The following is a 112,311-nucleotide window of genomic DNA, read 5'->3' as shown; positions in this document are numbered from 1 at the left end:
GATCAATAGGAATTACAAATCGGCTGCTGTGGCAGTTATCATGAATGTAAAATTACTGTGTCTTGATTATGACAAACCAGACAGCATTAGAAGAATTTTTTTATGGAAACGACCATCAATTCAAAAGAATTAGTGACAAGATTTTCAGTTTGTTACTGTGGCAGCCATATTGACTATCAGAATAACACCATTTTCATTTAGGTCTAAACAGATACCATGTCTGTCGGCAAACACCCTATGTTGACATGAACAGCAATTCTGGATGAGTAGTGAAAATCCTTAGATGATATCACTTTCTTTTTTGAGGAGTACCAATACGTTCAAGTGGCAGACATATTGCCAGATTCGACATCAGATCTGCACTATTTAGTACCAACTAGACATGTCTTGTGAAAATCCAATGTCAATAATAACTTTTCATTTAGAAGGAGTAACCAAAACAGGATTTTCATGAAGGCCACTGTGATGACCATACTGGATGTGAGATCTGCATAGACAAGAAATCTTCTGGTGAAAACCAAATTTTCAGCAGCAATAACAAGATTTTTACTACATCAACTACAGTTCTACATGATTTTCATTGGTATCAACTAAACTTCATAATAATTCTGGTGAAAATCCCACACCAAGCAAAAACTTTCGACTTAGAAACAATGGTAACAAAATTCAGCACTATTTTTATTTATGACCAACTAGGCTTTGAGATGAATGTGCGTAAAGTTTCATGGCCATCCTGTATGTAATTCTGGTGGAGTTGTGATGACAAACTTGTGCTAATGACTGGACAGATGTCGGATGCAGACGATTAACAACTGGCCATCCACTAAGCTCTTCTCTATGACCAAATCACAGCAGGCTTGCTCATTTAATTGCATTTAATTAATGATTCATTAGGCTAAATATAGCTTATGCCAGTAAACTCATGATGGGAAATCAAACCTTACACACTCTGTATGCAGACAGACATAAATAATATAGCTTATGCCAGTAAACTTGTGATAGGAAATCAAACCTTACACACTCTGTATGCAGACAGACATAAATAACCATAACTACCAATATGGATTTGGACATACAGCTATAAACAGGAAAGCCACCACTCAACTCCATTCATTTTGTATATTTTTAATGCAACAAGGAAAATTTCAAAACAAACAGCATGATATTAACATACAATTTTTGAAGGCTTTGCTGATTTTGTCATTTTACAAACTAACACTGCCAAGATTTTTCCATCCTACAAGTTATACGTACATTATAAATCATAATGTATCAGATACTTTTGACTCAATGTCAATAAATTTATGAATTGTCAGTCCTTTATTCTCCCTCAGTATTTTCCAAGAATTAAATATTTGCACTCCCAAGATTTCAATGAAGAAAGTGTCTTCATATTGTCTACAAGGTGTGAACATGTGAAAGCTTCATGTGTACAAGGTGTGAACATGGCTAAATAGTTGGGAGATAACAATGACTATATTTTAATCACAAATTAGATGCATTTATTAGGATTTTTGCCTGATTTGGATGTCCTCCGTCTCTTTCTTGATGTTCTCTTTTTCCTGGAAACTTTCCTTTTCCTTTTTGTCATGGCTTTTTCCACCCTATCTAATCTGTAAGCAAACTGATTCCTAAAATATTCAGACTCCTGTTGCTGAGAAATGGGAATAAAGGTTCTGATTGGTGAACTGGATAAATCTTTTATCCAATCGGGAGGAGTGAGATGGGAACTGCCTTCTTGATCACGCTCATCTTCAGAACTGCATGTGCAAGACCAAAAAAAGAAAGAAAATGCAGATATACAGGTGGTTCTAAATAATAAACATACCTTTTTAAAATATAGAACCAGCAACAAGCAACAAATCAATATCAGGGTTGAATATTATACATTTACCTAATCTGTGCATTTTCAAAGCTGTCTGGACTACGCAGACCTACCTTTCTGAATGTGCATGACTTAATGTGTGTAAGCAAAATGTAACAAACCTTTACAAGAATTTGAACCTACCCTCAAAGATAAGGTTAATTAAGGTGTGTATGCAGAATGTAACAAAGCTCATACAAAAATATTCAATCTACCCCCTAGAGTAAGGGGTTAATTAATGTGCATAGGCAAAACTTAGCACAATTGGTACAGGAATTTTAATGTACCCTCATGGGTAGGCATGTACAACCTACAACCCATGACCTGGTTGTATCTGCTTATATACAACAAATGGTGTGACTTTAAAAATCACTTATCTGGCCCATATCCTGGAGGTAGCTGCACATGTCTGCTCAAGGGCAAGGGATTAATTAATGTGTAATCACACTTGAATTTCAATCTACTCTACTTTTGGATTTATCTATTGTAATGCAAATACATCAACCGTAACTTTTCCCTCTGATGAGTTACAAGAATAACAAAACTGGTCAGGGATCAGGAGTGACTAGACCACCCCAGCAGATGAGCTTTTTCTCTACTTCTCCATGATCCCAATCGACCAATAACTATCTCTGCTTTGAGGTGTTGTAACACAATGCTCCTAAAACCTTATCAGGCAATGAGGTCCAAAACATTTTTTCATTATCTGATCTTGTTTATACCTTTGGGCTTCCTTCAGTCTGGAGTTTACTAAAAGGACTAGATATTAGTAGCCTCACTAGACCAGAAAATCAAACTTTTCTTTACTGAAGCATAGGCTGACATGAATGACAGGAACAAAGAAAAGCAGAGGTTCAAGTGGGCCTGATATTGCAAATATTATGTGACAGTGGAACAATTTTACTGATCAGATTTATGAAAATAGCTCAATGTAAACTATCCGCCAACCTTAAATATGTCTAGTATTAGATAACCGATAATTTCACTAAGCATGTTATTGTAGCATCATAAGAACATAATGCTATGTACACTACAAACACAACCCTAGACACAATAAAAATGCTACGTACACTATGAACACAACCCAATATAATATACAACAAGAACAAAATGCAATGAACACAGCCTATATACAACAAGAACAAAATACAATGAACACAGCCTATATACAACAAGAACAAAATACAATGAACACAGCCTATATACAACAAGAACAAAATGCAATGAACACAGCCTATATACAAGAAGAACAAAATGCAATGAACACAGCCTATATACAACAAGAACAAAATGCAATGAACACAGCCTATATACAAGAACAAAATACAATGAACACAGCCTATATACAACAAGAACTAAATGCAATGAACACAGCCTATATACAACAAGAACAAAATGCAATGAACACAGCCTATATACAAGAACAAAATACAATTAACACAGCCTATATACAACAAGAACAAAATGCAATGAACACAGCCTATATGCAACAAGAACAAAATGCAATGAACACAGCATATATACAACAAGAACAAAATACAATGAACACAGCCTATATACAACAACAAAATGCAATGAACACAGCCTATATACAACAAGAACTAAATGCAATGAACACAGCCTATATACAAGAACAAAATGCAATGAACACAGCCTATATACAATAAGAACATAACCCTATATACACTAGGAGCATAACACAATGCAATGAACACAGCCTATATACAACAAGAACAAAATACAATGAACACAGCCTATATACAACAACAAAATGCAATGAACACAGCCTATATACAACAAGAACAAAATGCAATGAACACAGCCTATATACAAGAACAAAATGCAATGAACACAGCCTATATACAATAAGAACATAACCCTATATACACTAGGAGCATAACACAATGTACAGTAAGTACACAAACTACATACACTAACATAATGCTATGTATATGAAGAGCACAACCCTATGTACACTAAAAACACAAACCTATGTACACTATGTATACGTTATATACACTAAGAACACAAACTTATGCACACTAAGAATATAACCCTATATCAGACAAGTTGGGACTTGCCTGATTCAATTAGCTGCCCAAAAACATTCTGTCCATGCTTTTCAATAGTTGTCAGTAGCATAGATATAAAGCTAACAGTTCAACAATTAAACAAAAATTAGTCTAGAAATATATTGTTGTCTTTATTGAGAATGACAAAATACATAATTACCTGCTTTTTTACCAAAAAATAAGTCTGGCCCTACCTTCTCTAACTATATTTCTTTAATAAATTACCTTCCCTGCTACAAACTTTCTATCTAGAAATATTTTCTTTAAATTCCATTTTAATGAATCCGCTATTTCAAAGGGATGTTTAACTTGGCCAAAAGCTGACATATCATCACTTCAGCAAAGATAATGTAAATATTCTCAGTGTCAGCCACTGTACTGTAAAGAATTAGGACAGAGATTTATTTGTGTCTTTCATTTTGGCCCATTCAACTTCATTTTATTTCACTTCTGCCACCATGTGGGACAAGAAAATCCAATTCACACACAACACAGTAAACATAATGAACTACTTGTTAGACTGTTTTATAAAGGACCAAATATCTGCATAAATCTTAAGAAATCTGGCTAGCACTAAACTTTCTGACTTCTTCCAATTTTCTTTTCACACAATGTTGGCCTGCCATTTTCAAAAACAATGGTTTACCAGTTTGTGTGGGAACCACTGAATAAGCACTTTTTTGACACGGATCAGATAATTTTAACGAAAAGAAATTTTAGAAGTGGAACAAAATGTTCATACATTAGTTTTTGCTGATTCAGAAGTTTCCATAATCTTGCCTAAACAATCAGTAGCGAGTCATTTTTGGGCTTCATCCATAAAAAATACAGAGAATCCATAGGGGTAAGCAGGTCCACTATATGCTTCAAGAACACAACCCTATGTACACTAAGAACATAACCCAATATATAATAAGAACACAACCCTATGTACACTAAGAACATAACCCAATATATAATAAGAACACAAACCTATATCACTAAGAATACAACCCTATGTACACTAAGAACATAACCCTATATATAATAAGAACACAACCCTATATCACTAAGATCACAACCCTATGTACACTAAGAACATAACCCTATATATAATAAGAACACAACCCTATGTACACTAAGAACATAACCCAATATATAATAAGAACACAAACCTATATCACTAAGATCACAACCCTATGTACACTAAGAACATAACCCAATATATAATAAGAACACAAACCTATATCACTAAGATCACAACCCTATGTACACTAAGAACATAACCCTATATATAATAAGAACACAAACCTATATCACTAAGATCACAACCCTATGTACACTAAGAACATAACCCAATATATAATAAGAACACAAACCTATGTACACTAAGAACACAACCCTATGTACACTAAGAACATAACCCTATATATAATAAGAACACAAACCTATATCACTAAGATCACAACCCTATGTACACTAAGAACATAACCCTATATATAATAAGAACACAACCCTATGTACACTAAGAACATAACCCAATATATAATAAGAACACAAACCTATATCACTAAGAACACAACCCTATATACACTAAGAACATAACCCAATATATAATAAGAACACAAACCTATATCACTAAGAACACAACCCTATGTACACTAAGAACATAACCCAATATATAATAAGAACACAAACCTATATCAATAAGATCACAACCCTATGTACACTAAGAACATAACCCAATATATAATAAGAACACAAACCTATATCACTAAGATCACAACCCTATGTACACTAAGAACATAACCCAATATATAATAAGAACACAAACCTATGTACACTAAGAACACAACCCTATGTACACTAAGAACATAACCCAATATATAATAAGAACACAAACCTATATCACTAAGATCACAACCCTATGTACACTAAGAACATAACCCAATATATAATAAGAACACAAACCTATGTACACTAAGAACACAACCCTATGTACACTAAGAACATAACCCAATATATAATAAGAACACAAACCTATATCACTAAGATCACAACCCTATGTACACTAAGAACATAACCCTATATATAATAAGAACACAACCCTATGTACACTAAGAACATAACCCAATATATAATAAGAACACAAACCTATATCACTAAGAACACAACCCTATATACACTAAGAACATAACCCAATATATAATAAGAACACAAACCTATATCAATAAGAACACAACCCTATGTACACTAAGAACATAACCCAATATATAATAAGAACACAAACCTATATCACTAAGAACACAACCCTATGTACACTAAGAACATAACCCAATATATAATAAGAACACAAACCTATATCACTAAGAACACAACCCTATATACACTAAGAACATAACTCAATATATAATAAGAACACAAACCTATATCACTAAGAACACAACCCTATGTACACTAAGAACATAACCCAATATATAATAAGAACACAAACCTATATCAATAAGAACACAACCCTATGTACACTAAGAACATAACCCAATATATAATAAGAACACAAACCTATATCAATAAGAACATAACCCTATGTACACTAAGAACATAACCCAATATATATTAAGAACACAAACCTATATCAATAAGAACATAACCCTATGTACACTAAGAACATAACCCTATATATAATAAGAACACAACCCTATATCACTAAGATCACAACCCTATGTACACTAAGAACATAACCCTATATATAATAAGAACACAACCCTATGTACACTAAGAACATAACCCTATATATAATAAGAACACAAACCTATATCACTATGAACACAACCCTATGTACACTAAGAACATAACCCTATGTACACTAAGAACATAACCCTATATATAATAAGAACACAAACCTATATCACTAAGAACACAACCCTATGTACACTAAGAACATAACCCAATATATAATAAGAACACAAACCTATATACACTAAAACACAAACCTATATCACTAAGAACATAACCCTATATACAATAAGAACACAAACCTATATATACTAAAACACAAACTTATGTACACTAAGAACACAAACAGGTACACTAAGAATGTAACTGTATGTACACAAAGAACACAAATATGTTGTTGTTGTTGTAGGATTTAACGCCATTTTTCAGCACAAGATAGGCTATACATGGTAGCCAGTATAATTGGTGGAGGAAGAACTCTTGAAAACCCCAAGAAGAACCACCGACAAACATATGTACACTAAGAACATAACCCTATTTACAATAAGAACACAAACATAGGTACACTAAAACACAAACATATGTACACTAAGAACACAAACCTTTGTACACTAAGAACAAAAACCTGTGTATACTAAGAAAATAAACATAGGTACACTAAGAACATAACCCTATGTACAATAAGAACACAAACATACATACACTAAAACACAAACCTATGTACACTAAGAACATAACACTATAAACACAAAGAACAACAGTATGTACCCTAAGATAACAATCCTATGTACGTTAAGAACACAAACATAAACCTATGTACACTCAGAACACAAACCTATATACACTAAGAACACAAACCTATGTACACAAAGAAAACACAAACCTATATACACTAAGAACACAAACCTATGTAAACTAAGAACACAAACCTATATACACTAAGAACACAAACCTATGTACACTAAGAACACAAACCTATGTACACTAAGAACACAAACCTATATACACTAAGAACACAAACCTATATACACTATGTACACCAAGAAAACAACCCTATGTACACTAATAACACAAACCTATATACACTAAGAACACAAACCTATGTAAACTAAGAACACAAACCTATGTACATTAAGAACACAAACCTATGTACACTAAGAACACAAACCTATGTACACTAAGAACACAAACCTATATACACTAAGAACACAAACCTATATACACTATGTACACCAAGAAAACAACCCTATGTACACTAATAACACAAACCTATATACACTAAGAACACAAACCTATGTACACTAAGAACACAAACCTATGTACACTAAAAACACAAACCTATATACACTAAGAACACAAACCTATATACACTATGTACACCAAGAAAACAACCCTATGTACATTAATAACACAAACCTATATACACTAAGAACACAAACCTATGTAAACTAAGAACACAAACCTATGTACACTAAGAACACAAACCTATGTACACTAAAAACACAAACCTATGTACACTAAAAACACAAACATATGTACACTAAGAACACAAACATATGTACACTAAGAACACAAACCTATATACACTATGTACACTAATAACATAACCCTATGTACACTAAGAACATAACACTATAAACACTAAGAACAATTAATATGTACACTAATAACATAACCCTATGTACACTAAGAAAACAGCCCCATGTACACTAAGAATACAACCCTATGTACACTAAAAATACAATCCTATGATGTACACTAAGAACAAAACTCCGTGCACACAAAGAACATAACCCTATCTCCACTAAGAACACAAACATAGGTACATTTAGAACATAACCATATATACACTAAGAACACAAACCTGTGTACAATAAGAAAACAACCACTAAGAAAACAACCCTATGTACACTAAGAATACAACCCTATGTACACTAAGAAAACAACCCCATGTACACAAATAACATAACCCTATATACACTAAGAACACAACCCTATGTACAATAAGAAAACAACCCAATGTATGCTAAGAACACAAACCTATTTACACTAAGAACACAACCCTATGTACACTAAGAAAACAACCCTAGGTACACTAATAAAACAACCCTATGTACACTAAGAAAACAACCCAATGTACACTAAGAACACAAACCTATGCACACAAAAAAAACCACAAACCTACATACACTAAGAACACAAACCTACATACACTAAGAAAACAACCCTATGTACACTAAGAACACAACCCTATGTACACAAAGAAAACATTCCTATGTGTGCTAAGAAAACAACCCTATGTAAATTAAGAAAACAACCTGATGTACACTAAGAACACAAACCTATATACACTAAGAACATAAACCTATATACACTAAGAACACAAACCTATGTACACTAAGAACACAAACCTATATACACTAAGAACACAAACCCATGTACACTAAGAACACAAACCTACACTAAGAACACAAACCTATATACACTAAGAACACAAACCTATGTACACTAAGAACACAAACCTATGTACACTAACAACACAAACCTATATACACTAAGAACACAAACCTATGTACACTAAGAACACAAACCTATATACATTAAGAACACAAACCTATATACACTAAGAACACAAACCTATATACACTAAGAACACAAACCTATGTACACTAAGAACACAAACCTATGTACACTAAGAACACAAACCTATATACACCAAGAACACAAACCTATGTACACTAAGAACACAAACCTATGTACACTAAGAACACAAACCCATGTACACTAAGAACACAAACCTACACTAAGAACACAAGCCTATATACATTAAGAACACAAACCTATATACACTAAGAACACAAACCCATGTACACTAAGAACACAAACCTACACTAAGAACACAAACCTATATACACTAAGAACACAAACCTACACTAAGAACACAAACCTACACTAAGAACACAAACCTATATACATTAAGAACACAAACCTATATACACTAAGAACACAAACCTATATACACTAAGAACACAAACCTATGTACACTAAGAACACAAACCTATATACAATAAGAACACAAACCTATGTACACTAAGAACACAAACCTATGTACACTAAGAACACAAACCTATGTACACTAAGAACACAAACCTATATACACTAAGAACACAAATCTACACTAAGAACACAAGCCTATATACATTAAAAACATAACCTTCTGTAAACAAAGTATACAAACATATGTGCACTTAGAATAGAACCCCATGGACACAAAAAATTCTTCTAATGCTGTTTTGTTTTAAAACACACTTGAAAACAACTGTTTCCAGATTTCTCTACTGTTAATATCTTTATCCATATCTGAACATACATAATCATCATTTGTCCAGCATTCCTACTCACTCTTGTAGCTGGAACTACATACACCCCAACTAGAAAAACAGGATACATGTAAAGGAATACAGTGGCCTGAAATGGGGAAAAACAGGATATATGTATGTAAAGGAATACAGTGGCTTGAAATAGGGAACAATATGATACATGTATGTTAAGGAATACAGTGGTCTGGAATAGTGAAAAACAGGATACATGTATGTTAAAGAATGCAGTGGCTTGAAATGGAATTCAACAGGATATATGTATGTCATGAGATACATTGGCTTGAAATGGGGGAAAACAGGATACATGTATATTAAAGAACGCAGTGACTTGAAATGGGGGAAAACAGGATACATGTATGTTAAGGAATACAGTGGCTCGAAATGGGGGAAAACAGGATACATGTATGTTAAGGAATACAGTGGCTTGAAATGGAGAAAACAGGATACATGTATGTTAAGGAATACAGTGGCTTGAAGTGGGGAAAAACGTGATACATGTATGTTAAGGAATACAGTGGCCTGAAGTGGAGAAAAACGTGATACATGTATGCTAAGGAATACAGTGGCTTAACACATGTATCACGAGGGATAATGTGCTTGAAAATCAAATATATAGTAAACAATGGTGTAATATTCATCAATCAACACTTTATTGACAGCAACTTAAAATCAGATCATTCTGGTTTGACTGTCATTTCTTAACCATGACCATAATCTGCATATTACATAATGTAATAAATGAACAGATACCATTAATGATTTTTATAGTCTGTTATTTATGCATAACCCACATATCCTACTTATCTCCACTTGTTTTGGATGAAAGTTGTTAAATTTATTTTCCTCATAACCTCAATAACATACCTATAATATTCCCATCTTAAAACAAATTTCTTTAATTGTACAATCAGTGTATATAAACGAACAAGCCACCATACTCTTCTGCACAACATAACCACTGTAGATAACATGTTAATGAATAAGCCCCCCTCTTCTGCACACACACACACACACACAAACACACACACACACACATCAGATGGTGGTTCACCATCATTTGTAAAAATCTGAAAACCATTCACGCCAATATGCAATTTGCAAATTTTGTCATAATCTCTTGGGGAGGTAATTTTAAACAAATGTCATTTACATGTTTTATTTTTAGTAGTTGTAGGCATATTGATGGCTGGTTCAGCATAATTTGTACAAAAGCTGAAACATCTTCATGACAAAATCGTCTGTGCCAAATTTGGATGAAGTATGTCGGTGGATGTTGAGAAGATCCTTTTCCAAAATTATAGTTTTAGCAACAACAGACACATTTAATGGCAGATTGGCATCATTTATCTAAATTATAAATTATGTATTGTCAAATTTGGTCAAATGCTCTCATACAGACTTTGAGATAATGTAATTTAAAGGTTTTTATATTTGTAACAACAGTGGGCATCCTTGATGGTGAACTGGCATCATTTTGTACAAACCCCCTTTGTGTCAGGGTCATCTCGGCCAGATTTGGCTGAAATTTGTACCAATGGTTATATAGAAGTCAAAAACAGAAACTGCTGACAGGCACACAACACACAATGAACTGGAAGCAATGACAGCTCAGATGTTAGAGCACCAGACTTGTTATCCAAGGGTTCCAGGTTTGATTCCTACCCAGGATAGCCTTGGTAGGCTGCCTTAGTGTATTACTGGGAAAAGGCAGGTAGCTTCCATGTCCTTGGCATTATAGGGCCATAATGTTTTAAAGTGCAGTTTGAAAAATTAAAATAAAAAATAAACAAAAATGGACACATGGCCATATCGTAAGCTCAACCGGCTTTACAGCAAGCTGAGCTAAGAATACAACTGCTACCTGTCTCATTAATTTCACAGTAAAAGTACGAGGCAAAAAAAAAACTGTAAACTTACTCATCTGTATCTGATGTCACATCACTTCTACCGTCTGAAAAATAAACATATATATATTTGTACAGCTGAAGCTCCAGGTTTTCAACCTCCAAATGAATCATTCTGTGATAACCATAGTTTGCATCAATACAGCTTGATGTAATTACAGACATTCTGCTGGCTTCTAATAAACATAAATGCTGGGTTTTCAAGCCAACTGTGTTTAAGGTAATCCGATTCTAATGGAGTTAAAAAGTTAATTCTGACAAGATACATATATAAATCCTGAAATTGTATCCTGGATTAGATAACTCAACAGTTTCATCAAGAAAGCCAATTAAGTGTTCTAAAAAAATATAACCTATGTAAACTAACTCTCAACCATTATTACATGTTGATTTTATGCATTTTTACTATATCCTCATAAAAATTCTTTCTAAACATAAAGGCATCAATATTATGCTTTCTTTTTTGCTCACAATCAAAGTCATCTGAGATTTTGATGATAAAAACCCATCTCACAAATTTTATTGAAACTGGTTGAGAAATAATTTATAGATTTAGAAATTCTGCCAATGACCAATATTTTTCTAGATTTGGAAACTCTGCCATTAAGATGCAAGGTAATTTATTAATGTGTGCAAATCTAACTTATCACAGAAACTATCTATAAAACAGATCACCTGATTAATATCCATTGATCTAGCCAATTATCAAAAATGCAGAAAATCTTGATCACATAACCATATATTCCAACTCTGATAAAAATCAGATTGAAATATGACCTTAAGAGATTAACAAGCTCAGCCAATCTGATTACATTTTTATTATGTGTGGCTCTCATTCATTATTGAACTATAAGCCTATATCTCAAGCTTGATCAAACTCAGATAAGAAATGTGGCTTCCATAAGGGTAACAAGCAATGAGAAGATCTCAGTTGTTATCATACTCATCAGAGATCTTAACAATGTAAGCATATATTCTAGGACTAATCAAAATCAGGCATAAAAAAATGGCCTCCACAGTGGTAATGAGCTTAATCATATGATGTAAAAATCCCATCATTAATATGCATGGATTTCACTCATCAAACTCATCAGAGATCTTAACAATGTAATCATATGATGTAAAAATCCCATCATTAATATGCATGGATTTCACTCATCAAACTCATTAGAGATCTTAACAATGTAATCATATGATGTAAAAACCCATCATTAATATGCATGGATTTCACTCATCAAACTCATTAGAGATCTTAACAATGTAATAATATATTCTAAGACTGAACAAAATCAGATCAAAAATATGGCCTCCACTGTGGTAATCAGCCTCAGCACCTGATGTAAAACTCCCATTATTAATATGCATGGATTTCACTCATCAAACTGATCATTGTGATATAAACCCCATACTCCTAAAGGTTCAGAGATGCTGTCAGGAATTTTTTAATAAGGGGGAATCAGGGAGGGGGGTTCAATGCCAAATGGCAGCTGAGTGACATTATTGTAAAGTATAATGCATACCTAACTTAAGATGGGAGTTTAATAACTTCATGTCAAATCTCTGACAATAAATATACAAGTAACTGCATACCCAATTAAGTTTGCTGCAAAATGGCATTAAACCCTACAACAACATATTAAAGTATCATCCATAAAAGCAAAAGTGTCTGAGAAACTCACCTAAACATGAAAAGTATTACATGATTCAGAAAAGAACTTCACAGTGACCTACTTTTAGTTAGTTGCTGTTGTACTTCTCAGCATAATTATAAACCATAATCTTTTACATTTTCCTAGATAACATAAATTGGTTTCTCTTAGGTCCATGAAAAACAATTCTATTCCTTGTCATGTAAAACTAGTTTTTTGTTTCATTTTCTAACTGCCATTTCTGAATGAATCAGGGCAGAATAAAAAGAGGACTCAAATTTGTGAACGACTTTCTCAGATTTGTATTAAATAAGAACCTGTATTATTATTATACCCCTCGTGCTTATCCCAGACCTCAGTCAGTCCATGTAAGAGCTTTTTATCTCCTACCCCAACATGGCCCCGTGCACGAGAACGTGTGGTCCGTGATGCAGCAGCATCTTTTTCAACAACCGACTGGTATATTGTTTTGAAGCCCTTCATCTCTACTTCTTGCTGATGACGCTTTGCTTGCTCCAAACATCCTTCCAGATGGTCCTGATACCTCTGGCCTTTGCAGAAATGACCATCACAAATGTAGCACATCTCCATCAAACTGAGAAAAAAAAACATCTTCAGGTGAGATGCACAAAGTTGGCCCATTAATATAAGGTCTACTCACAACACATTAACAAATGAGGTTTACTTGGGAACATTAAAATGAGGTTTACTTGTGACACATTAAAATGAGATTTATTTATAACATTATAATATACAAGGTTTATTCGTGTCATCATGCTCTAATATTTCCTAGGAATATTATCTTTGGAACACCAAAATCCTTTTAAAGAGATAGAAGAACACAAGCATGTTTACCCATGGTCTTTTTCAAAGAAACTCTGTAGATCCTGTCGTATCATATGTATGAGAACTGTTCAAAGAGAAACTTTTCAACACAAACATATCAGGAGAGCTGGATCACAGATGTGCTAAGTGGTCTTTAAGCCCAGGAAAGTTGGACTTTGAAGGGGTGGGGTGAACAGCAGGAAAAAAACAAATGTGTAAGTGTGTGCTTATAGAATAGCCTACCCAACAAAGCCCATTCTTATATGTGACAAACTCATGTCATGATGTAAGAATGCATTCCCAGTTTAAAATCAAAATATTTCAAAGATATTCAGTCAAAAGTGTGACAGAGACTGAGAGACACCATTTTAAAAATAAGCATCTCTTGCAGGGACTGATGCTATACTGGCAGAAAAGAATTTCCAGAAATTTAAGATAAGACCATTTCTTCTTTTAACTGTTGAGTGTTGGAAATTTCATTTAGGACAAACTGAACAACAATAGAAGATTTTTAGACTTTTGGTGAGAATCCCATGTTGATATTACTAACCAATTAGGAGAGTTATTGAAGATTTTGAATGCATTCATTTTGGCATCAAAAATATGAGGTCAGATAGACACAATTTTATCCAGGACCAAACAAGGTCATAATTACTGCATTTACTGGATATATGGGGACACAACAAAATAATTAATTTTTTCCTGTCCTAGAACTTATGATGAAACATTACTTCACCTAGGTCATATGTCCCAAGACTTAAGTAATGAAACAAATTTGTGTTGAAAATTCATGTCCCCCCCCTGCACACTGCAATAAAATAGATAAACAAAATGCTTATTTGATAATAAAATGAAAGAAACTAACCTTGTATTGTTATCATTTCATCATAAGCATCAAAGAATAAAATCTATCAACAAACTCCATATTTGTTGCATAGGTGTCAATACTGTAGCATGGATTGTTTATGTCTGATAACACATGGCACATTGTTTATTTACATGAACATAGAGAAACAAATAGAGTTTGGTTGTACTCAAAGGTGTTAATGTCATCCAACTGAAAACTAGAGTGAACAAAATCAAAAACAAGAGAGAAATAATCAAATGATTGCTTGAAGGTATCTCCCAATTAAGCCTGACAATGTTAGGTGCAAAAGATCCAAGACTTTATTATATCCAGGTCAACTATACGACAGTATCTCGCAAATAAAAATCATTATTTAAAAATACGTTCACTTGAGTGCCAATGACAATCTTTTCGCTAGCATGGATTACAAAAAGTATTATTAAAGAAAATTATTGCTATGTACGCTATTTACCAGTAAACATCAATGGCCGTATGTATGTATTATAACTCTCAGATGACATCAAACAGAAGCCCAGATGGTGAATAAACACAACTGGCCGCAAGCTATAAACTCATTGTTTGAACTTACCAAAAAGATATCAAAGACTACGGTTATTTTTGTTACAAAGCAAGCTGACCTCAAAAGCCAACTTTGGATAATTTTAAGCCTATTTTTTTTCTTCAAGGATATCAATACAAAGATTATTTGAATACAAAGAAAGCCAACCTCAGAAGCTGACTTTGGAGTCTTTAAAAGTGCAAAAAAAATTTTTTAAGATACCAAGTCTGCTGACATAGAGAAGCTAACTTCACAGGAAATTCACGGGAAATTTAAAAATAAATTGAAACAATGGAATTTTTAAACAAAGTGATACAATATAGTGCTTCATGTAAGGACATCGATGACCCAGCATCACCAAGAAGATCTGGATCAGGGGTGAAGGATCTAGAGGCTAGGGTGGCAACAGCTTGTGGCAGAAATCAACAGCCAAAGGGTGGGGAGACCACCCCTTTAGGACTGTGGCATATTTGTCTGAAGGAAAACTTCAGTGTTAAGTTCCTGGACCAGTCCTGGGTGTGGGAGACACAGAAGGTTTGAAAGAGATGCTGCTGCAGAAAAACTCTTTAGAGGGGACCCATGTGACCAAGATGTCTAAGGTTGGGCTCAGCCAACAAGGGTATGCAAGAAAGCTTGCAATGAGCTTCCTGTGGGTGAGTGGTTCTTCCTCCACCAAACATACTGGCTGCTATGTATAGTCAATCATGTGCTGAAAAATGGCGTTAAAACCACCACCCCAAAAAGAGGAAACTTATTGTCCTCAGCACCAGAAGACTTGGGACACAAGTCAGGGTGAAGAAAGCAGTAAATTTCATTCTCCAGCTTATTGACTATTTAAACTTCCTCCTCCTCAGCACCTGGTCAAGCAGGTGGGAAGGACAGGGGTCCCAACAGAGGGACAGTCACCTGCAAGACAGGACTGTCGCTCCTGGTATCACTCAACCTTGATGTAGCTGTTGACATGGTGTTGTCCTTATCCCTAAGCCCCTCATGGGGGGAGGTCTGACAAGCCCTACTTACAGACTTACTAGGTGAGTGGGATCATCATAAGGGGTAAGTGGCAGCAACCCTTCTTTTTGGTGTCACTGGCAACACTGCATGTTCATGGTCTGTCATATCTGCCTTACCATGAAACCAAGGGAGGGACATCAAATGTGCCATGGGGTGAAGGAAAACTTACTTTCTGAAGGGGGGGGGGGGGGCCTTACACATCCCATAGAGATTAAGTGGGAATACAGAGAGGGGTGGTAGAATGCCAATCCTAGAACAGCAAGTACAACCTGACTTCCTATCCCCTTCAGAATCAAACTGTAAGATAAAGATTTCTTTAGCCTTCTTTTTGTCACCACTGACTTTTTTTTGGCTCATTGTGCAATCGTTTCTTTTCCTTCTCAATGAGAGCCTTTTTCCTTTCAAGCTGGTGCTTGTATTGGCAACATGCAAGAAATCTTTCTTCTTATAGCAATTAATTGCACTTTTTCCTGATGCCTTCTGAGCTTCAATTTCTCCATATGCAGCTTCTTTCGTAGGTGCTGTTCCAAACCCTTCCAACCGCAATTACTGTAATTCAGGTCTTTCTTGCAGAGGTCACAAAATGCCAGTTCTCTAGAGTTCCGTTTTCTTATAAACTGACCAACTAAATTTCCGAGAACTTTTGCTCCAGCCATTCCCATTTCCATATGTTTTTTAAACCTTTATCTGAACTTTTCATGTCATGGTCTCTCTCAAGAACTCTGGACACCATATTTTGCAAGCATGCTTCTTCTTTCCATTGCCATCAGTTTCCATTAGACTAAGATTCATTGGATGAATTTAAACCGTTGACCAATCTGAATACTCTTTACGAGAGTCATGTGCTAACTAATATATGAAACAAATAATTTATAAAGGTTGTTGTGGAATGGGACGGGACAGACCAAAAAAAACAAAAAAAAAGATCAGAGATGTTATATAAAAACGGACTATATCAAGTAAAATCTGATTCAAGTCAGGAGAAAAGCAGAATTCCACTTTAAATCAGAGAAAAATCATGTCTGCGTTTTACTCTTTCTATACTGCACTATTTAAAAAGTCCAAAATATTTTGGAGTGAATTTTTCAGTTCTTGAAGCTTATCGAGCTGTTTTTCAAGAGCTCCAAGTTCTGCGATTTTGTCCTTAACACTTTTCCTCAATCTATTTGATGTTGTGTTAAAGGAAATTTTCCTAATGGTCTTTGCTTTCAATGCATAGTCAGCAGCAGCAGCTGTCATTATCTCACTGACTTTTTCAGTACCTGCCTTTGTTCTTCATCTGGTGGGGATGCCACCATAAAACGAAAAGAAACAACAAAGATATATGTACATTTATTTTATCACTTATTCAAAAATACCATATGGATATTTTAAACTACTTCATATTAGATATATCAATATTTCTCTCAGCTGTATTCTGTATTTATAGGCTTATCGTATTCAATGAAATTATTCTGTCCTATTTTCATTCAATCCAAAAATAGAATCAGAATGAATTAATTTCATTTGAAGACTTGATGCAGTTTCTATTTAAAACTTGAATCTCTGTCTTCACAAACATACCACTTTCATTAAAAATGATTTCATGCTGAAGGCTTCTTGTTTTGCTATATTAAACACCATTTATAGAGCTTGGTGTTATACTTCCAGCTGCATGTGACCGTAGAGCACAGGTCACACGATTCACCCATAACCTGCCCCAAACCACCCAAAATTACAGCAAAACTGCCCAAATCCACCACAAACATGATGTAAATCAAACAAAACATACCCAAAACCAGAAGAAAATTTACAGTGTCTCTTACAATGTTTGGATTTGTTCGCCGACAAGCTTCATTATAATTACTATTTCCATGTGGTTGTTTAATTTTAAGGACCTTTCTCCAAAATATTCTTCCACAGCCCATTCCTGGATAAAATGCATTTGCATTTCCTTTAATCTTTATGCAATATATGTGGAATGAGAGTAACTCTTCAGGTTGCATTTCAATTACAACATATGTAATAGTCTTATTTTGTACTTCGTTTCATACAAATTACATTGTTTTTTGTATAAAGGAGTCACAGTCTATTTTCTGATTCAAGCACAAAAATGGTACAAGTTGCTATCGCAATTTTATATATACCAATCAATTTAATTACAAAATAATATTGACATTCTGATTCATTTTAGAACAACCTCTGACCTTTTATCTGCTCACTTCTTTGATTTTTACTGCCTTCTATAAATTTCACGGACCGCCACTTTGTCACAGCATGTAATAGTTTGGCTCATACTAAACTGACTAGTGGTTAGAGCATCCACGTCAGATATGAAAGGTTGTGGGTTCGAACTCTGGCTGAGTCATAAGAAAGACTTATAAAAATAGTACTAACAGCTGCCTCACTAGGCATTCAGCAATAACAAGTCAGTTAGGATTGGTCGGCCTGGTGTCAGGATAATGTGACTGGGTGGGACATCATGCTACATGTCTGCGGAATGATGCCCCAGTGCTAGACATCACTATAAATTGCCATGCAGAAGACATCATAGCAATGACTGAATTTTTTTTAAAAGCTACGTTAAAAAATCCAAATAAAATATGTTGTGTTCTGAAGACATTTTACACTTTTATGTACGTATTCATAGACCTTTTTATCTGCCTCACATAAATGAATCCAATATGCAGAAGACCGTATTAACATTAAATTTCAACGACAATAACATTTTTACATGTAATGACATGAAGCATAAAGTACATAATGGATCAGCAGTTATTTGCAATTCAGTTTGGAAAAAAATGAATCAGTACCTTTACATGGATCTAACTACAAGAAATTATACAGAACATCAAGAAAATAATACAATATATCGCTATAACCCATAGCAACAACCAACTGCTAATAAATACAAGAACAAATGCACATACAAATATTTAAAATTGTCATGTATGTTATTGTTTTCATCTCCATTGATATGTATGGAATTGATGGTCCATTATTTACTTCACAATGAGGCTGTTTTTATTTGGAATGTATTGACTCTGTCCATTTTGACTTGATAACCAGCACTGGCAATGAATCCTGTAACATTTGCCTCCCTTGTTTATTTTCATCCAATGTAAATACTAAATCTGGCATAATTTATCACCTGTTTCTACTAGTTAGTTCTCTTTCCAATGTTTACGTGTGGTTTTGGGTATGTTGTGTTTAAATTACACCATGTTTGTGGTGTATATGGGCAGGTTTTTGATGGTTTGGGGAAGATTTGGGTGGATTCGAGTAGTTTTGGGTGAATTGTGCGGCTGGTAGAGCAATCTATCTCACTGCATGCAAATCAATATCCTTTTAGCATAATTTGCATTTTGCAAAGGTCCTTGAGAAAGATCTCATATCTCTAACTTTATATTTTTCTTCATCTAGCCATCAAAGTTGGAATCAACAGCCAGTCATTTAGAAGATCACAAACGATTCAAATTTAAGCTGCGGCTACATCCGGGAATTGTACAATTGGAAGTTCAAAATGTATGACTACACAGTGGCCAGTTGTGGAAATATTTATGTTCTGGCACAAACTTGGGGGGGGGGGGGTCTTTTTTGTTGTTTTTTTCCCCCTTTTCTTTTTTATTTAAACCTACAAAATGAAAACTATTTATTAATTCCTTCTTTTTTCAGGAAAATCAAGGTTTTTCAAGGGATCCAGTCAATATTTTGAATTTTCAAGGTGTTTTCAAGGCCTTTCAAGGTCCCGTGTGAACCCTGCGAAGGAAAATATGCTTTTTACACTTCCCCAGCTGCCAAAAAGAAATAAAAACCCTATATGTTGTTGTTGTATGGTTTAACGCCATTTTTCAGCACACAATAGGCTATACATGGCGGCCAGTATAACTGGTGGAGGAAGAACCCTGGAAAACCCAGGGAAGAACCACCGACCCACGAGAAGCTACTGGCAGGCTTTCCCACGTACCCACGCTAGCCGAGCCTTGGACTCGAACCCACGCAGACAGAGGTGAGATGGCAGTGATCCGGAATGGTGAGTGCTTTAGACCACTCGGCCACTCGGGGCCAAACCCTATATGGGGATAAAATTTAATCTCGATCATATCCAGCAAGACAGGAGTGTGTCTGGGGATCTGTGTAGAGAGTGGAGCTTTACCCAAAGGTTCACACGGTGTTTAGTTAAAAAAACATACAACACACAAGGATATTTCTTCCAGGCATTAGAGAGCTTGGCACCAGTCTCTGTAGCTCAAAATACCTGATACGGTCGACTAAATGAAAATCGAACTGATAGTCCGACTTTTTGACAATATTAGCATTGGGTAAGGTTTTTTGACAATATTAGTGCTGGGTAAGGCTTTTTTGACAATGTTAATGTTGGGAATGGCTTTTTAACCCTATTACCATCGACAGCAAAAACTGAGCATCGCCTTTCTTCAAAAAGAACAAGAAGAAAATTAGCCAATGCACTTGTAGAGGAGCTACTATAATTAACATGCTGATCTTTTTAAGCAATAAGATTTCAAATTAGCTGCTGTGGTACACACAATGGATGTCAGCTTGGCACCATGTTCATTTAGGACAAAGAAGACATCATAAGAAGTCTTCTGGTGAAAACCTCACATCATAATGATCATCCATTCAGGGTAGTAGTAAAAACAAGATGTATGACTGCCACCATCTTCATTTGGGATATGGTGGAAGCCCTGTTATAATGATCCTCCATTAAGGACTTGGTGGAAGCCCTGTTATAATGATCCTCCATTAAGGACTTGGTGGAAGCCCTGTTATAATGATCCTCCATTAAGGACTTGGTGGAAGCCCTGTTATAATGATCCTCCATTAAGGACTTGGTGAAAGCCCTGTCATAATGATCCTCCATTTAGGATTTGGTGGAAGACCTGTCATAATGATCCTCCATTTAGGATCTGGTGGAAGCCCTGTCATAATGTTGTTGTTGTTGTTGTTGTTGTAGGGTTTAACGCCATTTTTCAGCACACGATAGGCTATACATGGCGGCCAGTATTAATGGTGGAGGAAGAACCCGGGAAATCCCCGGAAAGAACCACCGACCCTCGAGAAGCCCTGTCATAATGATCATCCATTTAGGGGAATAGTAAAAACAAGACCTTAAGACAGTTGTTGTGGCAGTGATACTGGATGTATGACTACCACCATCTTCATTTAGGATATGGTGGAAGCCCTGTCATAATGATCATCTATTTAGGATACGGTGGAAGCCCTGTCATAATGTTCATCCGTTTAGGGGAAGCAGTGACAACAATATTTTTAAAACATCTTGGCAAGCATATTGAATGTGCAACTGGCACCAATGTCTTTTAGGTATCAAAGAAGTCAACTGGCCCAAACACAAGTAGCCATCCATTTGGAATAAAGCAGAGATAACTATTTTCTGTGTGGTGGTCATATGGGACATCAGATCAACACCATGTTCATTTAAGACTAACTGGACATCATAAGAAGTCTTCTGGTGAAAACCCTACATCAATACAATTTACTGTTCAAATCAAGTTGTGATAACAAGATGTTTAAGCTGTCTGCTGTAGTGGCCATCTTCGATTTCACATCAGCACCTTTTTGATTTAGGGCTGGACATCAAATTAAGTCTTTTAGAGAAAACCCCATAATGATATGACCATCAAGCCAGGAGCAGTAATGAAATGGTTTTCATGATGGATCGCATACTGGACATCAGCTTGGCAACAATTTCTTTTAGGACCACATAGATATATGAAGGCTTTTGGATGTCTCCAAGGCTGCTTCCCTCCTGCAGTGATGGAGTTCTGCAGTTTTTAATCTATATATATCTATGGAGCATATATCCTGGCCAAGACTTCTAACAGTCTCTGTATGGCTATTGGAAATAGATTTTTCCATTAACCGAATGAATTAGGCAGACAAAAATAGGGGTCAGAATGTAAGGATATGGTAACTGGTGTCCAATCTCCAGTTTAAACACAATGTCAGCCATAATGAAATGGGTCTAGGGTCCTCTCAAGTAAGCAGTTGAATCCAAAGTGTGTGTGCGTGTGTGTGTGTGGGGGCGGGGCTTAAGGTTTCAAGCAGGCAAATGTACCCAGCAGCTTTTGCCTGAGACCATAGATCAAAGTACAATAAAGTTACATACAACTCCTTCCACCGTCTGGCCACTGCTGTGCCATTACACAATTTCTAAGATCACTCACCATCACTGAGTGAGGGAGCAACAAGTCTGACTTAGGCTGCAAAGAGCCTCTCCAAACTAGAAAGGATCCTAGCCTCCAAAGATCCAGACAGCTTGGGACACACATCTTTTGAAGTCCCTCTTATACAGCCACCCCTCCTGCATATATAAGATGGGTGGCCTTTCCAGTGGTAGGACTATATTTATGAGATGTATATGTATATATAGTAAAAAAATCTATATATAATTTAAAGCAATTCATATCTTCATTTAAAAGTAGCATTAATTACTAAAATGTTCTTGTCTTAAACAGATTTATTTCAAGGTAACATAACAGTTCTTATTTTTAAGCATGAACTGTGAGTTTGGTATTGTTGGCATGTGCATCGCAAGACCATTTAAATCTTGGTACATACATTGTTTCATTTTGAAAATAATCCTCTTTCCATTCACTCCATTTTCCCACCGTAACAGGATATTCTCCTTATCTGTGACAATGTTGTTTATTTGAGTATTCCCAATATAACATTTATCAGCAAGTGAACTCTCCCCATTATCGTCAAGTCGAATAACTTTTACTTTTCCATCTGGAGTATTATTTCTCCATTTAGGTGATGACATAATGAAGTTTGGCAACAATTTATTCCTATATTGCTAACTGTACAGTACTGCAATTTAATTTTGCAGATTAAACTTTTGTAGAGTAAATTAAATTCCTTGTTTATCAAGGATGTGATACATGTACTGTCACATGATTTTAGGTTCTTTGTCTAGTACCCTGTTTTGTTCAATGTTAATTTCTCTCGGTGTTAAACCACAGAATCTATATTTAGCCTAAGCTGACCATGTCATGATCTTGACAATTACGTCATTGTAATCATTAAAAAAAACACAAACCCCCCAAAACTGTTGTCTGAAGCCCGAAAACTCATTAAAATGCTGACCTCATTTCAGTGTTCAGTATTTTAAATACAATACAATTTTATTATCACACAAGCTTAGGTAAGAAAATAACAAAAATGTCTTTCACAATACACATGTCAAAAAGACACAGTTTCCAAAAACAAACTGAATATACTGCTTTAACTGCACTTAGCACTCTTCCACATTTTGCTGGTATGTAAATTACATGCAGATAAAATGAGAAGAAAAAAATATTAGGTGACAATAAGCTTTAAAAATGAAAAAAAAAACAAAACAACAAATTTCCAGTAATTTTCCAGACAAGTTCAAACCATGTAAATGTCTACAGATGGAGTTAATGAGATGAATGATGCAGTCAAAACAGAACAACATGCTCACATATTTGTTTATATGCAATACAAAGAGTCAGCTTTTTTGTTGAAACAATTCCCATCTTTGCCCAAACAGATAATCTCAGCAGTACTGATGTACGTACATCAATATATTTCCAACTATTACCCATCTTTTGATGTACTACCATAATCATCCGACATATTCTAACTGCTTAACTTCTACAACTTGAAAATAAATTCACAAGAAAACAATACAACCAGAATGCTCAGCCAAATGACATGCAATGTGGACTAGGAAAATATTTAACCTGACAGGTAATTCCGGTAAATAAATATATAAACAAAAATGAAATAAAAATATAAATAAATAAAACACAAATACATGAGGATGATAATTTAAGTCAATTATCATTGATCATAATTAAAAAGTTTAGATTTCATCCAAAGCACACACACACATGATCTCTCTTTCTCTCTAATTTAATACAATATTCGTTGTATGCTCATAGAGACACTTTTTACAAAGTTAGATGTCTTTATTTCATAAATACAATTTATACATATGGTAGAGTTTGCGAGTTTGTAACATGGACCTTATTTATCAGCAAGCAGATTCAGATCAGATTCAGAATTCAGATTCAGCATCGACTAATAGTTTTTCAGACTGCTGGAGGTAAGATGCTAGATGGAGGCAATCTGCCTAGGAAATACACAAGGTAATCTGAAACAATGCAAGTTTAACTTTGAAACAGGTGGTTTATGCAATTAGGCAGCCATCATCACAAAATGTGCAAAGATGTATAGTAAACCACATACCTTGAAGCCTCTTGCTCCAGTTCAGGGGTGTGAGCTCTTGCTGAAACAGAAAGAATTTCATAGTTAGAATCTTTCATTGAAAATGTTCCCCACAATCTTTATCAACAACGTGAAGCATGATAGATACACCCTTTGTCTGAAATGGCTATTTGGAGACAACATGTGAAATTAGTGTTGGAAACAAGCTTTAAGTCATACTGAATAAATCACTGCAACCAAGTTTTGGTACAAAACTGATTTTCATCCAAACGTGGTACATACAGTGCAAGTTAAATGCATCAAAGGTAAACATCAGTTTCTACATATTTTATTTATGGCATGAATAAAAAGCACACATTTTAGTAGGAAAAATGTAAAAGCTGAACTTCTTAAAATTAATATATAAAAAAACATTCAGATTTTTATGATCGTTTTCTGTCTGTGTTTGGGTCATATGATATTGCATTTCTCCACTTCAAAAGGACATATCACTGGATCAGGGATCTGCAAAGACTGCTAGCTACAAGTTACAAAAGCTTGTTAATCAGGCAATAAACAAGAAATCCGTTTATAAAACATACATGCCTTGGTACAGTATCCTATATGCACAATCAAATGGATGTACAAAGATGCTTCTTATGTTACAGTAACACAGTTACATAGGCAACCAGAGTAATGGGCCTTGAAGAAGACATGGTAGCCAACCAAGCCTGAATCCACGCGTCACAAGTCCTGCATGCTAACCACTTACGGACTGGGGCTCGACCCGCTGAAAACAATTTCCAGGAATTAAAAACACTAACATTTATAATTTGAACTGCCGACTTTCTATTCATCAGGAATAGCAATATCGTGATTTTCAAAATGGCTAAAGTAGCAGCCATAATGGACAAAAGATTGGCACCATTTTATTTCAGGACCAACTAGACATCATTAATAAGAATAGAGGAAACCTAATCTTGATATGACCATCCATTTAGGAGCAGTGACAAAGATTTTCAAGATGGCCCTTGCCACATTGGATATCAGAGTAGCACCATTTTTATTCTGGACCAACTAAACATCTGGTGAAAACCCCATATCAATACAGCTTTCTGTTTAACAGCAGATATGAAATTTTAGAGATCATTGCCATGGTGGCAAAAATGGACTTTAGTAAGCACCATCTTCATCAGAACCAACTAAATATAAGGCTTTAATTGAAAACCACAAGTGGCTATGACCATCCATTCCGGACAGAATAGGGAGACCCAGACTTTCATGATGGCCACTGTGGTGTCCAAGCAGTACCATTTTCATTTAACTGGACCATGGGATGATTCACAGCAATCCTCCAAAAAGTTTAGAAGTAACAATGATGGATGGATGAATGTCAGATGATAGACAACAAGAAACAAGACGTGGCGTAAGTGCTCTTCTAATCTATGGCTAATAGGGCTAAAAAATGCAACACCGACAACTAGAGGAAGTGTGAGCAATCTGTTCATGTAAATATACCCCTGACCTCTCCTGTATCCCACCCCTAACCCCATGATGAAGGCAAGCCTGCAATTAAATCATAACTCTTCTGATCAAGACCATAATATGACTAAGTTCATCCACTAAAAACTACAAGAACAGTTTTTGCATTCATAAAATTCTAACATAACAGATGCAAGTCAAAGATAAAGAACTCTTACAAAAATCATGGATCATAAAGATTTTTCAATGTATGTTTTTTTAGATGATGACCATAGTAAGCACCGAGCCATTCACTGAAAACTGAAACTAGCTGCATCCACAAAATTGTGTTGTACACTACATCAAATCCAATAAAACATAATGAGCATGAAAAGTGTAATCTATACATTACATGCCATAATGACAGTAACTTGTATGGAAAAATATGCATTCTTTTTTACTAACCTTGTTCTGCAGTGGGTCAAATTTCTTGTCACAACTGGCCATAATCATTGTGTATTAGAAAATCAATACAATCACAAAACATACTGACAACTTAGTTATATTTAGCACTTACTTTAACTAATCTTCAAGTTTAACTAATCAGTGTAAAAGACAAATTCTGCAATGAGCATGACATTGTGCTTAATCCAAGTGCTGTATTGCATCACTCTAATATTCTTTTCAAATTTGTAAAACTTTGTTGATTTGTCTGTTAATGCCTACTTTAAACATATAGACTTGTCCACTAACATACTTTATTATCAATATAATGAATATGTCAGGCCAAATTTCAGACTGAAGAAGCATGGCTGTTTTCTTGGAAATGTGTCATGTACATCTAGGATAGTCAAATGTTCAGTTCAGTTTTGCCCGTCACACCTGCCGGGGTATAGACCACCCATAAAAGATCGCCAGAGGCTTCTGTCCTGTGCCATCCCTTTGAGCTGACTCCAGGTGTGACCCATCTTAGTGATGTCTGCCTCGAAGTTGTGTCGCCAGGTGTTTCTTGAACAGCCTCTTCTCTGCTTGCCTTGTGGGTTCCACCTTAATGCCTGTCTGGTAATGTTGGTTGGAGGCTTATGTAGGGTGTGTCCTATCCAACCCCACTTTCTCTTCTTGATCTCGTCCTCTACTGGAAGCTGGGAGGTTCATTGCCACAGGTTGGTGTTGCTGATGGTGTCTGGCCAGCAGATATGGAGAATTCTTCTTAGGCAGCTGTTGATGAAGGTCGACTTGGTGGTTCTCCAGGTCTCTGCTCCATAAAGTAGGAATGACTTCACGTTGGAGTTGAACAGTCTGTTCTTGGTAGCCAAGGAAATTTCTTTGGAGCTCCAGATGTTCTTAAGCTGTATGAAAGATGCTCTCGCCTTTCTTATTCCTGCCTTGACATCTGTGTGTGTGCCACCCTGCTGGTTGATAATGCTGCCCAGGTACATGCAGGACTCAACCTCTTCCAGGGGACTCTCTGCAGTGTGACTGGGTTGTTACTGACATAACTGATCTTGTCTTTGTGAATGTTAAGGCCAACCTGTGCTGATGTGGATGCCAGTATGTTGGTCTTGTCCTGCATTTGCTGCTGACTATGGGACAAGAGTGCTAGATCATAGGCTAAATCCAGGTCCTCAAGTTGACTCCACAATGTCCATTGGATCCCATTTCTCTTTGGTGGGCATCTTCATAATCCAGTCAATGGTGAGAAGGAAGAGAAACAGCAACAGCAAGCAGCCTTGCCTCACACCAGTCCGCACTATGAAGCTGTCTGTGCTGTCCTGCATGAATGACTCAGCAGGACATTCCATTTTAAGTGTTCTTGATCAGGTTCACCAGCATGGTTGGGATACCATAGTGGCAAAGAAGTTTCCAGAGTGCCTCTCAGTCCATGCTGTTGAATGCCTTCTCATAATCGACAAAGTTGACGTAGAGTGAAGAATTCCAATCCAACGACTGCTCGACTATGATGCAAATAGTAGCTATTTGGTCCGCACAAGATCTGTTCTGCTGGAAGCCCACTTGTTCATCTCATAACTTTGGGTAGACTGCATCCTTCATCCTCTCCAAGAGGACCCAGTTGAAGACTTTCCTGGTACTGACAAGTGTGTGATTCCTCTGTAGTTGGAGCAGTTGCTGAGGTTGCTTTTTGGGGGGATCTTGATGAGGTGTCCCTCCTTCCAGTCAGTTGGTATTTCTTCTTCCTCCCAGATCTTCTCAAAGAGGGGGTATAGCATTTCCACTGAAGCCTCTAGGTCTGCTTGTGGGCTTCTGCTGGGATGACATCAGGTCCAGCTGCATTGCCATTCTTCAGCTGGGTGATGGCTTTCCTGATCTCGTCTCTGGTGGGATTGTCACAGCTTATGGGGAGATCTGCATTAGCTGGGTGGATTTCTGAGGGATTTAGTGGTGCTATCCTGTTCAAAAGTTCTTCAAAATGTTCTGCCCATCTATTAATTTGGTGTTCTGTACTTGCTATGGTCCTTCCCTGCTTGTCCTTTATGGGTCTCTCTGTTGTGCTGTAGTTGCTGAACAGCTTCTTGGTGATATCGTACAGATTCTTCATGTTTCACTTCTGACCACTTCTTCTGCCTCTACTGCCCGTCCTTCAATGTAGTTTCTCTTGTCTATCTTGATGATTCTTTTCACTTCTTTGAGGGTGTCAGTGTGCTCTTTTTGTACCTTTACTTTTTTAGTTCTTGTCCTACTACTATTTACTGCTGCTTTCTTCTGTTTCCGCTCCTGGATTTTACACAATGTTTCGGCTGAAATCCATTCTTTCTGCTGGTGCTTCATGGGGCCTAGCACTTCTTGGCATGTTGATTTTACTGCCTCCTTTTCTTTCTGCCATCTGTTGTTCACATTGTCTTCCTCATCTTCAAGAATCTCTTATAGCACTTGGTACTTGTTAAGCGTCAGTCTGTATTCTTCTTTAGTTTTTGCATCTTTCAACAGGCTGATGTTTTACTTTGTTTTCGTCTCTTTTGTACCCATCCAGTTCTTCTTCAGCTTAAGCTTCAGCCTTGCGACAACTAAGTGGTGGTCAGATGCTGCATCTGCTCCCCTCTTCACCTTCACATCTTGCAGGGATCTTATTAACTTCTTGGCAAAGCAGATGTATAGACAAATCTACTCTTACACTTTTCTTATACAGCATACTTCTTGTTTAGAATATTCAAGTTTAAAGAGACTAAAGAGATGATAAAAATGACACACACAACTTTTATTGCTTATTTTCATTTCATTTTTTAATCTACCAGAAAAGCAAGATCCAAATACAGGCAAGCACAAGACATAATTGTGTGGTTGACATGTATGGATTATGCTGTCAGGTCAAACAGTGCCTGCGGTCAGCTGCATAACAGAAAGGACACCAGTCCTAACACTAACCTCTTAATGTTGAATGCCAAGTGAGGCAGCTGTTAGAAACATTTTTAAAAGTCTTTCGTATGACTCTGCCAGGGATCGAACTCATGACCCCCAGCATCCGAGGCCACCGGAGTGGTCCTGTGCTATGATGTATCTCCACTATATCTGTTTGGCAAACTGTACTATGATGTACCCCATTGTACTCGATAGGCAAACTGGGCTGTGATGTACCCATTGTACCTAACTGATTAACTCGGCTATGATATATCCACTGAACCTGAATGTAAAACTCTACAACAATATAATACCACTCATGTCAAAACTGTTGCCCATACAAGGGTTCTGGGAAACAGACTCTCCCCATACAAACTGTACAATAATGTCCCCTCAGTACTGCATTGGCAAATTGCAATGATGTATCCTCACTGTACCTGATTGGGAAACTTTGCAGTGATGCAACCCCAATGTATCTGATTGGCAAACTGTGCAATAATGTATCCCAACTGCATCTAATGGTCAAACTCTGCAATGATGTATCACCACTGTTATCAAAACAGTTGTCCATACAAGGGTTCTCTCTTACTACAAACTGTACTATGATGTTCCCTCAATATCATATTGGCAAAATGTACTGATTTATCCCAAATGTATCTGATTGGCAAACTGCAATGATGTATCCCCATTGTATCTGATTGGCAAACTGCACAATGATGTATCCCCAATGTATCTGATTGACAAACTGTTGTTGTTGCTGTTGTTGTTGTAGGGTTTAACGACATTTTTCAGCACACGATAGGCTATACATGGCGGCCAGTATTAATGGTGGAGGAAGAACCTCGGAAAACCCTGGAAAGAACCACCGACCCTCGAGTAGCTACTGGCAAGCTTTCTCACATACCCACATTGGCCGAATCCGAGACTTGAACCTACGCAGACAGAGGTGAGATGGCAGTGATCCGTAACGGAGAGCGCTTTAGACCAGATTGACAAACTGTGCAATGATGTATCCCCATTGTATTTGATTGGCAAACTGTGCAATGATGTATCCCCAATGTATCTGACTGACAAACTGTGCAATGATGCATCCCCAATGTATCTGACTGACAAACTGTGCAATGATGTGTCCCCACTGTATTTGATTGGCAAACTGTGCAACGATGTATCCCCAATATATCTGACTGACAAACTGTGCAATGATGTATCCCCAATGTATTTGATTGGCAAACTGCAATGATGTATCCCCAATGTATCTGACAAACTGTGCAATGATGTATCCCCATTGTATCTGATTGGCAAACTGTGCAATGATGTATCCCCAATGTATCTGACTTACAAACTGTGCAATGATGTATGCCCAATGTATCTGACTGGCAAGGACTAACAGTATGCTTTAATGCAGACCTTTAATGCTGACACTATCACTGGCATCACTGCTACAGCTGAGTAATAACTATCTACTGTCATCACAGCTACAGCTGAGATAAACCTATCTACTGTCATCACAGCTAGAGCTGAGTAATAACTATGTATTGCCATCTGAGAACTGTCTTGCTATCACAGCTACATTTAGGTGACATCAATGTCTTGCCATCTCATAACTGTGTCTTGCCATCACAGCTACAGTGGAGTGACAACTGTCTTGTAATTTGATAACATGGGCTCAACAAAAATGGGGTTTACATTTGAATAACAAAGAGCCCAGAATAAAAAAATGCACAAAACTCGGTCACTTCATTCACTGATTTATAATTTCTAACCTGATTGTCACCATGGGGTCCCTAACAATATCAACTTATTGGTGTTTCAAAGAAAATTTAAGCTCCCGATTTAAACAAGAAGATATACTATTTGCTGTTCTTTTCTGGTATCTAGAATACCGTATTTACCATATATGTTGGTACACCATAAATTAATTTTTTGTGCACTGTATGTTCTGGGACACATCGTTTGTTTGAGTTGTAAGTTGTGGCATGCCTTTTAAATCATTCGAAAATTACATGTTGGAAAATGCACTCCAACTGAAATTTAAAAAAATAAAATAAAACTGTGTACTTTACATAAAACTCTTTAATCTTCTGCAGCAGCGTCTCATCAACACAACTCTTCTCCTGCACATGTATGATCAGTTCTTCTGGTGCATATTTTTCTTAAGCTTTCTCATACCATGAAAAATTATTGTTAAAAGCAAAACATCTCCTGAAGCGGAAACAGAAAGGACTAAAGTCAGATTTATTTTTCAAATATGCACCAGTCTTTCTTATTCTCATGCTTTTGACCCCCATCTAATCATCAGTCGGTTCAGGAATGAAACCAACATACACTAGAATTTCATCCATGTGAATGACCATATTGTCTGCAAAGTCATCTGCTTTTCTTCTGGCCTTCACGAATTCATCAAATGATTTTATTTTCTCCAAATCTTCTGGGTGACACAGGGTCAACGATGTAAGTGCACGAAGCACTATATTGTGTCACTTTCAAAACTGTTCCATTGTTTCAATTTATTTTCAAAATTCCCATGAATACCAGTGAAAAAGTTAGCTTCCATATTTTGGCCATCTTTGTACACACATCCCAAATTCAAAACATCAGCACACTTAGAAGAATCCAAAGTCGACTTCTGAGGTCAGCTTGCTTTGTAATAAAAATAACCTTTGTCTCTAACGACTTGTTGGTAAGTAGTGCAAAGAATGAATTTACTGCTCACTGCCAGTTGTGTTCATTCACCACCTGGGGCTTCTATGTGCTTGGCATCTGTAGTTATAATTAATATAAATGGGCATTGATGTCTAAGGGTAAATAGTATACACAACAATAACTTGCTTTAATGATATTTTTGTAACCTGTGTTGGCAAAGGATTGCCACTTGCACTCAAGTGAATGTGTTTTCAAATAATGATTATTTGCGAGATACTGTCATATAATTCAATCTTGGTTATTCTGCACCTAACATTGTGTCATGCATAAATGGCAGTTGTCTTCAAGATATCAGCTGATTATTTCACTCTCATTTGCAAAATCATCTGCTTCTATTCTGGCCTTCACAAATTCATCAAATGATTTTATTTTCTCCAAATCTTCTGGCTGACGCTGGGTCATCAATGTCCGCGCACAAAGCACTATATTGTGTCGCTTCAAAATTTGTTCCGTTGTTTTAATTTGTTTTCAAAATTCCCATGATTAACAGTGAAAAAGTTAGCTTCCTTATCTTGGCCAGTTTTGTACATTACCTCCCCAACCAAATTAAAAAAATCAGCACACTTAAAAGAATCCAAAGTTGGCTTCCAAGGTCAGTTTGCTTTGTGATAAAAATACCTATTTCTTTGATGTCATGTTAGTAAGTTCAAAGAATGAGTTTACTGCTCAGTGCCAGTTTTGTTTATTCACCACCCCGCTTCTATGTGCTTGGCATCTGTAGTTCTAATTAATACAAACAGACATTGATTTCTGCAGGTAAACAGTGTACACAGCAATAACTTGCTTTAATGACACTTTTGTAACCAGTGCAAGAGAAAAGAATGTCACTTGCACTCACATGAATGTGTTTTCAAATAATGATTTTTTTTTAGATACTGCCATATAGCTGACATAGATATAATTCAATCTTGGTTATTTTGCATCTAACACATCGTCATGCATGAACGCGAGTTGTCTTCAAGCTATCGGTTGATTATTTAGCTTTCATTTGCGATTTTGTTGGATCCAGTTTTCAGTCAGATAACATATTCAAACATCTGAGCACAATCAAACATGATTTGTTTCTCAATGTTCGTGTCAATGAATGTGTTGTGTGTTATGCTCATGATGAATAAGAAGGAATAAATGATAACAAAAGAAGGTTAGTTCTTTCTTTTTATTATCAAATAAGCATTTTGTTTATGTATTTTACTGCAACGTGCAGTTGGGGGGGTGGTCAAAAATTCAGTACAAATTTATTTTGTTTCTTCAGTCTTGGGACATATGTCCTAGGTGAAACCTTAAGTTCTGGGACAGGAAATTTTTTTAATTATGTTATCATGTCCCTATATACATGATAAAAACGGTAAAATATGTGTCATCTGCATCCAATATTTGCAAAGTCTAGTTATATATTTCTATAATAAACTGAACAAAATAAAACACGATAAACTCTTGTATACATGTGTTCAAAGAGACGTAACTCAAAAATGTATGGAATTACTGTGATTATCAAAGATGGTGAACTATATCTTATGTGTTGCTTATAAACATAGACTGGCCCATCCAAATATGGCAACTATGTTACAAAAGAACTCCTATTCGGGTCAAAATGACAAAAAGATGATTGTCTGGGACCCTCTGGTGACAATCAGGTTATTATAAATCAATGAATGAAATGAAAAAGTTTTGTACATTTTTATATCCTTGATATCTGTTTCTAAAATCAGTCGGGTGGGGTGGGGTGGGGGGTGGTACAAATGGAATAGTGTGAGAATACTACAGAAGTTGCCATGGCACAATATAACCTTCATGTGCTGCTATGTTGTAAAGCACCAATCTACCAATTAACTAAGATGATGCATTTTAAAAGCAATAGTTAATAAATGGAAAGCTGGTAGAGGAAACTAGAAACAGAAGACCTTCCTGCAGTTCTAAATGCTAACTTACTATGAACAATAACTACTTACCTCTTGCTTCAGACCTCCTACGCAGCTGCTGCCCCTCATCTTGGTCCCCACCCATGCAAGTGGCAGCATGGGCTTCTATTTGGCTAGCAAGGAAATCTCTACCACAAATGGGGCATGTGATAAGCTCTTTGTTCACCTTGTGAAATAAGTATACAAGTGTAAGAATACTGAGAAAACATGGACAACTAATACGAACTAAGTCTAACAGTCCTCTATGTCGAGATATAGTGTCTGCAAATAAACTTATTGTGCAGAAACCATTATTTTTTTTATCAGACTTATCAGGACAAGGAACCTTAACCTTTAATACTCCATAACATTTCTATAGTACTCTGAGTGTACACCATTCACAACATCTGGACCATGAATTTGGTCTAGACCATAAGTTGTTCTGCAAAATCCACTTTACTTTGAACCACACTGAGTGACCTTTGACCTTCTGATATCCAAAATTAAAGGCCTCTTCCATGCCTTATGTGCAAATCCTCCGCAAATTTTGGTCAAGGTGAAAAACTAAATGCAAAAACAATTATCTTCTTTCAGTCACAGTGACATTAAACTTTGACCTTCTGACCCCAAATCAGTAACATTATTTCTTATTTTTCAACAGGATAAGTTATAGTTATACATGGGAGCCAGTATAACCAGTGAAAGAAAAACCCAGAAATCCCTCCAGTAAGAACCACCAACTCATGGGAAGCTACAAGCAAACTTTCTCACATACAGTGAAACCATGCTTTGTTATAACACAAATTTGGTCCACAGGGTTCATATAGAATTCTGAATGGTAAATTCAAAGACTTTTCCCAAACTTTCAAAGACCACAAACATAGATTTCCAAGACCTATTTTCGCTAACATTTTGTATACAAGTTATATGAGGAAACAATGAATGAAAACTACTACAATATTGTTTAATGATGAAATTCAAACTATAATTAATCAAAAGAAAGAAACCAGGAAAACTCCACTACATCCGAATCTAACAATCTTGGACAATTTTATTTGTGATTATGGAAAGAAATTAAAATGTTTTTGTTTATGTCAATTTCCAAAGACTTTTAAAGACCTCAGGGTTTTCTGCTCGATTTTCCCAAACTTTCAAGGCCTTGAAAATGCTACCTTATTTTCCCCAAACTGTCAAAGACTTCAAAGACTGTATGAACCATGTTGGGTATAGCATAGTTGTGGAATGGCTTGAAAAAATTTGTAAAAATTTTAACAACAATGTCTTGAAGTATTGAAGTACTACACAAAAAACCAATGGGAGCCTGTGTCATAGCATTCCATGTCATATGCATACTTCACATAATGCAAACTACTTACAAAATCAACTGCTTTTTAGGACCTAATTACTTGGGGGGGGGGGGGGTTACTAATGCATGAATATAGTTGTTATCGCACCTTAGATATCCATTCTCAACCAGAAAGACAGAATACTTGTAATTCAATCTCAGATGAGTCTAAATTCTGAATTATTCTTTTTTTTAAATTACTCTGGCAGTAAATGCAGTCACAATGCACCGTACCCTTGACAACTCACACCCTGACAAATCCATTTTTTTTTTCTTCAAAGAAATTGTCCCCAAAAAAATAAGCCCCTATGCGCTGAATGTGAAGAAAATTGAAATCATAATTGATAAATGACATCTTAATATATAGCTTGTTTAATCATTGAAAATGGCAGTTAGTGCCAGAAAGGGTTCGAATCAAGATCATGAAATTCACAAGTCTGAAAAAGAAATCACTTGTCATGTTTTATTGGAAAATATTGTTGAATACATTGTAAATATTATCTGGCAAAATAGCAATCAATGAAAATTTCTGGTAACTGATAACGGGTGGCAACACAGAAAGAAATAAACACTAATTAAATACATCTTGTCCAGCAAAATTCATGTTTAATCTTTAATTCTGTTCCAATGTAAAGATTATAATGGTGACGTGTTCTCGTCTATTAACCCTTTACCTCATGCAAGCATCTTTGGACGCCTCTGCTCCATTCACATGGAAGCGCCTTTTAACGCCTGCTGTAAACATCAGCCATTTTAACTGGTTTTCGTAGTGCCACCTTCAGGGAAAACCCCCTATTAGATACTACATTCATTTCTGTGATGTAGACAGATGTAGTTCTACAATGATACCAAATAATCTGGAATATCTAGTTGCACTACAAAATACAGATAAAAAAAACTCATTTTTTGGACCCAACTTTTTTCTACCCAAAATGCACCCTTAGTCAGAATCTGATTTTGTGTCCAGATTTTAGACTTTTTGGTCTCAGATCTAAGGCAAACCAGTATGAACTGCAGACAGAGTGGTCTCTATACAAAAATAATGGCTTAGTTTAGCAAAAATTTTACCCTTCTGCTCATGCGCGAGTCAAATAGTACTGAATGGAATCTGCAACCGCCATTTTGGATAGTGGAGATTACGACTCAGTTACTTTAAATAGCAGATATCAACCAGTGCATAAACAGCAACCATGTGATCTGACGTAATTGTCATTCGCAGAAATGAATGTAGTATCTAATAGGGGGGTTTTCCCCAAAGGTGGCGCTACGAAAACCAACTCAAAATGGCTAATGTTTACAGCAGGCGTCAAAAGGCGCTTCCATGCGAATGGAGTAGAGGCATCCCAAGATGCTTGCATGAGGTAAAGGGTTAAATAAACAAGCAAGTAAGCCAGAGCAACTAATTAAAAGTTAATCCTTATCCATGCAAATATTTTGTGAAAACAACTGGCCCTCCGCCGTAATGCAAAGAAACCACGTTTTACACTATTGTGTTATGCAATCACCAGCAATTGATTGGCAAATAAAAGATTTCCAATTCTGTTGAACTAAAGGTACCAAATTGCCAGCCTCATGGCACCTCGTATATCCGACCTTATTCCTTTATTGTCAACTCATAAATCATTTAGTATTTTTTATTATAAAACATATATTCTAAATTAGTTTTTTTAGGACACATTTGCTGCATGGTATGTATTTTCATTCCTTCTTTTAATTTAACAATGGTAATTAGCATTGGTATATACGGTATAAAAATGCTAGGTGTTCACTCGTGCAAGTTTCTTTCGGAGGACTGGCGCTACAGCATATGGAGTTACAGCATTCATAGTGATCATTCTTGGAACTTAAATTGTGGACGATTTTATTGTTGTGGTTTATTTTTTTTGTTCTGGTTTATTTTTTATTATTGCAGAGATAAAAAAATATCATTAGTTATGTGAATAATGATTAAACTTAACATTCTATTTAGTGAAGAAGCAAATTCTCATAGTAAAGTAATTATTTTATCACAACAATAAATCACAGGTGATACAACAGAACATGTAGGACTTTTCCTGTTCGGAAGAAATGAAAATCGAAGACATAATGTAATAACAGGGAGTTCTCTGCAAAAATCGGAAGATATGAAATCGGAAGGTAGGCATGGAGCAGCCCCAAAAATGTAGATTTATTTCTTCCTCCCCCTGTGTGAAGTTGACAGGCATGGTGTAAGGTCTCTTACATCAAAGCAAACTACAATTTAGCTTTTACGGTATTAGCATAATTTTCAATGCTTTATTTCTGAAACTTTACTATGGTATTTTGGAGATATCATTAAAGTTTAGCGCAATGGTGCCCATGATTTGACTCCAAGGGATGTACTTAATTCAGCGCATAATCAAACCTACAATGTACATGCGGTGGAGCCATTATGTAAATACATTCAGCCGTATTATTTGTTTGTTGTGTTGTCATACTGGGATTACATTTTAATGAGTTAGGTATTTACAATTTCAAAGCAAAGTAAAAACCTAATTACTGGTGCACTGATATAAAATGTCAAATGCAATAATGCATAAACAAACAATAATCGAGTCAAAAGGGAGAGGTAGTGTTACAGCAACTCGCGACTGCTAAATTCTTGTCATTGTTCAAATCAAATTATACACAAATCTAAATTAGGCAGAAACAATAAGAAAAAGGAAATTAAATAAATTACTTTACAAGTTTATATCATTTCTTTTTAATAATCATGCACACCAACCTCAAGATAAGTATACATGTATTTTTTTTTTAATATAAGTTTGCCTAAATAAATGCATTTTGAACTTACATCATGCATCTTGAGATGTCTCGGAGTTGTAGGTTGGCTTATACACGGGTCATGCACTTTTTAGCGTTTATACCTGTTCAATTTGGGGGTCGGCTTATACGCGAATGGGCTTTTACACGAGTATATACGGTACTGTATGTACTGCCAAAGCAAGATTTACTGTATGTACTGCCAAAGCGAGAATTACTGTATTACTGTCAAAGCAAGAATTTGTACAATTCTGTAATGTAATCTTATTCCAAAAAAGAAATAAAAAATCCAGACTAAAAATGGGTTGCAACAATGTAAAATTGACGGAAAAGAGAATAAAATTGGTCCACAAATTAAATGGCAGACTACTATTAACTTTATCACAAAATATGGGGAAAGGGATAATTAATGAGAACACTCATTTTTCCAAAGTATGAACAAACAATAATCCCAATGGTAAAATTCTGGCCTAAACAGATTCTGAAAATGCCACCCTACCTGCACAGAAACACTATTAAAAAAACTGTCTATCTGCAAATGTGATAAGAGAGAGAGAGAGAGTAATCCTAGAAAATCTGAGTGCTAATAAGAGTGCTAACTTTAAGCGGATAATATAACCAAAGTTAAACAACTGATGAGGAGACTATACTGCTTTAAAGAACTGTATCAAAAAACTATCCAAAGCTGCAACCATAAACTGGCAGCCATATTTCACTTTCTTCCAACACCAACTTAAAAATATTATTACACCTATACTCATTATAAATACCTGTTTTTTGCGTTCCTCTTTACTTTTCTCTAGGACATCATCAGGTGTTTTTCTACCAGAATCTACAACATTTCTGTTAATATAACCTCTTCTTCCCTGCCCAGTAGTGCTTGTTCCTGCCTGTATCAAGTCTTTGTTCTGACAAGTCCTACTTTCAACAGACATTACCTTCTCTACACTTGTCAATGTGCCAGCTGGGAGGGTCTTTACATTTACTTTACTTTCAAAACCAACTGCATTTCTTTGAAGAACTTCCAATTTTTCTTCTGTTCCCGCAAACTCCGCTGACGTGCTGGCTGTACCATGACTTGGTTCTCTTGATACATTTATACTGGATTTAGCATCTGACTCTTCACAATTTTCAGTCAATACTTTCTTTTTACTACTGTCCACTAGCTTTAATTTGGACTTTCCAGGTTTTATATTGCAAGAACGCTCTTCAGAGTATTGTGGCCAGGAGTTTTGTGGCAAGTGATTGGTCTGTGACAAATCTCGTCTCCCATCCATCGATTCCTCATCAGTAAAAATTTCTATTTCATCTTCAGTGGTTACAGTATTTGTTCTTATCTTCTTTTCTTGTAACTGTCCTTGATTTCTGTTGTAGTGTTGCTTCCCTTTACTCTCATCTTTTCCCCCCTTTTCTTTCTTATTGGATTTTAATGTTTCTGTGGTTGGTTTGGATGTAAAGGTAAACATCCTCTCCAAGCCTGTTTTTTTTTCATTTCTTACAGTTCCATCTTCAGCAAAATCAATGAACTCTTGCACAACTTCTGCTTTATTATTCTGAAAATGTGATTTTTTACCCTGACTGTGACCTCTGTTCTTTGACTTTATTGGCATGGAAACTCCTCTCTGACTTCTTTCTCTTTGAGGAAGCTTTCCCTGTCCAATTTGCTTATCTACATCTTCTTCCTCACTATCTGAGAGTTCAAACACAGTACAGGATTTGGCCGAAATATCCTTTTGATTCAATGTCAATGCATTCCTGGCTTTCTTTTCCTTAATAATACTGATCTGTGTCGAGTACAGCTCCCCCACTGGATTAAGCATGGTACTTGAGCCCTGACTGCAAGGGTCTGTTGAATTCGACTCGTGACTGGCTGGTCTATTCATCAAGCGCTGCACTCCTGGTTTTGCAACAGGCTCTGCTTCTATCATACATATATTCTGTGAAAACAACTTTCTTTTTTTGTATACTGGTGATTGGCTGCCTTCTTGTTTATCTTGACATACTTCCTCTTTCTCCTGCGCAGTCGTGAAAAATTTCTTCATCTTGCACATTAATTCAGCGCCTGTTTGTTTTATTCTCTGTAATGTCTGATGATGTTTAGCTTTAGTTATATCTTGGAGGTTGGGAGACATTTCATCTTCATCTTGTGGTTGACTTTCTTGCACAACAGTTGTATCAATTCCTTCCTCATTCTGAGTTCTGTTTCCCATATGTGGCACGGACACATCTAAATCTTGGGTATCTTCAACCAACAACCCACTTTCTTTCTTATTCCCACAACTGAATTTCATTGTATTTTTTTTATAGTTCATCGATTCATCTGGAAATAAATTCCCCTTCTTTGCACTAACTTCGCTGGCACTTAAATTCTCAATTTCTTCAAAGAAGTCCTTTTTGATTGTAGCTTGAACTCTATTCTTATGTTCTAGGCCTTCAACTTGTAAATTTTCATGGTTCTTTTTATAACATGGAGCAGATAATCCATTACCAGATTCCACTGCTTTTGATTTTCCAAATCCTGTTTTGGGCATACCTTTCTTCAAAGTCATCTTTTCACTCTGAAGTATTTCAAAATTCTGGATCTCTTTTACAGCTGGTCTTGCGTAATTTTTACGCCTAGTCACCCTTATTTTTGACTCAAAATTATCGAAATCTTCAGAATCTCCCATCTCACGTTTTCTTCTTCTCTCATTATTGTTGATTTTTTGAGCTTCAAATACATCACTCTTCTTAGCAACAATATTTTGATCATCTTCACGAACATCTGGACCCAAATGTTTTTGCTTTAATTCAACGATATCAGTCAAGTTTTGTGTCTCCATTCTAACCAACTGGGATTCTCCTGTGTTTTTATTAAGAAACCCATCCTCTACCAAATCAAATGTGTTTTCTTCAAAAATATCAGGTGAATTTATCCTAAATTTACTCATGTTCTTTCTAGTGGAGACTGGAGCCTTTCTGTCATTCATTTTGAAATCCTGTGTTTCTTCAATCGTTATGGAATGTGTCTGATTAGTGTCCATTCTAAAGTTTTCAGCTGACTCTTCTGAATCTGACATAGTCATTATCGCTTGTCCTCTTCTCTTTACATCAATAGTTTTTGTGCAATGCTGGCCTACTTTTACCGTTTCTCCCCAATCCAATGGGTTCCCACATTTTGTCTGAGCTTCTCGCAACTTGCGATTATATATTTCAAACATCTGAAGAATTGCTTTAGCATATTCCAACTTGTTCGGCATTTTCAGTGGAAACTCTGGGTTCCTCTTTACCTAAAGAAATGAATATGTACTGAAAGTAATAACTAAATGTTTAAATTAAGACAAGCATCATGTATATTGAATTTATATTGTGTGTTTGACCTTTATCAGTGATTGAATGTACAGTTTTGGCCTATCTGACTATTGTCATGTAATGTCTACCTGATTTATATCATAATTTCAAGTGATACAATGTTCACTAAAAGGTTAGGTGGTAGTTTGTATATAAAGAGGTTAGGTAAATAACTGTCCATCAGTTATTTAAATTATTTAAGATTATAAGCTTATTGACTTTTTTTGACTAAAACACTTCTTTGGATTACTTTGACATTCTGGCTTATATCATTGTGATACATCAAGAATATTGGTACATCAACACACACAAGACAATCAGTACATCAGCACATTCAAGATTACTGGAATTCATTCGGAACATTCTATACTTCTGAACTTGTGATAGAACATTTAAGACTAATTGGAATTTAAGTATTTAAGTAACCAATAATGCAAGTTCCTCTTAAATTTTCACTTTGTATTCTAGGGAAAAAATTCTTTGCAGAATTTTAGTAAACTTGTAGATCTTGCTTCTTTCTGTTACTTAGTTTAAGACTAAGTGGTATTAACACAATCATGAAAGTACACATCATAAACAGCTTGCAAAGAAACTAAATTCAAACTTTAAGGTCAGAGTTTATTGTTCATGTTTGTAGACTTTGAAGATCAAGTTTGACAAATATTGCTGTTGTAGTTACTTGACCTGGTTAATCATATCTAGGCATAACAGGTGTTCCATTAAGACACCTACACTGCATATTTTGATCACTTTTACTGATGTCTACTTACCTTTCCAGTTACAATTCTGAAAAGAGATAGAATATATATATATATATATATATATATATATATATATATATATATATATATATATATATATATATATACACACACACATACATACATACATACATACATATACATATACATACATACACCAAAAGACCTTTGTAACTCAGTCTTCCAAAGTGTTGCTAACAAAAACAAATTTTAAAAAGACATAAGGAAGTTTGAAAACAATGATCATGATGATAACTATATCTCTTGTTCTCATTTGTGTGATACAGTTTACCTATGTGAGAAACCAATGTGGGATATGTTTATCACACACGAGTGCACTCAATGACACTGAAGACAACATCGTTGTGCTATTGACACCTTGGATGTCTGCAATGTTCAATGCAGTACGAGTAATACCAAACAAGCTGTGCCCACACTTGAAACAGTAATGCTTGATTACAATAAAATTCTTAGATGCAAATTAAGGTTTTTACATACTCAAATGCTAGATCAATGTCAGCTTCATTATTTGACACCATTTCCTGTCAGAAGATACATTCATCTATGTACTGGCCCTGGATATGGAAATTCTTCCATTGGAACACAATTTTAGGACAGAAAACTTCATTTAACTTTTAACACCCACTTCCAAAGAGTAGCCAACAAATGTACAATGTTCAAAATATTTATACAAGTTGTCAGCATGCCTCATTCCTTCCTACAAATTCGGACTCTCTTGTAAAATGAGTGGGCGGAGGAAATGGCCATAGTTCAATATCTACATAACACTTTAATATCCATCTCTCTTTCTCCCTGCTCCATTCTGTAAGACCCCTATTGCCTCTAGTCGTATAAGTATAAATCTGTTGTTTCTGAGCTTAATTTGTTCCTTATCTGTATATGAATAGTGTTCTGTGCTGAGAACTCAATTTCAATATGCTGTCTGAAGGGACATGTCCAGCCAGTGGAACAAGTTTGAAAACTGTTCTATATGTTAGTTAAGCACAGTCTTCCACAGCTCATGGGTATTGTGTTATTAGATACTTCTGCTCCAAAATAAGTTTTTTCACTAACATAACCTTTGCCAAAGTTAAATATTCTTTAAATAGCAGATCCATAATGCTGTATTAGGATTTTAAGTCCATTAATGCCATAGATTTTAAGTCCATTAATGCCATAGATTTTAAGTCCATTAATGCCACAGATTTTAAGTCCATTAATGCTATAGTCTGTTTGTTCGAACAGTTATTTTTATGAAATAAATATCATTACTTATTAAATTCAATTTTTGTTTCTTAGTTGATTTATCGTAACCTTTATGCAAGGACTGTTCCATTAAAACATAAACGGGACCCAGGGAAAGCACTTTTAAAGTGGGGCACTGACCCAAAATGCAATTTAGAAATTTCTTATCATTTGAACAGAAACTGTGAAATCAAAGTACCCTGGCATATATTTTTTAAACTGTCTTCCCTGCTTACCATGTATGTCTAAATGGAACAGCCCATAGGACTATATGGTTTTGAAGCACATGATCCCACTGGATAGAAATTTTAACAAGAAGCACTCTACTTTTATATTGTCTGTATTTTAATTTCACTTTTTCCACAATTAATTTCAACATACCACTGAAATGAGTTGATCATCATGCCATCCATCTCAAATTTAACACCATTTTTTAATACAAAATCACTCAAAAATATCTGTATCAACACTTTCCCAGCTCCAATAATTTAATATACTTTTTAACTTTAAAAATAAACTTCCTTCATCGCCATGATCAGCCAGTATTTGCCAAATGAAATTGTCATCTAAAGAGGAACCGTGATGGGAGTCATTTTGAATCTTCCTAATAAGCCTGTACTATAAACAAGCATTTGTAAAACTTCCTGATGCAATCACCAAACTATGATAAAGCTTGTTACAAGGCCAAATGTGCCAATAAAATTTAGTTTAACCAACCATGCCAAGACAAAGAAACCATACGTGTAAACAGTTATAAAGAAATACACATTGAGACAAGTGTTACAATATTTCTAACAGTTTGACTTTTGTCACAACAAGCACTTTAAGGGTGAATGACTGAATAAAACCAAATACTGCACACATAACTGCCAACCCCCAAATAAAAAAAATACTGACTTCTTGTGACAAAAATACTGATTTTCAGGAACAAATACTGATTTTTAAAATTTTAATGCATATGTAACTATTTACAACATATACAACCATCAGTAAAGTAGGACAGTGCTTTACATAATTATTTAATGTCAAATATGCATGTGTTGTACCATATTCCATTTGGGTGCCCATTCAGAAGGTGCAAGAGTGCAACACACTCAGACACAGACTTTTTATAGTAGCCTTTTCCACACCTTATTTTTTTCCAATCATTATCAATTTGAAGGTATCAACTTTCATTGATGATCTCAATTCTGTGTGATTTTCTTATTGAACAGTTTTTGTTCTAGCATATGAGTAATCCTTTACGATTTTACTGTCTGGAAAACGTGTGCGAAATAAATCGCCAGCAACACTAGTAACTGAAAGAGGAAGGTTAATTTCCATAAGAAATTTAATAAACCGAATTTCGATCAAATTACATCAAGGTTCTCTCTGGTATTTATATACGTCATAAAGTTCGGGCTGAGTTGTGTATGATGAAACAGCAAGCTGGTGTTTATTAGCTCTAGTGAAATCACGTTACACAATTTGTAAAAACGTACAGTTTTCTCCTTTACTAGATGGTTTTACAAATCTAAACAAGACGGCACAATTATCCATCTAGTTCTGTTTTCTTGTCTTTCCTGGAGAAGATTCTGAATATTCTGCTTTCCTATTCAACATGATTAGAAGTTGAATATTACGAAAATAAGATACAGTGACAGCGGTAACTGTTTGCGAAATCCAATATGGCGGATAAAGACAGGCATTGTAGCCTCGATTTCAAATGAACCAATCATATTGTAGAACTGTATTCCTATATACATGCGATACATTTCTATCAGAATGGAACCATGTGCCCGTTCTAAACTGAAAATTGCAAGGAATTTTTTAAATATTTTTAAAAAAATAAAAAATGTATTTTTTGCCAAAAAAACATACACCCGTATTTAGGTCCAAAATATGGGACAAATACGGAAAAAACGGGACACTTGGCAGCTATGTGCACAGTATATTTAAATATTTGTGGTTTGAAACTAATATGTAGGCTTTCTCACACATCACCACTTTTAATGTGTGCCAATTTGTACAAATTTTGTGAAACATGCACTCACACACCCTGTAGCATCTCTGTATATATAATTCACAAGACAATGAATAAAACAATACCTACTAATGGCATCATCAAATTTCTTTACATAGACAAAAGAAATATGAAAACTTTTGCTAAATGGTGAATGTAAACTGTGATAACTTTCATACAAATCTAACCTTTTTAATAATTTGTAAAACAGAATTTTATATATATATCAACCACAATACATATGCTGGAATGCCCTATCATTGTTTCTACATCAGAAATAAATATTACTATGACATTAAAATGACATAAATAATAAAGCATCTGTTAAAATATTAAATTTACTTTATTTAACTTTAGGGAAATAAGCATCTTTCTGAAAACTTCTTTAAAAGTACTCTGGAAACAAATTTTTTTTCTCACAATACTATGATGACCTCCCCTAAAATGAATCCATATTTTACATGTTTGTTGCAAAGAGTGGGAGAAAAAGATAATAAGGTCTCATACTTTTCAATTCTAAAACCTTTGGATTCATAACTGATCTCAACTGAATGATTAATTTAAAGACAAACCAATTCTTCAAACAACTTTACCTGTAATGTCGATGCAATGGCTCAACTTCATCAGCCTCTGATTCCTGAAAACAAAAGTGATTTATTTTATCACCCTGTACACTTTCCCTTGGAATCAAATAACAATTTTCAGAGAAATTCAGTAATTTCTTTAAAAATATTTAGTTTTTACAGTAAGGTAACAAAGACTCTGGCAGGCAATGGATGAAAATGTACACACAAGAGCTAGCAGCAATGGGTGCATGAAGAAGGACCCTGCTCTCTGCAATTTACCTGGAAGGTCCTTAAAGAGAGAAACTTTCTTGGGAAACCAAAGTTTGGAGAAGATAAGCATTCAGATAACTCTTCCAAAGGCTGAAGTGAAATGACTGTCAAAAGCCATTAAAAGGGACAACAAAAATGTGTACTTATTTACAGGTGTCCTTCATTTAATTGTTAAAAATATCATAAATTTCAGAGATGGGATAGACGTATGTTCTCGTTTATGAGCTGACATCCCATATATGGAAGTGTCTGCTAAAGCATGATTCCCTGCATTCCTTATTAAGTTGTACTGAATCTGAAGTCACACATCCAACCTGGTTCAAATCGAGCAATTTTTGGTGAAGAGATCTCATGGAAATCCAAGTCTGGAGGATAAACGATCAGGAAAAGACAACTCTTCTGAATTCAAGGCTTAAGTGGGTTTGATTTTGCACTCCTGGATACACTGGTCTAAAAGACAAATGTAGTTTTAAAAAAAAGACTGGTGCTTTGAGTTGAAAGACACCAAAGTCAGGGAGTTTGGTAGAAAACAGTTTTATCTATGTTTAGCTGTGAATCTACTTTGAGTAACTTTGGGCTGTTCCAGTAGAACATATATCCCCCTGGGGATGGCACTTCAAAAATATTTCTGTAGAAGGTTGTTTCAAACTATTTTGATTCTGACAGTGGAAGGTTGGTTAGGAAAATCACTTCTGTTGTGGGTTGTGTTAACAAAACAAGAAATCGCTGGTGGGGTTGTCAGAAAATAAAACGAGTATGTATTAAAAATCACATTTAACCCCTTCCTAGTAGTCTAACGTGAATAAAACACTGGGTCAGAAAATGATGCCGGTACACATGAGTGCATGTAATTTGTACAAATTCGTGTACTTTTAATGCAGTGATACACGTTCCACAAATTACATCAACGTCGCGGATGTAAAACATACTTTGCGCAGTATGCAATTTTTTATTAAACTTTTAACTTTAAAAGTGCATTATGTGACGTAATTTGCACTGCCAGTAAAGGTCTTGCAGCACTTGATTCGACGTCCAGATAGCTATATATTTTGGTTCGACATGACCGGCTGTTAAACTAAATTTGCTTGGTTGATTGGGCCCTGGAACAAGCATTTTATGGTAGTTTTAACCTTTTTTCATCATGGAAATTTTACAAATGGGTGTTTCGAATAAGGGCCACACAGGAAACCAATATGGCTGAATCACAACAGGGTTTGTCTTCAGACAACTTTTTCAATCGGCAAATACTGGCTGGTGAATGAATTTCATGTATATTGGTCTTTTGGAAATTGGGAAAATGTCACTGAAAATACCAGTGTGTGATTTTGAGCCCAAAATTGATGTACGTATTGGATGGACGATATGCTGATTATATTTATTCAAGATACCCATGTCTGAACAAGCAGACTATGGGAATGTTGGACTTTAAAATCACTTAGGCAAGAGTCCTCCGTACACATGTAACATGTGGGTGGCAAAATTCAAAGACTTGCCAGTCATGCTTCAGCCACCTGTTTGGTGGGAAAATGTGTTGATCAATTAGATATGCTATGTTTACAATGACAGAATTTAGTGGCTGAAAGCATACACACACACCTACAAGTCACCGTTATAAGAGTACATCAAAAGAACATGCTGCAATAGCTGCTCAGCAAGATCAAAGGCTTTGACTGGTAGCTTGGTAGGAAAATCTACTGATATTTACAAGTGCCTGAATTCAGAGGCAGAAAGACCCAGAGATGTACATGTCATTCATAACAGTACAGCAAATAAACAACTTTAGCTTTCATTATTGTGTTCATTTCCGAGTGTAGTGGAATAAGCAGTGCATGTGACCTCGGAATCATGACATTTTGAGATTCAGACTTGAATGAGTATTTTGGGGTTCAACGGCAAACTGATGAAGATTGTAAAGAGATTCAGGAGAGTGCTAAAGTTGCTATAACTGATAGTTTGGATGGGACAGTAGCCAAGTGTAAGAAAGTGTGTGATGCCTGGCTTAATGCTTTGAATAAGACCTTCCTTGGATTGACAAAACTCAGACTCAATCTGATGGACAAACAAGAGCCATGTCAGTATTATAAAGAATGTAGAAATTAAACTCAATGGCAACCAATAGTTCTTATAATTTGCATAGTTTTCTGGAAGGGGACTGCAACTTGTTCTGGTGGGCCTCCTATTTTTACCAGAATGGGAGTCCTGGACTCCTAGTTTTAAAATCCTAGCAAGACCTCTGGAAAACTTTTCGTTTTGGAACAGAGAAATCCAAGAGAGAATACTCATGGGGCCATCCCTGTGAGATGTTAAAATTGCACAACCATAAAGAACAGTAACTTATTCAAGCTAGTTAGGCATATGTGTTTCAGATAGCAGGCAATGAAAGGAGTTCTCAGCGCAGAATAATATTCATACATAGCGGAGTAAGATCATATTAAATTCAGAAACAGTAAACAGATTAATGCTCATAGGGAACATCAGAGAATCCCCATAATTACACGTGTGTAGATCTAGTTAGCAGAACCACTATGGCAATAAAAGAATAACGAGACAAACTTTCATATCATATTAAGTACATGATCTCTTTGTGCAAAAATTAAATGACATCAAAACACAGGAGACTGGCTGATCTGTGTAAACTCAAAGCAAGATGGATAAAATCTGTCCTGTTTGTGTTCGGTTCTTCCTATGTTTATTTTGATCATGGTGATATTTTCTGCAGACCTTTTGTCAATTAGTTCCAAACCATCATTTGGTATTTGCATTACAAACTGGATTACTGTTATCTAGTACACAACAGTCTGAAGCAGTCTCATTAACTAATGATGAAATTGATGAAAAAAATACTTGATATCATTCTGATATATGGATTCTTTACTACACTACTATTCTGTTCATCCTGATTCTTTTTTTACCATCTCCTTTAGTTTTACTGGTACAAGTACTTTTTAAAAAATTGTAACTTCTGTTTTCTTGCAATCTAAGTATTTGTAATCATGTATTATTGTCAAAAGGTAAAATGTGCTTAGTTTTGTTGTAAAATTGAAAAATATTAATTAGCAAGGGACTAAAGTAAAAAGTGGGTCAACTTCATGTGTGCAGAAATTATTGACATATTACAGTGTTGTTACTTAATCTTCTTCTGAAAACCTCATGTCAATACGACTTTTCCCTAACCTCTCTTTGTGAACTGTTCCCTGTAATCTAAAGTATGTAACATGTCATGCATGCTGGCATTTGGGTGGAAATTCCCAATAGCTTTTACACAGTTTTGATGTGAATGCCATCTATGTGTCAGTAGTTAATGACATTCTCTCTGCGTTGGATAGAGGAAAGATTACAGTCCTCACCCTCCTTGATTTGTCTGCAGCATTTGACACAAAAGACCATGATATATTACTTCACCGTCTCCAGCATGTATTTGGCATTCATGATACAGCCCTACTGTGGTTCAAGTCCTACTTGGTCAACAGGACACAAATTGTATCTGCAAATGGAATACACTCCAGCCCAGTTGATCTATGTTGTGGTGTTCCACTGGGGTCTGTTCTTGGACCTGTTCTCTTCATTCTGTACACTCAGTCGCTCTCAAGTATCATAGATCATCATCCAGTGTCTCACCAATTGTATGCTGATGACACCCAAATATACAAATCTAGCCACCCAATTGAAGCTGATGCTACCATCCAAGGTGTAGAGAGGTGCATTTCTGATGTGAAATCATGGATGAACGTAACAAGCTGCAGATGAATGATGATAAAACTGAGGCCATTCTGATCACAACTCAAAGACTTTCTCATTCACATCCTTTACCTCAAACAATAAATATCAGCAACACCAACATTAAATTCACACAATCAGTACGAAACCTAGGTGTTACTCTGGACAGTACTCTCATATTGCACCAACATGTCATCAACATATGCAAGGCTGCATATCTTGAGCTGAGACGCATCAGCTCAATTCGCAAATATCTTTCAGTTGATGCCACTAAAACATTTGTGTGTTCATTAGTATTTTCAAGACTGGACTATTGTAACTCAAATTCTGTCTGGTTCATCTCAATATCTGCTCCAGAAACTTCAAAAAGTTCAAAACACACCTACTCGGATCATACTTAGAGTACCACGATCAGAGCATACCTCCCCACTGCTCTATACCCTATACTGGCTATCCATTTGATCCAGAATCAAACACAAAATTTGTTCTTTGTGCTACGTTTCACTGTCAGACTCTAGTCCAACATACCTATCCGACCTCACCCATGTGTACACACCAGCAAGATACTTACGCTCCTCTTCTGACAGTCGTATACTCATTATTCCCACTAGGAAAACATTATTCCCACTAGGAAAACAAAGTCATATGGACAGCTTTCTTTTGCATACCAGGGCCCAGCAACATGGAATGAATTGCCCACTGAACTTAGACACAAAGACACAGTGATCACATTCAAGAGGGGTCTCAAAACTCACTTATTTCGACTGCAAAAACAAACTTAAAGACCCAATAATGTTTCCTACTTTAAATATTCTCAGCATGTTTTTTTAAATGTTTTCTAATTTCATGGTGTTTGTTTTTGTAATCATATCATTATATGTGTTTTTTATCTTATAGGTGTTGTCTAATGTTGAAAAGCGCTTAGAGCTTCTAAAGATTAGGCGCTATACAAAGTCCTCATTATTATTAATATTATAGATTATTATTATTATAGACAGACTTGCAAACTGACCGTGCAAATATAAAGCAACAGTGCGTGTCTTTGAACACTTAATCTGTTAGCTCTAAACGTCTAGAGGTAAACCGAAATCTGGTAAAAAGTAGGAACCACACAAAGCTTTAAAAAACTGATACTACATTACACTCAGTTCAAGCAAAAGAGACATCTTGTACATGGAGATATTTGATAAGAGAGTTCATCATGGGTGGTTAAAGCAGACAAACACAGAAGTGCTTAGTCCTACATGTAAGACCTTGATGCTGATATTTATGTTTTGGGCATCAGGGTCTTACTGCCTAACTAACAGTGCTGTGTAGTGTGTTTTGATGTCGACTGATCAAATTTTCAGGAATATCTCACACAACTGGCAACTAAAATAACGGCGCTTTTCTACAAACTAAATCATAATGTTTTAGTCAGACTTTACTTACTCTGATGTCTTTTCTCTAATAAATTCAAATTCTCACAAAAGAAATGGACATGTTTTCAAGTTTTGTTGGCCTATATTTCAGTTGACTGGAAAGTGATGAAAGTCAGGAATGCCGAAATCAGGTGAAGTTGAAATATTATTCTTTAACGAAACGAATAAAAATATATTATGCCTATTGGAAGTGTAAAGCAATGTTTCGTTTAAGAAACATATCTGCCACATGAACCTACTTAAACATACTTCGGCATACCTCAACTACCATCGCATTGCAACAAATTCAAATGTATGTCAACGGAACATGAATATGCGTCCATTTGCTAGTGTCATATTTTCATTCCACCATGATAAACACTGCACAGTAAGTATATTAATTACACATAAATTAGTGGAAGAATGTCAATATATGCTGCCAAATGTGTGAGATATTCCTGAAACTTTGACTACTCGCACCTATGTCAACCATGGGCTTAACTTCGCTTATTTTCTACTTTACTTGATTTACTATTTTTTTAATTTTCTTCTTTAAGGCCATTATTTGGAGAGTAAGACATAGCACTAAAACAAAACCCAACATGTGCTATGTCTTACATTGTAGGACTAAAAAGTGCTCAGAGTTGCAATATGTTCATGTACTTCAACTTCACAAAAGTTTTGATTACAGTGATATCTTACAATTCTATCAAGAGTCCATGGTCTTACAGAGCAGCCTTTTTCCTCACTGTCTGGTGATGAAATGTTTTCTATTTCTGGCTTTTTGACTTCCATACTCTCCAAGGGCTGAGTGGCTTCATCATCCATGACTTCTACCTGTTGAAACAAAATAAACTGCCTTTAACAAACAAGAAACTGCAGCAAATCTATGTAAATAACATTGCAATTTTTCTCATGATAAACACACGACAAAAATATACCTGAGGTTACATTTGTAAAAGTAATCCTGAAAAAGGTTTTATCTTTGAAAACTATGATATCCTTTTTCTACTTTAATTTTTCTTAACATCTTTTTACACTCAAATTACTGTCAAACATTTAAAAAATAACAATATGATAAGGACAAAGCCTGGGAAAAGGGACAGTTGAGATGAGCTAAACACCAAGCACGAGTTCCACCTAGTGTTAAAAAAACATCTTTACAGTCCTCCTGCCCTTTTATACATCAGTTTAACAAAATCTAAATAGTAGCAAAATATTAACACAATTATCCACAAAACATTTGGAAAACAAAAGAATACCAATGGACCAGAGACAAGTTGTATTTTAGGCATCCTATTTTCTAGAATAAAAGATTTGTCCAGAATGAAGCAAACTGAAGTTACCTTCAAATTCCTATTAGTGGTACCAATTTCTAAAGGATCTTTTTTTCTACAATACCCAGTCTAATCCTTTACCTTTGAGTCTTTTGCTTCGTGGTGTGACATACATTTCCCCAAGCCACAAAGTGCAGCGTGCTAAAAACAGAACTGTCTCAATATGGATAGGCCTGCCTCTTAAACAGTGGATGTTAAGTTATGGATGTTCAACATATTTTTAACCAGTTTACATTTTTGTACAAATCTATTATCAACAGAAAGGTTTCAGAGTAAAACCTGATGTTAAAAGATGGATAATAATTTTTATTAAAGATTTTTTTTTAATATGCTTTAAAATTTTGAGTTAATTTGGTGCTGATATTATTTTATTATTTATATCACTTACATGATCCGACATTTTAAAGAACCTGATTCAGTGTCTGGCGAACATCTGCCATGTTCAGAGAAACTAAAACAAGTGTTATGTGGAAAAGCACATCCAATGCCACTGTTAAAGGCAACAGTATTTTAAACATCTGAAGAGAGATACTTGTATCTTGCCACCAACAGACACAGAATTATGACAACTGAACTAGGTCATATCATAATCAACATCCCACCTCTGGAGTACTCTTTGACTCAGTTTCTGAGTGTTTAAACATATCACTCATGGAGTAATGAGACTCAGCTTAGGACTGTTTAAACATCTCATGCCTGGAGTACTCTTAGTTTAGAAGTATTTGAACAGACCGGCCACTTTGAGTGGAATGAAAATTAGGATGCCCATGAAAGATGGTTTAAATGAAGAAAGTAGAGTACTACAAACACAGCATGGTTAACTACTTGAACACGCAGACCTTAATATACCAGCTAGCTTACTAAAACAAGGGGGAAATATAAACCAATCAAAACAAGGAACAAGCATGAGGTAACTCAAACATTTAAATTTATTTTCAGTTGATTTAAGTCATTATTATCATTTAATAACAGTGCAATACATGGTGGTGGTGGGATAGGGGTCACTCACTACAGTACAATACATGGTGGTGGTGGGATTGGGGTCACTACCTACACAGTACAATACATGGTGGTGATGGGATAGGGGTCACTACCTAAAGTATAATACATGGTTGTGGTGGGATTGGGGTCACTACCTACAGTACAATACATGGTGGTGGTTGGATTGGGGTCACTCACTACAGTACAATACATGGTGGTGGTGGGATTGGGGTTACTACCAACAGTACAATACATGGTGTTGGTTGGATTGGGGTCACTCACTACAGTACAATACATGGTTGTGGTGGGATTGGGGTCACTACCTACAGTACAATACATGGTGTTGGTTGGATTGGGGTCACTCACTACAGTACAATACATGGTGGTGGTGGGTTGGGGGTCACTACCTAAAGTACAATACATGGTGGTGGTGGGATTGGGGTCACTACCTAAACTACAATACATGGTTGTGGTGGGATTGGGGTCACTACCTACAGTACAATACATGGTGGTGGTTGGATTGGGGTCACTCACTACAGTACAATACATGGTAGTGGTGGGTTGGGGGTCACTACCTAAAGTACAATACATGGTGGTGGTGGGATTGGGGTCACCACCTAAACTACAATACATGGTTGTGGTGGGATTGGGGTCACTACCTACAGTACAATACATGGTAGTGGTGGGTTTGGGGTCACTACCAACAGTACAATACATGGTAGTGGTGGGATTGGGGTCACTACCAACAGTACAATACATAGTGGTGGTGGGATTGGGGTCACTACCTACAGTACAATACATAGTGGTGGTGGGATTGGGGTCACTCACTACAGTACAATACATAGTGGTGGTGGGATTGGGGTCACTCACTACAGTATAATACATGGTAGTGGTGGGTTGGGGGTCACTACCTAAACTACAATACATGGTGGTGATGGGACTGGGGTCACTACCTACAGTACAACACATGGTGGTGGTGGGATTGGGGTCACTCACTACAGTACAACACATGGTGGTGGTGGGATTGGGGTCACTACCTACAGTACAATACATGGTGGTGGTGGGATTGGGGTCACTCACTACAGTACAATACATGGTGGTGATGGGACTGGGGTCACTACCTACAGTACAATACATGGTGCTGGTGGGATTGGGGTCACTCACTACAGTACAATACATGGTGCTGGTGGGATTGGGGTCACTACCTAAAGTACAGGGGGCCCTGAGTGGCCGAGTGGTCTAAAGCGCTCTTCATTACGGATCACTGCCATCTCACCTCTGTCTGTGGCGGTTCGAGTCTAAGATTCAGCCAATGTGGGCATGTGAGAAAGCTTGCCAGTAGCTTCTCGTGGGTCGGTGGTTCTTTCCGGGGTTTTCCGGGTTCTTCCTCCACCATTAATACTGGCCGCCATGTATAGCCTATCATGCTGAAAAATGGCGTTAAACCCCAAAACAACAACAACAACCTAAAGTACAATACATGGTGGTGATGGGACTGGGGTCACTACCTACAGTACAATACATGGTGGTGGTGGGATTGGGGTCACTACCAAAACTACAATACATGGTGGTAGTGGGATTGGGATCACTACCAACAGTACAATACATGGCTGTGGTGGGATTGGGGTCACTACCTACAGTACAATACATGGTGTTGGTTGGATTGGGGTCACTCACTACAGTACAATACATGGTTGTGGTGGGATTGGGGTCACTACCTACAGTACAATACATGGTGTTGGTTGGATTGGGGTCACTCACTACAGTACAATACATGGTGGTGGTGGGTTGGGGGTCACTACCTAAAGTACAATACATGGTGGTGGTGGGATTGGGGTCACTACCAAAACTACAATACATGGTGGTGGTGGGATTGGGGTCACTACCTAAAAGTACAATACATGGTTGTGATGGGACTGGGGTCACTACCTACAGTACAATACATGGTGCTGGTGGGATTGGGGTCACTACCAAAACTACAATACATGGTGGTGGTGGGATTGGGGTCACTACCTACAGTACAATACATGGTGCTGGTGGGACTGGGGTCACTACCTACAGTACAATACATGGTTGTGGTAGGATTGGGGTCACTACCAAAACTACAATACATGGTGGTGGTGGGATTGGGGTCACTACCAAAACTACAATACATGGTGGTAGTGGGATTGGGATCACTACCAACAGTACAATATATGGCTGTGGTGGGATTGGGGTCACTACCTACAGTACAATACATGGTGGTGGTGGGACTGACAGACCTGCCAACCCTGACGAGTAAGTCTCAGTAACGCAGTTGATTTTTTTCTCTAAGACTGACCAGTTTTCAGTAAGGTGTAACAAAATATCAATAACTGCTATTGTAAAGCTGGAAAACATAATTTAAAGTTTGATGCATCGATAATAAACATTATGTTCAACTGAAAAGTTTGTAAAGTACACGCAGACTTTATTTATCATTTGTACAGTTGCACAAACTCTAGTTCCAAACCCTATGCAGTTCAATGGCACGTTGCTATCTCTCAACTTAACAAAATTTTGGGAAATTCTTTTCCAATTCACATGACAACATCAATCATATCTCCCACCATGAGACATACTCAAATTGGAATGTGATGTCCAATAAACTGTGTCTTTTCCACCTTTCATTCACAAGAATCTGAATACTCCTTTTTATTCTTCTGTGTTGATTATCAACACTTTTCTAGAAGTTTATTTTTCCTTCTGTCTTAACATGCATCGCCTTCTGGACGCCATTTTAAAAAATCTATAATCAAAAGTCTGATCATGCAGACGCTTCGCATGAACAAACAGGTGCAGCTTGAAGCATCTGGCATGCTGCTGTAAAGTTAGTCTGGTTCCATGACTAATTTTACTAATTTTAAGATGAAACCCTGATCCAAATAAAACACAGACGAACCAATTATCTGAATTCTTCAGAAACAACCATTTTCAGTAGTTTTTGCTAGTATGCCGTAAGTCTGTATTTGAAGGGTAATTTTCATAAGACTTACGGCAAAATCGTAAGAGTTGGCAGGTCTGGATTGGGGTCACTACCTACAGTACAATACATGGTGGTGGTGGGATTGGGGTTACTACCTACAGTACAATACATGGTGGTGGTGGGATTGGGGTCACTCACTACAGTACAATACATGGTAGTGGTGGGTTTGGGGTCACTACCTACAGTACAATACATGGTGGTGATGGGATTGGGGTCACTCACTACAGTACAATACATGGTGGTGGTGGGATTGGGGTCACTCACTACAGTACAATACATGGTAGTGGTGGGTTTGGGGTTACTACCAACAGTACAATACATGGCTGTGGTAGGATTGGGGTCACTACCTAAACTACAATACATAGTGGTGGTGGGATTGGGGTCACTACCTACAGTACAATACATGGTACTGGTGGGTTTGGGGTCACTACCTAAACTACAATACATAGTGGTGGTGGGGTTGGGGTCACTACCTACAGTACAATACATGGTGGTGGTGGGATTGGGGTTACTACCAACAGTACAATACATGTTGATGGTGGGATTGGGGTCACTCACTACAGTACAATACATAGTGGTGGTAGGATTGGGGTCACTACCTACAGTACAATACATGTTGGTGGTGGGATTGGGGTCACTACCTACAGTACAATACATAGTGGTGGTGGGATTGGGGTTACTACCAACAGTACAATACATAGTGGTGGTGGGATTGGGGTTACTACCAACAGTACAATACATGGTAGTGGTGGGTTTGGGGTCACTCACTACAGTACAATACATAGTGGTGGTGGGATTGGGGTTACTACCAACAGTACAATACACGGTAGTGGTGGGTTTGGGGTCACTCACTACAGTACAATACATAGTGGTGGTGGGATTGGGGTTACTACCAACAGTACAATACATAGTGGTGGTGGGATTGGGGTTACTACCAACAGTACAATACATGGTAGTGGTGGGTTTGGGGTCACTCACTACAGTACAATACATAGTGGTGGTAGGATTGGGGTCACTACCTACAGTACAATACATGGTGGTGGTGGGATTGGGGTTACTACCAACAGTACAATACATGGTAGTGGTGGGTTTGGGGTCACTCACTACAGTACAATACATAGTGGTGGTGGGATTGGGGTCACTACCTAAACTACAATACATGGTGGTGGTGGGACTGGGGTTACTACCAACAGTACAATACATGGTGGTGGTGGGATTGGGGTCAAGACCTACAGTACAATACATGGTGGTGGTGGGATTGGGGTTACTACCAACAGTACAATACATGTTGGTGGTGGGTTTGGGGTCACTCACTACAGTACAATACATGGTGGTGGTGGGATTGGGGTCAAGACCTACAGTACAATACATGGTAGTGGTGGGTTTGGGGTCACTACCAACAGTACAATACATGGTGGTGGTGGGATTGGGGTCACTACCTAAAGTACAATACATGGTGGTGGTGGGATTGGGGTTACTACCAACAGTACAATACATGTTGGTGGTGGGATTGGGGTCACTCACTACAGTACAATACATAGTGGTGGTAGGATTGGGGTCACTACCTACAGTACAATACATGGTGGTGGTGGGATTGGGGTCACTACCTACAGTACAATACATGGTGGTGGTGGGATTGGGGTCACTACCTACAGTACAATACATAGTGGTGGTGGGATTGGGGTTACTACCAACAGTACAATACATGTTGGTGGTGGGATTGGGGTCACTCACTACAGTACAATACATAGTGGTGGTAGGATTGGGGTCACTACCTACAGTACAATACATGGTGGTGGTGGGATTGGGGTCACTACCTACAGTAAAATAAATAGTGGTGGTGGGATTGGGGTTACTACCAACAGTACAATACATGATGGTGGTGGGATTGGGGTCACTACTTACCATAAAGACATTTTATTCATTGCTATTTTTTTTATTGATTGATTAGTCTGCTGCCTTACCAACCAACTCTGCAAGTGAGAAAGGCTGGGTGGGGTAGAGCAACCTTCAGACATTTTAATATTAAATAATTTGTTCTCGGACCCTTATTTACATCTTTTATAAAACAGGAAGAAATAAATATAAGACAGACAAAGCATTAAATAGATTACAGTCTTTGTCCTAACCAAAAAATGTACCTTACAGTCTTGACTGTCTATTGCAACTTTGTATCATTGGTATTGTGAACGTTATATTAAAATCCCACGGAATATGAACACCTAACTATTAAGACCCAGGTTCTTGTAGGTTACTTGATGCAAATTCAATTTTTTCCCTTTCGCACAACACATACTACCCTATAATCTCTCCCTTATGCACAAGAGAGAAAGCACAAAAATTGCACACCATGTTTAATTCATTTAGAAGATGGGAATTATTTATATTTTTTGTTGTCATTACAGCACTAAAGATTAATCAGTAGAAATTCATCATAGGTTTTGAGAATATAGAAGCAATAGCCTACGGCTGAAACATAACCTAATTTTGAAATAATATTTATATACGTGTATTAATGTGCCATAAGCAAGAACACAATTTAATATATCAGTAGTATTGGTATATCAAATTCCTTGATACCAACATTTAAAACTTATGTTGTTATGTATGTATGTATGTACTGTATATTTGATTTAATTTATATTTGATTTAATGTAATTGTGTGTTAGTTTTAATTTTTTTAAATTCTATTACATGCTACTGTAATGCAACTTTATTTACTGGATTTGATATTGTTCAGTTCTGACTGGGTTTTTAAATATTTTGTCATAAACAACTTTTTTAGAGACATTGTATCTAATGCTGACCTAGTTCCTCACCTTGATTCAGAACCAGTAAGAGTTGTAGTACACAACATTTTTTAAAAAAATTCTTTCTCAATTAAGATTCATAAAGTAGAATTGAGGCCATACTTGGAGTATGTGACAAATAACATGTATCAATTAGGTTTTTCCAGAGGATTTACCCACATCCAGGCATATGTTTTGCGGTGTAGCTAGACTTATTATTGATGTTTTGAGAAAGAATAGTCATTAGTGCTTTAACACTTGAGAAGTTAAAGTGTTTTATGTTGTGACCAGTTTTGGGGCTAATTATTTTATTTTATTTTAAAGAAAAGCGATTCTTTTCCCTTTAAATACTAGTGCTCTAATTTCTTGCACAAGGACATTTATCGAAATTTACACAGAATTAAAAAACTGGAATACTATTTTCTGTGATTCAACAAAGAACTGTTGACACATCAGTATGATGCTGACCACAGCATACGCCATTACCTTCCATTTTGGATTTCATCAGGATTCGAACTCAGTTTTGTTAGGACTTATTATTACTAGGGCTTCCATTTTTTAATTCTTGGATTATTTTTGGATTTGAATCATAAAACCTTAAGTTCTTTTTCTCATTTTTAGCTTGTTTTCGAGGGAAATAAATTTGTTAAATTTTATAAAACTTGCTGTCTTCACTTTTTTCTTGTTACGTTTTGTAAGAGCCTAAACATGTATATGTATATATGTATGTGTGTGTGTGTGTATATATATATCCTAGAGACAAAGAACTTTACAATAGTTCTATGAAACATTTTGTTTGTTGTTGCATCTTCTTAAAGGCTGACATTAAACAATTTAATTTTTATTCACTTAGTCAATGAATAATACTTTCTCAGCATTAAATCTGTTAGCATGCACTGCTTTTGTATGTTGACCTTTAATGCTTCAATGTCATTCTCCTGTTAACACCATAAACATCAGTCAGCATAAATACATTGGTTAAAGTTTTTGAAATAGACAAGCATTTTCCTCCATACAGACCAGCAGCTGGGAGAAGCAGATAGGTACACTTTTTAGTTTCAACCCAGGAAAAAGGACTATGCTGTTCTTTTAGCCATTTATACATTTGTAAAGGTACTGAATTGGAGAGAAGAATAAAATGCAATTATTGTTGGCAAATTTAGCATGGGCAAAATTCCAATTGTCCTGACCAATGATAATCAAGCCAAGACAATAAAACAATTCATTTTTTTTTTAAATCATTCTATGAAGCAGGTGGAAGGGGAATAGAGAAAACAATGGTATAATGTGGTAGAATGACATACATGTTGGTATAGAATCTGCCGAGGTATCTCACACAAATAATTCAGCACCATTTATCCACAATCGTTCTCATAAATGTAGGAATCAAATAGCTATATTATATATTTTTTAGAATATAATGACGGAGTTATTCAGGTTTACGCAGAGGGCACTAAATTACAGAGTGATGTATGAACTTCATGATTCAGCAAAACACATCAGAGGAGCATCAAATGAACTGAATACCACATGAAAACTTCCATTTGTTCACTCAACAGTAAATTATAAGTAAAAAATTTAATTCCCGTAAGCATTGATTTTTCCCTCTACTAAACACATTCCAACCACCTTAACAACCCCCCCCCAATTCAATGGAATTTCCGTCATATAACAGAGACTTTTCACCCATGCAAATCAATCAGGAAAAGTGTCAGGTCTGGGTACTCTTACTTGGTTTAGGAGTGTTTAAGCATCTCACCTATGGAGTACTCTTTTACTCAGTTTAGTAGTCTTTAAACATCTCACCTCTGGAATACTCTTTTCACTTAGTTTAAGAGTACTGCCCACTTGGGTTGAGCAATTATAGCCATCCTCCTCCTCACAGTTCGTGGATTCCTCTTTGTCAGGCATCTTATGCCAAAGCTGCTCCTGAAATTATTCAACCACATGACCTGCAACATTCATCAAAAACAACTCTAAGGATTTTGCAAAACATTATGTCCTGTTTGCAAACTGTGTTGTGATGTACTGAATATAACTTTAAAAATGTAAAAAAGTAGAATAATACAGCTTGTTTTCCCCATGTGATAACCCTTTGATCAAGCTGCATATTTGATAACTGCTCAGTGCCAAGTAACAAAGTGTGGTATTTCAACACCCCATGATCTTGCCTTACAATCAACCCATGTTCAGTTGCAGCCTTTGATCAATCTCACATACTATATGATCAAAGTGTTACCTGCTGAGCCCAAGTTAATTTTCTACATGAGCACCCACTTATCACAGTGAAGCTAAAGAAATGGAGTTGGTGAACGATATTTATGATGACTAGATGATGATGATGATTTACAATGATCAGACGACAATGGACAATTTCAAAGCTTTATCAGACGAAGATGAATTCTTAAACTTTGTACCAGATGACATCAGATCTGTGTTATGTGTATTGAATTTGCATTGCTTGTTTGTTAGGTTTTTTTAAAAAGATTAATTTCATTATATGCTACTGTAATGTAACATTGTATGTTGGGCTTAGCTTTGCTTATTTTCTGATTTTTTATTTTCTTCTGTAAACAACTAATGCATAGGTAAAATATTCTCTGTGTATGGGTTTATTATCAGGATCATTATTAATTGAAATAATTATGTTTATTTGGGTCTGGATCTAGGTTATTGGAATTCCCCTACAATTAACCTATGTAATTGACACTGTCCAGGTTATACATTATAATTTTAGTAACAGACTGCTAATTATAGCTAACATTTTTTGGGGTAAACATTAAGAACTTTCTAGAAGGTTATTTTCCAATAGGTAATGGGTTTTTTTAAATAAAGAAAATGTTAATTGTGACCTGAGGTCAAATAAAAGACTATATAATCTTGTTACTGAAAAATATTCAGCATGCTTAAAATCTAGCAGAATCAATTTTGTATTTTTGTTGTGTTCAGTATTCATTTGGACTCGAATTTATTTCTTCAAACTGTTCAATTCAAGTGCATTTTCGATGTGTGCTCATTAAAAAAAAAAATATTCTTGGGCAGAGGCATTCACTGGGATTCATAGTGAAATCAAAACCTGGAATTATATTATTGTGTTTCAGCTAAAGACTGTTGGCACATCAGCATGATACAGGTCATCACAACTATATCAACACTTCAGCTTTGAACTTAATTTGGATTTCTCCTAAAGATTAATCAAAATTTTTAATTATTAGGACTTGTGTCTATAATTCTAGGATTATTTTGGGATTAAATTTGCAATAGCATAAGATTTTTAAAAAAAAATTCATTTTGTATTCCCAGGAAATAAATTATTTGTTGAATTTTACAAGTTTGTTGCTTTTCACTCTTTTCTGTTATTTATTTTAAGAGCATAGACTCACACCATCTGGTATAGGATATTGTGAATCACAAAACATATAGACTTAACTTTCATTGTTTATTTGTTAGAGTTAACGTATTATGGAATATTGTGAATTGGACCATTGTGAAATATTTGTATATGGGTATGTGAACTATAACTGAATTCACTGCTTTGTCATATAAATGAATTTAAAATGTCAAGCATTATAGATTTTAATGAATTTAATTAGAAGAAACAGTGAGTCATCAATTTATTTGTAACATTCCACACAATAATACAGGTTCTGTCCATCCATCCAGTGCAGTTGGGTTTATTTTTCCAAATTGCAAATCTAACTCACTGATGACAAGTCACCCTTTCAGACGGATCAGACTTGCAAAATACATCCCAAATTATAGGCGGGTCCAAGAAAAATTGGCTTTTTGAAGCCCTTAAAAGGGGGTTTGATTTATTAGCAAGTCCTGAATTATTTTTCTTTCCAAACAAAATCTTTCATTAAATGACAAATTGTATATCTGCATGAAATTGTTCTCTTCTGCCATTATTTCAATCTAAAAATAAATTACATCTTCTTGCTGTTGGAGTGACTTTGACTTCAAAAAATACCAAATTCTTTGCATTGGAACTCAGTTGACTACCACAAACCTTTAATGTTTTCATGGCCAGACACATTGTTTTAATATAGATATGCATTGCCATCTTGCAGTTTTTAACAACTGCATGGTTCCCATGCTTTTCTGAAGATAAATTTCCAGGTCATTTCTAGCACGAAATAAAAATTTTCAAGGTTCACCTATGATCATTACTTAATGGAATTAAAGAATATTTTAGATTATAAAACATGTATTTTCTAAATCTAAAGATGGTTCTTTCAAGACTCTCCAAAAACATCTAAATCAGAAAAGATGAACATGTACAAAACCACAAAATGTATCACACGAAATAAGTTTGATTATATTCCTATAAATTGGCATGTAAAGTCATTTCATTTCAATGTACAGAATAAAAATTCGAACTCTATTTTGCTGACCTGCATTATGTTACTAAGCGGGAACAACACAATAATTAGTTTTGTTTCCTTTCAGACCTTTAATTCTAAAGAATTCTATAGCAATATATATATATATATATATATATATATATATATATATATATATATATATATATATATATATATATATATATATATGTATGTATGTATGTATGTATGTATATATATATATATATATATATATATATATATATATATATATATATATATATATATATATATATATATATATGCATCTTATATAAAATGAATATTTCCTATTACAGTATTTAAAAAACAAACAATAAAAGCAAATAATTATAATCTTGTCTTGCAACAAAGACAGTTCAACCCTGAATTTATCTGTGCCAATAAAATCCCAAACAAGATTTTTCAAACAACATAATCTCCTTAAAACGATCTGGTTAAAAATCCATCATTTAAAAAACATTTTCAAAAGGGTTGATTCAAATTTTGACAAAAGACCTTCAAAATCATATACTGTTGTATAAACAAGGACTGAATTTTCTGTAAAATCAACTTTTCTTGTAATTTGTTAAACCAGTCCCCAAATTTGTATTGATACTGGGGCTTGAATCGTTTTTTTAATGTATAATACAAGGGATGACAATTTCTCATTTCAGCTTTGAGATTCAACAAGTTGGACTACAAACTTGGTTTAAAACGAATAGCAGTCCGTTTTCTAATTGTGCGGTAGCAACATATGGTAGTCGCTTACAAGTGGGCCTAAAAAATTTAAACTTAAGTTATATCGACTTACACCTGCATGAAATCAATAGGAAAATTATTTATTTTCTCAGAAATGACAAGTATTATAATCATTATGTCTTTAATCCAAGGACAGACTAGACAAAACTACGACAATGATGAAACCTGACCCGGTACTCGCCATTTGCATTTCTAGTCACTTCAAAAATCTAAAATGGTAACATCATAAGTCCATTAGTCATGTGATAACAACAAACTCCATTTTAATGTTGTTGTAGAGAAATTCAATTATATTAAATGAAAGTCAGATACTTTTTGTAAATACCAGCAATCTGGCTAGTCTGATTTATCAAGCAGAGAGCACATGTCAATGTGGTAGTCACGTGATACAACAAAACTCCAGAAGTTGTTCTCAGAATTTTGTTTTTTCACTTTTTATTACAACCAGTATATGACTTTCCTTTAATATTTTTTATATTTTTTCTCTGCAACATTTGAAAATGTGGGTTGTTAGACTTCTGTGCGACAAGCAATGCAAATCGTGAGTACCAGGTCATATTTCATCAACGCCATAGTTTTATCTTGTGTTTCAGCAGATTAAAGACGTAACAAATGTAATACTCACAATTTCTTAGAAAAAAGTAATTTTCACATCCATTCATGCATGTATCATTTGATCTAACAACGTTTAAAGTTTGCTAGCCATCCAGTAAAGCAGCTATGCTTTGCCACCATGATGTCTGCCTCTTGTGATGCTAGAGTGGTTTTCATACCTTCCACATAAGGAAAGATATGGTTATTGAACTGACTTTGAAAATAAAAGTCTACCAGACAAATCTAATCCAATGAGCCTTTAGATCGACTCAACATATATGTTTATTGCAAACACACAAATGATCCATACTGCACCCTCCAAATATTCTGGTTAGAACTCAATAAATTTAATTCACGATCAGTTTAGTTACGACTCGATTACATGATTGTTTCGGGCATTAAGTGGTGGCTGAGAATTCCCAGGTTTTTCCAGACTTTCACCAATATTTGCGAAATTCCAGGACTTTTCATGGTCAGGGAAAAATCTATCATTTCTCCAAACTTTTTCCCAATTTCCTGGTAGCATGGGAACCCTGCAACTGCTAATGCCAACAGATGTCCATCCACTCATGAAAAGTTATAGGTGAAGGTTTTTAGGTCACTTCTGACAGGTCATAAACAAGACATGGTATTTATAACAGGAACAAGAGTTTCTTAATGGACTGATACTCTTTTGTCCAAACAGAACTTGTAGGAATGAAAGATAAATCAATTTCTTGAAAATCATTTGAGCCTTTCAAACTTTTTCAATGTGAATTTTGGATCCTACATCAAATTACACGGTACACGCATCACTTTATTTGGAAAATCCATGTTCTCATGCTAGAGCTTGATCCTTTTCATGCTGTGTCCGTCATACCCAGGATATAGTGTTCATATTGTTATTGTTTTAGGGTTTAACGCCATTTTCAGCACACGATAGGCTATACATGGCGGCCAGTATTAATGGCAGAGGAAGAAGCCGGGAAAACCCCAGAAAGGACCACCAACCCATGAGAAGCTACTGGGAAGCTTTCTCATGTACCCACATTGGCTGCATTCTATGACGAACAGCTTAAACACAGCTTGTTGGGTCATCTGATGAGCTTAACAGACCTGCCAACTCTGACGAGTCTGTCTCAGTAAGCCAGTTGATTTTTTTCCATAAGATTGACCAGTTTTCAGTAAGGTGTAACAAAATATCAATAAATGCTATTGTAAAGCTGGAAAACGTAATTAAAAGTTTGACACATCGATGATAAACATTATGTTCAACTGTTTGTAAAGTACGCGTGAACTTTATTTAACACTAGTTCAGTTGCAGAAACTCTAATACCAAACCCCATGCAGCTCAATGGCTTGTTGCTATCTCTCAACTTGACATAATTCTTGGAAATTCTTTTCCATTTCACATAATGCCAGCAATCATATCTCCCGCTATGAGACATACTCAAATTGATATGTGATGTCCAATTTTCATAGTTGTTTCCTTTCCAGCTTTAACTCACAAAAATCTGAATACTCCTTTTTATTCTTCTGTGTTGATTAGCAACACTTTTCGAGAAGCTTATTTTACCCTTAAACATGCATCGCTTTCTGGACACCATTTTTAACAATTTTATAATCAAAAGTTTGATCATATAGACACTTCACATGAACAAATAGGTGCAGTTTAAAGCATCTGGGGTGTTTTTGTAAAGTTAGTCTGGTTCCCTGACTAATTTTACTAATTCTAAGATGAAACCCAGATCCAAATAAAACACAGATGAAACAATTTTCTGGACTTTTCGGCAACGATAATTTTTTCGTAGTTTTTACTCATATGTTGTAAGTCTATATTTTAAGGTAATCGTAAGAGTTGGCAGGTCTGGCTTACATGTAATATTATAAAATGATGGTTGTCAGTAATGAAAAATTTTAATCACTTAAATATTTTCGAAAGAAATGAACTTGTATTATTTCCAGTTAATGCAGATAAAATGTTGGCACAATAAATTCTTCTACTGTACATATGTAAACATTTTTTTTGTGTCAATTAAAACTTAATTATTTTATCAATGATTCTGCAGTTTTGAAAACTTACTGAGCTTTAAGATAATTCAACATATGAATCATGTCAGATACCTCTTTGTCAGTTGATGGGAAGGAGTCAGGAGCTTGAGTTTCATCAGCAGCCAAATCAGCCTCACTCCAACATTTATCCTGCAAATTTATCAGATTTTACAAGCAAATATCTCCAGTAAAATTTCATTGTGTGTCTGTGAATGTGTTGTATTAATATGAAGCATATATATATGGTTATAAGATGCAAATTAGAACAAATACAAAAATATCTTTTTTGAACCGACTATAAACGAAATTTATGATATGAAGCAAAAACTATTGGACTAAAAGTTCCTATGATGACCATTCTAGTGATAATATAAAGCATCAGTCACACCACATTATTTACTGAAAATGTGTGAGAATGTGTGTGGGCTGTTTATATAGGTAATACTTATATGTAGCTAGTGTTTATTAGTATTTATTATAGATTTCAAAAAGGACATTGATAGGGTAAGGAATGCGGCCTTATGGGCAACTATGAGGAAGTACAACATCAGCTCAAACCTGGTGCAGGTTTTTGAGCACCTCTATGACAAAGTCACCAGTGCTGCCCTCATCAATGGCAGCAGAGGAGATTGGTTTCGAATAACAGTTGGAGTCAGACAGGTATGTATACTGTCAACTACACTCTTCAACATTTTCCTGGAAAGGATTATGGAGGATGCCTTGCATGACCACAAGGGCACTGTCAGCATCAGAGGAAAAACAATCACTAACCTTTGCTTTGCAGATGATATAGATAGTTTAGCAGTAGAGGAAAAAGAACTGCCTGACTTGGTTGAGCGCATCAACACAACCTCCACAGCTTATGGTATGGTGATGAGTGCCTTGGAAAAAAAAAAACCTGATGACAAACACCACCATTGGCATCAGTGCAGGAAAAAATGTCAGTTGACAGAAGCTGTCAAGAGTCACAAGCTTCAAGTACTTGGGATCAGTTATCACAGATGAGGGCTCCAAACCAGAACTACTTTGCATGATTGCCCAGACAACAGCAGCAATAACAAGATTGAGACCAATATGGAAAGATACCAACCAGGCTATTGGTTCCAAAATCAGGCTGATGCACTCGATTGTCATATCCATCTTTCTGTATGCTTGTGAAACATGGAAACTCACATCAGATCTACAAAGAAGGATTCAAACCTTTGAAATGAGATGATGCCACAAGATCTTGGGCATTTCATACATTGACCATGTAACCAAGAAGAAATCCACAACAGGATCCAACAAGCCATCAGATCCTATGAAGACCTCTTGACCACTGTAAAAAAGCATAAACTAAAGTGGTATGGTCATGTCTCAAGATCATTTGAACTGGCAAAAACAATCTTGCAAGGCACAGTGCGAGGGTGCAGATAGAAAAGAGGTGGGAAGACAACATTAAGGTGTGGACAGGCATGGGAATTGGAGATTCCCAAAGGGCAACAGAGAACAGGGAAAGATGGAGAGAATTGGTTGTTAAGTCAACTGTGGTGTCCCAACGGCCTCTAGGGTTAAGAGTTTGATGATGATGAGTGTTTATTTGGGTCATGGAAACACCCGTGTCCATACCAGCTGCATCATCTTCCTGTTCTATAAAGTTAGAACATGTGCATAGCAGGCTGGGAAGATGGTATCCATTAGTTACAGCTCAGTACTGTGTAATTAAATTTTTGTTTTGCCTTCAACCCACTTCCCAAATACTAGATTTTAAATATCAGTATTAAGTTAGATGTCATTAATGTTTAGCTTAACTTTGGAGGGTGGTTGACGAGCTCAATCGGAACAAAATCACTCACCTTAATGAGATGAGTAACTTTACAGTATGGAAAGAGGTTGACGAGCTCAATCGGAACAAAATCACTCACCTTAATGAGATGTGTAACTTTACAGTATGGAAGGAGGTTGACGAGCTCAATCGGAACAAAATCATTCACCTTAATGAGATGTGTAACTTTACAGTATGGAAAGAGGTTGACGAGCTCAATCGGAACAAAATCACTCACCTTAATGAGATGTGTAACTTTACAGTATGGAAAGAGGTTGACGAGCTCAATCGGAACAAAATCACTCACCTTAATGAGATGTGTAACTTTACAGTATGGAAAAAGGTTGACGAGCTCAATCGGAACAAAATCACTCACCTTAATGAGATGTGTAACTTTACAGTATGGAAAGAGGTTGACGCGCTCAATAGGAACAAAATCACTCACCTTAAAGAGATGTGAAACTTTACAGTATGGAAAGAGGTTGACGAGCTCAATTGGAACAAAATCACTCACCTTAAAGAGATGTGTAATTTTACAGTATGGAAGGAGGTTGATGAGCTCAATTTGAACAAAATCACTCACCTTAAAGAGATGTGTAATTTTACAGTATGGAAGGAGGTTGATGAGCTCAATTGAAACAAAATCACTCACCTTAACACATTAACCACTGGAGCTTTTTGTCATTTTCGCCTGAAAATCGAGTAGGAAACACATTTTAAAAGCTATTTCTGAATCTACTCGAAAACACCAAATACCCAGTCATCCTTCAATAACATATGGCCTAGTTGTTAGAAACATCGTTTTTCATTGGCTATTTGACTCGCGCATGAGCAGAAGGGTAAAAGTTGGAGTTCTTTAGTTTTTTTTGTTGTTTTTTTGCTAAACGGAGCCATTATTTTTGTATGGAGACCACTCTTTATTCCAAATGCCCATCTTCCTACTTGTCTGTCTGCAGTTCATACCAGTTTGCCTTAGATCGGAGACCAAAAAGTCTAAAATCCAGACACAAAATCGGATTCCAACCATGAGCAAATTTTGGGTAAATAAAAATCGGGTCAAAAATGAGGTTTTTTAATCTGTATTTTGTAGTGCAACTAGATATTCCAGATGCAACTAGATATTCCAGATTATCTGGTATCATTGTAGAGCTACATCTGTCTACCTTTCTATAATACCACCCGCTTTAGTGTATAATGCATGACCATGACGTTACAGAGCTCGGCAGTATGCTACTACCTCCTGCCCCGTTAAGTCGTCGCTAGGGGTTAATGTGTTAATGAGGTGTAACTTTACAGTAAGGAAGGAGGTTGATAAGCTCAATTGGAACAAAATCACTCACCTTAATGAGATGTGTAACTTTGCAGTATGGAAGGAGGTTGATGAGCTCAATTTGAACAAAATCACTCACCTTAAAGAGATGTGTCCAATGCTGTTAAATAACAGCAGGTGGATTGGGTTTGTGTTGCAACTATTTGAATAAGACAAAAAAATAACTTGGCTCTGGTTTGATAAGGACAGAAGGCGAAAGGTGGATGCGATCACCAAAACATGGCCTTCATAATGTCCTCCAAGGATAAACAACAAGATGATTCCCAAGAAGTAGTGACAGCTGTTCCTTTGTGGGCTTCAATTCTTGGAAATGAAATGTCTTTCGCTGTGAATGACCAATAAGCTCTCTTGATAAGAGTGAAATCCATCTAGAGATGGTGGAACCTTAAATATCAGCTTAAGCCCTTGAAGGGAAGAAAAGTTTTCCTGACCTTCCTTCTCCCTCTTGAATCAAAATGCTCACCTGTGCAAAAGAGTCTGTCCTGTTATCTCATTCACAGATGCAAATGTGACTGAGGTTCTCTCTATGAAAAATGAAGTTGTAATTCCTACTGAACCTGGAACATCCCTCCCCCAACAGAAAGGGCATGCAGTTCACTTCTCCTCTGCACCAGCTAGAAGAAAAAGTTTAGAGAGTAAGATTTTCAAATAAAGCCTTATTCAAAAGGTTCAAAGTTTTGCCAAAGTCCATAAAACACATGAGCAATTTCATCTCTGTATCAAGAAGTGAGGCACTAGTCTCTCATCTCTAAGAGATCTGTGAAAATGTGCAGGAAAACTTAAAAGTGTTTGAAAGGATTGCCCTGTAACCTTTGATTGTGGAAGCTAAACATGAACTATCTCTAATGAAGAAGAATAGAAACTTTGCTGCTGTAGAAAGAGAGGGGCAGATAGAATGACACATTTTTTTTGTGCATCAATCACAACAGATGCTCCAATTGGCATCACAGACCTTGGCGGTAGATCATCTGACACAAATGAAGCAACTGGTAACCTTGTTTAAAAACTTTGCCTGGCAGACTGATCACTTACGACAAGCCAGGTGTGAAAGCGGAGAATCAGACATTTGCTGTGGAAACCACTCATGTTGCACCTGTAGATTCTTCCACTGATATAAGACCTTGGGTTGGTCTATAAACAGCTTGAAAAAATAAGTGAACCAAAGCATCTGAGGCCGCAGAGGTCCTGTCAGGATAATCTGAGCTCTGAACTATCTGTGATCTATCCGAATGGTAGAAAAAACATAAGCAAACAGCCAGTTCCACCTCAGGCTGAAGGCATCTCCGATCGCGGACTGGGGAGACATAAAACGGGAGCTTGTTAATCAGTCTTGTGGCAATTAAATCCACTAAAGGCTTCCATCAAAGACTCAACAAGGACTCTGCAACTGCTTGATTCAACAACCATTCTGTTCAAACTATCTTGGCTCTCCTGCACAAACTGTCTGCAAAGATATTTTTCTTTCCCAGAATGTGACAAATGCAAATCTAATTCCTTTTATCTCTGCACAGAAGGTTCCTGATCCTCAATGCAGAGAGAAGGATCATGAATACCTCCTTGTCTGAGGTATGCAGCCACCCATGTGCTGTCTGAGGAGACTACCACATATTAACTCCTGATCTGATCTATGCACCCTTTCTGGGTCAAAACCAAATCTCTCATTTCCAAGTTGTTTATGTGAAAGAGACCTTCTTCCTGGGACCAATGGCTCTGGAGATGTACTTTTCTGAACTCTAAATAAGCAACCTTGAATCTGACAGTGTTTCAGCCAGGTTTGAGAAAAATGGGACCAATTGGCCCAATTCATTTTTTATAATGGTCCAACCTCATAATATAACAAGCTAATTTACATGGTCTATTTTACATTTGATTGAAAAACCAAATTAAGTACCTTCTCTACATTAAGTTTCTCCTCTGTGATGCCCCTGACCATGCACTAAAAGCAGGGAGCAGTCATATTCTTCTATCGTCTGCCAGTCTAACATTATGGTCATCAGTCTCTGCAATGAGTCAGCTTTCAAGCAATTTCTTGAGCATATGTGAACGTTGTTTTGGTAGCTAGGAATTGATCACAATCAGCTGACTGCAAAAGGGTTAGAAGGGCAAGCTTTGCCAACATAATCAAGTTAATAAAATTGCCATTATGGTACTTCTTTATCATTTTACATAGGTCTGAAAACTATTTAGGATACCACTGGTCTAAGACTATCAACTTCACAAGTGACCAGTCTCGTCTACTTGATTTAGCATCTACAACTGATTTTTTTTAAAGAGTTATATCTGCCACCTTTGGATCCTCCATGTCAGATTTTCACAAGAAGTTCTTACACTTTCCAAATGTTTAAAAAATGCTTATTTTTCTTCCTCATGAAGAAGCAACAGTGGATGCATTCTAAAAGATTTATGCCATTTCACCTCTGTCTGTGTGGGTTCTCTTCTCAGGATCGGTTAACATGGGTACGTGAGAAAGCTTGCCAGTAGCTTCTCGTGGGTCGGTTATTCTTCCTGGAGTTTTCCAGAGTTCTTGCTCCACCAGTCATACTGGCCACCATGTATAGCCTAACTTGTGCTGAAATATGGCATTAAACCCTACAACAACAACCACCAAGCAATTTAAAAGCAAAGGTTACTTCTTTGGAATTATTAGGGAATCTCTTTCAGAATTTCCACAAGTTATTTGTAAATTCTGTTCGTATTTAGTATTTTCCTTTGATATCTTTGTATCCTTGGAAAAAAAAGTAATTACCCTTCATCACCAGTTTCTCCTGTAGTTCTGTCTGACAGTGTGAATTACCACTTTTGGCTTTATTTGTAGTTTCAGACCATTTTCCAAAGCAGCAGATACATCCAAGTTCTGCTTTTGAAACACAAGGTTCAACTGAATAAATGTTGGTACAACATCCATTAGTATGTGCATAATGGAAATAAATCTAAGATCAGTTAGTGTTTTTGGACTTCTCTTTTCCTTCTCATTTGGCCTTTTTAGTTGCTGAAAATCTGCAACAAGCAGTTTCATTGACAACTCAGCAGCACATAATGCCTCATAAAAAGCAGACCAATGAATCTGATGGACTCCCATTAGTTTAACCTCTTCTTCTGCTGAAAGTTTACGAACTGCCCTTAACTAAACAGAAGGAATAGTGTCAACAATATTTTCTAGATGACCACTGGTCATATTTTATGCGAGAGAGAAATGATTTCCATACACATGTACTCAGACATGAGAACAAAAGAGCATCTCACATTTCATCAATGGTTTTCTAGCAATATATGAGACAAGTATCAATATTACGAGTTTTTTTTAGACAGTAATTTTTTGTAGTTATAATGACTGGACATGGGGAGCTATTTTCTTTAGAACCAAATTTACCCAGTCAGAATATGTGAACTGAGTTTCAATGTCATCCTAAACATGATTAATGAGGTGCTGTAACAACAAGCCACCTGCCAGCACACAGCTAGACACCTGACAAAGGATATAACATCACACAGCTCAACTCGCACAAAAGCATATTTCGAAAAAAGTTACCTTTAAATTATCAACTAACTGTTTCTCTTTAGGAACACCATCTGTACTATGACTGCTTTCTAACATGAAGTTGGTTCCTTCATTATTCTTTTCCTCATTAAAATGCTGATCGTGGCAGGAGGTATGCTCCTTCTTGGAATTTAGTAAAGCTTGCTGAAAGCAGAGAATTTTGCATTAGCTGTGAAAAAATGTATTGGTCAATTGTTAAATCATGAGGCTCCGATCAATGGCATTATTTTATCACCAGCTGGAACTCTTAGGGATATGTGCATCACAAAAGGGGTCTGACCATTAACAACTCCTGATAGAAAATCAAAATTGGGAGATGAGCATTGAAGGACCACTCCTTTAAACGTTGATGAGGAAAACTTGAAAATTCATTCCAGGTCTCGCTGCATGCCAAATCTGATGCTGCAGAACCAAAGTCAAATTGACAGACAATAATGAGCCTAACTTTTGGAATGTCAACAATCTAACTCATTCACGGGCTTATCAATATTAAGGTGCACGCCTAATCCATAACTTAACTGAGTTGTAATACAAGAAGCTTGAGTAGAGTTTTGCTACAGAAATCACTGTATGGAAAATTAGGGGCTATAACTCTTCAAGCAGATGGGTCTCAAACTGCAACCACCCAGAGGGCCGCATGAAGGCATTTTCAATGGCCCAAGGTCCTCACCACCTTTATCTTTCATGACACCTTGTGACGCTAATCATTTTGCAGGCCACAAGATACGGCTTGGCAGGCCACATGCGGCTCACTGGCTGCTTGTTTGAGACCCCTGGTGTAAAGCAATGAATACAACTCATTCAGCATCTCAACAAAATAAAACTTATGTCAAATTTGGTTAAAATCTAACAATTGGTATAAAATAAATCCTGCAGAATACAAAGTCAGAGGGATAGGTAATCAATGGGGACAATTCCTTAAATGATATGGAATGGTGGAAATCGAATTCAGTCATTGTTTCATCAATTTAAAGAGGCCTATCAAAATGAACAAATTTTGGTCAAGTTATGCTGTGGAAGCCAAAGTGAAAATGACTTGTAATTGTTGGCATAGCACCTATAAATGACGTTAAATTGCAAAACATTGGTAAAATGAAGATCTGGAGACTCAAGTTTGCATTCCGGCCATCCTGGGATCACAATTCCTTCAAATTATGAAGTGCAATGATGGAAACTGAATTCTTTCAAAATGTCATCAAAGTAAAGCTTCATACCATCTGCCAACATAGAAGACTGGAAATCAAACTCTTTTAGGGTCTCATCAACATAAAGTGGTATACCAAATTTGGTTCAAATCCAACGACATGTATTCCCAGTCAGAGCATCCCATCTTCCCTAATTAATGCCCCTATCCCTTTCTAAAGATGCAGTGCAAGACCTGTGCTTTTCAGTACCTGCCCGCTTCAGTAGTGTCAAACATGATGCAATAAGTGGGCAACAAGTTCAAAGGGTTACCAGTCCCACTTCAACCAGATGCCAAGTGGGAAAATGTGTTGATCAACTGAAAATTTTAACTGTGCTGATATTTAAAATGACTGAATTAAGTGGCAGAAAAACACCCAGATCTACATATGGTTTTCAAAATAAGATATAAAAAAAAAGAACAAATTTAGCCTTCATTATTATGCTCCAAAACAAAAGCACCTACCCACCCACCCCAGAAAATGTAATGCTCTCAGACAGGTTAATTAGGGAATATATGGTACATTCCTGATACCAGCTTGCTGTCAGACTATGTAATTACTAATCAAATGTACTCTAATTAAAGCTATTATCTGCCATTCGATTTACAACTTAAACATTCAATCTGAATCAGGCAATTTAACCTGAGTACCATCATTAATGTACATATCTGGATAACAACTGTAACAAAATTACTTTCCTCTGCATCCTAAAAATTCATATATTAATGAAAATGCATCTTTCTTAATGTAAATCTAATTTTAATCAAATAATACTTACCTGCTATTACTCACTGCAGGTAAGTACTATTTGATTAAAATTAGATTTACTACTATATCTTTTCCTGGCATTATTATCCAAGCTCATAATCACCCCCCCCCCTCCAATTAGCACTGGGAGGTTTAAAATAAAATCAACACAGCCAAAGTCATATTCACAAAACACCCATCTTTGGGCGCCAAAGATTTTAGTTACTTTAAGTGTCTTATGCAATCATTTCATTCAACAGTTCAAGGACATTATTTTTGCCTCCAATCTGTAATTGGAGATTAATGATAAACATGAGCCCCAAGTGGGACTGATGATGCTCCCCAACTTAAATAACGTAAGAGCTGATAGTTTCACTAAGCAGGCTCATGCAGCAGGATAAGAACACATGCCAACCTATCTAGACCTCATCGGTGATAAGAACACATGCCAACCTATCTAGACCTCATCGGTGATAAGAACACATGCCAACCTATCTAGACCTCATCGGTGATAAGAACACATGCCAACCTATCTAGACCTCAACGGTGATAAGAATTCATGCCAACCTGTCTAGACCTCATTGGTGAAGCAGTCCACACTTTCCCCATGTTAGACTAATTTTAGTAATGTTAACAAACTTTCATTTACTGCTATTGTTTATGTGCAAAAATGCATTTAAAAACTAGCATCTAACTAATATAGCAAGCATTATGTTCAAATGAAAATGTTTGTTAACTACACTCAGACCTTAATTACATCCAGTTTAGTTTCAGAAAATACAGTTAAAAACACCATCAAGCTCAAAGGCTTCTTGCCAGATCACTCAACCTGATATAACTTATTTTTGTTGCTTCAATTTCAAGTGGCAATGGCAATCCAGCCTCAAGACACATCCAATCAGCACAGAGTACATTTTCATATGCGCAACTTGAAACTAGTTTGCAGGAGTTCTCGCACATCACAGCTTTTCAAGTGTGCAAATACAAATAAACTTTGCATGAATCACATGATCGCATTCCCAGAAGTATATTTGCCTCCCATACCAAACTAAGCTTTTTCAGGCCCAAAACAAAGCAAACCTTCCCTTACCACAATCTGATTCCTTTCCTCTTCTGAAACACCATCCAAGTCACTTATGCCATCTGAAAAAATAAAAATGTGATCATCTTTAAAACACAGAAATTCAATTCAGTGAAAAGATTCCTTTCTACTATCATCATGGTTATCAATTTTAGTGAAGAATCAAATATATTTATTCTACATGCCAAATCTGGCAACCACAAATCAGGATATTTTGGCATTGTCAATTTCTACAAATATCCTTTATGAGACATGTTTTTGTCAAAGTTTTCATATTTAAAAAGTTCACAGGGAAGTGAGAGACATTACATGCACTTCGGGTCATACTCAAAATGGCTAATATATAAATAGAAGCTGAATGACAATGTCAGCAACACTATCAATCTTGATTTATGATGCTGAACCAAAAATCTATCTTCTAATGTCCGAGATCTGTGTCACTTAATATATTTGCCAAAATGCTGAACTCTCAAAATGAATGAACTACAGTAAAAACTGTTATGAGCGACCTCTGCTATGAGTGACCACCTGTCACTTCCGACCACAGACCAATCTTATTATATAAACGCTCTGTTGTGAGCAACCACCTGTTGAATGTAACCAGCAACCACAATGTCTTAGTAAAATATGCATTTAGACTCTGCTATGAACAACTGCATTACATAAACAGGGATAAACTCCAATGACTTGTATGTAATCATTTGTAACAACGATTGCTTGAATAGTAAGGATTGTTCTAATCAACAACTCGCATGAAAACAACAAAACAAAAAAAGGAAATCTGGCTAAAGGTTTGTATATAGTGACTGATGGTACAATCTGTAAACCAAGCTAATGTACATGTTGCGAATTGCCACTGTTAATCCATATGCCTGGGGGTGAATAATGTCTTTGTTTATTAAACCAGCAAGTGAAAATCATTTGAGGGATTCGACTGATAGTGTTAAGGCCTGTGATTTTTATTTTTTTGTATTTCCGATGTCAGTGATTACATATCAGTCACCAAACCATCATCTATTCAAGTTGGTGCGACCAGGTTACACACTTTGTTTATAGAGTTAATCCCTGTGTCTTCTTTGAATTAAGCTGTACAGTTTTGTCTCTGAACAAATGATTCTGTTTCTGGACAAGAAAACTTTCTTTTTATTTTATTAATTGTTAGATATGCAATGCACATGTACAGTGGTCCCCCTGACCAGCAGCCACCCACTCCTTACGGCCAGAATCCCATGACACTGAAGAGTTTGTGTTCAAAAGTACCCCTCAAGAAAGCAAATTTTTAGTAAATTATGTTTCTCCGAGAATACTTACCCAATCACATTAACGTTAGGGGATATAAGCCTGCTACCTCTCAAATCCAGCCCTACTAAAAGACGAAAATTCATCTTTTCTTTCTATCTCATATAGACCAAAGGGCAATAACTCTTGCCCCTTACCACCGCCAGGTGTCACTAGTTTTTTAAGCTGAGCAATATATATTATACGAGGATGCTCGCACAGCGGGGTGGTTGGGAGGGTTTTTAAGTAATGTGATCGGGTAAGTATTCTCGGAGAAACGTAATTTACTAAAAATTTGCTTTCTCCTTCAAATACGTTCCCCGATCATATTAACGTTAGGAGAATAGATAATAGGAGGAGGGAATGCTGAGCATCCTACCTCCACCCCGGATACCTTCTAGGGAATGATGGCTGGATTCCCCATTTGAAAGATAACCCATTCTCCTAATTTCATCAGCAACACAGCCTAGGGTCCCGTGATATGTGACCCCTATATACGGTTAAGAAGATAGATATTGAAATCTTCTTACCTACGAAATTTCACTGGTGAATCCAGCGAAGCTGATAGGCTGTGCTGATTGTTTTAAATGGGTCTGGTGGTCATCTGGGCTGCCAACACCGGACCTACCAGATTCAAGGTTTGCCTCTGCGAAGCCAAATCTCTGAGATAAAAACTGGAGAAGGTTGACTCTGCATGCCAGCCAACAGCTTCTATTATATCTCGGATCGAAACATTGCATTCGAATGCAAGGCTCGCCGAGATTGCTCTAATCTCATGAGATGTAAGGCGACTCTGATCTTGTGAGACCTCAAAGTACGCTGAGTGTATAACCCACTTCAGCCATGAAGCAAGGGCTTGAGGGGTGATATCCCGTTTACCAGCTTTGACCGGAAGAAAGAGGCATTTACATGTGTCCCGACACGCCTCTGTGCGTTTTAAATAGTGCTTGAGTGCACGAACAGGATCTTGCACGGCTGTTGCTCTTGACTTATCTATGGAAGAAAGCGAGCGAATGACGATTCTTTGATTGCCAATGGATGGTAACCTATTTTTGGCTACAAAGCCTGGTTGCATCAGGAGGACCACCGAACCATCTGATCTGAACTGAAGAAAGTTCGGGTCACTGGAAAGGGAATATAACTCGCTCACCCTGCATGCTGAAGCTAAGGCTATCAAGAAACATGTTTTGTATGATAGTAGCTTTAACGAAGTGTGGGCTAAAGGTTCAAATTTGTCTGAATTGAGCCATGTTAAAACACAGGACAGATTCCATTTTGGAAACAGGGTGAGGGATTTTGGTCGAATGAAATCAAAATTGGCTAAAAGATCTGATAGATCTTTGTTATGCCCAATATCACATCTACCATGATGGCAGAATGTGTCTGATATCATGGAGCGGTAGCCTTTGATAGTAATTGGGGCCAACGGTTTCTACTCGAAAAGCCAGAGAAAAAAGTCGGCCAGTGGAGGGATTGAGACACTCAAAGGGACGATGTTATTGATATGGCACCAGTCCCTGAAAACACGCCACTTTCCCTCGTAAGCCTTCAGAGTGGAGGGCCTTCTTGCTCTTGAGATCCTCTCCACAATCGAAGGTTTAAATTGTTTGTCTCGCAAGGCTGTCCGGACAAGAGCCAAGCGTGAAGAAGAAGACGGTCCGGGCAGGGGTGGAACACCCGTGACCGCAGTTGTTTGAGAAGATTTGGGCTGGTTGGAATCTTCCTGGGTAGATCTATCGCTAGATCGAGTTGATCAGTGACCCAGGACTTGTTCCATCTGAGAGGGGCAATCAGAATCATCCGACAGTTCTGACCCCTTAACCTCTGGATTATTTTCGGTACCAAAACCGTGGGAGGGTAGGCGAATGTCCACAACCCCTCCCAGCTGATTGACAGAGCGTCCATGGCCCAAGCCTCTGGGTCTGGAACTGGAGAGATGAAAATGGGCAACTTGCGATTCCACCTTGTCGCAAAAAGATCGATCATCGGATGCCCCCAAAGTGTGCAAATCCAAAGAAAGACTGATTGATGGAGTGACCATTTCATGTGAATGACTTGACCTTTCCTGGATAGAGTGTCGGCCAAGACATTGAGTCTGCCAGGAATGTGTCTGATTTGTACGTTGATGTGGAGGTTGTCGCACCAACGTAGAAACTGCCAGATCAGAATGCACAGGTCTGGTGATTTGGTGCCCCCTTGTTTGAGGAGGTAAGTCACCACCACAGAATTGTCTGACATAATAAGGACAGTTTTTCCTGAGAGCTGATCCTTCCAGAAATGAAAGGCATTGATGACAGCCCTCATTTCTAAAAGGTTGATGTGGAGAGGCCTCTCCCCTGGCTCCCACGTGCCGCTGACTGTAGCGAAGTCAGGCAACAGATGGGCACCCCAACCGTAGGTACTGGCGTCGGTACATACTGTTATCTCCGCTTGGGGCATCTCCAGAGGAATCCCTGTGGACAGCCAACCGGGGTTGTGCCACTGACGCAGGAATGATCATATCTTGGGTGTGATCATTATTGTTTGATTGAGGGAACTTGAAAAGGGGCGCCACTGTGCCAGTAACGTCATTTGTAAGGGACGCATAAAAAGATGGCCAAGCGGGATCAAGTCCGCCGCCGCATTGAATAATCCGAGGAGTTGCAAGAATTCTCTCCACATCCTGTTGGAAACGGACTCGACGAGTTCGACGATCCGGATTACGCAAGCAAGAGGAAGCCATACCAGATTCAGATCGTTGAGAAACTCCATACCCAGATGGCCAAAACGCTGGGATGGACGGAGATCGGACTTTTTCCAGTTCACGAGAAAGCCTAGATGATCTAAAAGTGCTAAAAGATTGTTTCTGCCTTTGAGCGGAATAGAACTTACCATATGTTTCTGGAGGATGTTGTCCAAGTACACTGCCGTCCCTGTAGATGAAGTCGAGCAGAACAGGGTGACGACGCAATCCATAACCTTGGTAAAAGCCCAAGGGCTGATGTTGAGGCCAAAGGGCAGGATCTGGAACTGATAAACCGCGTTGCAGTAAGCGAATCGGAGAAATTTCCATGATGTGGGGTGGATAGGGATGTGAAAATATGCATCGGTCATATCTAGACTGACGGCACACTCGTCCCGCCGGATGGAAAGATGGATTGATCTCGCCGTTTCCATCTTGAATTTCGGTGGTAAAATGTATTGGTTGAGGCGACTCAGGTCGATGATCGGCCTCAACTTGCCGTTTGCCTTCTGGATAAGAAACAGCCTGGAATAAAGCCCCGGCGATTGTGTTTTTTTTCTTCACAATCTCCACCGCCCATTTTTCTATGAGCGACCATATCTCCTGTTGTAGAAAGGTATCCTTCTCCCGATCGGACAGTACGTCCGTGAAGAGGAGGACAGGGGAGGGAGTTGGATAAATGAAATCCGAAGCCCCTTCGAAATGACCTGGATCACCCAATCGTTCTGAGGAAAAAAGGTGGTCCAGTGGTCCTGAAATTGCAGGAGGTGGCCACCCACAGGTTGGCGGTCCGCGGGTGGTGGGGAGGGTATGTCAACTTTTAGAGTTAGGAGGCTTGAAGACGGAGAAACTTTGTTTCTTACCGCCTCTGTATGGTTGTCTCCTAGCTTGATTAGACTGTTGTCTCCTGGCATTGAGTTGGGATCTATACTGCACATTTGATTGTAAGGATCCCTTGTCCCTGGTCCGCCAATCATCCATCTGCTGTGGCAGGGGATTTTTTCTAAACGCCTGCGAGGGTTGGGCAGCGAGTTGGAGGGGCAGTTCCCTAGCTGCCTGCTTCTGAACTTCTTCAATTTTTACTCCAAAGAGTAAAGGCGACCCAAACGGAGTCATCCATAAAGCCAGAGTATGATGGGGCTTGAGCGACGTGGACCGCAGACATGCGCCACGTTGTATCAGGTCTAAGTTGGCAGAAGCAGTCAACGCATTAGCCATGGAATGGTTAGCTGCCCTGTTAATAACTCTAGCAATCCGGCCGTCGCTTCCCAAGCGTGGTCATTGTCGGATTTTTCTGCGAGTCGGAAAATGGCTAATGAAGCCAAGTCTAACATTGAAGGCGTAGCGACTACATTCCGGACTAGCTTTGACGTGGCATGGAACACATTTTTGTCCACTTTGTAAAACAGTGGAGCAGACATGTGAAATGCTGCCATATTTTTGTCCAGAGCCGGAAGATCCATACTGAAGGCGTCTGAATGAGTTTTGTACCAGCGAAACGAGAACGTTGCTGGTACTTGGCTTTCTGAAAAGAACGCCTTAGCATTCCCCGGATCACCTATTCGTCATGGTAGACGATCATTGATTTCCTTAATTTTTGCCGACTGGGGAAGGAGCCGAAGGACGGCATCTCTTCCTCCCCGTCAAGATCTACAGACGCCTTAACTTTGTAGTCTTGAGTGGCGGTAGGAGGTGGAGGGCATTCTGAACTTGCCAACATCCTATAAATTTCTTCCACTGCCGCCTTGAAGCCAAACTCAGTCCGTTCCATGGTTGGATCTGTGTACGGCTGATTTGCAGGAGTTTCATCACCCTCACTGTCTGCCGAGTCGTGTTCTGGAATAGTTTGCATTTCTGGATAGAGCATACCAGGTGGCATAGATGACGCGATTCCGTCATCCTTGACACTGTCACTAACTCTCCCTTGTGGATAAGCCGTGAACATATGGACGGCCGGCCCTGCCGGCTGGTTTGTCTGGCTTGTGGTCGGCCTGAATGTTGGCAACGGTCCTGCTATCACCGGTACCGGCTGCTCCAATGGCCTGGCTGGACGGACAGATTTCTCACTAAAATCTCCGCCATAGTAGTGGAATGTTGCCGGCAGTACAGCTTGACGGACGGATTTATCACCAAGATCCCCATAAATCATATTTGGTCGGACCATTTTAGCAATAGGGTCCCCATGCTGGGACAGCTGGACGGCCGGTGACATAAGAGGTTGTATAATGAAATGGATCCGATAAAAACCCCATGCGTCCTGACTTACAGGCCCGAAGGCCATGCTCGGAAATGTGGGGGGACTTACGCCCACTGGGCAGCCTAAAACTGGGGGAACATTCCCCCAAAGAGTCAGAAAAAGCTGTGGAAGCGAGCGAGGGAAATAAGGGTAATATCTGGCCTGATGTCAACAGCTGCATCGTCGTTTCCTGGACCAAACAACGCATCTGTTCAAAGGTGGACTGTTGTACCCTGTCAACATTATTTTCCTCCATTGCCGCTGATGTTCTGTCCAAGTATTACACACGCTGCATGGTATAGATGATGTACACTTGGTACATACAATATAAGAGTCATGGCTGTCTTCTTTTGCTTTGAACTTTTTGCATTTCATGCATTTGGTTGACATTTCTACTGAAACGAAACAAGAAAAGAAAACAAAGCACAAATTAGCAATTCAGCATGTTATTAATTCGCTAATACCACAACCGTTACTAACGGAGTAAGCGAAATTAGTCAGTGTCACGTTAACTCTTAACTGACAACACGAGTTCAGCGACAGCGTGTATAACATGGTCTTCAGTAGACAAAATCCGTAAGGGTGACAAAGTCACTCAATTTTGAAAAAATTGTTAAAACAATGTATACAACCTGTAGAAGAATGATTGTCCAACGCAATAAATCCAAATTTAACTTCAGATGGTCCAATTTAACGCTAAGATGGCTTGGAATGTTTGGAAGTATAATGTATGTGTTATCAATACAAGCGAAGCTTAAAAACTAGTGACACCTGGCGGTGGCAAGGGGAGGTAAGGGGCAAGAGTTATTGCCCTTTGGTATATATGAGATAGACAGAAAAGACGAATTTTCATCTTTTAGTAGGGCTGGATTCGAGAGGTAGCAGGCTTATATCCCCTAACGTTAATGTGATCAGGGAACGTATTTGAAGGAGAAACACCATCCCTCTAAAATGACCAGCAGCCAATATATTAGTGCACTAACGTAAGATTTACCCCTCACAAGCGGACACATTTTATTATTCATGTGTCCAGAACCCATATTTAATAATGGAAAGATTATTAACCTGATTATCTTTCCCAACGTCTGTTTCTGGATGTCATGTTTTCGTTAGTGAAAGAAATGTTGGATAAAATACATGCACCACTAAGGTTATTATTATACCATTAATGCTGACATTTGCAGGAAATGGAGGCAGCATGTTTTAATAGCTTTGGTCTTCACACAGTGAATTTTATTTTTTAACTGATGATTATGACTGGATATAATTGTCAAGATCATGACATGGTCAGATAAAAATGGGGTTAACGATGTATTGATAAAGCTCTGGACTTCAAACAATCTGTTGTTTAATATTGATGATTATGGCAGATGTAACCTTGTCAAGATCATAACTTGGTCCGATAGCTGAAAATAGATTTTGTGGATTAATACACACACACACAATTAAGCTTGAACAAAACAGGGTACCAGACAATGACCAAAAGATCATGTGACAGTAAACTAGAATCTATATTCAGTCAAGATAATACAAACAGAATCTAACATCTGGTAGATCAATATATAAAAGACATCAGTAAGAAACGATATTGGATACTTCAGTACATGCATCGTGTTTTCCCAAAGTGAACCATAATCCTTTTCATCCTGTTTCCATCATGGACAGGATATAGTGGTCATCGTGGATTGTCCACATCATGGTTTGCAGGGGATGGATAAAGTCTTCTTGCCCCAGTTATAAAGTCACAGAAATATAATTATGTAATAGTGGACATCCACAATATTGCATAGAACTTAACTATAAGCTCAGCTACAATATGCAATGCTGTTTAATATTCAAGGACTTACCCACTGAACAGATTCATGTTAGCATACTGCATGCAATGAACAATAAATTTCCAAGCACTGAATGTGGAGACTATTTAAGTACTTCACAAAATCCATAATGTTTAATCATAGTAGCGGACACTATTTAGGTACTTCACAAAATCGACAATGTTTAATTGTTTAATTATAGTAATTTTAATGAGAGGAATAGGCTGTATGAAGTGCATTTTATAAACCAACAGCTTTAACACACATACTTTGGATTGCTGGTTCTGCTCATCTGTCTAGTTTACATGTACCAAATGGACAAGTAAAAGTGATAAACTTGTATGTATTGTTTTCAGTTAATGCCAGTGCAATTTATTTGGTACAGTACATTCTTTCAATTCACATGACAATTACTTCAAACTGTACCCTATTATCAGGCGACTATCTTTAATAGGTTTATTTACTAATTTGTTACTTTTTAACCGAAGTATATCTTTTAAGAAGCTGACACGAATATAAATAAAACATTTTGGTGCTAAAAGAACATGAATTATACGGGATTTAGCAATTGGTCCAACAATGTGAAATTACTGAAATTATGCCCATAACTGCCCAAATGGCACTGAATCTTTAGGAAAATAAAGCTTCCAGTCATGTGAACAAATATTGGGCTATAGTATAAATACACCTGCCCCATTTGTTTGTACCCCAATTTCTCATTTAAAAAACAAAAAGCACAAATGGGATAAAAGATGCATAGAACTTAGTTCATGTATTGATTTATAATTTCAAACCTGATTATGCCATAGGGATCCCTAACACCATTATCATCTGCATGTTTCACTCCAAACAAAGTTTCCAGTGTAAAAAAAAAAAAATGATCGCCAGTCATTTCCAGTGAAGGAACATAGGCAATACTACACATGTATGTACATAGAAGGAAAATACTATGTCATCTGTTTCTGACAATTACAATGTCAAATCAAGCAAACGAAAAAAGTATGACAACTATAAATTTGCCTTTCACAAGGATTTAACAAGAGGCATAACTTCTATGTTCATGCATGCAAAGCGATATCACTCTAAACTCTCAACATTACGGTAATTTACAGAATTATCCGGCAGTTACCGAATATGATGAGCAATGTTACAAGGTTGTCTGAGGAAACGAGACTCACCCATAGTGTACATAATATGGCACCGTGTTACTATGGAAAGTCTGTTAAGCACAAAAGTTGCAGAGAATGCATGTGTTAGGACCAGTTTGGTCAGTTAGGTTAGAAATCAATGAATGAATTGACCAAGTTCTGTTCACATTTTATCACGAAAAAGATTTCTGCTATTGACAGGGGGGTACAAATGGGGAGGTCTATTCAGACTAGTAGTATATTTAAAAAGAATAAAAAACATACATAAATAGGGTGGCACCAGTCTGTATGTGCAGATCCGACATGTGAGAAAAATAAATTGTTGCAGTATATCAAATCCATCCTTTCATCATCTTTTGAAATTCATCAAAATGCATACTATTATGGAAACTTGGATGTGAAATGGGTATCTACAGTAGATACGATTGTTTCTGCTTGCTGTACAATAAAAATGGCCTCCAGTTTTAGCTTTATCAAAGTGGAATTTCTTCATTTTATAATTAACCCATCCCATTGTTTAACTTTAACAGTATTATGCATCAGATGAGCACTAATGCTTGTACATCACTCAAAATGATTAACCACAAAAGGTTATGCCTCGTGTTTACCAGGCTATACAATCTATCTCTAGTTGCTATTAATGTGGCTTCATATTTTTCACAGCTTTAAACAGGTAATTCTGTTAGATCTTTGTTAACTACGGTACTGTGAACTAAAGGTGGTTTTGGCTTTAAAGGTTGTAAATCCCTATCATTGCCTGTTGATTCATTCATATTAATTCTAAAGTTCCAAGAAAACAGATGGGATTCTTGAATGTGAAACCACTTCTCACAGATTCATTCTATTTTGATACTACATAGATAGCAGATCAGTCTAAATTGAAAATTAATGGTGCCAGACATCATAAAAAAACGGATTGTATCGATGTGACTTTTGGATGTTATATGACTGAAAAACGTTATCAAGGGATTTTGTTCAACTTAAAAATATGTTGTACGGGACCAATGACATTTTATGCAACATCATTTTTGAGCTCAGAATCACTCATTGGTACTGCACAGTTCAAATAATCTCACCTACTGTATAACTTTCAAAACTCATTGTCCCCATCCATGGTTCATAAAGATCAGCACTTTTCATGGACAACAATTAAATTATCAAGCACTATTATTAACTGTGTACAAACCAAGGAAGAATATTAAATATGGTATGTACAGTCCACATTATTTCAGAATTAGGTTTTCATCCTTAAATCACAACTCTGGAATATTTTTGGTTAAATGCCTGTCACAGCCATACTGGAATTAATGCAGCTTACCCAAAAGTGTCATGTTTCTATCCACCAATTCTTCCTGCTGGTTAGTTTTCTTGTTCCTGTTCTTCAATCTGTCTCCCCTGGTAATGGGAGAGAGAATGTCTACCATTTGAACCTGAAAGAAGTCATTAACATATATCGAACATTATTTCTAGTCTAATAAATGCACCAAAAACAGCAATATGTTACTTTCGACCCTTATATCTGTGAAGACAAAATCAGGTTGCAAGTTTTTGATGAAATGAAGGTAGTAAAGTTTTCTTTTCATATTTGATCACATATCAACCTCTTCCTAATTGTACTGTATAGCTGTGAACTTTAAACCTTTTTAGAAGCCTTTTCTACAATTCAAGCACATTTGCAAATTTAACATGCTTTCTTATTGTGGAATGTCAAGATGTCATACAACATAATCTAGGATATGGTTGCAAAAGATGTGACATCCTAGCAAAATGAACTTGAAATGACTTCAGATTAGGGAATGACCTTAATATTGTTACTGGCACTCCTCTGTTTGCACCTATCTGTTTATGGCATCCATCTAAATTTTCAAAATTTGTCATTTGCCCACGAGCAATGTTAAATTTTGTTCTAATCTTTGCTTTCCTGTCAAAGTGTGGTCAATGTAAACTTTTTTCAAATATCTTCAATTATTCTGTATTGTAAAGAATGCATGCAGCAGATGACAAACTCAAATATGAGTATGAAGCAATAAAACCTAACATTTCTTTATGTATGAATGTTCTAGTTTCAAAACATTTCAAAAACCAAACAAATCATTCATTTGTTCTCTGGTGTATGTCCAAGTTTAAAATAAACAGTGAAGAACTGTCATTAATGGCATTTTGTAAATACTTCATAAAAATCAATAAATGAACAACATCCTGCTCATCTGTACTTCCTGATTCAGATGATGTTTGCTGAATTGAACAGAAAATCAGAGAGGCATTGCTTAATAAGAAAAGCAATAAGATTTCCCACTTAGTTATAAAAAAATCAAAGCAATTTGCTTATAACAGCATTTTCGTGAGTCAAAGATTTCCAAAGATCTTTAAGCAGAAAAATTTCAAAGTACAAGACTCCAAGTGTCTAGTACCAAAGTTTACAAACCTGGTACCACACTTACTCTTTTGTAATACATTTTATGTGATTTTTTCAAGCAACCAACTAAAGATGGGTTTATTTTTCCAGGAATTTTCATACAAGAGGCAGGTTCTGCACACCTGTCCTCTGAGGAGAGAAAGGAATTTGGGGGGAAATGCTGAATGGGAGTTGATGGTTGACAACATTATTATAAGTACTATATATGTATACCTAATTTAACCCTTTACCTCATGCAAGTGTCTTTGGACGCCTCTACACCATTCGCATGGAAGCACCTTACGACGCCTCTACTCCAGTTGCATGGAAGCGCCTTTTGACATCGGCTGTAAACATCAGCCATTTTAAGCCGGTTTTCGTAGCGCCACCTTTGGGGAAAACCCCCTATTAGATACTACATTCATTTCTGCGAATGACAATTATGTCAGATCATGTGGTCACTGTTTATGCACTGGTCGATATCTGCTATTTAAAGTAACTGGGTCATAATCTCCACTCTCCAAAATGGCGGTCGCAGATTTCATTCAGTACTTACAAAGTTTTCACGATAAGAATCACAACTATGAAAGATTCAATAACTTAGGTAAAGGCTCTGATATTGATGAAGGCAGCAATTAGTTTTTATAAATTATCAAATTCAGATGACTTAGTGATGTAGACGCAGACGAAAAACTTGTAAATTTCGAACATGAGAAATGGCAGCTACGGTTGGTCACACAGCCTCACTGACATGACGGTGAACGAGTTCTCTCAAGATTTTAAAGCACATAAAAAATTCTTCTGTGAAAAATAATTACACAGCTATAACAATCGGACTTTACTCTTAAATTTTTCCACATATAATAGATGTGTACCAAAAATGTAAAATGGTTAAAATTGCTGTTAAACATAACATACACTACATTACTTAGGTGGCACTATACAGTTTCGCATTTTCCATAGGGTTAGGATTTTAAAGAAAAAGAATTTCCCCAGCTTTCCTCACTGGTTATACTGGCTATTTAAAATAGACCTCAAATATCTTAGGTATAATTAAAAGAACCTTTAATTCCCTTTATTTTGGTGTATGATTGATGGGTGTACTATGGGTTATAGAGTATACAGCTTGGCCCTACTTCAAATGTGCACCTTTCAAAAAAGTGCTAGCTCTACTTGGTCATTTTCACTTCCTGAACTTCAGAGGTAAACTATAAAAAAGAGCCGATAACCTTTTTTACATTTTATATATTTGTTAATTCATTCATTGCACTTTCAGAAGCTGGTATTGTCTAGTCTGGCAAAATTCATTTTCCCTTAATAGCTGCTATGTATAGTGTACTTTAGACTAATTCAGGCTGGTTTTTTAACACAACGGAGCAGTCATTTTAGTTAGCAGTGTGCTTAAATCATGTAAAATTTCCAAAAGTACAATATCCAAAGAAATATCATCCACATTACATTACTGTAGCATATAGGTATGCCAACATTCTCTCCACTGTGCATGTTTTAAATGCAAACTACTTCAACTTACATACGTCACTCTCTCTAAAGTACATATTAATTGGTGAGCCCCCCCATAAAGAGAATATAGGTATTATTATTGTATGATTCAGTTATGTTTATATGGCTAAAACATTTAAGTCGCAAGCATCAAAACAATCCTTTTGAATAATTCTCCTGCCTTTCTCCCCACAGAACAATATTTCTGAGTGTCAGTTTCTAAGAAGTCCAGCAGCCCCCCATGATAAAAAGTGAGCTATTTTAAGAATGCACATTACATTTTGTAAACATAGCAACCAATGTTATGCTGAATTACAGGAACATGAAACTAGCCACAATTATTTCCAAGATATCAACAATGAATTTTACAATTTGAAAAGGGAGGTAACTCATCAGGTTCATAAAGTTCAAAGCGTAAAATATTTGCCTATTGTTTAATATGGAAGAAGCAAATTCACTTTCACATCATTTATTTTTTCATTTCATTACAAATAAATGAAAAGAAACATTTTCACCATATATTTCTGTCACTTATTGCAACAGTTTTAAATTTAAGTTGACTCTATTCCTATATTCTAAGACTTCTAATTTCCCCATAATTAAGGTCACTACTCACACAAACATGCCTCATGGCAAATTATGTATGCAAGAGCAAAATGATCATAATTAGCTTATTTTCATGCTTAACATCAATATGAATGTACCATTTTATTCAGAACACCATACATAATTATATGAAAATAAAAACAATAAGTGCATACATTTTTATATTTGCTTTAAAGTGGCGCTCTACAGTTTCTTATTACCTCAACAGAGAACACAAAATCCGGACCTGCCAACACTGAAAGAATCAAAATCAGGAAAATCACCATGAAAAATCAGGAGGCAGGTTAAAAGATCAGGAGGTACAAGAGTAAGGTGTATACATTAAGTAAAAATATCTACTTTTGTTTTTTCAGTCCACTGTATGTTGCAGATTTGCATTTCTGCAAAAGTTCATCATTTATTTGTCTTTGGGTGCCAAATTTGCTAACAAGAATAGGTTCCAGGGTTGATGCTGACAGGCTGGCTCTCTGGCTAGTTCTGTGTTTTTTTCTGACCACTGAGACTGCTCTCTCAGCACAGCTCTTGTTGTGCAGTATTGAAAGTATTGATAGCATTACTCTTCCAAGGGTTGGAAACAACGGTTGGCTAGATCCATCCCCCCCACCCCGAGAGAAACCTATTGATGATCTGCTCTTTCTACATTCAATTCTGCATCTAAATTTTATATTTGGTAAAGCTGAAACTCTATGCAGATCATCACTGTTGATTCTTTCCATTCGGCTGGACAAAAAGGCCAGATCCTTAAACGATACTACAGATTGTCTAGACACATTTGCAATGCTTGCACTGTGTTTATTAATGTCATCTAGACCACCACATCGTATTGAGAGATGCTGTGAGCAACATTGGCAGAATGCGTGGCCCTGTGAGTTGATGGACACATGAAAACAAACTGCTTCCCCATATCACTCCTACATTTTTGATCCCATTTCTTTTTATTGGCTGGTGAAAATTCATCAGTTACTCCCTTTTCTTCTTTCTTTTGCTTCTTGCTCAGAAACTTATCCATTATGCTGCTGCGATTTGCTGATAGAGTCAGATAAAGAGAACCACACTGTATTGGCAGATGAAAACCAGAAATCAAGCCGGATATGGTCAAGTTCTAAGAACATACTAGACACAGAAAAACCAGATACAGAAACAATGAAATGGAAAATTATGTTTTTGTATTTAAAAAATATGATGGGGGGGGGGGAGAGATAGGTCCAAAAATCTGTATTCTCCTGATTTTTTCAGTAGGGTTGGCAGGTACGAAAATCCCTCTATTTTGGTCCTTTCCTTAACCATCTGTAGGTAATCAACCATGTGTCTTGAAATTTTGGTTCATTTTCGTCCCTCTTACCAACTATTTCCTTGCCATTAGGTTGTGCAACGTCTTCAGTTCGCACCAGAACATGAGCTTTCATCTTGCTCTATGGTATAAAATGTAGCAAATGATCTTAGCATATAAAAATCATTATCTCATTTTTCACATTCATAAAACTCGCTGCATGTTATGCTCTATACAATTCTATAATGGTTGACCACTAGATAAATTTGTTTTAACATTCTAGGAGACAATTAAATCAATAGTTTCTGCAAAATCCAAAGCAAAGAGCTCAATCACTAAGATGCCTGTATCACTGGTCAACAGTGAAATCATTACTGACTTGAAAAGGCCCTAATCTGTAGTATTTTGGTGTGCCGAACACGAATATAACCGTGAAAAATTTGTATTGGCTCTCGTTTTGAAGATATTCATATACCTCATTTTCTATGTTTCACTGTGTAAATTTCTCCAGTAGGACTGCAGCAACATCCGGAATAATGATGTAACATTGCATAATACCATCATGCTCACATCATCCACAGTTGATTGCATCATTTTCTGATGCAATGCAATACTAATGCCATGCGGCTGCTGAAGTAAGTTGACGTCAGCAGTGTACTATACATGTGTAAGCCTATTATACTAATGCCAGGCGGCTGCTGAAGCTGACGTAAGCAGTGTACTATATAAAGCCCAATCAGATAGGTTCAGCATTTAAAATATTTTAGACGTTGTGCGAGACAGTTCAAGCTACTGTTACATAAAACTTATTATTTTATCCATTTACGTACAATAAAGAACAGTAATGCCTCGAAAGTGTGTTAATACCGCGGACAATTTTTGCTATATTTGTGGGGAAGTGACATTTGCCAACCAGAAGAAAAGTATCAATTCTCAAGTGAAGAAGGCATATCATCTTTACTTCGGATGCAAGGTTGGTGACCAAGACAAGCCTTGGGCTCCGCATATATGCTGTGCTACATGTACAACACAGCTTTCACAGTGGTTGAATTGCAAAAGGTCATCAATGCCGTTTGCAGTCCCAATGGTGTGGAGAGAGCCAAGCAACCACCTAAATGACTGTTACTTCTGCTTGGTTCCTCCTCTTTCCGGCGGAATAACGAAGCGAAAGAAGTCGAGAATAGTCTACCCAAACATTCCGTCTGCATTGAGACCAGTTCCACATGGTGAGGGACTTCCTATTCCAGAACCTCCAGCAGAATATTCTCTTGATTCATCTGACGAAGACAAAGGTGAGTCGACCTGTTCTTCTCCTGGTCCATCAGCATGCAGTGATCCAGATTTTCACTGTGGTGCATCATCAACCCCACACAGAATAACACAGGAAGAACTAAATGACCTGATTCGTGATTTGGACTTATCAAAGAACAAGGCAGAATTGCTAGGATCAAGACTCCAACAATGGAATCTTCTAGAAGAAGATGTCACAATTACTGCATATCGAAAGCGCCACCAGCAATTGGAGCCTTTCTTCAGAAAGGAAAGTAATCTGATATTCTGTTCCAATATTGAGGGCCTCATGAATGCTTTAAAAATCACTCATGACCCACAAGAATGGAGACTATTTGTGGACTCTTCGAAACTGAGTCTCAAGGCTGTGCTTTTGCACAATGGAAACATTCTTCTATCTATTCCAGTAGCGTATGCTGTCCACATGAAAGAGACATACGATAACTTAAGGCAGCTACTGAATTCCATTGAGTATAACAAGTACAGCTGGCACCTCTGTGGTGATTTGAAGGTAGTTGCCCTTTTAATGGGACTGCAGCAAGGATATACAAAATACATGTGTTTCTTATGCGAGTGGGATAGCCGAGCAAGGGAAATGCACTACATGAGGAAGGAATGGACTCACAGGCAGAATGTAGCCATTGGAGAGAAGAATATCCAACACCCAGCTCTGGTTGAGGCTCAGAAAATCTTGCTACCACCCCTTCACATCAAACTAGGTTTGATGAAGAACTTCGTGAAAGCCATTGACCGGACTTTGCCAGCATTCCGATACCTGCATGAAAAATTCCCTCGACTCAGCGAAGCAAAGATTAAAGAGGGAGTTTTTGTGGGTCCTCAGATTCGAGAGCTTTTCAAAGATGACCGGTTCAACAACTTGCTGGAAGGTGACGCGAAACAAGCATGGAATGCTTTTCGCCTAGTTTCTACAAACTTCCTCGGAAATGTTAGGGCAGAAAACTATAAGGAACTAGTAGAAGACATGTTGATGAAGTATAAGAAACTTGGCTGCAATATGTCTCTAAAGATTCACTTCCTTCATTCCCATTTGGATTTCTTTCCTAGCAACTGTGGTATTGTTAGTGATGAACACGGCGAACGTTTTCATCAAGATATCGCAACAATGGAACAAAGATACCAGGGAAAATGGTCCACTATAATGCTGGCTGACTACTGCTGGACACTCCTCAGAGATGCTCCCGAACAGCTGTACAAGAGACAGGCGAAGAAATCTAAGATGTAGTCAATGACTTGATTTTTTATAGGTAGGCTATTACAGTTGACCTTTTACTATTGGAATGCATTTCGTTATGTAAACATTAATTTCTTGCAGATTACAAAAAAACTAGAGCCAATTTTGCAATTTGACTGTCATATTCGTGTTCAGCACATAAAAATTGATAAGAATTGACTAATTTTATTTCAGTAACATGACTTTTGTAAAAATTTGTTGTCCAGTGTATTTCAACAGTAAATCTACCTTACCATAGATTGATCAACAGCAAATGGATGAGCAAGACTTAATTTGATATGGCATTATTTTTAATTTTTGCCTTAAAAAGAAAATGAACATCCCCCCCAAAAATTTACAGTACACACCGAGTACAACAAACTGTTGGAACCGCAAATAATTTGCACGACTTTTCCCCACTGGTTTTAAGAAATTGCATGACTAACAGTTTTTGTTGCAAGAAACCCATGATTCTGCATTCTGGCAACATCTCTGCTGTTAGCTCCATGAACTGATCTTCTATGTGGGCATCTTGGATCCATTCCAACTTTGAAATGTTATTGTGTTGTTGTTTTGGGTTTTCTGCCATTTTCAAGACAAGATAATCTTACTTCAAGACATAATATTTGTGATCAAATGTCCCATAATATCTAAAAAGTTCTTACCTCAGACTCAGTTTCATCTTCCTCGGACAACAATTCTGTTTTCTGAACTCCAGACCGCAGTGATCTTCTTTTGACCATTCGAGGCAAAAGAGCCATATTGTTCAATCCTCATCAGTAATGAGTATCCTAGAAATAAATCGCAAGAGTTGACGAAAGCATCTTAACTTCATGGTCAGTTATAGTACATGTAAATAAAATTAATGTATACAAAATTTATAGTACTAATAAAATCTTGCAGATAATGAGAATTTAGGTATTCACGAATCATAAAAAAGTCCACTGAATAAGAACATCTCATTGCAGACAAAACAGATCTGGTTCATAATCTGTCATGAAAATATATAGGGTATATTCTAGAATGTGTGACTCGTAATTTCTAAAACAAATGTCCCACCACAAAGATTCAGCCACATTTCCAACATCATATTTGCAAGTCCAATCATTACTTCTACAGTAGAAGCTCATGAGATTTTCAAAAACCCATTCATTTCCTTGTTTCTGTTGCAGTTCATGCAATATACTTTATTATCATATAAAGTAATACTGCATTCCCTGGGGAGGTGTTTGGATTTTTTAATGTAGCTTTAAAAAACATGCAGTTTGACAGTTTATAGTGATGTCTAGCACTGGGGCATCATACCGCAGACTTGTAGCATGATGTCACACCCAGTCACATTATCCTGACACCTGGCCAACCAGTTCTAACACTAGCCTCTTAATGCTGAGTGACAAGCGAGGCAGCTGTTAGTACCATTTTTGTAAGTCTTTGGTACGACTTGACCGGGAATCAAACTCACAACCTCCCGCATCTGAGGCAGATGCTCTAACCACTAGGCCACCAGAGCAATCATTCCCTGGAGTGAAAAGAACAATAATGAAAGACAAATATCTAAAATGTTTATTCATGTCTCACTGAAGTGAAAGTTTCTCATAGTCACCCCATGCACAAGTTCTCAACTCATTCAGCCCCAATCACGCCTGTAGGCGTGATGAGGCTGTACCTTACTATCGAGCTCTGCAACATCAAGGTCATTCAAGATACACCAAAGTGGATGGTATTACAAAAAAGCAGATACAGCTCAAATGATACCGAATAATCTGGACCTTCTAGCTGCACTACAAAATAAAAAGGGAAAAACCTAATTCTTTTAGGACCCATTTTTCTTTTTCCACCCAAAATTTGCTCGTGGTCGGAATCCGATTTTATGTCCGGATTTTATACCTTTTGGCCTCAGACCTAAGGCAGACCGGTCTGAAATGCACACTGACAGATGAATCTTTGCAAAACCTAGGATAAGGTGGGCATTTGGAATAAAGATTTGTCTCCATATGAAAATGATGGGTCCATTAAGCAAAAAAAAATTTTTTTTAATACAAATCCAACTTTTACCCTTCTGGTCATGTGCAAGCAAAACAACCAATGGAAAACAATGTTTCTAATACAACTAGGCATTAGTCAAATGAAAAATCTGTTGAAAATCGATGCATTACGATCATCAGAAACAGCCCCAAAAATGTCTTTCCTACTCGCGTTTCAGGCGAAAATGACAAAAACCTCCAGGGCCAAATGATATAATATAATGTACAACTTTTTGTGACATCCAACAATGCTCAAAGAAAAAATGTTTTTAGACACAGGCCCAAGGCTGGTGACTTAAATAAACCCACAAGCCCTGACTGAAATTCCATAAGCCCAGACTCCAATTTCAACATGCCCAAAATTTCCCTTTTTTAATTTTGTCACTGTGACTCACACATTGTTGCAGTAGATACAATTCAGATATAAATTCAATAGGGTTCAAAGGGGTTTGAAGGTAATGCAAGTATCATTAGTGCTTATGACTAAGCTGGCATGCATCACAAAGTAAAACTCCGTCAACCAAGAAATCTGAAATTTATTTCTGTTGGGCTTTGCCGCTAGCTAACCTAAATCGGCTTCAAAAATGAATTAGACTCAAGTCTTAACACTATTCCAACAACTGAAATGATCATGCTTTGCCAGGAATACCAAAATCGGATAAAGGAATGATAAGAATCTTAAAACAAAGCTATCTAAACACTTTCTACAATATTATACTTTTATTTGTTCCATTAAATAAGTGTACTAAACTCAACCAGATTACAGCATTCCTGGTTTCCATCACTTTCCAGACAAATGAAATGCAGGTCAGAGAAACTTGAAAACAGGTCCATTTGCTTGTGTGAGAATTAAAATTTATTTGAAACAAGACTTTGGAGTAAGTAAGGTCTGATTAAAACATTATGACGTTAATATGTTGAAAAGCGTCCTTATGGGCTGCCAATGTCAAATGTGAGATATTCCTGAAATTCTACTTTGGTTACGATTTTAGTCGACATCAAAACACTCTAAACAGCGCCGTTATTTAGGCAATAAGACCTCGACGACTAAAACATAAATATCAATTATCAAGATCGAGGTCTAGACTAAGGGTCCATATGCATAAACGAGGGTAAAAGGAAACACCGACTCATACGAGTTTTTGGTTTTAAACAAGGGAAGCCTTCTTAACATTGAACCATCAATACACACAGCTTGTTTCATATACGTGTATAGTCAGTGTCCAATGTAACGTTATCAACAATAATATAAACTTTAAAAATATACCATACACCAATTCATCAAATAAATTTTAGTGCAGGCTAAAATCATTAAACTGTTAACATGTTTACGAATAAGTTTGTTATAACGGTGTAATTCAATTGCTGACAATTCAGTGTTTGGCATATACCCTGCTAAAATTGTGAACTTCGCTGTACGAGGTTCTACTTTTTGTCTCAAACATGGCGCGAACTGTCTTTCTTTTTTAAGACAGACTGGTTCAGCCCCATATGAAATTTTTCTTTAAACAGTGTCAACGTTAAGTTTATTCCATGTATATTTTATCCGCTTCTGAGAGCCGGATTGACTAAAGAAAGAAAACTACAGAACACAAAAAAGAAAAGACAAATGGTCAGCAAAATAAAGTAAGAAAACTGTTATCAGCACATATTGGTGACGAAGAAAAAAGCTTCTTTTTCATGTCCGTTTGTTGTATATAGATAATACGTAAGTCCACCACTCATTATTAAAAAGATATCATTAAAATATTCTGTATTAATAATCCAGAAATATAACGTATCCAACAAATATGAACTTATTAATATAAATTCTTAATTTTTGCACTCCCGATCTGAAGTATCATTTAAAACACTCTTAAATGGATAATTTAATCTCACGTTGTTTAATTTAGTTGATACAGTATTTCTTCTCATAAAGTCGAACATGTCTTCCAGAGGAGGTAATCCATAAGATTAAAATATTTCACACTGGGATCGTTGTGAAATAGACGGCTACCCAGTGGTGTGATGTATATTTGATTTAATTATATCTTATTTAAATATATATTTATTTCAATTTGTTTGTCAATTTAAAAAAAAAACAACATATTTTTCATTACATCATCTTGTAATGTAAATTTATTCACTAGAGATGATACATTTTTTAGAAAATAGTTTGACCTTGACGGTTAGTTTATAAACACCAGGTGTTGATCTAAATCTGACCTCGTTTCAGAATTTTTAGTAACCTTCGTAAACAAGTTATGTTTATTTTAAAATGATTAGTAGTGAAGTGGGATACGATAGGGACCATGGGAAAATACTTTACAGACCCCCTGGGACGGTATAGGAACAAGATTTATAGGGAAATTGGGAATTAACATTACAGACCCCCCTTGGGACGACATAGGGACAATGGGAAATTTAACATGGGTGGGACTATACAGGGACAAAAAAGTATTGGGTCTATATAGGGACAAGGGAAAGATAGCGTCTGACGTCACGATTGGTAACACTGTAGCAACTAGGGGTAGGTGACGTCACAGGGCTGATCAAAGAGCGGGGTGTACAGAGAGAATACAGACAAGACTTACATTATACATATACAACAGAAAACAGACATTTTTTGAAGGGGTTAGGCAAGAAAGTCAATTTCTTTTCGAGATATAGGAGGGGCTCTGAAAAGGGCCTTTGGGTTCTTCTTCTTCTTCTACTTTCTCCATTTTTTCCACCAGCTCCTGACTTTCTCCATTATTCCTTTCTTCTTCTCCTTTTTTTTTTGAGACTCTGGCATCCAGTCAGGGTGGCCCATGGCTCTAAACTTCTGTTGGATCTTCATCCAGTTATAGTTGAGCCTCTCAAACGCTTCCTTTTTCTTTCTATTCCCTTGTTCTTTCCTATATTTTGCCCACCTGTCCTTGATTTTCTGCACTTCTACATTTATCACCTTTCTCATCTGTTCTTCCGCTTTCTTCAGTTGTTCACCACCCCTTTTGACAAACGGCCACTCTGACCATTGCTCTATCTCTTCCAAATAGCATCTGACTTCTGTTACCTTGTCCAGAGACTCTTTTATTGTCCCCACTCTTGGTGAATGAATCCTCTCAACCTTCACCTCTTCCTCTATGATCCTCTCTACCATCCCCCCTGGCTAATTTTAGATGGTTGACATAGTCAATAATTTTTCTTGACCTCCATTCTCTTTCAGTTTTTTCAATAGCATATTCCCCATCCACCATCCAGAAATAAATATTTCTTAAATCATTGAACAACGCTGACACTTCCATCTTCCCTGCTTATTCCGTAGAATGGCGCGAACGACGAACGCTATGGATTTTATATCTAAAGCACGGACGTGAAGGAAAACATCCCCTACTTTTCTCTTCTCATCTTATCTACTATCCACACAAACGTAATGAGACTATAAAACATACATAACCAAAATCTGCTATCTACACGTGAGAAGCCAAATCAAACCCAAACTATACTATCCACACACTGGAAGCAGCAATAAAACATTACCACAATCTACTATCCACACACGGGAAGGAGCAAAAACAAAACCATTATCTACTATCCACACACGGGAAGCAGCAAAAACAAAACCATAATCTACTATCCACACACGCGAAGCAGCATAAACATAACCAAAATATAGTATCCACACACGGGAAGCAGCAAATTCAAACCCAAATCTACTATCCACGGACGGGAAGCAGCAAAATCAAACCAAAATCTACTATCCACACACGGGAAGCAGCAAAAAAAAAAAAACATACCATCCACACAGAAAGGAATGTTTAATAACCACACACTCTACTATCCACACTAACGTACGTGAGCGCTTACAAAAACCAGTAATCTACCATCCACACAAACGTACGTGAGCGCTTACAAACACACACACACACACACACACACACACACACACACACACACACACACACACATAAACACACACACAATCACACCAGGAAAGGAGTGAGTGTTTATATTCACACTACTCCATATTCACACATTGGCAAATTGATTACAGTTTCTTTTCCAGAGTTTTGGTAAGCCCTGAAAAGGGCTGTGTTTTTTTTTTTAACTCCAGAGGAACCTGGCTAATGCTAGCATCTCCCAGGTCTGGTACCACACACACATATACTACTCCAATTGTTCTCCACAGCACACCAATCTTCAGTTACTGGGATTCTGAACTCTTGTTGTTGTTGTTGCCTCTGTCTTCTCCTGCGCTGCCAGACCCGAAGATGCTGCCCTTGCCGTGGCTCCCGCTGTCTCTCTAATATCTCCTCCCAGTTTTCCATTTGGGGGACAACAACTCTTGGTACTGGTCGAAGAGAGGTTGTGTCTGTGGCCGTGGTGCAGCTACTGGTTGTGGTACTGGAAGTGGTTGTGGAGGTAATAATGGCTTTATCTCACACTTAGGCCTCATCATTACGTGAGACCTGATCCCACTCTTCCTTTCCTCCTCTTCTTTCTTCTTTGTTTTCCCCTCCTCCTCTTCTATTTTCGCTTCCTCGGCTATGGCCTCCATAGCCAGCTCGTCCAGGAGGCGCCTGGCATACTCCAGGTGCATCTGGAGTTCAAGAAGTTTTGCAATTCTTGTGTTCATTCTTCACTGTTGACAGGTCAACGATGGGTAGCCACAGACTGCCGAGTGTTTCCGTATTTATATCAAAAGCACGTACGTGGAGGAAAACATCCCCTAAGACCCAAAACTTACATTACCTATATCATCACATAAAAACGCGCGGACCTAAAAGAAACACTCACTCACTTTTTTACTGACAATCAATCATTTAATATTTTTTGATAAGCGACTAAAACAAACGACTTAGAGTCGCACTTATTAACCAAGATAAATGAATCATGTGCTTATAGACGCACTTCTAATTTATTTCTATCATATCATAGGCAATGGAATGTTATTTCTTTTCTAGAGTATGGGGTAGACCTGAAATTTTTTTTTGTGTGTGTGAACGTGGAGCTATGGCAATCTTTTAGGGTCTAAGATTGTGACTTCGTCTGGCGACAGGCTTTCCCACAGGATAGGGCTGCTTCTTCGGAAAGAGGAGGAGAACTCTTTGGTGTCGACACGGCAGTCGACAAAACCTCTATCTGTTTCCTGCTGCTCTTGTTGCTGCTGCTCTCTTTGCTGATTCTAAAGTCTGTACTTGTCCGTCCATTCTTCTTTCTCCTTCTTGATTTCCTCTCTGAAGAGCTCTTCTCTCAGGTCTTCAGTGACTTTCAACATTCTGACATTGTCTATATCTCTTCAGGTCTCGGTATCAGACTTGTCATGACCCTATGCAAATTCACGTAGGTTTCGTTCAACTTGGCTAATCTTGAGCACATCTTCGTAGGAGGATGAATCAACAATGGATGGTCAGACTAGAGACTAACCCGTTTTTATGGTCAAAGAGCGGACGCGAAGGAAAACATCCCTACAAGGTTTTCGAGTCGGAACGCTAAAATAGTGTCATGTGAGGGATAGAGAGAAGTCAAAGAGCATGAATCATGATACCCATAGCAAAACAAATTACAAAGGCGTTTATTTTTTCAAAACACAACATTTTTATTCAAATAACTCATAACTAACAATTAACAAATTTTTTCAACATTAACCATTCAATTTAACTAACAAACATTTTTTCAAATAACTTTGTTTTGCACATGGCTGACAACGTTGCGAATGAAATTGTGATTTCCTTTGTTGGAAGTCATTGGGCCATTGATGTACACTACCTTTCCTAGCTAAATAAGCATAATGGTCACAAAATCATCGATCTACTTTCTCATCGTTTCTAGAAGAATGAAGATCAAAATAAGTCACTAAATGTTCTAAAAAATATCCCAGGCTGCGATGATGCAGAAAATACACACAATATAGTCCACACACCAAGGAATCTGTGCCTAGTAATTTTACATTATTGAATCGTGTGGTCTGAGCATTTCTTCTCATAAAGTCAATGATATCGTCTTCCAAAAGGGGGCAATCCATACGAATCGAAATATTCCACACATCCTTCCTGAGGAAAGTAGACGGCTACCCAGTGGGTTCCTGGGAGATGACTGTCGTCCGTGTTGATCACATAAGCTTGATGGTCTTGAGGTTTGCGATGAGGGAGTTCATCTTTAGCACATACGACAGGATTCCAAGAAGCAGTGTACGAACTGTGGTTCAAAAGGTAATAAAGTTCCGAGGTATCTATGTTTTGTGTGGGTTTTTTTCTTCACAGGTGATAATAAGTGATCAATTCGATCCTGACTTTCTCTTGGAAAATGTCTGACAAGTAAAAGGGTATTAGATCCGACTTCGTACCCTGGTCCAAGAGAGTTTCGATGCGATGGATCTCAAGAGGCGTTAATGGAGGACAAGAATATTTATGCTAGCATTTATACCACTCATCCAACACGAATTCTTCCGAGATGAGACTCCAAGCTTTTTCCAGATACTCGTCCAATTTTTCTTCTAGACTCAGCATCAGACATTTATCGTGTTGAATTTGACTGGGATGATCGTTTGACATCCATAGCAATCTTTCTTGATCAATTCCTTAATTTTATCTCACAGGATTGTAGCAAAACAGCCAACTAAATGTGCTTCTTGTTCTGGCCATCGGGACTTCATCATTATGACTTCTTCGTCTTTGTCTTGGGGTTCTCCTTTCATGGTCTCCTCACATTCCATGTCCAAAGTTTCTCCACTAGGTAAAGAGGGATAACAGTCTTCCATGGCTTCTAATAGTCTAGAATGACTTCTCTCAAACTGTTGATTTCTATGGTATTATCGAATTCGACATACATGATGACGTTCAGCGTTTCATCAGGTTCTCGTTTTGCAAACTGAATTTCCACACGAATCTGGCCGGATTTTATAGGGCGGAAATGTCCCTCGTCGCTGCCTTGGTCTGGAGTGAAATTAAAAGCCCACAAAGCATAGCCTCCTGTATAATCTCGTACGAAATACCGTGACTGGTGTTGGTTCCTAACTGTCCGGTGGCTTCGTACAGGGACAAGTACGATCTCAAATTATTCTTCTTTTCAAAGTCAGGTTCGAAAGGTCGGGTACACAGTGTCTTGCCATCTTGACTGACTTCGATCTTGGACACATTGTTATCCTTAAACTCAGAATGACTGATAGTGCTGGATCCGTTGAAGGCTGCATTGCTCACGATGCCAAGGATTAAACGTTTGGGTAACTGTCCTTGGAACAGATGATCTTCAATCATGGATCGCAGTTCAGCAGGAATGGTGAACGTTTTCACTTCCACGCGTAGTATCGGATACTTGGCAGTCGTTCTGCTGAACGTGTGACTGATGTCATTTCCCACTTTAGGTAACACTTCCACACGTCGCACGTAAAGTCGGGTTTCTTGAATGATGGTTTTGTATTCGTTAGCATGGACCATCAAATGGAATGCGGCACTGCTACGATTCAGTCTCAGGCGGACATCCACACCGTTCAGCAAATATTTATATTGCAACCACATGTCCAAATGCAAACGATCCATCAGTTCCAAAGTACGACTTTGCTTGATTTTCAGTCGTCGAGCTATATACCGCATTGTGAGGATTGTCGTCTTCTGCTACAGTTGCTTGGTCGGGAAACGTGGTTGCATCTGCCGTGTCAGGTTTCCATACCACACAAGCATCTAGATGTGTGTCCTTGGCCTCTTTTCCGTACGTCAAGAGATTTTCCAGGTACGCTTGGTAAGGGTAAGTATCGATGCTGCTGCTGACCAGTTTGTTATTCAAGTACAGGTCCACTCAGCTGAACAAGGAATGCATGAAATTGTTGACGGGAGCTACTTTGCCATCGGCTCCTGAATTATTGTTGTCCGTTTTCTTCACTTGGACTTTCAAGCACAGGTAACTGCTAACTAGATCGACGTAATCTTCGGGCTGTCCTTTGATTTCAAACTCGATGGGAGCGGAACCCGTCAAAGAGGAGACGGGATGAAATTCGACCCATTGGGATTCTTGCATCGTCATCATGGGGGGGGGGTCATGGCAAACAGATCCAGTTCCGACTTGGAACAGGCGCAAGACTCTTGGTGCATCATTTTTCTGTCTCTCTATAATTTAATAATCGAAAACGTCTAAGTCTCGAGCAGTTCTTCTTTTATTAGTCTTTCTAGCTTTAGAAGTGTTAAGTCTTATGATGGGATGTTTTCGTCGTCGTCTCTTTCTGCCTTATCCATGCTGTGGCTTCAGGGAAGTGGGAATGCCTGACTCAGCAGCGTGCAGGGCATTTATAGGTGTTTCTCGTCGGCCTAAAATGTCTTTGCCCGTTTACAACAAGACATTTTTGCCTGCTCTCAAGAAGGCTTTTTTAGGGTTTTGTTTGTCGATGATGACATTTTGGAGAAATTCTTTACCGTGTGTCAATGCAACATCTTTCAAGGCGTTCAATCCTCGTGTCACCATCGGTTTCAACACGGGGGCCACCGAACGAAAGGCCGATTTTAACATATCTCCTAAACCGTGTCATCGCTGTCGAACATCGCCTCGGTACACTGGATACATGACTAACAACTCGTGAGAGAACCGTTTTCAAAAATGAAGTTTCACCGTGACTTTCCCTTTGGTGAATGGAATAATTTGCCCCAGATCTCCTTTTATAGCAATGTTGACAGTTTCCAAATAAGACTTGCTGACGGGCAAATAGTGAGGATGAACAAATTTGCAGTGAACGTGATAAGTGTTTCCACCTTCCTCGTCAGCGTTCGTGGCAGAATCCACTTTGAAAGGAATGACACGTAATAACGGTACGGAGGTGTGTCCCACCACGTTATACTCCACCACATCGGAGTACACAAAGATCAAATTCAGTCCTTGGTTCAGTTCTACTGGGGCACGAAAAAACTTAGCAAAAGAATCATTGTCTTAAATGACTGGTGATTCGGGTTTTTGTTCTACTCTCATCCTCAGCTCTATGTCCCAGCCCAACATGGCAAACAATTCAGGACAAAATAAAATCGACATTATTTTACCCCCCTCAGGAAATTTCATCAGGAAGCGACGATCTACTTTATGGTACTCAAGGGTGACACTTCTTCTGACACTCTCCAGAGCTTTAAGAAACACGGCATTAAACCTGGATGCAATGGTGCTCACCAAATGTTGTCCGCTAAACTAATAGCCTGGAGGAATGAACAAGAGATAGGTGGTCGACTTTTGATTTTTTGTGACAGGTGCTTTCTTATCATATTTTACATGGGAATCCAAGTACTGTTGCATTTGCTCGTCATGAACTTCCACCTCAAATTTGTTTTGATTGGGAAGGACATTGAAGGCTTGGGTTGGGTGAATGATTTCTACAAAAGCCACTTCCCAATGGGCTTCGTGATCTAATTGCATGGCCTGAGGTATTTTGGCCGTGTAATAGCTCAAAGTGTTGTGGGGAAACACCTCCATGGAACTGTCACTTGGTAAGGTTAAGTAAAATTGGTTATGGTGGCTCATAATTCCAGAGTTCTGTGGCTGTCCGAGGGGTTACTGGAAGTCAGAGGAGTGTCTCCGCCCAAAATGGGGTTGTTGTTGGAGTGGTGACTGCCACTGGCACTGGACACAAGATTCCCGTTGTTAACGTTTGAGGAGAATTTCAGGGAGGGATTTGGAAGAAGGTAACCGATCCAACTGCTCAATAAAATGGTCCACAATTGTCTCCTTGTTGCAAACTCAAATTGGCAATGGCTGCCCCGATGACACAATACACCACAAAGATTTGGCAGAAAAAGACGATTTGTGTTTTAGGCACACGTTCTCCACACCACACCCACAAGGGAATGTTTTTGTAAATCTTGCAGAGAATAACTGGGTGAAGGAGTGGTCGCTGCAGTGGTAACAGTAGCTGAGGCTGTGTGAAAGGGCATGATGGTCACTTCTTTTTATAGTCGATGACTTGCGAAGCGTCGATCCAAGAATCAAAACTGGGTGGATATCCTTTCCAACGTACTTTGACTTCCTTAACACGTCGTTTGCCCACTTTACGGGTTCTGCGTTCGAAAATGCTTTCGATGTCGTACACGTCGTCTTCTTTTTTTGGTGACACGTTGTAACTCGGGCAAGTAAAACGTTCCTTTTAACACTTCTCCGTTCATGTCTTCCAATTTATAGACGGCAGGATGACGGCCATGTACTTGTCCAGTGACACGAAACAATTCGGTGGTCCAGTTAGGTAAGTAACCTTTGTCGAAAGTGCGTTTGGTTTTGCCAATGCGCACCCAATCTTGCGGTCATCTTCCTCTTGTTTGGGTTGGTATTCCTCCATGAATCTTGCTGCAGTGAGGGCAATAAGTCAAGATAGGCTCTTGAATGCAATTTTCGCACGCTCGATGAGCCACGCAGAAATTAGGAATGTGAATACCGGTCTCTTGCATGCATTCGAAATCGAAAAAGATGAAATTCCCTTTCTTCTTGTGGTCATCTTCCTCTTGTTTGGGTTGGTATGTTTGAATGTAGCGTTGATGTTTCAAGTCCAAGATTTGGTGACAAATGTGACATCTTTTCTTTCCTGAACATACGTATGCCTTGGCATTATTGGTAAGTATACCTTGGCCACACGTAGGACCCAATCTCAAGAATTGACAAGCACATTTCTGCTGTGAACCTTGCGTTGTTAGATGTTGTTGGTAACAGGTAGGGCTGACAAAAGTACGCAGACAAGCAGGGCAATGCACTCGTTCTTGTCCTTTGTCCAGACAGGGTTGAGAGGCCAAACATCCTGAGCATTTCGATCCACAATGCTTGTGTTGCTCTCGATTGTTATAGCCATAGTCACATTTTTCACAGTAATAACCGTAACCCAGGAATGCAGTGATACTGGTAATGGTATCGAAATGGTCATCGTGATAATAGACATGAATGTATTTTCCGTCCTTAAAGTCTTTCCCTCGAAACAACAGAGGCCCGCGCACTTCTTGAGGGTGCACTTTCAAGGTGTAAAGCCAAGACGTCTTGCAATTTTTGCATTTCAGGAATACCACAGGGTGTGTCTTTGGACAGGTCAGCTTGTTGTACAGGAGTTCTGCTTCTCTTCGTTGTTCGGCTCGGTTCGATTTTCGAATGTTCCCCCAGTCCCTTTTCCATTCTACCGTGTCGTTCTTGTTGGCATACGTTTTTCCAGGGAAATAAATTATTGTATTTTTAAAAGCTTGTTGTTTTCACTCTTTCTTGTGTTACTGTCTTCTCGAGCCTAAACACGTATCATAAGAGTGGCTCATATACGATGACTATTGTCTTTGCTGATGACATTGACATGAACATCTTGAGTTTGTCGATGAGGAAGTTCATCTTCAGCATCCACCACTGTATTCAATGAAGTTGTGTACGAACTGTAAGTCAGACGGTAATGAAGTTCACAGGTATTTATTCTTGTCAAAGGTAATGAGACAGCTCCAATGGCCTAGTGGTTAGAGCGTCCGCCTCAGATGCGAGAGGTTGCGGTTCGAACACCGGCCGAGTCATACCAAAGATTTATAAAATGGTACTTGCAGCTGCCTCGCTATGCGCTCAAAATTAAGAGGTTAGTGTCAGGACTGGTCGGCTAGGTGCCAGTATAATATGACTGGAGGGATATAATGCTACAAGTCTGCGACATTTTGCCCCGGTGCTAGACATCATTACAAAAACTGCCACACTGCAGACTACGTAGTAATATGACTGAAAAATTGCTAAAGCTACGTTAAAAATACACACACACACACACACACACACACACACACACACATGCTCTCATGGGTAATGAAAGTTAAAAGTTCACACATCACCGTTTCCTTATCTGTCAAGTACTTCGATAAAGGGGAAGTCTACGTACTTTGTTGCAAGAAAACTTCATTGCGTTTCGCTTCCAAACAGAGGCTTGAGATAGTTCTCCGTATTTTTTTCTTTCTTTTTGACTCATCATCACTTATTGGTCTTGTTGTTTCTGACTAGATTATCGATTTCACAACCTTAGCAATGTTCTTTATCAGTATTATAATTATTCCAGCCAGAAAATTAGGAGATGACATGACATCCTGATTATATTGTTGTAATTAATAATACAAGATTACGACTTACACCAATATATTTGATATTTGAAATGTGTTTGTTTTCTTTTACTAACGATAGAGCATATATTTGATTTAATTTGTATTGGTTTTGATTTAAATAAGCCCTTAGATCCTTGAAATTCAACATATTTATGGAATTATGGCTGAAAATTCATTTCTTGAAATCGGTGTTTACCTTGTGCGGGATACTTTGGTGATGATTTCAACGATTCATTTGCAAACTCGTGCAGCTGGAAAAAATTAAGGTGACATCCAAACCATTAGTCATGAAATATTTCGCAAGACAACATGTTATAAAAATGATATGATTGGCACTTAAAAAGTATCTAATTAAAAACAAGGTGAATGTATGTATGTATGTATGTATGTATGTATGTATGTATGTATGTATGTATGTATGTATGTATATGTATACGACTCTATGGTCTTAAAATAAGTAATAGAAAAGAGTGAGAACCAACAATCGCTGTAACATTCGACAAATAAGTGGTGGAAGTAGTGATGTGCCTTTGGTAGCTTATGTCGTAGTGGTGGGCCAACAGTCTTTTATTGAATCACAAAAATACAACCCAAGAATATATCCTTATTTGAAATTTCACTACAAATCAAAGTCTCTATCTACAATAATATAATTTTCGATGATGAGCACTTTGTATTCCAGTCAATAAATAATTTGACAAAATAAATTCCAGCCCAATTAAATACTGGACACAACAATCACTCTGCTTCAAGATCTTATGGCACGAATGAATGAGGGCATCATTATAATTTTTTTTTTATATAAAGCAAATTGGTTTAAAAATTCGGCGCTGTTCAGTACTTGTCATCATGGAGGGTGTCGAACACTTTGTTTAAAATCAGTTCATTGTACACACTTATTCTACTCTTGTTTTTGAAAATTCAAAGGAACTACCAGAGATATTTTTATAATATATCAGTGACACAAGGCTAATGTTCGTGACCAGAAATGTACTCAGCTAAATTTGCTTGCCATTGTTGATAGATGACTGCAACTTTAGTTTGAAAACTTTCGTTGCACGGGTTTGTGTAACATTTACGTCGATTGTTCTTGTAGCTATTGTTGCACATCTTAAATGTTTGTCAGTTTCGGAATTCCTCCTTTGCCTGAAGCAGGACTGAAGTATATGCTGGCTAAAACCATACGAATAATGTGTTTTGCTGTTTTGTTGCTGCTCTTCACCCACTATTTGGTACAGGTGTCAGGTTGTTCGCTCGTCGCGTGGTTGCCATGGTACCTGACGTGTCCGACTAGCAATATGAGTAGAAGTAACCGTCGACTGCTTGTTTACATTGCCATTGATCTTTTTTATCTTGTCTTCCCTTCTTTCCTTTCTTGTTCTGCTGAAAAGGATGTCCATATAAATGTTTTGTCCCAATCTTTTTTCTTCTCGCCTGCGAGTAGAGAAAGATGTCAGCAACAATTAAACCTTTATTAAAATAACTAACAACCAACAATTAACAATCAACCATAAAACAATTTTTGCAAACAATTAAATAAACTAACAAACATCTTCTTCAAATAAAAATATATTTTTTACAAGGTTGACAAAGCTGTGAAGTGAAGCTAGACTTCCACTGTTGGAAGTCATTGGGCCATTGATGTACACTACGTTTTCTAGGTAAAGACAAAAGATAACCATAATGTTCACAAAACCATCGATCTACTTTGGCATCGTTTCTAGACGAGTGGCGATCAAAATAAGTCACTAAATGTTCTAAAAAATATCCCAGACTGCGTTAATGAAGAAAATAAACACAATATTGTCCACACATCATGGAATTTGTGCCTTGTAATTTCACATTATTGAATCGTGAGGTCTGGGCATTTCTTCTCATAAAGTCAGTGATGTCGTCTTCCAAAAGTGTTAAACCATACGAATCAAAATGGCAGTTCATCTTTAGCACACTCGACAGGATTCCAAGATGCAGTGCACGAATTGTGGTAATAAAGTTTCCAGGTATCCATTTTTGTGTTGTTTTGTTGTTTTGTCTTGTTGTTTTTTTTTTTTTGAACAGGTAATGATAAGTGATCAATTCAATCCGATCGTTTTGTTTCAAAATCTCTGACAAGTAACCGTTTCTTCGCTTCATCTGGAGGAGAGGAATGATCACGCAAGTCTTTATACCACTGATGCAACACAGCTTCTTCCGAGATGAGACTCCAAGCTTCTTCCCGATACTCGTCCAATTTTTCTTTTTGACTCAGCATCAGACATTTATCGTGTTAACTTTGACTGGGATGATCATTTTGACATCCATAACAATCTTTCTTGATTAATTCCGTAATTTTTTCTGCTAGGTGTTTGGCAAAACAGAAGACTAAATGCTAAATGTTGTTCTTGTTCTGGCCATCTGGACTTTATCACTATGTCCTCTTTGTCTTTGTCTTGGGGTTCTACTTCCACGGTATCCTCCCATTCCACTTCCATAGATTCTCCACTATTCAAAGAGGGATTACAGTCTTCCATAGTTTATAATAGTCTACAATGACTTCTCTCAAACTGTTGATTTCTATGGTATTATCGAATTCGGCATACAGGATGACGTTCAGCGTTTTATTTACAGGTATTGGCTTTGCAAACTGAAGTTCAACACGAATCTAACCGGATTTTATAGGGTGTAAATGACCCTTGTCGCTGCCTTGGTCTGGGGTGAAATGAAAGGCCCACAAAGTGTAATCTTCTGCATAATCCTCATACGTAATGCCGTGACTGGTTTGGGTTCCTAACTGTCCCATGGATTCGTACAGGGAAAAGTACGATCTTAAGTAATTCTTCTTCTCGTCACTAAAGTCAGGCTCGAAAGGCCTGGTACACAAGGTTTTGCCATCTTGACTGACTTCGACCTCGGACGCATTGTAGTGCTGAAACTCAAAAGGATTTTCCTCGAAGGCTCCATTGAAGGCTGTATTTTTGACGATACCAATGATCAAACGTTTGGCTAACTGCCCTTGGAACAGATACTGTTTTATCACTGATTGATGTCCAACGGGAATGGTGAAAGTTTTCACTTCCTCGCGTCATATCGGATACTTGGTTGTCGTTCTGCTCAAAGTGTGACTGATCTTGTTTCCCACTTTAGATAACACGTCCACACGTCGCACGTAGAGTCTGGCTTCTTGGATGATGGTTTTGTAATAGACAGCATCACTTATCAAATGGAAAGCGGCACTGATACGATTCAGCAAATACTTCTCTTGCAACCACATGTCTAAATGCAAATGATCCATCAGTTCTAAATTTTTGTTGGGTCCTTTGATTTTGTTTCGTCGGGCGTTGAATCTTACATTGTGGTTGTGGTCTTTATCTGAAATCAAATCGGTATCGTCAAATCATTT

General features: G+C 37.2%; 1 protein-coding gene across 5 annotated transcripts; it reads right to left on the bottom strand.

Moving 5' to 3' along the window:
* Nucleotides 1-1,109: 1,109 nt before the first annotated feature.
* LOC149794731 (uncharacterized) lies at nt 1,110-98,386 on the bottom strand. 5 transcript variants are annotated; one of them, XM_089964345.1, is made up of 16 exons: nt 98,301-98,386; nt 95,551-95,676; nt 87,912-88,023; nt 77,405-77,457; nt 74,375-74,527; nt 67,784-67,861; nt 61,770-61,892; nt 52,555-52,689; nt 46,493-46,536; nt 42,662-42,677; nt 39,332-41,830; nt 34,487-34,622; nt 25,062-25,101; nt 13,902-14,179; nt 11,949-11,982; nt 1,110-1,775 (listed from the first exon to the last, which is right to left on the bottom strand). In XM_089964345.1, the coding sequence occupies exons 2-16, from the start codon at nt 95,644-95,646 to the stop codon at nt 1,493-1,495; spliced, it is 4,080 nt and encodes a 1,359-aa protein (XP_089820471.1). In that variant the 5' UTR covers nt 95,647-95,676; nt 98,301-98,386; the 3' UTR covers nt 1,110-1,492. The 5 variants fall into 5 exon arrangements, with proteins under 5 accessions (XP_089820471.1, XP_089820474.1, XP_089820472.1 ...); XM_089964348.1 differs by having other exon boundaries at nt 1,110-1,760; XM_089964346.1 differs by having other exon boundaries at nt 98,280-98,355.
* Between the last annotated feature and the right edge of the window lie 13,925 nt (nt 98,387-112,311).

The sequence above is a fragment of the Sinohyriopsis cumingii genome, chromosome 7, assembly GCF_028554795.1.
Source record: "Sinohyriopsis cumingii isolate HCF-2022 chromosome 7, ASM2855479v2, whole genome shotgun sequence".
Taxonomy (NCBI): Eukaryota; Metazoa; Mollusca; class Bivalvia; order Unionida; family Unionidae; genus Sinohyriopsis; species Sinohyriopsis cumingii.
The sequence above is the reverse complement of the archived record's forward strand: the minus strand, read 5'-3'. Positions and strand labels throughout refer to the sequence as shown.

Bases quoted from the DNA above. Each gene is read 5' to 3' on its own strand.
- LOC149794731 (XM_089964345.1), bottom strand. From the start codon at position 95,646: ATGGCTCTTTTGCCTCGAATGGTCAAAAGAAGATCACTGCGGTCTGGA. The intron at 46,537-52,554 runs GTAAGATATCAC...TTTTGTTTTCAG, and splicing joins CATGGACTCTTGATAGAATT to GAATCAGAGGCTGATGAAGT. The intron at 11,983-13,901 runs GTTCTTATTTAA...TTTATTTTTCAG, and splicing joins GGGGTATAATAATAATACAG to ACGGTAGAAGTGATGTGACA.